This window comes from Podarcis liolepis (assembly GCF_965112155.1).
Source record: "Podarcis liolepis genome assembly, chromosome: 13".
Classification (NCBI taxonomy): Eukaryota; Metazoa; Chordata; class Lepidosauria; order Squamata; family Lacertidae; genus Podarcis; species Podarcis liolepis.
Window position 1 is genome coordinate 31,117,871 of NC_139573.1, and position 121,896 is coordinate 31,239,766.

Here is a 121,896-nt window from a genome sequence, read left to right on the forward strand (position 1 = left end):
CATTAAAAACTTCCCTAAACAGAACTGCCTTCAGGTGTTTTCTAAAAGTCAGGTAGTTGTTTATTTCCTTGACATCTGATGGGAGGGCGTTCCACAGGGCAGGTGCCACTACCGAGAAGCCCCTCTGCCTGACTCCCTGTAACTTCGCTTCTCGCAGTAAGGGAACCACCAGAAGCCCCTTGGAGCTGGACCTCAGTGTCTGGGCTAAACAATATGGGTGGAGATGCTCCTTCAGGTATATAATCCTATACCTGTCTACTCAGAACTGAACCTCACTAAATTCAATGGTAAATGTGTACAACAGGAAGTGGGTGCCATGGTTCAGTGGAGACGCTCCTTCAGGTATACAGGACCGAAGCCATTTAGGGCTTTAAAGGTCAGCACCAACACTTTGAATTGTGCTCGGAAACGTACTGGGAGCCAATGCAGATCTCTCTTCAACCAGACTCCCCTGCTTGCTGCTTTGCTTCCAGGTCACATTCCTGCAAACTCAACTCAGGCTTTGTCCTTCTAACTATCCAAGAGGCGAAGGAGGGGCCTCACCCATTTGTGGCCTTGATGATGTATTCAATAGTCCAGGTATCTGACAGTCTCCCCACTCAAATCTTCTCTTTACAAGTGATTGATATAAGCACACGACAATCTACAGGTTTTGTTGGACTTGATCAATGTTATTTCACAACAAATTAATCAAAATATTCTAAAAAAAAAAAAAAAACCAAGTCAGTGGGACTTACTTCTAAGTAAACCTGCATAGAACTGGGATGCATATGTTACAAGCGCTCAAGAGTGCTGTGACCTGCGCCTGCAGCAAAGGCAGTCAGAGAAGTCAGGATGATTTTAAACCCTCTATAATGGAAGGGCTTGATAAAAGCAATTTAAAGCAGGATTTCTGCAGGAGGAGGCAGTGTTTGCAAGGAAAGCTGTTTTGTATTCTGCCTGCCAGATCATAAATTGGAAAGAATAAGAGACTATTGAAATACGCTCCACCGGGCTGTGGCTTTCAAGCAGGAAGGGGCTAAAAAAAACCTATGCTGCCTACCATACCTTAAAATAAGGGACAGATGGGAGCTCTGTACATCATGCCAGGAACTGGAACCACGCTTTGCCCTCAGACAATACAAACTCTCTGACCTAGTTTTCAAGTTCCTATTAAGAGTACAGCAGAGGACGTCGTCCATCTCTTTCCTGGACTTTAGGATCAGTGCATTTTTCAAACTGACATTTTTTTTTCATCCAGAAACTATTAAAAAGCGAGATCAAGGCAACGCTACAGCCACATATTTGGATGGCTGCAGCAGAAAGCAAAGAAGATGCAATTCACAGACTTTCTCTGGAGGCAGCGAGCCAGTGTGTGTGTGCGTGTGTGTGTGTGTGTGTGTGTCAGAGGGTTGTGGTTGTCGTTGTTGTTATTTTATACCCTGCCCATCTGGCTGGGCTTGTTAGTAAATCCAACAGGGTTTCCCCAGCCACCCTGGGCGGCTCCCAACAGAATATTAAAAACACGATGTGGTGCCAATATTGTTGGGATGCCAACTCTGCCATAAGCCCCAGCCAGGAGAGCCAGTGGTCAGTCATGGCGGTCACCACACTAGATACCCTGACCCAAAGTATTCCAGGTGCTCAAACTTTTGTTAGAATTTGTCCAAACCTCCCCCATCCCCCCGCCAAGCGGTTGTTTGTGGAGCTGTCCATCTTGAATATGGCAGCAGCTTTTTGAGCTCGCAAACAAGTTTTTACAACCCCATCCACTGAGCTGGAACAACAGCCGACAGTTTGTAAAAACTTTAAAAGCATGAAATATGTCTGAAAAACAGCAAATGAAACGATTTCTAATGCACAAAAGCTCCTGGCAAGAAGAATCCTATTTCCTTCAGGTCCTAGTGCCGGAACGGCCACTTGCCCCTTACACAGCAGTTTTCTTTTGGACCAATTTTCTAATGAGCCCCAAATGAAGGTGCTCTTTCTCTCCAGGAAGCTCTCTACAGGCTGTTATGCACCACGGTAATACTTTTTTAAGAAATAAAATAAATATGCAAGCGATTGGCACGAACTGGACTGCTTGAGGTCTATCCAGACTGGTGTTTGGGGGCAGATATGTTCTGCAACACATCATGGATCAATCATAGTGCATTAATTGCAGGTGTATATTAATGTATTTAATGTATTTCTAATATATTGTTGGAAGCCATCCAGAGTGGTATACTGCCCAGATGGGTATAAATTATTACTATTATTATGATGATTATTATACCACCCACACATCATTCTGCTTTTATTAGTTGCTTGCTGTGTCTGTGGTGCAGAAGAGCACTAGGTCCAGTTTACTGGTGCAGCCTGGATTAGCGATTGAATCCCACCTGCAAAACAGCCACAGTTTGGAAGTGCCTGGCTTGCCTATGGGGTGCAGTGGGGGCTGGTCAATTGAGCAAAAAGGGGCACTGCCCCACCAATCGCAGGGCACATCCACACCATACATTTAAAGTGCATTCAGTGTGCCCGACTCCCCCAAAGAACCCTGGGAACTGCAGTTTTCCCCTCACGGAGCTGCTACCATTTTGTTTAAATATATGTCGCCCATCTGACTGGGTTTTCCCCAGCCACTCTGGGCAGCTTCCAGTAAAACATAAAAACACAATAAAACATCAAACATTAAAAACTTCCCTATACGGGGGCTTCCTACAGGGCTTCTCAAAGTCATATAGTTCTTTATCTGTTTGTAGGCCTCTTCCTTTAGACTTTGGGTTGACAACATTGCTGTTGACCTGCTTTTCCCTGACTGTTTTTAGCTTGCTTGTTGTGTTAGGCTGTGATGTAACTTTGCATTGCATTTCTTTTTTGTCATTCATACACATTGTTCTGAATGGATTGGGGTACAAATATGATCTATCGATCCGTCATGAATGATGCCAGCAGCAAGATAAGGTCTTGGGAGAAGATAACCTTGGTCTCTCCCACAACAAGCAACGTCAACTCGGTAGCTTCTGGGATGCCTCAGTTCAGGGCGCGGGATCATATAGTGTTGATCGGTCTCACTTTTTCCAGAACTCCAGCCCTACTCATGGAGGAAGAAACTGGTGGGCGGAGCCCCCAACTTATCCCGGGCCGCGCTAAGACCCTGCGGAATCCGCCTGGGCTGTCCCGCGCCGCCTTCCTTCCTTCCCCCTGCTTCCCGGAGACTCCCGATGGGCCTCCAAGCGGCTGGGCAGCAGCTCTCGAGCACCGAGCCGCCGGCTGTGCGGGCGGCATGGAGCGGCGAAGCCGGGGGCTCCTGCTGGCTTTCGTGCTCCTGGCCACGGCGGCGCCTGAAGGCGGCGCGCAGTATGAGAAGTACAGCTTCCGCGGCTTCCCCGAAGCCGAGCTGATGCCTCTGCAGAGCGCCTACGCTTACGCGCTGGAGCAGTACGAGGCCGAGAACTGGCGGGAGAGCGTCCGCTACCTGGAGGCGAGCTTGCGCCTCCATCGCCTGCTCCGGGACAGCGAGGCGCACTGCCACAAGGAGTGCGCCGCCAGCGAGAAGTTTGGAGAGGGTGCCGTTTTTGGAGAGCCTGCAGAGGGCGTCCAGGGCGCCCCGGCGCATGGAGAAGACGAGAAAGGCGCCGCCGCCGCTGCTGCGCTCGGCGAGGGCGCACGGCCCGGCGCGGAGTTTGGAGAGCCGGCCGGGGGCGCGGCGGATGAGTGGCGCCGGGAGATGGAGCTTTTCGGGCTCGTCCTGCAGCGCGCCTCGTGCCTGCGGAGGTGCAAGCGCAGCCTGCCCGCCTTCCAGCTCAGCTACCCGCCGGCAGACACCCTGCGCGACTTCCAGCGCCGCACCCCTTACCAGTACCTGCACTACGCGCTCTTCAAGGTGAGCAAATGGGGAGCGCGCGCAGGGGGGGCGTCTCGAGGCTTCCTTGGAAACCATGTCAATTAATTGCGTTTCAATCAAAATATTAGTTAATTAAAATCACTTCTAAACAACATCTAAGCGACATACAAAAATAATATTCAAAGCATATGGTAGACAGTCTGGGTAGCTCAGTTGGTTTGGGCACAGGGCTGATAATGCCATGGTTGCAGGTTCGATCCTCCCCTATGGGACAGCTGTATATTCCTGCATTGCAGAGGGTTGCACTCACTAGATGATCCCCAAGATCCCTTCCAGCCATACAATTTTAAGATCTAAATATTGTAAGCCATGGGTAGGCAAACTAGGGGCCGGTTCTGGCCCAATTGCCTTCTAAATCAGGCCCACGGACAGTCCGGGAATCATCATGTTTTTACATGAGTAGAATGTGTTCTTTTATTTAAGATGCATCTCTGGGTTATTTGTGCGGCATAGGAATTCATTCATTTTATTTTATTTTTTCAAAACATAGTCCGGCCCCCCACAAGGTCTAAGGGACAGTGGACCGGCCCCCTGCTGAAAAAGTTTGCTGACCCCTGTTGTAAGCGTTGTAAGAAGTATTGATGGTCCCCAGAGGTGGTTGACTGTCCGGTGTGTTTTAGTAAAAGCAGAGGCAGGACATCTGTTTTGAGTGGGCAGATCTTATCCCTGAAATACAGGAAAGAAGAACTGATTGGAATAGTCCTGAGATGAAACAATGCGCTTTTCTTTCCCTGTTGGCTACAGAGAGTTCCCAACCATCAGATATTAGGCAGAAAAAGTTTCTGGACAAAGGGAGTTCTTTCCAGAGGTGGGTTTTCACATCTCTTCCTCTGGAGACTGTGCATTTAATTAAAAGATGCCACCACAGAGGATCTAAGGGCCTTCTCAGTACTCTTGTGTTCCCAGAACCCCTTCAATATTTCTAAGAGCAAAATAAGTTCTTGTTCGGTTTCCAGGTTTGCACCGGAGCCTCTTTCTCAGCTAATGTTTCCAGAGCTTCTTCGGATCTGGGGTTCAAAGTGATCAGTAGAAAACATCCAAGGCCTGTTACTTCCGCCAGCCCCTCCAGTGCACATCAGGGGACCTTATCTATGTGTTGCTTCTCATATTATGGCCTTCCTTCCCGCACTCCAACCAACTGAGCTATCCAGCTTTCAGGGAAGGTGCTTTCTGCTCTGCAGTGATACTTAAGCCTGCGTGTGGAAAGGTTACTGTGTCAAGGAACCATAGCCAGTTCCTGTCCCCTGAATGAAAAACCCACTTGTGTTATTAGTTTCATGTAGATTCCCCTCCCAGAGCACCACACTTCATGGTCTTCGCAGGCTATGATTCCTCAACACGTGTACACACACTGCAAAATGAATGATCATTATGTGTTACAATGAAACAGTACAGGCACACAGTACAGTGGTACCTTGGTTCCCAAACGGCTTAGTGGTTGAACAAATCAGCTCCCGAACGCTGCAAACCCAGAAGTAGGTGTTCTGGTTTGCAAACGTTTTTCGGAAGCCAAACCTCCAACGCGGCTTCCGCTTGAATGCAGGAAGCTCCTGCAGCCAATCAGAAGCCGCGCCTTGGTTTTCGAACCATTTCAGGAGTCGAACAGACTCCTGGAACAGATTAAGTTCGAGAACCAAGGCTCCGCTGTACAGTATTTCTAATATGGAAGTTCAAGATCTGTGCTGTTTCCCTCTGAAGACATTCCTTTGCTTGGGGCCCTTTGAGCAAGTTAAGAGCGGGAGACAGACCTGCCTCAAGCAAGCCCCCCCCCCCCCAACCAGCCCCACTGCTCTCAGCACTCCCAAGTCATCCTTCGTTCAAGTTTCACATGTATCCCGTTCAAAGCCCCCGTCACTTGGTATTAGCGTGAAACAGTCACCTCCCCTGACAGCCTTCTATTTGGGAGGCTTCGCAACAGCCTCGGACGTGACAATCTGCAGATGAGGAGTTTGTGCTCATTCCTATGCGCTTTCCGTGCTGGGATTTTTGTGAACTGTTGAACAGTGTGCTCCGTGCATCTTATTCCCCATCCCTGCCTTTCCAAACCTGAAAGGTGCTACTTTGAGAGTGAGGACACTGTTCACTTCCTCCTTTGCTTTGCCTCTTTTTCCTTCTCCCCCCCCCCCCTTTCCCTTTTAAGTAGCTTAATCCAGACAGCCTGGCTCTTTAAATCTGGGCCTCCAGGAGGAGCGTTAGATGAGCAAAGCAGTGCCTTTTGTCAGCAGCTTCTGGTCTCTCCTCCCCTTCTCTTTCTCCCCCCACCCCGCAAATCTCCTTCACCAATGAGGTAGCCTCCCCTGGCTTTCCTGGACCAGAGACATTTCAGATGCCACGTCCCACAGCTTTCAGACTCCTGGATGAGGTGGACACAGTTGCCGAGAGATGATCAGATTCACTTCTGATCTTCCCCGGACTTGTTGTTCCTTGGCTGGAGTTTCCAGGCTGTTTAACCCTTTGCCCATGTACCAAAATCATGCTGGGAAAGCGGCTAGACTTTTGGGAAGATGCCAGATTTTGGTGCACTTTGGGGCCTGGGGGTGTGCTCTGCAATGTACATCACATGCAATAGAGCAGGGGTCAGCAAACTTTTTCAGCAGGGGGCCGATCCACTCTCCTTCAGACCTTGTGGGGGGGGCAGACTATATTTTTTTTTGGGGGGGGGAATGAACTAATTCCTATGCCCCACAAATGACCCAGAGATGCATTTTAAATAAAAGCACACATTCTACTCATGTAAAAACATGCTGATTCCCCGACCGTCCATGGGCCGGATTTAGAAGGCGATTGGGCCAGATCCAGCCCCTGGGCCTTAGTTTGCCTACCCATGGTCTAGAGCAGGCTTCCTCAATCTCAGCCCTCCAGATGTTTTGAGACTACAATTCCCATCATCCCTGACCACTGGTCCTGCTAACTAGGGATCATGGGAGTTGTAGGCCAAAAACATCTGGAGGGCCGAGGTTGAAGAAGCCTGGTCTAGAGGAGCCTGGAGATGTGGTGGGCTGGTTTCAGGAGGGCAGTAGGCCTCATTGTGGTTTGCTGGGGGGTTATCCACACTGTCTCTCCTATCCAGGTTCTCCAGCACCTGCTAGAAAGCACACAGACGGGGGGTGGGTGGGTGTTGAATTGTGTTTCTCTTGCCTAGTATTAGAAATTAGTGACTGGCGCAGGTCCAGTTGCAACCCTGTGGAAATCTTTGGATGCCAGGTTAGCAACTGACATCTCCATCTAGCTGGCTTCTCCAGCTCTCTTAAGCAAGTAAGCAGAAGAGCTTATTTATTGCATTTATATCCCACCTTTTTCTCCAAGGTGTACACGGTTCAACCCCCCCCTTAGTTAATCCATGCAACAACCCTGTGAGGTAGGTTAAGCTAAGAGGCAGTGACTGGCCCAAGGTCACCCAGGGAGCTTCATGACTGAAGTGGGGATTTGAGCCCTGATCTCCTAGGTTCTGGTCTGACACGCTAACCACTACACCACACTGGCTTCCTAGAGTAGTTCTGCTATGGGGCAGCTATATAAAGTAAGTAGGTAAATAAATATGGGGTAAGCAAAAGGAGAAGGCTCTGAATTATTATTTTTTCTTTGAAGCTTGAATTTGTTTTATTCTGGATTGTTTTATTTAAGGCTTTAATGTGTTGTAGACTGCTTTGAGATTTTTTTCCTTTAAAATATAAAGTGGTATAGAAAATCATCATCATCACAATGCAAAAAAGGTGCCTAGGCATTCTGCTGTTGCGACCGCAACCTAGGTTTATTTATTTTTTAAAATAATTTTTATTTGGTTTTACAAATTCATTCACACAACTGAAATTCTTGTGGATATTAAAATTAAAACAAGATTCTTCTGAATCTTAGGACTTCCCCCCTCCATTCCATGGGTTCTTTCAATACCTTTGTCAACAGCATATTATAAATTCATCCAAATTGCAGTCTCCCATTGTGTCCAAAGTCTTTGTAACTTTGCAAGGTCTATTTAAAGCCTGCCAAAGAGTTAAAGTGTTTACAGTGTTCTTTTAAATACAATCTATATTTGTCCCATTCTCTGCTGAAGTTTTGATCCTCCCGATTTCTGATTTTCCCGTTCAGTCTTGCCACCTCTGCATAGTCCATTAATTTCGTCTGCCAGTCCATCATCGTAGGCATCTTGTCACCTTTCCAACTCTGGGCAAGCAGATCCTTGCAGCTCTAGTAGTGCACATAAACAGACTTTTCAATTCCTTCGAAGGAAGGTAACCTATGTTTAAGGTGCCATTTGGCAATTAGCTTATGTATCTGAGTTTCTAGCACTGCTCTCGCCTCTTTGCTGCTGACCTTTGGAAAGGACTGTAGCTCAGGGATAGAGATTTGCATGCAGAAGGTCCTGGGTTCCGTTTCTGGCATCCCAAGGTGAGACCTCTTGCATGCATAGCTGATGCCCTGCCTCTCACCTTCGACCCTTCTGATTCAAATTAAGCCCCTTCTGCTGTCCACCCGCAAAGTATATTCAGAGGCTCCATGGAGAGGAAGCGTTGAAAGAGGTCTGTTGGAAGGGCAGGGTCCCATGGGTGGGGCCCCTTCTCCATTGTATTCCCAGCCTCATTGCCAGTACAGTCGTACCTTGGAAGTCAAACGGAATCCGTTCCAGAAGGCCGTTCCACTCCCAAAACGTTCGGAAACCAAAGCACGGCTTCTCATTGGCTGCAGGAAGCTCCCGCAGCCGATCGGAAGCCCTGTAGGACGTTCGGCTTCCAAAAATAGTTCACAAACCAGAACAGTCACTTCCGGATTTGCAGCGCTCAGGAGCCAAAACGTTCGAGAACTAAGGTACCGTATTTTTCGCTCTATAATACACACCAGACCACAAGACGCACCTAGTTTTTGGAGGAGGAAAACAAAAAAAAAAATATTCTGAATCTCAGAAGCCAGAACAGCAAGAGGGATCGCTGCGCAGTGAAAGCAACAATCCCTCTTGCTCTTCTGGCTTCTGGGATAGCTGCGCAGCCTGCATTCGCTCCATAAGACGCACACACATTTCCCCTTACTTTTTAGGAGGGGAAAAGTGAGTCTTATAGAGCAAAAAATACGGTATTTGAAAACCAAGGTACGGCTGTATTGTCAAGAAGTCCATGCAGGCACAAATAGGACTTTAAAAAACCAGGTCATATATGGCCTTTGTAAAGTCAGGTTTACTACTATTGGAAATAACTTAGGCTTTTAATACTTTACTTTTTTAAAAAAAACAAACCCCAAAATCAAATAACTTTAATACGGTCAATGACCAACCCAGTTTCCAGACCTCATTAGAAACCTTTTCTCAATTTAAAAAAAAAAAAAAACTTGCCCCGGAAAATTTGCAGAGATACATTTTTTTAAAAAAATGCGAGGGCAGAATTGGCTAAAGAGAGGGCTGTTTTAGACAGGTGAGGGCAAAAGAAAAGAAGAAGGTTTTGCAAATCCGCATGTCTCTTCCCTGTGCCACCAAATGGCCTGGAGGAGAATCCAAGAAAACCAGCAGAGATAGTAGGTTGTCCCTGTGCTTTTCTGCACCCTGAATACAGTAGCTCCTTTCTTCCCTCTGGAACAGATGAGATGCTCCCAGTGGTGAGCCTTCCTTCCCACGTCACCATCCTGGCATTTCACACCCTGATGAGAACAGCAGGCATGAACTTCATGGAACTTTTCAGATGAGAGAGAGAGAGAGAGAATGCCATTGTTGGTGGCAAATGTGTTTTTTTACTTCAAGTGTTGGCACTGGATGGCAGCCTGGCAGTTCTGTGCTGCTGACTCAGGGCTTTTAGTTTAATGGGTACGGAAGTCTGCTTTTTAAAACTCCCAGTTTGTAGGGATTGCTTTCCTCTGAGCACATAGGTATGCAAGCCATTATCTCTTTTTCTATAACTTATTTTTTTATGTTGTGTCTCAGGTTTCACCGTCCTTTTATTCCCCTGCATGATCTCAGAGGGGACACTTTCGTTCCAGATAATGGCTCTGCTATGTGATCACACTCCATTAGTATTTCATGAAGAGCATGACATTCTTTCTTTCTTTTTTCCCTCTTCCCCTGCCCAAGAAGGAAAGAGCCCATTTCTAGGCCGTAAGATGCAAACAAAGTCATTGCTTCGTACAGGCCTACCTCAGCTCCTGAACACCTTGGGAGTCGAATATTCTGGCTCCCAAATGCCGCAAACCCGGAAGTGAGTGTTTGCGAACGTTCTTTTGGAAGCCAAATGTCTGACAGTGCTTCCGCAGCTTCCAGTTGGCTGCAGGAGTTTCCTGCAGCCAATCAGAAGCCGCACTTTGGTTTCCGAACGTTTCAGAAGTCAAATGGACTTCCGGAACGGATTCTGTTCAATTTCCAAGGTACAACTGTATTTGCTTCTAGACCAAAAACAGCCCGACCTCCCCTTCAGAAAGGAATGGAGATTAGTTGTGTTCTGAAGCTAGCGACAATATTTTGTATGGAAAAAATAGAAACGGGACCAATTGTTTCGAAAACATTTAGGTAAATTTCAGAAAAATAAGGATCTGGGGCAATGCAATCCCACAAGTGCACACACAATCCCTTGCAGTCTGCGCTTGTTTCAAAGAGGGTGCAAACTGCGTAATATTTAGTGAAAATTTTCAAAACTTTGTTCCAGTCCCTAGTCTTAAGAACCGCAATTGCCTTTGCATAGGTCCTGCCAGCAGGGGCTGATGGGAACTGGAGCCCAATAACATCTGGAGGGCCTTAAACCACAGTGGTACCTCGCAAGACGAATGCCTCGCAAGACAAAAAACTCGCTAGACGAAAGGGTTTTTTGTTTTTTGAGCTGCTTCGCAAGACGATTTTCCCTATGGGCTTGCTTCGCAAGACGGAAACGTCTTGCAAGTTTGTTTCCTTTTTCTTAACACCGCTAATACAGTTGCGACTTGACTTCGAGGAGCAACTCATAGAACGCAGTGTGGTAGCCTTTTTTGAGGTTTTTAAAGACTTTGGTGAGTTTTGAAGCTTTTCCAAAACTTTCCCGACACCGTGCTTCGCAAGACGAAAAAAATCGCAAGACGACAAAACTCGCGGAACGAATTAGTTTCGTCTTGCGAGGCACCACTGCATATGTCTTCAGGTGGTAGGTTAGCACCTCTCACTGAATGACGACCTGATCTAATCCTGATCGCAACAGCAGCATTTTTTTTTTAAGATAATCTTTATTGATTTTATGATTACATATTATACATATACACATTACTTTTCATTTACATTTACTCCTAAGAGTTGACTTCCCTCCTTCCTTCTTCTGGCTTTTTTATGTCGTCTTTAAGTTTTTTGCATTGTCTTTACGATTTTGTATATTGTTGTTCTTCTTCTTTCAACTTTATCCGTACAGTGTCTATATACAAATAAATCTTTCTGTATATACACGTCTTGCTGTTTGTCTATATTCATTTACAGATACAATTAGTTACCTTGATTTTATTTTACATTTTAATTCATATTGTCATTTAACATCCAATAAAGTTTCTCCTAAGTTCCCATTATGAGATTTATTTCCATTCTACTGATTTCACTATTTCACCTTATCCTATGTATAACATAAATTTTTCCCATTCTTTTTGGAATGTTTCATTACCCTGTTGTCGAACTGGAAACAACAACAATTGCCAACAGTAGAAGAGTGGCAGAATGCAGAAATAGCCAAATATATGCAGAAATAACCAAATTAAACAGCAGCATTGCCATATATGGTAAAATAAATTTGGAAGTGGACCCACCAAATGCAGGTTAGGGCCCTGGGTCTGGAAAGCATGAAGCCCTCTGCTTGAACTACTTTCCCTTGTTTTTCTTAGGCAAATAAGATTGAAAAAGCCGTGTCAGCCGCTCATACGTTCCTTCAGAAGAACCCCAAGCACGAGATGACCCAAAAGTACATGAACTATTACAAAACTATGGTCGATGTGGACGAGTACCTCATAGACTTGGAAGCACAGCCCTATGAGGTGAATGGAGCAAGGGAGGTTTTCAGGGGTGGCTGGGGAAAGAGGGAGCTGATTTCCTGGAGTGGGACCACAGTCGGAAGCCTTATAGGAGAGTTCTGGAAGTCTCCTGGACTCCAGCTGCCATCATCCCTGGCCATTGGCCACGCTGGCTGAGGCTGATGGGAATTGGAGTCTCAACAACGTCCAGATGGCCTCTTATTCCCCATCCCTGCCTTCAAGGGCTTGGATGTACACAAGGGCAAAGAATCAGGGTTTTTGTGGCAGGCAAAAGGTGTCCATTGTTGTGGAGGGTGGGCCTGCTAGTTTCCGCAAGCCTCTGTGAGCCAAAAACAAGACTGAACCAATCTGTAGTGCTTATCTGGCTGGAAAATGAACAAAATAGGGAGCTGGATAGAGTTGGGTGTGTAAAGAACCAAGAGAACATTTCCCCTCCGCCAACAAGTGGCAGAACCTCAGGAAGGCAATTTGATAGTGGAGAATGATGGTTCATTCAACAAATGGATTCCTCTCCCAGTTTAATATCATAGTGGACTTGGCTGTGTTTATTCAGTTTGGTCAAAAACTGTGTTGCATACAAAGTCAAGGAATGAATAAAGAATAATAATATATATGTATGTTTTTATCTTGTGCAGTCCGCCTTGGAAGGCCTTTGGACTTAAAAATGACAGCCTAAACCTGTTTTAAATTAAGAGATGAAAAAGAAGGCTCAATGGGGCTTCACCCTTTTATGGCCATTCCTTGTTAAGTTCCAGGTCTGTGGGCTTCTTTGTTCAACCTGACCTGCCAGTCTCCCTCCTCCCTGTTTTCAGACTGTTTTTGTGCGAGCGGTGAAACTTTACAACGCTGGAGATTTCCGGAGCAGCATTGCCGACATGGAGCACGCCCTGTCTCAGTACTACAAGACCTACGAGAACTGCTTGACTGGCTGCGAAGGCAGCTACGAACTCCGTGAATTTAAGGATTTCTACCCCGCCATTGCAGGTGAGGGCACCGGGGAAGGGGCAGCCATTAAAGGGAAGGGCAGTGATGGCTGCCATCACAACAAAGGAAGGCCACTGAGGGAAGGTCAACTCAGGTAGGCATGGCAGTCTGTCCTTGATCTATTCTGAGCTCTCATTAGCCTGGTGGTTGTTTCTGGTGGCGTCCAGTGTGGTGCTGTGGTCTAAACCACTGAGCCTCTTGGGCTTGCTGATTGGAAGGTTGGCAGTTCGAATCCCCGCAACTGGGTGAGCTCCCATTGCTCTGTCCCAGCTCCTGCCAACCTAGCAATTCGAAAGCACACCAGTGCAAGTAGATAAATAGGTACTGCTGTGGCGGGAAGGTAAATGGCATTTCCATGCACTCTGGTTTCCGTCATGGTGTTCTGTTGCACCAGAAGCTGTTTAGTCCCTCGGCCTGAAAGTGAGATGAGCGCCGCAACCCCATAGTCGCCTTTGACTGGACTTAACCATCCAGGGGTCCTTTACCTTTTACAGGCATCCACAAACTTATGTGTGATCATCCATTCTTGTCATGGTAAACTATGACTTGGTCCAAGGTCTCAACTTGGCTCACTCCTTTGAGAGAGCTAAATGGGAGCCAAACCCAGACATATCCAAGGAAAGTGGAAACTTTGGGGGTAGGTATGGGGAAGTATACCTGGGCTTCTGGAAAAGTGGGGAGGCTGTTACAGCTGCATACATTTGCCTGTTGAGCAAATTAAAAGTTAGCTGCAGAAGACAATTCCATAAATGGTTAAAAGGTGATAAAATCTCTGGAGCTACCTGGCAACCATCAGTTGATATATATGTTTAACCTTGTGGATTCCTTCCTTCCTCTACCCACCCTCCCTCCAGATCACTTTGTCGATGTCCTGCAGTGCAAAGTAGACTGCGAAACCGACTTGATCCCAAATGTAGGCGGCTACTTTGTGGAGAAGTTTGTGGCCACGATGTATCACTACCTTCAGTTTGCGTATTACAAGTGTGAGTCCTCAGGGTGGGGAGGAATGTTGCTTTGGGGAGGGTTGGTTGGGTAACTAGCAGATTATTGTGGAATTCTCTAGTTTAGGATCTGGCCAGCATTCCCTCTTCTCCTCGCCCCTATCCCAGAGCAGAGCTAACTTGTCCTGTGCCCCACACACTCCATTTCAATCTGCGGAACTGGCACTGTTCCAAGTACCAAAATGCTCATTCTGCACTTGTAAGTAATCAATCTTTTCAGTGTGGCAGCATCTACACTTTGGAACTCCCTGCCACTTGACACCTTCACTGTGCCTTAGATGTTGACATGTGTGTTTCTTTTCTTTCTTTTTTACTGTTAATTAAGCTTATCTTTAAATGTATTTTTAAATATATATATTTAAAACCTGGCTTTTATTTTTTTAAGTGATTTTTCCATCAAAACAAAAACAACAAGAAACAATCAAGAAAATATTTTCACCCACATTAAATGCTTATAGGAGAATTTCTTCTGTCGCATTAACTGGCTTTTTATTATTGTAATCTTTCTTGTAAGCTGCTTAGAGGCTTTACTGCAATCAAGCAGCATATTTTTTTTAAAAAAAATGTTTAAGAAAAAATGAAAAATCACCCAAGCTGCAGAATGCCACCAGCATAACAGAAGATAAAAATAGTCCACCAGGTTTATCAGATTCCTAACATCTTAAGAGAATTAGAGTTCTCTATTCCTCCACTCATTATGGCATCCCAATCTCTCTGATGTTTTTGCAATTCCCAGAGTGGTTTGACAGTCGATCCCTGTATCCATGGAACTCTGGGAAGTGTAGTTCTTGCGATAGAAATAGGTTCTCCTGACAGCTCTCAGCACCGTTAACAAACCCCAGTTCCCAGAAGGTTTTGGCTGTTAAAGTGGTATAATAGTGCTTTAAACGTATGTTGCAGATATATCCACAGTTGCATCTAGGTGACGTCATAGACTGAGGTGGTGTCAGGGGGTGGGGTGGGCGAGATTAGAACACCCAGAGTAACCTGTCAGTAGGGCCAGCTGGGGCTAAAATTACTTTGGGGGCTAGTTCTGGCTCACAACATGCCAGCTGGCCTAGAGGACATTTTTATCCCTGTCTTTCTCTTCTCCCTTACCCCTTTTACCTTGCTCCCAAACGATGTGTATGTTACATTATGACTTATTTATAAACTGCGTTTTGGGCCAAAGCCCCCCAAAGACCAGCACATTTTTGCAAAAAAAAGCAAACCAATCAAAACAATATAAAATAGCAAAATCACCAAATGTTGCCCATCAGTCATCCTTGATATGAAGGTGGGAGCTGCGTTCATGCTCTCGCCAACAGACAATGGGTGAATGAAGTGCTTCTCCCACTAATTTGGTGTATGTCTGTCTGTCTGTCTCTCTCTCTCTCTCTCTCTCTCTCTCTCTCTCTCTCTGCACAGTGAATGATATCAAGAATGCCGTGCAGAGTGTGGCCAGCTATATGCTCTTTGACCCTGGGGATGAGGTCATGCAGCAGAACCTGGTCTATTACCGCTTCTATCGGGAGCGCTGGCACCTGGAGGAAGGCGACTTCAACCCACGGCCGGTAAGGGCGTGGCTAGGGGGCTGCCTTAAGGAGTAGCCTATTGCAGCAAAACCAAATGCACCGAATTTTTCGCTCTATAAGACGCACCCGACCACAAGACGCACCTAGTTTTTGGAGGAGGAAAACAAGAAAAAAATATATTCTGAATCTCAGAAGCCACAAACAGCAAGAGGGATCTGGCTTCTGGGATAGCCTCTTGCTGTCCTGGCTTATGGGATAGCCGTGCGCAGCCTCCCCCAGGCAGCAGGATAAAGGCTTCCCCTGCCTAGAAGGGGCTGCGTGCAGCTAAGGCAGAAGGCTCCCCCAAGAGCCACGCTCCCTTTAAAGAGCCACGTGGAGCGTGTGTGTGGCTCTTGGGGGCTTTTCCCCAAGAAGGGACTGACGGACTGCCCTTCTCCCTCCTCGGGGAAAAGCCCCTAAGAGCCGCACACACGCTCCACACAGCTCTTTAAAGGGAGCGCTGAGCAGAGCCTCCCGCCTGCATCCGCTCCATAAGACGCACACACATTTCCCCTTACTTTTTAGGAGGGGGAAAGTGTGTCTTATTGAGCGAAAAATACGGTACATTAGGTTTCCAACATCCCAGAGAACGCTGTCCCTTGGCGTTAAAAATACAGAGTGGTTGAGGCAACCCAGCCAGATGGGCGGGGTATAAATAATAACATGATGATTCTATATTAAATTAGAAATTGTGCAACCTATTGTGCAGAGCATCTCATTGTGCATTCTTATGCACATTCTGCCCATTTTTTTCCTGCTTCCTCTTGTCACGGGGAGGGCCAAAGATCAGCCCCATGACCACTGGAAACCTCGCAAGCCCCTTTGGAGATTTCAGCAGCTGTCGGCTCCAGACTTTCAAGCCATTCAGTCTTGAAGCTTCCTTCCTTTTAAAATGAAAGCTAAGATCCGGGGTTCGGTGCTCAGATTTGCAGTGCCCAGAGCTGAATTAACAGAGCAGCTGGGAAAGTGTTTTCATACTTAGAATTGTAGAGTTGGATGGGAACCCCTTCCAGCACAGGGATCTTTTTCCCAGAGTCGGACTCGAACCCACAGCCCTGAGATCTCGTGCTCTGCCTATGGAGCTTATCTCCTTGGTGGGCCTCCCTTCCTACCCTACCTTCCTCCAACGACTGACTTCTGTCTCATTCACAGGAGGCCTTGCGCTACCACAACCAGACATCTGCGCAGAAGAAGCTCTTGGAGTTTGCCAGGCAGTATCTCCAGCCAGACGATGAGGTGAGAGGCCACGAGGCCAGAGGCAGGATGACGTGGCGGCTGCCAGAATGGTTTATGAGAGAGGCCCAAGCTCATATCCTGGCTTCCTGGGTGGCTTGGGGCCAGAAACACACACACACACACACACACACACACACGGTCTCTGTCTAATGCGAACCCAGGGATGGGCAAGCTCCAGCCCTCAGGGCCTCCCCATTTTACTCTCCAGGCTATTTTGACCAAACCACACCTACCTGTCAGAGGCGAGAGGCAGGTAAAGGCTGGGTCAAAAAGGTAGCTGCAGGAACCGCCGATCAACTGACCTAACCTCCGCCACAGGAAGAGCAGTGGGGATAGGAAGGTGATAGGCCAGGCATTCCCGATCTACGGTTCGCAGACCACTAGGGGCCCATGAGCTTCATTCAGGTACTCTGTAAAAAATACAATTAAATGTGGTTTAAAATCATGCAGAATTCAGCCCAGCACTTTACAGTTAAATAAAATATGAAATAAAAGCAGGCATTCAATTATCTTGTTACCAAACGGGAGAGGGCATAGCAAAAACAAGTCCTGCAGCACCAGCAAAGTTTGCAGATTTATTGTGGCAATGGTCCCATCAGATCTACCAAGGTGTTAGATATTATTTACACATGGGAATATACATATAAAACTAACGTGGCCTGCAACAGAATGTTGTAGTGTGAAGTACCGTTCAGGAAGACAGCCATGCCTTTTCTAAGTTACAGTGGTACCCCGCAAGACGAACGCCTCGCGAGACGAAAAACTCGCAAAACGAAAGGTTTTTTTGTTTTCGAGTTGCCTCGCAAGACGAATTTCCCTATGGGCTTGCTTCGCAAAACGAAGCTTGCCCCGGGGACAGCAGGTCTTCTCTTTTGAAGCAAGGGGCGGCGGGGAGAAGCGATCTTCTCCCCGCAGCCCCAGGTCCGGGGGCAGCGGGAAGCGCTTCGCGCTGCCCCCGGACCTCTTTTGAAGCAAGGGTTTGCGGGGAGAAGCGATCTCCCCGCAGCCCCTTGCTTCAAAAGAGGTCCGGGGGCAGCGGGAAGCACAGCGCTTCTTCCCCCCTGCCCCAGGACCTCTTTTGAAGCAAGGGGCTGCGGGGAGATCGCTTCTCCCGGTGCTCCGAAGCCGGGCGGGGGGGAGGGAACACCTTCTGAAGGCAGGCGGGGGGCGAAAGTCTTTGCTCCCCCTGCCTGCCTGTCCCGGAGGGCTTTTGAAGGCAGGCGGGGGGAGCAAAGACTTTTGCCCCCCGCCCGCCTTCAGAAGAGGTCCAGGACCTCTTCTGAAGGCTGGCGGGGGGCAAAAGTCTTTGTCCCCCCTGCCTGCCTTCCCAGGGGCTTTTAAATCGCCCCGGACAGCGGAGAAGTCCTCCGCTGCCCCGGGGCGATTTTAAAATGCCGCCTGCCAGCATTTTAAGATCGCCCAGACAGCGGAGAAGTCCTCCGCTGTCCCGGGGTTTTTTAAAATGCTGGGGGTGGGAAGAAAAGCCCTTGTTCCCCCCCCCCCAGCCTTCAGAAGAGGTCCGGGGACAGACTGTCCCCAGACCTGGTCTGAAGGCGGTTTCCCTAGGAACGCATGAATTGATTTTCAATGCATTCCTATGGGAAACCGTGCATCGCAAGACGAAGAGACTTGCGGAACAAATTAATTTCGTCTTGCGAGGCACCACTGTATTCCCTTTCTCCTCCTTCTCTTCTCAGTGGCGTAGCGTGGTGGGTGCAGGGGGGGCCAGCCGCACCGGGCGCAACATCTGGGGGGGGCGCGCTCGCACTCTCAGCTCTCTGCCCCTACCTGGCTCACTCACTCTCTCTCACTGCAGTGCTGGCTGTGCGAATCTGATCCGAGCCACCGGGTCGCCGTCCACTGTGGAGGGGGGGGTGCCAGGCGTGCGGTGCGGAGAGAGAGCAAGGGACTATCTGGGGGAGGGACAGTGCAGCAGCTGCCCAGCGCAGCACTGAGCGCGGGAGAGAACCACACCAGCCCAGCCCAGGCAGCAGCAAGAAGAAGCTGGCAGCGGCGGCAAGTTAGGGGTTAGGGGGCGCAAATTACTTGCCTTGCCCCGGGTGCTGACAACCCACGCTACACCACTGTCTCTTCTTCTTCTCTCTCGCACACAAATTCTCCATGTTTCTTCTAATTGGGGTTTTCCAAAGGCAGCTGATACCTCTCTTGAGGCTTGATGCCCACCTGAGTATCAGCACTTGGAGAATGAGTTCACTATTAGCATAAAGAATATAGATGCAATCATGATTTCACTGCCTGGGCATCCAGAGAAGCCAACTCCTTTGAGTTCTTTTCAGTCTTGCTCATCTCACAAACATCTGTAAACAATCTTAGGTGATTTATGGAGTTCTTACTTTACATACAGGAAATGCTAGGAACATCGTTTTGTTTTCTAATTGTTTATAGCTTGGTACAGTGCTACCTTTTTTTCTAAAAAAAGAAAGAAAAAGGTTGGCAACCTTGATTCGTAGATAATGTTTCGCTATAAATATATCACACCGCTCGCCTATACAGTGGTACCTCGGAAGTCGAACGGAATCCGTTCCGGAAGTCCTTTTGACTTCCAAAACGTTCGGAAACAAAGGCATGGCTTCTGATTGGCTGCAGAAAGCTCCTGCAGCCAATCGGAAGCCCCGTCAGACCTTGGGGTTCCAAAGAACATTCGCAAACCAGAACGCTCACTTCCGGGTTTGCGACGTTCAGGAGCCAAAACGTTCAACTTGCAAGGCGTTCGGGATCCAAGGTACGACTGTACTAGGAGGAGTCAGCTCAGTTCCAATCGACCTCCACCTTGCCACAGCTTCTTGAGATTACATAAGGCATTATCCGTGTGATTTGATGACTTTTTGAAAGTCATGTGGACTGGAAACTTGGTAATCTTTTGATATGGGATTCTACGCCCAGCTTCCTCGTTCTGTGGAAGCAGCACACACTCTGCCTTCTCAAACTGTTCTGCTTTTGTGTGACATGTTCTCCTTTCCTCCCTCAGGCGGAGGTGAGCGATGGTGAGGAGAGAGCGAAGGATCCGGCCCTGCCATCGGATGCCGAGTTCGAGGGCATGGGTGACTACGAAGAAGGGTTTTTGTCCCAGTGGTGGCAGGAGCCGAAATCGAAAGGCGACAAGGCCGACCAAGGTTATTAATAGCAACGTTGAAAGGCCGGACCTTTCTCCCTACTGTGTGGCTTGGTCCTGTGTCCACACTCCTACCCTCCCTCCTGGATTCCTTCACACCCCTTCCTGTTTGGCATTGTGCCTTCCCTCCTCTCTGTGTCTGCAATGTGCCGCCTCTGCTCCCATCCATGTGTGTCTGTCCAGCCATTCGCCTGCCGACGACGCTAAGCTTGGCTCCGGAGCCCGGGCAGCTCCCAGAAGGCATTGCAAAGAGCATTAGTAGGATAGGAAAGGAGAGAGCTGTCGTGGCTCCCCGGTGGGTTTGTGCCAATTCTCCTGCATGCCCCGCGGGCCCCTTCCTCTTGCTTCCGAGTTCCGGAGCTGGCAGGTGGACTCTTGTGCATGCTGCATGGATCCTGGAGGGGGCAGCAGTGAGCACGCGCATCATGGCATGACTTCTCTGGAGAGTGCAAGCAGCATTTTGGCAAGTAGACCTGCACCTGCGAAGGCTGAGGACGGACTCCTTTAATGCACTGTGTTCTTTGTTCACAGAGACAGAGGGGCTCGAATGAGCGGTGTGGTCCCTGCATCCTCTGTAGGTGAGGGGTGTGTGCTCTGATTCCTTGCACCCACCAGGGTTGAAGTGGGCTGTCTGGAACCGGCAGATGCGCCCCTGATTGTGTTCCAACAAGATCCCTGCCTTGGGAACCTCACCCTCCTGGCCCTTGTTTAAGATTCTTCCAAGGCTGGGGGTCTTCTACCTCCCAGTACCTCCTGCATAGAATTTTCCAGTCCACCCCAAATGCAATTGGCTGAGCATGGGGTGCCTCTGAGCCAATCCAAGGTGCTGTGTTTTTTCCCCATGGTACTTCGCTTTAGGAGAGCCCTGCTTCGTAACAAACCTCCATGCAAAAGTGGGAGAGGTGACCAGCACAGCGTCTGCTTCTGGTTTCACCCTGGGCTCTGCCAGTGTGACCTCAGATATGCTGGGAGCCAGTGACTTTGGCTATTCAGGCAAACACACACGGTAGTGATCTATCCAACTGGGTTTTTTTAGTGCCACTGATTTCCCAACAGGACCAAATGTAAGCCATTGACCCTTTCCTCACAGAACATTGGCTCTCTTAAGAACCAGGCTCCCAGCATGCATTGCTCTGGTTTTGCCAGGTACTGACTGTTCAGATGGTGCGCTAGACCTCAGCAGGCGCCGGCTCCCTTCTGACATGGTTCTAAAACAGAGCGATAGGTACGTTCAAATTGGCTTGTCAAGTGCCTTTTTAAACCTCACAGAGTTGCCTTTGTAATGTTGTTGTCAGTTAATTTAATTTGTTTTGTTTTTTCTTGCATTGTACAGATTTGTTACAATTTTAGCTGGATTTTAATAAAATACCTCCCAGTTCTTTTATGACTGTCTTCTGAATGTGTTGGTTCTTTTTCTTTTTTAAAGACCTGTTATCCAAGATCTGCAACCCTTTACCGTCTTACGGCTTAGATAAGAGCTTCCTTTGTAATTATTTTGTGTGGCAAGGCAGTGGAGGTTTGTTGTTGTTGTTGTTTAGGCGTTTAGTCGTGTCCGACTCTTCGTGACCCCATGGACCAGAGCACGCCAGGCAGTCCTGTCTTCCACTGCCTCCCGCAGTTTGGTCAAACTGCTGGTAGCTTCGAGAACACTGTCCAACCACCTCGCCCTCTGTCGTCCCCTTCTCCTTGTGCCCTCCATCTTTCCCAACATCAGGGTCTTTTCCAGGGAGTCTTCTCTTCTCATGAGGTGGCCAAAGTATTGGAGCCTCAGCTTCAGGATCTGTCCTTCCAGTGAGCACTCAGGGCTGATTTCCGTAAGAATGGAGAGGTTTGATCTTCTTGCAGTCCATGGGACTCTCAAGAGTCTCCTCCAACACCATAATTCAAAAGCATCAATTTTTCGGCGATCAGCCTTCTTTATGGCTGGAGGTTTAGGATCAGAGTTTTCCTTCTCCTAGATGGGCTCCTTTCCCAGGTTGACGAGCCCCATCTGCCCCTCACCTCTATGGCACTTGCAGAACCCGCGTTCTTGACTGTTGGACCCACTATTGGTCTAGTCCACTCAATCCACCGGAGGCTGTCTTTGCATGCAGGCGAAGTCGCTAACTCACCGAAGCTTTGAGACCCATCAGCTACCCTCACCTGGTGGAGTCGGGATGGCTTGGAGGTTAGAGCTGCCAATTATATTTCCCCTAATGTCCCAGCCGCCGTTTCCAGGGCATTGTGGGAAATTCGAATGGCAATTTTCAGAGCATGGCATCCGCCCAGTGGTGGACTCTGCCAGGGCACTGGGCCATGGCTTCCAACAACTGCTCGAAAAGGCCACATACTGACCCCGGTATGTACAAACACTTGTGAACCAGCCCTAAGAATTAGTGTTATTTTCTTCTGTTACAGTGGTACCTTGGGTTAAGAACTTAATTCGTTCTGGAGGTCCATTCTTAACCTGAAACTGTTCTTAACCTGAGGTACCACTTTAGCTAATGGGGCCTCCCACTGCTGCTACGCCGCCAGAGCACGATTTCTGTTCTCATCCTGAGGTAAAGTTCTTAACCTGAGGTACTATTTCTGGGTTAGCGGAGTCTGTAACCTGAAGCGTCTGTAACCTGAAGCGTATGTAACCCGAGGTACCATTGTATTTGGTTGTGGGCTTTGGGTCAGGTCATGCTTGCATGTGTAACAAAGCGTTTACCTGTTGTTTCAGTAGGAGGGCTCTAAGCATCAATGCTCTGTGCCACAAAACAAGTGCTATCAGATATCTTTTGGCTGTAATGGGCAAGGCAAAATAACAGGCCCAGCTTTCTCTTGGAGTGGGGCGGAGACCCCAACAGCCGGAGGAAGAAGAGTGGTTGTGCTTTTCAGAAATTAAAGGATTGTCAGGTTTCATTCAAAAATGGGAAATGAATTGGACAGGTTTCTCTCTGCTCCTGAACCAGAAAGGTATAGCTATGACCCCATTTGCACCCCAGCTGAATCCCCATCAGCTGTTTTAATAGAGGATCTGCCATTGTCTCTGGTGAAACATAATCCTTCAGCTTTCCACCAGGTGGCAGTTTTGAGCTTTGAGCAAACCAGTTCTGGAAGCATTCCTTGTTAGCACTGTTTTTAACAAAACATTTTATTATTGTGTTATTCCAGTATGTAATGGTGGAGAGATAAACGTTTCTCCACTAGGTATCCGGCAAGTTCGGAGCAAAATGCTCTCCCCACGATCTTTACTACAGACTTCGGTGTGAATAGGATGGAATTGCAAGGATTGAGAGAGAGGTTTGTGTGGTTCTTGTTTCGAAATATTTGTGCCACCTCTTAAAACCACCCAGCTGTTAGATGAACAGGATCCAGTTTTGCATTTGTGGGTGACCTTCAACTTGAGCACAAGAAGGAGTCTCAGACTGTTTGGTGTGAGCCAGGCATATTCTTTATTCAGTGGATAGAACGTTTAAACCATCATCATGAAAATCCCAGGTAGATCTCTCTCCTTTTTTAAAATTTCAGCCTCAGTCATGCCTTTGATGTGGGATTACCTTACTGGGACATTTTGAGGGTGAATACAATGGCTTGATCCTTAAGGGAACTCACAGGAAAACGGTTTCCCGTCCTCTCCAGAGGGCCCTCACAGAACAATAATGGGTGGGATGAGCAGACTGAAACCTTTCTTCTCGTGTACTTCATTAAGTTAACTTTGGATCCAAGCCACAACCATATAGTTTTGTGAATAAAAGCTTGTATCAGTACTAGAAACCCATGCAAATGGGAAACTCAGAGCTGATTCATACCTGTGCGTTCATTGCTTAATGGTGCAATTCGCTTGTGTGAATGGAAGTTGCCCTCACAGCATTTCATTTCACCTTGCCTCCCCATGTATAAAGGGATGCCCCTCCCCCAAAAAACCCGCTTTTCCCTTGAGGCTGCTCACACATCCAGCTGTCAATAATGAAGCCTGCGACCACGCTGTAGAAGAGGATTGACCAATATCTGCCCCTGACTTTTTGACTGTGTCCACATAAGGTGTTGATGCATACATGGGTTGCTGTTCCTTTGTATGTTTTGGTCTGCTTTTTATGCCTCTGAAATCTGTCTCAGTGTTTCCCATCCACACTAGTGGGCGGTGCTTGATGGGATTTATTTGTGCTGTGTGGGCTATCCTTCCCCACAGGGTGGCGCTGTGGTCTAAACCACTGAGCCTCTTGGGCTTACTGATCAGAAGGTCGGTGGTTTGAATCCCTGCGACAGGGTCAGCTCCCATTGCTCTGTCAACCCGGCAGGGTCAGCTCCCATTGCTCTGTCAACCCGGCAGTTCGAAAGCATGCCAGTGCAAGTAGATAAATAGGTACCGCTGTGGCGGGAAGGTAAACGGTGTGTCTGTGCGCTCTGGTTTCCATTACGGTGTTAAATTGCGCCAGAAGCGGTTTAGTCGTGCTGGCCACATGACACGGAAAGCTGTCTGTGGACAAACGCCGGCTCCCTTGGCCGGAAAACGAGATGAGCACCACAACCCATAGTTGCCTTTGACTTGACTTAACCGTCCAGGAGTCCTTTACGAGCCAGAAACCTGTTACATGTGGGTAGGTGTTTGTTTACCTGTGCACCTTTTTACATTTTTTTTAACAAACTACAAGTTTTTCAGTCTACCAGACATGCACAAAAGCGCAGTCAAAAATAATTTTAAAAGCTGGGCAATGATTTGGAGCCGCGCACATGAAAGGTTGCTGCTTCCTTTCTCCTCCTTCTCCTTCTCCTCCTCCTATACCTGCAAGACCAAATTTTAGATTTCGAACTAGCCATTATGCCCAAGTGTTCTGTGCAAAGGAATGGTTTTTAAAATGAAAATACCATGGATGTGCTTTTGGCAGCAGCCAGTACAAAAAGGCAGGCTGCATCCTTTTGGCTGATGGGAACAAAATGTACACCTTGGAGGATAAGGGATGCAATAGATATCGCACCCAGCGAAATGTTGTTACAGTTGTAAGAACAAGCCCCGATGCCCACGCAATGCACTTCAGCACAGCCACAGTTGGGTCATGTGGGATTTTATGTGGGATGTTTTTTTTCTTGCCGATTATCCGTGGATTGAGAAAACCCAAATTTGGCAGGGGGGAAGTGGATGCAACAACAACAAGAGACACAGTCGGCTTCAAATGCACATTCAACTCCACTGTGGGTGAGCCCTGTAACGCAAGGGTAAATTCTGTGCCTCCCCGCCCCTGCCACATCTTGGATTGCTGCGCAAGGTATAAAATCTGCAGGGTGCTCCCCTCCCAGATTTCCACTGAGTAATGTTGAGTATTGTGAGCTCCTCCTTCCTCTTTCCCCTTTCCAGTTTCTTCTAGCAGATGCCCCACCCAGCTCAACTCTTCCCTGAAGCCCTTTGGCACAAAAGCTGGGCTTATTCACCGCCAGTCACATGACAGCGGGGCTCCACCTGCGGCCAGCACCCACCTAGCAACCGTGCGCCACTCCCTGGCAACGGGTTTATGAGCATTCCACAGGTTCAGGTACACTGAGGATAACCATCCCAGGGTTCTCATTACGTCCTGCGACATCCCGGCCTCTCCTGAGGGCCGATGACTTCATCTAGCACCAGCCATGAAATCATTTTTTAGATGGTTTTCGGCTCCCACACCTCCCAGCATAGCTCCTTGCGTCCTCATAATGGGAGCCAGCAGTATCTGGAAAAAGGTGGAGAGGTGGCTGTGGTCAGCAGCCTGAGGAAGGAAGTGAAGTCAATGTTCATTGTTTCAGCACTTCAGCAAAGTGGTGCATCTTCAGCATGGGTAGGCAAACTAAGGTCCGGGGGCCGGATCCGGCCCAATTGCCTTCTAAATGGTCCGGGAAGCAGGGTGTTTTTACATGTGTGCTTTTATTTAAAATGTGTCTCTGGGTTATTTGTCGGGCACAGGAATTCGTTCATTTCCCCCCCAAAATATAGTCCGGCCCCCCACAAGGTCTGAGGGACAGTAGACCGGCCCCCTGCTGAAAAGGTTTGCTGACCCCTGATCTTCAGGCTGCAAAGGCAGTCGGGGATCCCATACTCTCCAACATTTCTCCAATGAAAATAGGGGCGTTCTATTCCATAATACTAATACTAATACTAATACTAATAATAATAATAATAATAATATTTATACCCCGCCTATCTGAGTGGGTTGCCGCAGCCACTCTGGGCAGCATCCAACATATATAGAAACAGTGCTTTTTCTCTCGGGGGACATAGGGAGTACGCATACCCCTAAACATTTTGTGAATTTTTGTCCTTTTGTCCATTTACTGTATTTATTTTTCCCGATTTGAACTATGAAATGGTGATTTTCTTGAGTCAAAATGAGAGTACTGTCAAGCTTGCAAAGATATATCATTTGCCCGATAATAAATGTTGGAAGTGTAAAGAAATTGAAGGTACTTTCTTTCACCTTTGGTGGACGTGCCCAAGGATTAAGGCTTTCTGGGAAATGATATATAATGAACTGAAAAGGGTATTTAAATATACCTTCCTGAAGAAACCAGAGGCCTTCCTCCTGGGCATAGTCGACCAATCGGTGTTAAAGAAGGATAGAACTTTCTTTATGTAGGCTACAGCAGCAGCAAGAATTCTTATAGCAAAACATTGGAAGACAGAAGATCTACCCACCGTGGAAGACTGGCAGATGCAACTAATTGACTACATGGAGATGGCGGAGATGACTGGCAGAAACCGAGACCAGGGAGAAGAGCAAGTGGAAGAAGATTGGGGGAAATTTAAAATCTATTTGCAGAAACATTGTAAAATTTCTGAATGTTGATGACATTGAAATGAATTGTGGGGGTTCTAGCAACAAGATAAAATTTAAGATTAAACCAACAATAGGTAAACTAATGGGCTATGAATTTGCTGAACTAATTTTGAAAAGGGATACAAGAACGGGGGACGTGAGGAAGTCAGGAGAATATGTGAATTTAAGATCTAAAATTAAGAAAGAAGAAATTTTTGTGTTTTTTCTTATATGTGCTTTTCTTTTTGTTATTAGTTTTTAACGTATGTATCTTGTATTTTTTGTGCTTAATGTGTGTGTTGTATTTTGTAGTATGTATTAGTGCTTCTATTTTTTTTTCTTGCTCCTGTCTTTGCATCTTTTTTCTATACTTTGTAAAATCCAATAAAAATTTCTAAAAAAACAAAACAAAATGAGAGTACTGTACCCCTAAACATTTTTAAAGGGGAAAAAAGCACTGCATAGAAACATCATAAAACGTTTTTTTAAAAAAAAACACAAAAAAACTTCCCCATACAGGGCTGCCTCCAGATGCCTTCTAAAAGTTGTAGAGTTACTTACACAGTGGTACCTCGGGTTAAGAACTTAATTCATTCCGGAGGTCCGTTCTTAACCTGCAACTGTTCTTAACCTGAAGCACCACTTTAGCTAATGGGGCCTCCTGCTGCCGCCGCGCCGCTGTAGCACGATTTCTGTTCTCATCCTGAAGCAAAGTTCTTAACCCGAGGTAATATTTCTGGGTTAGCGGAGTCTGTAACCTGAAGCGTCTGTAACCCGAGGTACCACTGCATCTCCTTGGCTTTGGGGTTGCATAACTCAATACCCTCCAACATTTCTCCAGTGAAAACAGGAACATCCTAAGGAAAAGCGGGACATGCTGAGATCAAATCAGAAACTGGGACGGCTTCTGTAAGTCTGGGACTGTCCCTGGAAAATAGGGACACTTGGGGTGGGTCTGGAATGCACAAGCCCTGCTGGGGCAAGCCAAAGGGAGCATCCTGTTTTCACAGCGGCCAAACAGATGCCTGTGGGAGGCCCATAGGCAAGGCATGAGCGCACCAAGCCTCTCCAGTTGCAATTCCCAGAAACCACAGTTGCCTTTGACAATGGGAGCCAGCAGTATCTGGAACATACCAAAGGCAACATGCCTTTAATTAGTAGGCTTGACACCTAGGGCTGTGTGCCTCCTAGCATGTGCAGAGTGCCAGCAAGAAAAGAGGAACTATATACGTGTGTGTGTCCCACAAGCCAAGTGCCTCTGAGCATGTGCAGAACATCTTTTCTTTGTGACGATGGAATGGCCCTTGCTGGATCCGACGTGGCTCTTCTGCGTCGTGGGATTTAGTACCCTCCCTCTTCTCCAGCCTACATGCCTACAGTTGTGTCGACTGATGTCGTGCAGCCTTTGGGCGACCTGGGATGGGATGACACCCGGCAACTCCAACACAAATGCAGCCCATCGCTCCAGTGCGACACCTTAGCATACAGGTGCCCATGCTGCGACGGCAGCCACAGACTCAGCTGGCTTTTTCTTCATCATCATCTTAACATTGCTCATCCTCCGGTTTTGGCAACAGGCCCAGAAGATTTTTTTAAAAAAAAAAATTCCGGTCAGACCAGACCAATTTCTGTCTGGGTGGCAACCTTCCTTGATTATCTCCCTTATTCTCCAAATCATTATTTCAGCAGATGCTGGGTTTTCCTTCCTGTGGAGATGAAAAGTTACAGCTGCCCAAATTCTCTCTCCGGCACCACTGCAAAAGGTAGCAGAGCCATTTCCTCCATTAAATCGGCTCGCTCCTGTAGATGACTAACAGTGAAATCGTATGCCTGTCTACTCCGGAGGTACTGAATTCACTGCCACTTACTTCCAATCACTTGTTCATTGGATTCAGTGGTGTAGCGTGGGTTGCTGGCGCCCAGGGTGGGCAAGCTGCTGACGCCACCAGACCACACACACACACACACACACACACACACACACAGCCAAGCAGGACTATGCTGAGCTACACTACACCATGTGCCCGCACAGGGGGAGGGGCCTGGCCAGCTGATGTGGCCCTTGGCAGGTGAATCCCCTCGGTGCCCATGGAAAAGAGTGCCATGCCTGGTCGCTCCTTTGCCTACCCGCCTCCCTCCATCTGTGCCTGCTCACTGTGGACCTGAGCTGTGCTGCTGGGTGGGGCAGGGATCCCCATGGAAGCCAGCGCTTGCTTTGGGACACCTTGTTGGGCCCCAGTGGTGTAGCGTGGGGGGTGCAGGGGGGGCCGGCAGCACCGGCCGCAACATCTGGGGGTTAGGGTTAGGGGGCGCAAATCCACGGGTTAGGGGGCGCAAATTACTTGCCTTGCCCCGGGTGCTGACAACCCACGCTACGCCACTGTTGGGCCCCCTCAGAATTTTGCGCCCGGGGCCATGGCACACCCTGCAACACCTTCCACACTACACCACTGCTTGAATTGCAACTTGAAAGAGAAGTACCTGCCTAAAAACTACCGTTTCTGCCCTGAAAGTCTTTCCTAAATAGGTGGGGGTGGGGGAGAGAATGTGTGCTGTGATGACACACCACTGAGAACAAAGCACTCTGCCCATGCTTGTGGATACCCTCGTCTCCACTTAGTTGGTCTTTAAGGTGCCACTGGAAGGAATTTTTTTATCTCGTCTCCACTATAAGCCCACTTCTTTTACTTGTGTCAGATGTCCCGGGTACGGAAAACAGGTTCCAAGGCTGAGCCCCAGCACGGATGAAAAGCCGGCCTGCAATACACCAGCAAGCCAAATTCAGCGGCTCTTTGGCAGCACAACAGATTCAATAATAATAATAATAATGCAAGAGGGCACTGGATGAAGCGATGATGTTTATAGTGAGCAGAATTTTAATTCTGTGTTTTCTCCCCCGTTGGGAAATCGGTTTAGATACCGCGAAGCGTCGTTGACCTGCAAAGGGTTATGTTTTGACATACACATAATACAGCAAAGATTTTGACGGCGTTTTTCTTTCTCGTGCGAGGGGGCGGGCTGCTCTCTGTTGCCCTGGCAGTAGCTCCTTTGCTGGAAACCGAGGGAAAATGAATTTTCTGCGTCGGTGTTTCGATACTGCCAAATCAAGGATCTTTTCCTTGGCTTTGTGTCACTGGGGTCTGTCTGGACTAAACAGACCCTTATCCCAAATATTTGCTGTGGAGTGGAGAAAAAGGCGTAGGTCTCCCCATCCAGCCACTGTTGCCACTGGGTACATGCTCAAGGTTGCTGAGTGCAGCAATTTAAGGCAATTTAAACGCCTCTCTGTACTTGCACCCCATGGGACTAAAATAGTGTTGGGTGGGTTTCTTTCTTCATTCGTCCTGCTCCTTTTCATTATTTTGTGGATAAGAGAATATTTCTTATTAGGGATGGTGAATACAGAATCAAAGTCGGCATTTTTTCTTAATAAAAACGACATGTGAAATTTTTGCATGCATGTGCCAGCAGAACTGCAATGCTGGATCAGACCAAGATCCCATTTCCATAAGCTCCGCTGGTTGCTTTTCGGTAGATTGCAACAAGCAACTCATGAAGGCAACTTGTTCTTTGACCCCTAGCATCTCGTATCCAGGGCTGGACTGCCCCTGCATCTAGATGCTCCATAGCCAAAATCTGTTGATTAGCCTAATCTAATGCAGAATTATCTAATCCTTTTTTATGCTACCTAAGACAAAGACCATAAACCACATCTGGCACTGGTGATGTTTCCTTGCGTTGATTTTCTGCAGTGGTAGCAATGGACATTGTATACCGCTGGCTCTTGAGTGTGTACAGTGGTACCTCGGGTTAAGTACTTAATTTGTTCCAAAGGTCCGTACTTAACCTGAAACTGTTCTTAACCTGAGGCACCACTTTAGCAAATGGGGCCTCCTGCTGCTGCCGCGCCGCCGGAGCATGATTCCTGTTCTCATCCTGAAGCAAAGTTCTTAACCTGAAGCACTATTTCTGGGTTAGCAGAGGCTGTAACCTGAAGCGTATGTAACCTGAAGCGTATGTAACCCGAGGTACCACTGTATTGACTTTTGTGGTGTTTTACTTTTACATCAAAAGGGACGCGGGTCTAAACCACAGAGACTAGGGCTTGCCGACTGGAAGGTTGGCAGTTCGAATCCCTGCGATGGGGTGAGCTCCTGTTGTTCTGTCCCAGCTCCTGCCCACCTAGCAGTTTGAAAACACTTCAAGTAGATAAATAGGTACCGCTCCGGCGGGAAGGTAAACGGTGTTTCTGTGCGCTGCTCTGGTTCGCCAGAAGCGGCTTAGTCATGCTAGCCACATGACCCAGAAGCTGTGTGCAGACAAACGCCAGCTCCCTCAGCCTATAGAGTGAGATGAGCGCCACAACCCCAGAGTCGTCTGCGACTGGACCTAATGGTCAGGGGTACCTTTCCCTTACTTTTACATCATTTTAACAGGTAAAAATGATTGACAGATAGCTTTGTTTTTATTCCCAGTGATTTTGGACACTTGCATTGTTGCTATTCTCATTCTTCAGGGAGGAAGCTAAGGGAGAGTGGCTGAGCAGGGATTTGATCCCCAGTCTCAATCCTACAGTGTGCTCTGTTTTATGCTGCGGTTCTGCAGGACCAAAGGAATTTCAGGCCTTGCTTTTGGGCTTCTGTTTGGCCACTGTGAGAAAAGAATGCTGGATTAGGTAGACCTTTTAACCTGACCTGACCAGTCTCCCTTTATATCCTTACAGCATTCTGCAGAAATCAGCTTACTGAGAACCTCAGCTTGCTCTTAAAAACAGAAAGGAAAAGGAAGCCCAGCGCTTACGTGAAAGCTGTATCTGTACGCATAAAAATATAAGAATTGCCTTGCTGCATCAGAAGCCAAAACTAGGAAGGGAAGGGACTGGTTGCAAGAAAACAAGGGAGAGCGTCCTCAAAGCCCAACCCCCCCTAAAAAGATTTGGGTGCCCACTTAACAATAAGAGGGGGGTGGGGGATTTTGATAATACGTTTCTGTTTTCTTGCTGAATCAGACTCTCTACTGATTCTGTTATGTACTGAGTTGAATAGGATCCAAAATGCAGCAGTCTGATTGGTTCTAGAACAATAGGATTCAGAATGCAGCAGTCTGATTGGTCCTAGAACAATAGGACCCAGAATGCAGCAGTCTGATTGGTCCACAGGAGCCACCCAATCCAGCTCCAGATGGAAGTGAATCCCCAACCTGATTGGCCTACAGGAGAATCCCGTTATTAGCCAATCACGTGGGGCGCATTGTGTAAATAATGTATATAAAGCAGACATTCTGGGGGAACTTCCATTCCTCCTCACCACTATGAGCTAACTAAAGAGCATGAAATCCACTCTCGACTCCGAGTATATTTCAGATTCTGTTAGCTGCAGGGAGTTGTTGTTGTTTTAATTGAATTTATGTACCGCCCTATACCCGAAGGTCTCAGGGCAGTTCACAGGACAAAATCAGAATATAAAAGTTGGACTAGATGATTCTTGGAGTCCATTCCAACTCTACAATTTTACGATTCCGCTCTAGGGGTGGGGAACCTGGCGTGTGTGCGCTCACACACACACACACACACATTTTGTTTCTTTGTTTTGCCAAGGACCTCATTCTCTTAGCGATGCAATTTGTCTGGAGCCACATGCCAGTGGAGGGAGGGGCACCAGCCCCAAGGAGGAGGGCCGCCCACTTTTCTTCTGCTCTCCTTGCCACCTGCATGACATTAGGCCAAGGGCTACAGGTTCCACACCCCTAAACTAGTTCACCCTCTGTCATTTGTGAGCTGCTGGGTGCTCAAAATAAGGCCATCAAGATGATGACTTCCTCTCTCTCTCTCTCTCTCTCTCTCTCTGATTTCTTCAAAGAGGTGTACACAAAGATTCCATTCAGATACTATAATACTAATAATAATTTGTTATTTATACCCCGCCCATCTGGCTGGGTTTCCCCAGCCACTCTGAGTGGCTTCCAACTGAATTATTAAAAACAATACAGCATTAAAACAATACATTAAAAACTTCCCTAAACAGGGCCGCCTTCAGTTGTCTTTTAAAAGTAAAATAGTAGTTTATTGCCTTGACACCTGGTGGGAGGGCGTTCCACAGGGCAGGCGCCACTACCAAGTAGACCCTCTGCCTGGTTCCCTGTAACCTCACTTCTCGCAGCGAGGGGTGGAGATGCTTCTTCAGGTATACAGGTATACTACTCATTATGTAACTGAATGGAGACCTGCAACAAAATGTTGCAGTGTGTTCAGCTTTCCAGCTTGCTATGTACAGTACTAGTATTATTGCAAGCTATGCACAGCTCCATTAGGGCTCCCCCACCCTCAGGTTTTCCATTCTTCTTTCCAGCTGACTCTCAACATCTACCAAGTATGCTGTTCTCATTGGGCTCCAAGGGAGGTGCCACATCTTAGGGGGCCCCCATGTGTGTGTGTGTTTTGAAAAAGCACTTACAGATCCAGCAGTCCACAGACACACACACACCACCTGCTAATAGAGACTCTTGTTTCTCATCAGCCTTGTGCTGGTTCCATTCCCATCAGCACTCACCGCTTTAGTTCACTATTAGAGGAAACGGATGTTCTTCTTGAGCTTTGCCCAATACTCCCCCCCCCCTTTCTTTTTAAAGCCATGCGATCGAGTGGCTACTGCCACATCTTTCGATTGTGAACGTGCTCCACTTAAGATACTTTTCCGCTTCCTCCTTTGTTCGACAATATGAGCTTCTTGGACAGTCTTTGCACAGAGAGAGAAAGAGAGAGAGACTGAGACTTCTGGTATTCTCAAAAAGAACAATTTACTAATTTATTGGAATTAATGGAACCAAAGCAGCAGCAGGTTGGCTAAAGGCAGAGGCCAGAAGGGTGCAGAAAAGGATGTTGTTGGATGCAAAACTAATTATGGAGGGATGAAAGAGAAGCCATGCTTGCCGAAAATGCCTCCTTCACTGCCAAAGGTGCAGGAAGTCCGTGACCCTTTGTATTTGCCCCCCTCTAAGCAGCAAGTTCCGCTAGGCCTTTTATCCTTCCTTGTCATTCACCACTTCATTAATTATCTTTTATGATGAAGTGGTACCGAAATTTGTTCAAACGTGCTGGGAGCAGCATTCTACCAGATCTACCAGCTTCCCCTTCCTCTCTCTGTGTGCCTCATGCAGCCTCCCCAAATCTGCTCCAAAGGTTGGGAGGAACCCCACCCCCCCAAAAAAAAAAGATTTAGGAGGAATGGGTGTGGGGGTGCACAGGGAACGGGACGGGAAAGTCCTTTGCACAGCCCAAAGTCTTTGCATAAGAAGATCTATTTAATCGGAAATCGCCCAGTATGTTTTAAATTTTTAAAAAGTCTCTTTGCTATGCTTTTGTAAACCTCTTGTAAACCTTCACCAAATTTTGCGTGGTGGCTCCTGACATCCAGGAACAGGTTTCCATCTTTGTGTGGATATAACTCAATGAAATTTTGGATAAGATCTTTCTCTCTCTCTCTCTCTCTCTCTCTCTCTCTCTCTCTCTTTCTCTTTCTTTCTTTCTTTCTTTCTTTCTTTCTTTCTTTCTTTTTCTTTCTTTCTTAGAATTCACAGGCAACACAAGGCTAGTATAGAAATAAATCTATGGTAGGCTCTGGAGCAGGGGTCACCAACCTAAGGCCCATGGGTCGGAAGTGGCCAGTGAAGGACCGGCCCCGTGAACCGAGCCGCCCGCTTGCACACTGCACTAAACCAATGGAGGGCGGCACAGGGACTCACTTCCATGGCACCAGAAATTGTGTCTGCACAGATGCCGAAAATCACAGGTGCACGTGCGCACACACGCGCGATCCAGCCCACGGAGGCACCTCCATGGACCAATCCAGCCCAGGCAAGATAAACCTTGCTGCCCCCTGCTCTGGAGTCAACATAGAGGTGAGAACCAACCAGGCTTCTCCTACCAATCCTTTCTTTTTGTAGCCAGGAGGACGGCAGACTTGCTATTTTCCAACCTTCAGCTGCAATTCCGCGCATGGCTTTAAATCTCTCTTGCATGTTGCAACAGGCTTGGCAGAGAAAACGGGGCTTCTATTTTTTAATTCTTAATGAGCATGACTATGTCCTCCCATTCCGCATCTAGGAGAAGGCAACACACAGAGAGAGCGCAGCAGATGTCACTTGGCCATGAGAGTAATTTCTAAGGAATGAGGAATTGTAAGGTGTGTGTTGTCTCTCTAGGTTAACAGCAGCACACTTACGTTCTTTCCCAGAAGGCTACCCCAGGTAGCCTGTTCAGGCCTGTGATTAGGGTTTCGTTTGAGCCAGGCCTCGCCTTGGGACCGCAGGAGGACTCGCTGTCAAGTAAAACATGCACAGGAACTATGAGGCTGGGAGAAACATGACAGCCCTGGAGCGGGACCTGTTATCTTGAAAGCAAAAGCTGCTGGGCATGTACGGACTGCCTTTTCCTTATGATGAACACAGTCTGTTAACCCACCTCCCACAAAAAATCATTTGTAGGAGATGAGGGGTAAAGGAGTCTAGTATGGAGTATGCAGCTGCCAGTTTGTGTCAGGAGCTGGCTGGATGAAGAGGAGTGGTGGGAGGCACCAGCTGGGGAACCCGCAAGGGAAAACCCAGAGGAGGAAGGCTCAGAGCCAGGGGATTGGTGGTGGGACACTGAGGAGAGGTCAGAGCGAGAAGATTGGGAGGAGGAGTTGGATGCTGAAGGGGCAGCAGGGTTTAGTGAGCAAGAAGAGCCGGTGACAGGGAGCAGTTCAGACTCTGAGGCTGAAGCAGATGAGGGGGGTCAATATGCTGTTGAATAATCCAGGGAGTCTCCTGCTGCAACAGGCTCTCCTCCTGCCTGATCTCCAATAACTTGCAGAGTAATGAGACTAGTGTAACAGAGATGCACAGACACGGTTTGAAACTGCTTGGGAAACATCCGGGAGAGGAGGAGCTTTAGAGACAGTGGAGGTCAGGGACCTTTAGTCCTAGCAACTGCCCCATAGCAGCAAGACCTTCTGGGAAGGGTTGCTGAGACCACGAGGCCGAGTTTGCTTCATTTCCTTGAGCTTCACTGGCATTAGACAGCTCCTTCTTTTCTTGCCATCCTGTGTCTGGCTCCAGCCCTGACAGGTTGGGTGCGAGCGATAAGTCCCAGAACCTCAGCCCATAAGCAAAGCCCATAGGAAAATTCTGTAAACATCTACACAGAAGCAACTCCCCATTTAGTTCATTTACTCCCAGGGAAGTGGGTACAGGACTGCAGCATAAAGAACGGAGAGAGTGCCTCTGAGTAGTTGTGGAGTGCATTTTCCTCACTCATTGGAGGTGGTGCCCGTGGGGGCTGGTGGGGGGAAACAGTGGCAATGCTAACATTTGACGCTCCCTGTCTCTCTTTTTCTGTTCTACATCATCAATTGCAGCACTCGCCACAAGAACGTGACCATCTGGGCTGCAGAGATGCTTAGATTGAGGAAGATGACTTTTTGATTCCTGCTGTGGCTGGATGCTCACACCTCTCACTCTGCCCCTCAGAACAGTGGTAACCCAATTTTGGAAACTGGCGATGGGAATTCTCTTAGCTTTTTTTCTCCTCTGGGCTCTATAGGAAGAGAGGAAACCAAGGACGCAGCTTATGATAAAGCCTTGTTTCTGTGTGTGCCAATCAGGCAAGGAGGAGTGTGTGTGTGTGTGTGTGTGTGTGTGTGTGTGTGTGTGTGATGGGCCAACTGGCAGTGAAACACTGGTGGGAACAGTCTGCCTGTTTCTATGCCAAGGGTGCCAACTTCCCCAGGCAAAGGCGGTGCCAAGCCTCTTTCTGCTCTCGATGAGCCAGCTCCTGTGCAGAAACGAGCGAGGCCTTTCCCAAGCTCGCCGGTGCCCACACCCTAGCCCAGCCTCACCATGGCCTCCCTCCTGCTTTGCTGAACTTGGCATTTTTGGGTGCTGGCTTTGAGCATTGAAACCAGAAGGTTGAGTCAGTGCGTTCCCCCTCTGGGCATGGAACAAGGAGGGGCAGGGGCCTATCTCAGGGGCAGGCAGAGAGGCAAGGAGGGGGGATGGGTCAGCTCCAGGCTTTATATACGTTGTGCCATCACAGTTGTTAATTTTTGGTAGGCTGGCATGAAAGGATCCGGAACTATTGCTCACCGCAGCCAACGCTCGTAAATTGTTTCCAAGCCCACAAACAGGTGACCTAATGGTGTGGACGGTAACTCCTCTGAGCACATGCAGAGGGCATTTTTGTTTGTTGCTGTGGAATCACAGCACATCCCACACAGAGCTGTCTGAGGATGAGGGCTAGGCTTTTCGATCTGAAGGCTGCAAATATCTGTTGGATCCCAAAGCTTCTAAGAAACAGACCACTGTTAAGAAACAGGGCTTGCTGGAGCTGGCATCCTCTTCCCTGCCTCCTCCCCACCACACCTAGTATCGGAAGCGAGCCAGCAGTAAATCACACCCTGCAAGTTGGAGTTAACTCTTTATTACCAAAAACACAATTGGCATAGAAGTGTCAGGCCTAATGAGCTGACTGACCTTCTGATCAACAAGCCCAAGAGGCTCAGTGGTTTAGATCACAGCACCACCCATGTCCGTACCCTAATGAGCACAGACACTCATCTCCAGCACGTCTTGCCCCATGAAGCAGTTGCTGAGACTGGCGGTCCCCACCTCCCCACAGTTGCCTAAGTCTCCTCTCCAGGGCTTTCTACAAGCAATCAGAGGTGAGGTCTGCACATCACTGATCTCTCCGCCCTTTTCATACCTCTTCTGGTTCTGGAAGATCAGGGGAGAGAAAAGCTTGTCACAGGAGGAGACACCCATGACTCTTCAGCAACCTGACTCACCTCTGCCTCTTTACCCTGCTGCTCTTCAGCCTCTGCTTCTGCCCCTCATTCTGGAATTCTCTCTGCCACAGGCTCTCCCAGCTCACTAAGCCCTGTTACCTCTTCAGCTTCCCTCTTCTCCCTCTGACCACTCATTGTCATCCCACCACGACACCCTGGGCTCTGAGCCTTCTTCTCTTGGTGGTTCCCCAGCTGGTGCCTCCCACCATTTCTCTGTGTCCAACTAGTAGAAGAAGAAGAAGAAGAGTTTGGATTTGATATCCCGCCTTTCACTCCCCTTCAGGAGTCTCAGAGCGGCTAACATTCTCCTTTCCCTTCCTCCCCCACAACAAACACTCTGTGAGGTGAGTGGGGCTGAGAGACTTCAAGGAAGCATGACTGGCCCAAGGTCACCCAGCAGCTGCATGTGGAGGAGCGGAGACGCGAACCCGGTTCCCCAGATTACGTGGCTACCACTCTTAACCACTACACCACACTGGCACTATAACACACAGGCAGTGGGCACATTAGCGGCTTCTGTTTGTTTCATGCCACTTTGTAAACATCGCTGTACACACCAGAGAGTGGGTTGAGGATGTCTCCAGCCACCCAAACTCCTCTTCAACAAAGCCGACATCTGCACATGCGCAATGACTGTCTCAAATGTGTGCACCTCTGTAAACCAAATGTAGCTTAGGCTTTCAAATTGGACAGAAGTAGGTTTGCGGGAAAATGCCTCAAAGAGCAGCATTTCTCAAGAAGCTACAGGATGCATATGGATTGTGGCTAATGTCATGTGCACTCAGCTTCAAACAGTAGCAGTGGGAGCACACAAGAATCGGAGTCAAGGGTAAAGCGTATGCAGCCGAAGAGTCAGAATTGTTCCCTTAAATTCCTTATTCAAGGGAAGCAAGGTGCTTTAGATGTATGGTGTTGAGGCTTTCAGGAACGGCTGAATCTATAACTAGCAGTTTATGGGACTGAGACCGCACGCCGAGGCTGACAACAATCGTTTTTAAGGGAACTGAAAAGTGGTTCGAGGGAGCTTGACTTTTCTGGAGCGCGCGCGTCTTTTGTACCGCTGTCGAGCAGGTTGGGCAGGTTCCTGAAACAATGCAAAGCCCTGCCCGGCCTGTTTTACCCCCGGAGCCAAAACTGGGACGAGTCTGCACGCCGCGAGCAACGCTCCCTCTTTTCTGACAGCCTCCGTGTCTCTCGCAGGATATCAGTGTCAGAAGAAGGAGGAAAGGAGTCAGGAGAGCGCCTTCCTCGATCCCACCCCGGCGAGTCTGCGTGAAGTGGAATGCGATCCCAGGCAGTTGCTTAAGGTCAGGCTCATCCTTCCAGCCCCAGGTCCCTCCTGGCTCTGGATTCCTGGTTTTTTTGTTTTTTACACCCACGTCTCGGTGACGCCAAAGGAATCAAAAACATCTGTGGATCCGTCCCCGCCCTGGCGCACACGCCTAAGTCTTGGACTTGACAAGATAATATTTATCTCCGCCGTTGCCGCATGAGCCGTTCCATCGCTTTCCCTCCCAGCGCTCTCGCGTGCAAATCTTATCTTTTGCAAAGGCAAAAATGCTCTTTTCCTGGTGCTCGCCTCGCCTTTGAACGCTCCCCCCTGCCCGCTCACGGATGGCCCCGGGAAAGACGCGCCCGGCCTCCCACGGCTGGGCCTCAACTTCCCTGACCTGAAACACCCACCCTCGCCAACTCCGGCGCAGGGGCGCGCAATAAATAAATGGCTAGTGGAGGCACGGCTCATTATGTGTCACACAATCACACACACAGAGAGAGAGAGGAGCTGGAGATGCGACAGCTGGCGTGTGCGTCTGCGTGTCTGGAAGATGAAAGCCACGCCAGGCGCGGGATCTTTTTGATGGCGTCTTCCTTTCTTCCGGGGCGCACGCTGCGCTTTTGCGCAGCTACAAAGCGCTTTGAAGCTTCAAGGCGCTCGCTCCTAACTTAGGGAGAGGGAGGGGGGAGTGCATTCTGATAATTGGGTCAGGCGACTGCGTTGTAGCACCCCCGAATCTGATCAAGAGAATTCAGACGGTCTCTCTCTCTCTCTCTCTCTCTCTCTCTCTCTCTCTCTCTCTCTCTCTCTCTTCGTTTGGTTCTTCTCGGAACTGAGATGACAAGGCAGGCGCGCACATCCTTGCCACGCCGATTCCCCCCTCCACATCCATCCCGCCTCCTGTTCCCGCTCCAGTCGGCCTCTCCCCTCCCACGCCTTGTATCCTGCCCCAGTTTAGATTTCTAAGGAACCAGCAGGGGTGCCAACTTAAATAAAATATTTGGTGGAGGGGGCAGGTAAGCCCCACCCTGCAGAATCGATCACAAGAAGCGGATCACGCACACCATTTGAATGGCAATGCCTATCACCTTTGTGGGGGCACGGCCCCATCGAATATTTTATTGGGGGCGGGCAAAGGGACCTTGGCCCCTAGGAGTTGCCTCCTATGGGAACCAGGGAGTCTTCCTGGCTTCTAACTTTATCATGCCGTGCCTCCAGCCTCTCTGCTCTTATATTCACTACAACTGGGAACTGTAGTTTCTTAAGGGGTCCCGGGATTTTAGCTCTGTGCGGGGGGGACTATGGTTTCACATTCTGGTACAATTAAAAGTGATTTGGAAGGCCTTGTGCAACAAACCTGCCACCACCTAAAAAAAAACCCAGAGTTTTCCTGTAAGCTGCAGGTAAAGGCAACTAAAAAGTATGGGATAATGATAGCTTGATGCAACATGGTCTGTCTTCCATGCAAACAAATCAGAACGTGCGCTCAGCAAATAGCCAACGTAACCATCCAGTGCAGACTTTGTGCAAACAAATCAGGAGAAACAGGGAAGCAGGTTGTCTCAGAGAGCACCAGAGTCTTGCATTGCAGGTGTTCAGGTGTGCGTTTCCTGCATCTGAACTGGAAGTGTGGAAAGGGAGTTGACATTTGCAAAACGACGACAGGCACCAAGATGCATGGAGCCAGACAGTAACAGGTGAAACCAACTAAGTCTAGTTGGGTCTCCCCCTCCTCCTTGCTGAGTTCTGCAGGGACTAAACTAAGCTCTAGGACCCCTCCTAAAGGTGACAGCCAGGGCCACCCCACCACTCACCCCGCTCTGCCAGGCTGGATACAAGTAAGAAAGCAGGTAAGTGGTTGGTTGGTCCATTTGCCCTATTGGACCAGTCTCCACTGGCCCAGAGGTTTGCATGCCATATCTGCCACACCCATAGTGGATGCACACACGCCTTGTTTTTTTCCATTTGGATGAGCCAGTTAGGTAAAGTCTATCGCAGCACCTTTTGCCTCTTGCTGGTGCTCACAGGCCTGGAGCTGTGAGGATCCTGCAATCCTGCAACTCAAAGGCAGCCATTTTTAGCAAGTGCAGAATTCAACATCCAGAGAATTTCAAGGTACTTTTTAAAAAGAGCAATTTTTTTAGCCTTTCCAGCTGTCAAGATAGGAGGATGAGGGTGGGTGGGGGGAACCATGTGGTGAAAGCAGCTCAGTACATCTAAAATCTCAGCAGACATTTTGGTGGACGTGAGGCAGGCAAGGCTTCAGTGCCTCTTCTCATGACTCACAGAAGCAGAATGGATTATATGCAAAATAAGCAAGTATATGCAAATGTGCATGATTTGCATAATAGCTACGGGTCAGCTGTTCTTTCTGCAGAACTTTGGATATATATATATATTTAAGTGCAGAGCATAACATAGCAGTGTTATCGCAGACATGCAGACTGCACGATTCTGCCACTCACACGAAGCCTGATGCAACCCTTCCCTTTAGATCAGAATCTACTTTTTGGCAATGCATAACCTTTCCGCCTTATTGATGCTTCGGTCAGAAGATAAAGTTCACGGGCAATCCTCCCAGGACCAGCACACTTTCCTACTTGAGAGAAAAAGATGTAGATAATTGCATCATCTTTTTTTCATCAGAAGAGGAAAAGAAGTTGGAAGGGAACAGATTTTGAGAAGCAGAACTGTTAAGCCAGTGGTATCTGCCGCCCATAGGGCAGAAGGCCAGGAGGCCAACAGTAGGTGGCGCTAGAGCTGATGAAAGGTAGGTCCACCTTACCACTGACTGGTTGTAACTAAGAAGATAGGCAGCTCTGGATTAGGTGAGGTCAGACTGAGACTAGTGGAGCCCAATTCACCCTAATGGATCAGCCTCCACTGGGTTAAGCAGTTCCTATTTACTTATTTTTAGGACGCGGGTGATGCTGTGGGTTAAACCACAGAGCCTAGGACTTGCCGATCAGAAGGTCAGTGGTTCGAATCCCCGCGACAGGGTCAGCTCCCGTTGCTCAGTCCCTGCTCCTGCCAACAGTTCCTAGCAGTTCGAAAGCACGTCAAAGTGCAAGTAGATAAATAGGTACCACTCCGGTGTGAAGGTAAAAGTCGTTTCCGTGCGCTGCTCTGGTTCGCCAGAAGTGGCTTAGTCATGCTGGCCACATGACCCGGAAGCTGTACGCCGGCTCCCTCGGCCAATAAAGCGAGATGAGCGCTGCAACCCCAGAGTCGGTCATGACTGGACCTAATGGTCAGGGGTCCCTTTACCTTTATTTACTTATTTATTAAATTTGTATACCGCCCTTCATCCACACATCTCAAGGTAGTTCACAACATAAATATACAAGATAAAAAATCCCAAATACATAACAAAAATAAACCAATAATCCCCCTCCCACAACACTTTAAAAAGGCATTAGATGTCAATCAACCAAAGGCCTGGTGGAAAAGGAACATTTTTGCCTGGCGCCTAAATATATGCAATGAAGGCGCCAGGCGAGCCTCCCTGGGGAGAGCATTCCACAAACAGGGAGTCACTGAAGAAAAGGCCCATTCTTGTGTTGCCACCCTTTGGACAACTTCTGGAGGAGGCACACGAAGAAGGGCCTCAGAAGATGATCTCAGGGTCTGGGCAGGTTCATATGGATCCTCTCTACCCCACACCATGCCTATCCTGTAGTAGCACGGGAAAACATTTCAAGGCAGGGACAGATAGGGGCAAAGTATATTTCTAAGTGAGTGAGTTGTATCCCACATGTTAAGATCTCTGAAAGTGAAACAACAACAACAGTATATGTTACTGAAGTGTACCGCAATGGGGCAGGGGCTTGCGGCAGGGTGAGCTCCTTGTTTGGATGGGGGCACTTGCCCTCCTCCCCGGAACCTGGCATTGTCCATATTCCTCCCTGACATTCACAGCCTCCTGAGGCTTCCTATTTAACATGGGAAGTATTGTATTCATTTTCCTGATTGTAATGCTGGCACTTCTGTTTTCTAACATTCCCATTTGTAATACAGTACCTGATGTTATGGACGCGGGTGGCACTGTGGTTTAAACCACTGAGCCTAGGGCTTGCCGATCAGAAGCTCAGCAGTTCGAATCCCCACAACAGGGTGAGCTCCCGTTGCTCTGTCCCAGCTCCTGCCAACCTAGCAGTTCAAAAGCACATCAAAGTGCAAGCAGATAAATAGGTAAACGGCGTTTCTGTGCGCTGCTCTGGTTCGCCAGAAGCGGATTAGTCATGCTGGCCACATGACCTGGAAGCTGTAAGCCAGCTCCCTCAGCCAATAAAGCGAGATGAGCGCCATAACCCCAGAGTCGGCCACGACTGGACCCTTTACATTTACCTTTACCTGATGTTATGCAACTGCACCTTTTTAAAATCAATATACAGTGGACGCTCAGGTTGCGAACGTGATCCATGCGGGAGGAACGTTCGCAACCCACAGCGCCGCATCTGCACACTCCCGGGTCGCGATTTAGCGGTTGTGCCCATGCGCAAAGCGCCAAAACCCGGAAGTAACCCATTCCAGTACTTCCGGGTTCAGCACGGTGCACAACCCAAAAACATGCAACCTGAAGCATCTGTAACCCAAGGTATGACTGTACTGGTATGTACGCTGTATTAAATTTCATTCATAGCGGTGAGTGTGGTGACACAAGAATACACATCCGTGAACAACTTCCCTGCTCACTACTGCTCCTCTGTGATGCACCCATGAAAACAGCAGGAGATAACAGATTTTGTCACTTTCTTCCTGCAATTTTCTGGCTTAATGGGGTTGCAAGCAGATTTTTTTCTGGAGGCAATTAACATGGAAATAAGCGCTAAATTTCTACCATAGTCCACTAGATTTCCAGAAGTGGCTTTCACGTCATGTGAAAGCTCAATTATAATACGGAAATTAAGATTTAGGGAAACACTGGGGAAATGGAATAAACTGTAGTGTGAATGCAACCTCAGCTACATTTGTTTTTAAATAGAGAGGACAGTTTAATAATACAAAGCCACCACTCATTGTCAGAAGGAAAAGTCAAATATACAGAGCAATTCTATACAGTTACCTAAGCATAAGACCAGCTGAAAACTGTAAGACTTACTGCTGAGGGGAAAAAATGCATAGGATTACACTATTCCTGTCTTCTTTTTCATCTAGGCTGGATTAAACGATTAAAAATAATAATACAAATTTTAACATGAGAAACTTGGCAGCCAGCTTTCAATTGCCTTGTTTTAAATCAATCTACCCAGCTTTCATGTAGGAATACTAATGACAGCATTTATATAGCACTTTAATAGAAATTTAATAATGAAATGCAAGGAAGATCCCTTTTCATTTATGTATTTATTCCCAGGTTATTCACACACTGATTTTTCACACTAATTTCCCAAAGTGGCTCACATTTAAAAGAAACATAACAGTAAAATGCTATATTAAAAATTAAATGCATTGCCGTATTTTAATCCTCATAACAGCCGCCTGAAAGGTAGGCAGGTGTCTTTCTCAGCGAAGCTGCTGGAATAATGGGTTGCCTAAGGACAAGCAGAGAGAGCTTGTCATGGAGGAGACATTGAAATGGACGACTTCCTGATTTGCACTTCAGTAGCTTAGGCTTACTGGAGGCCTGGTCCATTTGGATGAATGGGGCACTGCCCCACCAACCTCAGTCTGGCCTCAGCCACCCCCCACCTGCCTTCCTTACTATATCCAGTCCAGGTGGGCTGCCATTTTCCTCCTCCTCCTTAGTCTCAGTGTTGCCCCTTCTAGAACGCAGGAAAGTGAACAATGGGGATGAGGCTGGACTCAGTTGGCTCTGCCTGGCATTGGCTCTGCCTCCACTTACTGTAGGGGCTCCTTGTCTTCTTCCGAGTGAGCCAGTGTGGTGTAGTGGTTAAGAATGGTGGACTCGTAATCTGGCGATCTGCGTTCGCGTCTCCGCTCCTCCACATGCAGCTGCTGGGTGACCTTGGGCTGGTTGCACTTCTTTGAAGTCTCTCACCTCACAGAGTGTTGTGGGAGAGAAATGGAAAGGAGAATGTTAGACGCTTTGAGACTTCTTTGGGTAGTGATAAAGCAGGATATCAAATCCAAACTCCCATTCCTCTTCTTCTTCTTCTTCTTCTTCTTCCCCCCTACCAGCCCCAATGGCCACCAATCACCAGTGCCTGGGACCATACTGGATGTGGCCCTTAACATTTCCCTTGCAGCTCTGTTTCTTACTTTAATTGTCACTAAAGGAGGAGGGATTTCATACCCTGCAACATTTCTCCGATCAAAATAGGGACACCCTATTCCATCATCATCATCATCATCATCATCATCATCATTATCATCATCATACAGTGGTTACAGACACTTCAGGTTACAGACACTTCAGGTTACTCCACTAACCTAGAAATAGTATCTTGGGTTAAGAACTTTGCTTCAGGATGAGAACAGAAATTGCACAGTGGCGGCGCGTCGGCAGCGGGAGGCCCCATTAGCTAAAGTGGTACCTCAGGTTTAGAACAGTTTCAGGTTAAGAACGGACCTCCGGAATGAATTAAGTTCTTAACCAGAGGTACCACTGGAATAATAATAATAATAATAATAATAATAATAATAATCCGACCATCTGATGTTCCATTCTCCAATGAAAACAGGGACATTCTAAGGAAAAGCGAGGCATTCTGGGATCAAACTGGAAACTCTGATGGCTTCTATAAATCTGGGACTGTCCCTGGAAAATAGGGACACTGGAGGGTCTGGGTCAGGACATGGCATGTGGGCGTGTTGCTTTTAAACCGTTCCCACATGGACCGTGTTTATGAAGAAAATGCTGCCATCCCCTGCCCCAGTTGCTATCAGCTGGGGAAAGGAATCTTCCATTGATGCCACAGGGAGCTCTCCTATCTGGGCCAATAGCAGAAGCTGCAAAGCACAACTGTGGTGGCAGATGAAAAGGTTAAGCCCCCACCCTTGCTCCCTGCAGTTCCTGATTAAAATCAAGCCACACGCAGCAGCTAAGTATAAAAAAGAAAATGAAATGGAAATGCAGGTGATTCATTTACATCACAACTAGTTCGGTACTCCAGTCACTACACCAGTGGCGGAGAATTTGTGGTACTCTAGATGTGGCTAGACTCCAGCTCCTGTCATCCCGGACAGTTGGCCATGTTGGCTGAGGCTGATGGGGTCCGGAGTCAACATTTGGAGGGCCACAGGTCTCCCACCCCTCACTATACTATATCCACTCTTGAGCTTCAATTTCAGTATGCTCAGAAATTCCATATTACACCAACACCAGCCTCAAAACAGCTTCAGCAATCAAAGATTGCCATGTGGAAAGACCTACATCGAAAAGGCCCATGAATGTTGATTTCAACCGACTGCTGTCACCTTCAGTTGTTTGCGGTTCTCATTGGCCACAAGAGAGCTATATCACAACAGTTTCACCCTAGAAGACAATTCATCCACTTCCTTCCATTTTCTCTCTCCACCTCGCGCCCCCCACCCCAATCAAACTTGTCTGGAATTCTGAGGAGGGAAGGAGGGCCTTGCAAAATGGTGGGCTCTTCAGGAATCCCAATTTCTGGAGTCTTTGGCTTCTTTCACTGGAACACAGGAAGCTGATAATGACACCCCTGCCAACCCCACGAAATAATTTTGAGCTTCATTTGATTAATCACACCAGTTGATTGGTTAAGACCAGCGCCATTTTTGAGTATCCAGCCGTCTAGCCGTCCTTGCATCCGGTGGCTCCCAGTTCCTGTCAGTGAACGCGGAGGAGTTTGGCTTCCGACCCACTTCCATTGCTGCCTGCCTCCCCTGCCCCCATCTTCCATGCTTTCTCTCCCTAAGCTCCGCCCTCGCTCATCAAATCAGCTTCCCCCAGGGAGCAGCAACAATTTCGTCTGCGGAAAGAGAGAACGCTGCAATTTCCTTTGCAGAGAAGATGCAGCCTTCAAAGCAGCCTTTTCATCTGAGGGTGGCAAGCTTTATGTTCAGCAGCTGGGCCTTCTCTGAGGGCAAAAAGGGGCATGCGACCTCTTGCAGGCAGTGGGGTGGCGGAGAGGAAACGTGGGTACCTCTGGGGTTGCGTGGCTTTGCGTGTGTAATCTCGAGGCTTAATATAGACAGCCTCCCCCCCTCCCCATTCCGTGTAGTGCTTCTATTAATAAACAATAAGGCTATGGAGAACTGAACCCCCTTGGCTGCGGCGGCAAGGCTGCGTTGCTGAATTATACATAAGCCAGGCGCAGCCTTAACTGAAATTGACTGCGCCTAATGCACTGCTTGAAATATTGACGCTGATCGTTTGCTCTGGATTAACATCTTTCCCTTCCTGCGATGAGATCAGCGCTGTTGCCCGCGGCTCCCGATCTGCAAATGTGACAAGCTCACCCTTTGCTTTTAACCTTTAGCCCAGCACCGTCGCCCTTGAGGATCGGCTGCCAGGGCCCTCGAGGGCATAGCAGAAGCTTCTTCGCTTCCATCTGGATCTTCCCACAACATGGATGCAAGGAACCGGGGGAAGGGGCTGCAGTTTGGTATTTTGTGCTCAAGCCTCCTTCATTGCATTGGCGGTGTGCGCTCTAACACCAAACTGCACATCTTGTTTAGATGGAGTGAGTGACTATTCCAGGTCTGATCTGCTCCAGAGCAAGGGGCATCTTCCAAACAAATGCTGGAAGATTTAGGGCTGACAAAGAAAAAAAATACTTCTACCACATACCCTCCAATATTTCTCCAATGAAAATACAGTCGTACCTTGGAAGCCAAACAGAATCCGTTCCAGAAGTTTGTTCAACTTCTAAAACGTTCGGAAACCAAAGCACGGCTTCTGATTGGCTGCAGCAAGCTCCTGCAGCCAATCAGAAGCTGTGGAAGCCCCATCAGATGTTTGGGTTCCAAAGAACGTTCACAAACCAGAACACTCACTTCCGGGTTTGCAGTGTTTGGGAGCCAAAACATACGAGTGCCAAGGCGTTTGGCTTCCAAGGTACGATTGTAGAGATGTCCCCTCCAACATTTCTCTGATGAAAATAGGTATGTCCTAAGGAAAAGCAAGACATTTTGGGATCAGATCAGAAACCAGGACAGCTTCTGTAAACCTGGGACTCTTTCTGGAAAATATAGGAAACTTGGAGGGTCTGAGGTCATAGGTACATGCTGGGTCACAAGGCCTGCTGCATTGGTACCTACTGGCTCCACCCCTAGCTATTCTGAAAATAGCAGTGACTTGATTTTTTGCCTTGGCAGATGGGATGGTAGAAGAAAGTGCTCCTCCTTCTAAGGTCAGCTTCTGTTTTTAGTTGTGGGTTGTCTCTGCAGGACTAGGAGTGGGGAGTCCTATGGGCTAGTACAGGGGTCCCCAAACTAAGGCCCGCAAGCTGGATAAGGCCCGAGGGACTCGTTTATCCGGCCCGCGGCAACCCCTGCTGCCCGCTGCTGCTGCCCACTCTTACCGGCGCTGCACTGTGCAGCTGCCCACTTCTGGGTCAGAGGAGCACCGGAAATAGCTTGTGTGCATGCGCAAGCGTTGTGCGCATGTGCAAGCGTTATTTCTGGTGCACATCTGGGTTGGAGGAGGCCGGTGCACATGCGCACAAGCTATTTCCGGTGCTCCTCTGACCCAGAAGTGCGCCGGAAATGTCATGTGTGCACGTGCTCCCCCGTCCTCCGGCCCACCACGCAATCAGCGCTGGAGACACCGGTCCAAGGCGTGGTAAGTTTGCTGACCCCTGCTAGCATTCTATGGGACGCCTGGGGCCATACACCATCACAGAAGAGCCAGAAACCTTTCCCTAGATTGGAGAAGAAGCAGAGGTGTGGCAGGGCCACTCTGTTTGGACTCTGTCTTGTTCTTTGCTTATTTGTTTCACTTACTCCCCTCTCTTCTTTGGAAGGTTTCAGTCAACTTACATCCAGGCAGCTTACATCAATGCCTGCTTAGCTTCAGCAGTCAAAACCTGCGTCATATGCCTTCAGGCTATTCATCTGCTGTTTCCACTGCCAGGTAAGATGGGTAGCTGGAGATTCCCTTCGTCCGACAGACAGATCCATTGTTTATTTCTCCTGAAGATTTGTAAAGCCATCCCTAAAACCCACATTCCGTGCTAAAGGGAGAATCTACCTGCAAATACTGGCGACATAACCCACACTCCAATCCCTCCAAGGAAACCTTATTTCAAGGGAGCTGTGCAAAGTGTTTTGAAATGAAACCGGAATGAAAGAATACAATTCCTAGGTGCTGCTCTTTCCTCTATTACACGGGGGCTGTTGATTTGTTTATTTTACAAAAGGTTTAAAACAAATTCCCTCTTCAAATGATTTAATATGTGAATGTCCAATTGGGACTAGCCAGAGCATGCCTAGCCACCATTTTTTCTTCTGCATTATAAAGGGTGAAACATTCACATAAAGGGCACATCCTTTGGTACTTTCGAGTCTGATTCAGCCGCATACTAGCAAATTTGGTTCATGCCATTGAAACTCTTGTCCATGGGTGGGCAAACTAAGGCCTGGGGGCCAGATCCAACCCTATCGCCTTCTCAATCTGGCCCGCGGACGGTCCGGGAATCAGCATGTTTTTACATGAGTAGAATGTGTCTTTTTATTTAAAATGCATCTCTGGGTTATTTGTGGGGCATAGGAATTTGTTCATTTTTTTCTTTTCAAAATATAGTCCGCCCCCCCCCACAAGGTCTGAGGGACAGTGGACCGGCCCCCTGCTGAAAAAGTTTGCTGACCTCTGCTCTTGTCCAACTAACTCACCCCCCCCCAAAAAAGACCAGATATTTTGCAAGAAGGAAAGTGATGTAAAATGCAGCAGGAAGTGCTTACTTTGACGCAATGTCATCTAGTCTTTCTGCAAGGAAATCGGAGTGATTGCTCATTAAATAGATAACTTTGTCTGAACCCTCTGCAAGCAAAGTGGATGAGTGTTAAACAAGCAGGTTGTCTGGAAGCACCCACTGGCCCCACCCAGAGATTGCATAAGAGGCTCAAAGGTGGTGTAAACCAGACATATGGAATTGCTCACACCTATTATAAATCAAAGGCTCTGATTTTGGCAGTTTTGGTGGTGAGTCCTTTGGTTTGAGAACCCTGGTGCATCCAGCCGCCCTTCTTGCAACTTTGTCCTGGAGCGTTGCTCAGGAGTGGTTCCTCAAGACAAATGTATATATACGTTTTGTTCCAATTTAATTATCTCCCCCACTCCCAAAGAATCCTAAGTGTAGTCTGCAGAAAAAGTGGAGTGCCGGAAAGAGAAAATTCATCATAAAAAAGAGGACAAAAGAGGCCATGTAGACTTGCATGTTCTCAATGTGTAGATGCAAATTTAGAAATAACCAGAGTAAGTTAAATAGAAAAACATTCAGTGTTGCCATAGTGGGGGAAATCTGTAAGCAAATAACCTGTATGCTTGCTGAGCTGTGTGCTAACTGTTGACGGGCAGTTTCAAGGCCCCTGCTTCCTTTCCCTTCTTGGGGTTCTTATCTGAACATGAGCCAGATAACCCTTCAAACAGAAGGCCATCTTCTGTAAAGTAGGATACAAGATCTGCACTGAAGTCAGTGCACTCTCACTTGCTGGCTCGAATCAGTAATCAGTGTTCCGGTCATCACAGAAGCAATCGGATCCCCGAGGATGTCTGGAAATGCCGCGTGTGCCTGCGTGGAAGGGCACATTCAGCCAAAGACAGCTTTTCTCTCACCATAGCACTATGATGGGGAAAGGTTGCGGGGGGCAACCTTTTCCAAGCAGGCGCTTAAAGTTACAAGGGGCCTCTTGTGGCCGGCAACTCATTCTCCAAGCTACACTTGTCTTTCTTTTTTTATTCAATTAAATGGCAATTGTGAGAAAACAGGAGCAAAGTGGCACAAGAAAATATGCTGGCCTATACAGTGTGGTTTGGTAGGATACTGAGGCCAGTGACTTTGTGGCCAGCCGCTGGGAGTTGACATCTCAGGCTACTTTTTTTTGCCATTAATGATTTAGGAGCTTTCTTCATGAAGCTAATGGGCTTTGTGGTTTCCCATCTTCCTGTTAACGCAGCCGAACAATCGAAGCTTTTAGCGTGGTGCGGAGGGGCTGGTACTTGACGCATCTTCCTCCTTCCTGCAGGCTGTTGCTGCGCTAGCAATCTCCTGATCACATTGCCTGGTATTGTCCATTGTGTTGTGACAGCAGAGCAAAGGCAGGGTTGGGAATGGAGCGGTGCAGCCTCCACCCAGGGCAGAAGAACCAGACTACTGGAACATTATCTGTCTTGCCACACCACAGAGAAACCGAGGCATAGCTGACGGTGAGAGTTCTGCAAAGGAAAAACAGCCTCCTGTGTACTTCTACCAGTACTAATTGTAACCATGTGTCTATGTGTGGCACACACTTTGAAAGAGACAAGGATTTTGATGAGATGTTTTCAGCCGCAGCATGGAGAACAAATTGTGGAATGTCAGGGAAAGCCCAGAACCTAATTGGCAGGGTAGGAGTTTGGTGGGCTGGATTTTTACTAAAGTCAAGTTTGTATCTTGTTCCTGTCTCGTGAGATACTGGCTATGCTCACAAGTGGAGGCAGAGGAAGTGTGTGTGTACAGTGGTACCTCTGGTTCCGAACAGGATCCGTTCCGGAGGCCCGTTTGCAACATGAAAAGCCCGCAACCTGAAGCGCCGTATCTGCACAGGTGCGCGGTGCGATTTGGTGCTTGTGCACATGTGCAAAGCGCAATTTAGCACTTCTGTGCCTGCACGAGCGGCGAAACCCGGAAGTAACCCTTTCCGGTACTTCCGGGTTTCCACGGGACACAACCTGAAAAAACGTATCATGAAGCAAACGTAACCTGAGGTATGACTGTATCTGCAGGCAATTGTGCCTTTGCATTTTAGGCCAGGCATAGGAAAACTCCGGCCCTCCAGATGTTTGGGACTACGATTCCCATCATCCCTGACCACTGGTCCTGTTAGCTAGGGATGATGGAATTGTAGTCCCAAACATCTGGAGGGCCGGAGTTTGCCTCTGCCTGTTTTAGGCACTACAAAGCACTGTATTTCTGCACCAGCAGGCAAAATGCACACACAAATGTCATAGGGTTGTAGTCAATGCTGGTCATACTCAGAATAGACCCACTGAAATTAATGCAGCTAAATTAATTAACTTCAGGACTAGTGTTGAATACAATCTTACATGATATCTTAGGAATGGCTCCTTTTCTAGGCAGTTCAGGATTCTTATTTGGGACACTCCGGTTCTATAAATAATTCCTCCCTAGGTCCATAGGGTAGGCCAGCAAATGAAATTATTTGCTTAAATGGCCATAGGCTGTTGCAAATCTATCAAATAGGTCATGGAAAATATTAACAAACATGAAAGCTGCAAAAGCATTCCAGATGAAAAAATAATTGAATAGCATGAAACATCGGGTGAAGAATAGTAATAATCATCATAATAGTGATAACTAGTTTTAAAACCTTAGCAATCTCTGTAACCAATTTGAAAAGGGCTACAAATGAATTCAGTGTTTCTTTTAGTTTCACACAATGCAGAAGAACAGGCAGTATCCCAGAAAAACTCCAGTTCTTCCAGAGATCAGCTCCATCTCCGACAAACCTGTGGCTCTCCATAATGGACTGCTTCATGCCCTAGTTTATAGAAAGCTTGATGTTCCTCATTATGCCTCAACATTACAAGGTGTTTTGTCCTTGAGCGACCTTCATTAAAATGTGTTCTCACCCTCATTTTCAATGGCAGGAACGGAGCATTACAATAAGGAGCTACTTCAAACACCACTTTCAGCAGGTATTTAAAATGAGACCAGGATTCAACGTCTCAAGGAGCAGGAATGCCACGTGTCAAAGAAGAGAAGGTCTGCAATAATGCACTCTGAAACAAAGCCCGCCGGGTTCATTCGAGGGGGAAAGGACGCCGTAGGAGGCCAAAAACCATCAGAACCACTAAGCTGTTTTAAAATGGGGAGAAATTTTTTCTTGACCCTAAATTTGACTACCATTTACTCCCTGGGCATAGTAGCTAAATGTGGCTGTTCCGCTGCACCGAGACACACTGTCATAGCCCTCTAGCTAGCTCATGAGGCATTCCGCGGGGATGAGCTGACCCCGTCTGAGCCTGATGCTTCTTTGAATTCGGGATTCTTGAAGCTTTATCTTCAAAGGCCTTAGATGTAGACCAGCTATAGCCTATTCCCCACTGCGGATTAGCAGCTTCCATTGAACTCCGCAGAGGGAAGGGCAGACAGGCCTTGTGTCGCGCAAATGCTGCTGTGCATTGATATTTTTTAATGGGGATATGAACTGAAGCCTGTTAGGAAATGCAGTTATAATTAAAGCACAGCTCCCAGAGGCTGTCTAAGGCACCAGCGACTAAGTGCATTGGCAGATAATGTCATTATTTGGCCGTTGCTTAACATAAGGGGGGGGGGTGGAGGATGGGGAAGACAATTCTTGTCTGCCGTCCCTGGGTAGGGGATGTAACACCAGGAGCCAGACAAAGAGAAATGCTTGCCTCTTGTTATCAATTGTCGTCCAGTTGATTAATCAGTACGTAGAAGGGAATATGAGGAAAACAGATACTCCGTGAAAATCGTGACCGTGTAAATTTGCTAAGCCAGTGGCTGAGTTATTTGGTTTTGAGGTAACGCGACCCCATCAAACAAAACAGCCACCGAGTCGAAGCAAACTTGTCTTGTGTCAATTGTATTGTTCTGTAGCCATATCTGTTGTCCAACTGGCAGCATGAAATTCAAAACAAGAAATTTTAGGGCTTGTGTCTGCTTGGAAATCACATATTCTTCCCTGCACGTCCTTTTTTAAAAAAAACAAATCCTAAATGGGTGGTGGCTGACTATAATTATATTGTAGTACTGAGCAGAATATACGTTGCACATGTTAAAATGCACTTTTATTTACTATCATTGCACATGTCCCTGGGCTATGGAGTTGCATTGAAAAACAGGTTCTGAACTACATATACTAGGGGTGGTTAACCTGTGGTCCTCCAAATGTTGCTGGACTCCTAGCGTCCCTGAATATTATCCATGCTAGTTGTGGCTGATGGGATGTGGAGTCCGACAAGGATGGCCACAAAAAAGCCACCCCTTCTTGAGCTGCAGCTAAAGCTAAGCCCTTCATGTTTGCCCCAGAAAATAAGAGATTCTTGACTAATCAGCTTCCTTTGGCTGAAAGTATATAAACGTGCAATATTGTGCTGGATGCAGTTATGTTTACTTTGGAAAGGTCCACATGCTTACAACAACACTGCTTCAAGATGCCAACATATTTAACAGAACGTGTCTTTCAAAGCAGCTGAGTAGCTCTGGCATTATTGGCAATGTCCATATGGACTGAATCACATTTTGCAAGTGCCCTTTACCATGGTCACTTCCCAGACAATCTGTTTATTGAGTATTCATCCTGCTTGGTTTGCAACAAATTTTACAGGGAGGTTATAGAATATTGTGGCAAGCCATTGTTATCTCACACTTTCTAATGTATTTCCTTGCCGCCTTCCTTGAAAAAAATTCGATTTTTTTGGGAAGTGGGTTTGTTACACAAGAGCCTAAATCCACTTTAATTGTGCAACCTGAATTTCCTAGCAATTCAACTGAATCATACTCACAAAATAGCAATATTCTGGAAGCGCCCCATGTCATGCTGTTTTTAACACAGTAATACCTGCTTACTTTGTGTAGAGGGCCTGCTGAGACTTAAGCATATGAGCAAAATTCATTTTCAGCTAAAGCTGGAAAATTAATGTGTTTTGTTGTTGGATGGTATGATAATCAGTTAAACAAGGCAACAGACACATTTCCTTAACTAGCAAATGTATCTAAATCACGTTTGCTGATTTTTTGCATATATTCAATTTTTAAAAATATATAATATGGTTTAGCTGTGTATAGCTCCAAGTTGTTCCGCTAAAATATTTGAGTAAAATTATTCTCAGTCAAATTTTCTTAACTTGAATTTGCTTTTAAATAGATTTGATTATGTTTGTCAACTGCAATTGAATAAAATTAGTTATATTATTTTTTAACATTTCCAGTTATGTTGTTTCATTTGAGTCTTTAAAACAAACAAACAAAACCCTACAATCCCCAATTAGAAAAGTGTTTAGTTTGACAGTTTCTAGATAAATAATTTACTATACTAGTTTTCCCTTTAGCTGAATTTCAGGTGCAAAATTTGGAATATTAGAAAAGCCAAGTATGGATTCTAGCTTTTTTTCCCCCAGGTTTTGAATTTGTTCAAAATGTTTACTGTGTTTACCTGAGCGAAAGTAAGCAATGTTAGAAGGTCAATCCGCAAAGGTTATCTGTACATCCCCATTGGAAAGCAAAGTAAAACAACACAGCAAAGTCTACAGTGTGGGTTTTCATACCCTTTAACAATACCAGCATACTAACAGTTTTGCAATTCTCAGTGGGTGACCTCATCCATGCAGAATTGTAATGTTCATAGACCCGATCCCTGAGTGCATTAAAATTAAAGATGTACATGAGCAACTAGAAAACTGACCACAGACAGGAATATGGAACACAGGAAATCTAGCTACTAGCTAGAGTGTCTGCAGAGGTGCAATGGGATCACGTACTTAATTATACATAATATGTGCTTATTTAGTTTCCACATTGACAAGCAATGAGTAACACTGAGACTATTTCATCCCTGCACTACCAACTTTCAAAGCCTTTTTAAATGTTCGTGGATAGCGACAAATACCTGAGGTGTTTGGGACAAGTGTTAATAACTAAGTCATTATATATATTTAAAGAAAACACCCATATTGTGCTTCTAATAGCACCTACCTAAAATGAAACCTCAGCGCCTAGGACTTGCCGATCGCATGGTCGGTGGTTCGAATCCCTGCGGCGGGGTGCGCTCCCATCGTTCGGTCCCAGCGCCTGCCAACCTAGCAGTTCGAAAGCACCCCCGGGTGCAAGTAGATAAATAGGGACCGCTTACCAGCGGGAAGGTAAACGGTGTTCTGTGTGCTGCGCTGGCTCGCCAGATGCAGCTTGTCACGCTGGCCACGTGACCCGGAAGTGTCTGCGGACAGCGCTGGCTCCTGGCCTATAGAGTGAGATGAGCGCACAACCCTAGAGTCTGTCAAGACTGGCCCGTACGGGCAGGGGTACCTTTACCTTTACCTTAAAATGAAAGCCCATTGCAATTACATTTCTGTTGGGCAAGGAAGCATTATCAAATCAGCTTTGTTTGCAAAAGATGGGTATAGAAAGGGCTACAGTGCATCAGGAATGTTAAAAAGTTGAGGCTTTCAAAAACAGTTTCTCTATCAATAGTCTCTCTTAGTCTTATAATTCTGTGTGAAGTTCTCCATTTCTGGAAGCAGAACAAGGCTACCCAGACCCCCAGCCAGTTCAGGCCTCTAAATCCCATAAGGAGTGTTCTTATTTTGCCAGGATTCAAACATGCTTTTATTGACACTGCTGCTCTGTGAATTCAAGAGGACTTTGGATAGAGAAGAACCTTTAGGAAATAAAAAAATAACCTTTGCTTAATCCTGGCCTTTGCATTGTCGCCTGAAGAAGAACATCTAATATCTAGAGATGCTCACAGTTTGGCAAAGCTCAGGGACAGTAAAGTTCTATGCTACAAAATAAATACTAAACCTGTTTTTTTCTATTTGACCTTGTTCTTCAGACTTGGTGCATACTGCATAGTTAGTATGTTTAATTAGTCTTCTCAATGGGTTTTCCTCACGAAGCGGTGTACAAACTTTGCTAGAGATGTTATAACTTTTAGAGAAAAGATTATGAGACTTCTTAAATATACATACAGGTATACCATGAAGAAGTATGAACCTTATAACAATATTAGGTTACTAACAGTGGAAGCTCCAGCTGTAATCCAGTGGCAAAATCCTAGTATTAATCAATGATAGGCACATACATACCCGCAGACGCCTCTTGTTCTGTGCAACTAATATTTATAACTGCTTTTTGTTTACCAGAAAACATGTCCTATTTTCAATCTGACTTTGTAAGCACCTCCAACAACTAAATAGACATCATTCCATAGACACCTGAAATTCATGATGTTATATGAGCATCAAGAGCCAGACAAATTGTGACCAAGGAAAAAATCTCAGGTGGAGAGAGGCAATATTTGTCCACAATAAAGGCTCTGTAGTAGCAGCTGGGGATTCATTAATCAGTTTCCTCTAGGAGACGGCAGCAAGTTGTTGCACTTCAAGATGTTATTCGAACTAGCTTGTGCGCCTTTTCTCCCCCGGGTCAGGCACCATTTTCCCTCATTGCTTTCTAATGGGAAGTCCTTTATCATCTTCCATTGTTGGGGAAAATGTCTTTCTCAATTTCTCCCCCAGCTTTGGAATCTGACGTAAAAAAAGGCAATTTTGTTTTCAATTTTGTCTTTGTCACTCTTCGTTGCACAGTTCCTTCTCTCTGTTCATGTTTTGAAGAAAGTAAGAAAAGGCCTTTGGAGATGTTACGCTATTGGTGATGGTAGGTGTTCTCAGGTGTGTATATATGATCAACCACTACAGTAGCTATTAGCAGCAGTTATAATTATTGTGGTGCATAGGAGAGCATTATATTACATAGCAAGGGATTCAGTGTTTTACCACCGCAGGTGTTAACTTCTATAAGGTTGTTTATCACTGGTTGGTATATCAACCCTGTCAGCTGGAATTGCAGTTCTCCTAATTTACTATTCTGGAAGTACTACGTTTTACTGTGAATATAAAAAAATGGACGTTTATTGACTTTCTAATTCCACTGGTGGTATTTGACCATGTATGAGAGGATTTATATGATGAAATGAACTTAAGACACAGGGAAAAAATTGGTCATAGACGTTAGAAATTATGCCCAAGATGAAGTTGGTAAGAACCCTGCCTTTTTGCAGGGTTTATCTGATATTATCCCAAAACTGAATTTATACCTGAAGAGAGCTTGTTAAAATAAGATAGTCTTTTATTTGCAGCACAATCCAACTAAATCAGAACATTTGGTTTGTAAGTAAAGTTCATTTCTTTACTATTTTGGGACAGAAGGTCACCAAAGTTGTGAACAATAAGCGTAATAAAATAACAGTTCAAATCTCAGTCAAAGAACCAACAACATATAGCCAACACAAAACAATATATAGCCAACACCAAACTTAAGATCTCAGTTTTCATTAAAAGCTGTAGGAAAACACAAGTCTTTACAGGATGGGGGACAGTGAAGGAGCCAAACTGATATCAAGGAAGTATACTCCAGAGCTTGGCTACTACTATGGCAAAACACCTATCCCACATGCTGACACGCAGGACTTCAGAGAAAAGCAGAATGCAGAACAAAGCTGTCACTGAAGGAATTTAACAGATAGGCAAGTTGTCTTTTGGGTATTCTGAACCCAAGCCATTCCATTTAGAGCTTTAAAGATCACAACCAGCACTTTGAATAGAACTCAGAATATAATTGGAAGCACAAAATTTAATTAAGCAAATTATAGATGCTCAAAATAACTGGGCTCTGATGCAGTCTTGTAATAGTCTAACCTGGATGCAATCAAAGCATTCATATGTGACAGTGGTCAGATCTGCCTTCTTCATGAGGAGCTGCAGTTCATGCACCAGGCATAGTTGGGCAAAAGCATTCCTGGCTAGGAAAGCCAGTTCCAGGAGGGTCCAAAACTGCACACCTGATCCTTCAGAAGGGGTGCTATTCCATCCAGATCAGGGGAAATAACCTTCTCAGTATCAGAGTTCTTACTGAACAAAAGCACCTTGTTTTGTCTGAAACAAGTTCCACACCCAAGCCATCCAAACCAGAGTGTTCAGACAGTAGATTTGGGCAGCACTTTTTTTCTGAGGGTGCTCCAGAGTATGCAGTACCAGCACCGATTTTCCCCAATGTTAAAAGTGTGACATGTACTGTAACAACTTCATAGTGAGTACCGTCATATTTCCCCCCTTAAGCACTTGGTTTGGGTATCATACTGCTGTCAGATCATTATAGATATCTCTTGGTGATTTCATTTAGAACTAGAGTGGGAAACAACCTGTCCAGATGCTGTTGGACTCCACTGTCCATCAACCCCAGCCAGCATGGACAGTGGTTAGGGATAATGGGAGTTGTAGTCCAACATATCTACACCTTAGGTGTGTCACAATAATATATATTAAAAATTGACCTGATCCCCAAACACATCTCTGAACTAAAGATAGTTCCGAGTCCTTAAAAACATGAAGACTACTAATGTAACTGTAAAGGACTCTTGGGGCAACATGGACCCTTGAGAAATCTTGCTCCCTCAAAGTGCTGAACAGCACCCCAACACAAACTTCTGGCACCTAACTTTCAGAGCAGATCAGACCCAGCGAAATACAGTGCCATAGCCTCAATCCAAAAAGGTGGTCCAGAAGGATAAATCATGGGTCAATGGCACCAAATGCCATTGAGAGGCCCAGCAGAACTAAGAAGTTTGCTGTCATTGTGTCCCAGTCATCAAGAATGGCATTTTCAGTTCCCAAATCAGGTCAGAACTCTGGCTAGAATGAGTTAAGATTATCTGCATCATTTGTCTACACCTGGAGCTGGGTAGCCAACACATACTCAGAAACCTTGCCTAAAATAGGGGAATGGAAACTGGCTGATAGTTATCCAAAGTGGAGAGATCCAGAAGTGCTTGTGCTGCTGTTGTTTTTTTTAAAAAACAAAACCAATTTTACTACTCCTTCATTCAGATTGTATGTGCCCTCACAAAGGGAGGTATTTAATATTGCTTCCTTTACCCATCTAGCCACTCCCTGTTAGCTTTTAAGTAGCAAGGGTTAAGAATGTATGTGGTCAGCCTCAAAGTGAAACTGTAAAGCACTGTAATTCCATGGATTAAAAGATCAACATTTAAATGGTTTTTGTGGATTGTGGTTCCAATTTACAATTTAAAGAACATAGCACAGTTCACTGTTTTATGCCAGTGAAATCCCCATTGCTTAAATAAGAGGGACCATAGCTTTGCATATGCTTTGCAGGCAGAAGGTCCTACATTCAGTTCATTGCATCTCCAGTTAAAAAGCTCCAGTTAGCAGATGGGGGGGGGGTCACAATGGAGCAAAATGTGATTTTGTATCCCTTTGTCTCCCATGTGGGCATGCACACAATTTCATCTCTATTCTAGGGTTTTAAAAATCCTTGGGAAGCCCAAACCTCCCCACACTGGAAAACTTATGTTTTTAAAGAAAGAAAAGTCTGGGACAACACTGGGATAGGAAGGACATCTTGTGGATGCCCCTACAATACTGGAGATGGTCAAGTGCAAAACCCTATTTTGCTCTGAGATGGCAAAGCCCATGAAGGGAAATATCTGTGACCCTGGAGAACCGAGACCAGAATAGACAATGCTAGGCTAGATAGAAAGTCTGACCTGGCAGCTTCCTAATGAAATGATCTAAATTCCAGATCAGAAATAATAAAATGACACACCCCTCCAAAGTTCCCTATCTAAAATCTATCTGAACAGCCCCTTTCTTTCCAAATCATTTCTTCCCTGTGAAAACCTTTGTTCGATCACCGTTGGAAGCCATAGCGGTAAAGAAAAAGAATATGATAGAAGGTTGGTCAACTTATAGAAATTTATTAAAACAAGAGGGAGGAGAGTTTAAATTAAAAGAATTTAAGGATTTATCAGGAATACAATGGATACAATATCACCATTTGAATGAAGAATTTAAGAAAGATATGAAACAAGGGTTTGGGGAACAAATATCACAATTGAAGAGAGATCTGTTGGAATATAATGTTAAAATGCTGTCTAAAATGTATAAGATATTCTTGGATTGGGAGACAAAGGATGAGCAAGTAAAATCTTCAATGATACACTGGGCAATACATATTCGTTATACTATGGATATGGAAATGTGGGAACGATTGTGAAATATGGATATAAAATTTACAGCATGCTATCGTTTAAGAGAAAACTATATGAAAATGTTATATAGACGGTATCTAACACCAAGTAAACTAGCAAAAATGTGTAAATCAAAATTGAGTAAGTGTTGGAAATGCAAAGAGAAAGAAGGTACTTTCTATCATATGTGGTGGTCTTGCAGTAAGATTAAAGCTTACTGGGAAATGATATATAATGAATTGAAAAAGATGTTTAAAATAACATTTTTTAAAAACCCCAGCAGCTTTCTTTTTGGAAATTATAGGGGTAGAACTACCTAAACAGTATCAAAATTTATTCATGTACGCGACTACAGCCGCAAGAATGTTATTTGCCCCAAAATGGAAACAAGGAGTAGTCCCAACAAAAGAAGGATGGGTACAAAAACTTATGAACTATGTAGCAATGGTGAAACTTACCGGACGAATAAGAAATCAAGATAACAAACATTTTTATAAAATGATGGAAATGGTTTATTGAATATGTGCAAAGAAATTGTAAACAGATACGGACATTGGCAGGATTATTGTAATAACCTGCAGTTTCATAAGAGTAAATAACTGAAGTAGATGTATAAAAGAATAAGTTAATTTAGAATATGCAGGAAATGATAAAAGGAACCGCAGAAAGAGGGAGTTTTGAAATGTTAAAATGACTGTAAAACGATTGAAATGTATATAATTGAAAACCATATTATTATTATTATTATTATTATTATTATTATTAGAAAAACATCTATGTTCAATAGTAGCCTTCCCAAATTATCCTACAACTAATCATAAATTTTCAGTCCACAGGTTTCCCCTCAAAACTTCGCTGCCAGCCCAGGTAGCTTCCCACACATCTCTCCCCCCACCCCACCTGCAATCTTCACAAAATAATTTCCTTCAACTTACCCATTTCTTCTTGTACATAAAACCAGCTCCCCCCCCAGAAAAACCTCCGCTTCCCAGTTTTCTCTCATGACTTTTCCCTCCCAGCAGAAAACCTTTTTGACGAATCCTCTTCCCCTTTTTCTCTACACAAACTACCCCTGAAAGGCTCCCAGTTGTATCCCTCTCCCAATTCATTATCACTTTCTTTGGACCCCCACTCACAATACGTCTTTTAAAGCGCCCCCCCCAACACTCCTCCAACGGCTGAAAATTGAAGCCCCCCCCCCCGTTTCGCCTCACAAAATCCCCACCCCTCCGCCGATATTTACTTAACCACGCCCCCTTCTCGCTGACCCCGCCCACACCTGCCCGGCTCCGCGCGCCCGCCCTTCCAGACTCCACCCTTTCCCCCCCCTCCCCCGCGTGCCGTCGCCACCTATCCTTCGCCTCCAATCAAGGCGTTAAAATACCGAGCCCAGGGCGTGGCGGGCGGGAGAGGAGGCCTCTCCTCCCCCCCGCCTCGCCAGCGCCGCGGCCAATGAGGGTCTCGGGGGGCGTGGCCTGTGTCCATGGGGATCAGGGCTGGGCTCCGGCAAGGTCTCTGTTCACCCCTATTGTTCGTTGGAGCGAGTCACTCGGCGCGGGGTGGAGCGGAGCGAGAGGCGAGCAGGGCGGTGGCGACGGGGCCGGCAGGTGGGTCGTCGGAGGGGTGGGGGGTGCGCGTGGGCCGAGGGTCCCTGGAGGGAAGTGGGGGGGGGGCGCCCTAGGTGGGCTCTGGAGGAGACGCTGGCGGGAAGCGGCGGCCCTTGGCGGGGAAAGCGGGTGGGTTTCCTCTTCAGGTTACAGGGGAGTTGCTAGGGAGGAAACTACAACTGCAAAGTAAGAACCGAGGAAGGACTTGCATTGGAGTCAATGCGGAGGGATTTGGGGTCGGGGGGGGGGTGAGTGGAGCCCATGACCCGAAACTTCTTTCTCCCTCCCAGGAGCAAGGCTGGCGGGCAAAGGTTAAGCCTTGTGGTGCTTTTTCGGGTGGGAGCAAGGGAGCCAACCTCCTGTGAGTCACAGAAGGGTCTTAGCGAGGACGGGGAGTGCCCTGGAGTGGGTGGGCGAAAAGGTCCCGGGGGTTGGGTGGGGGGCGTATTGTGGGGCTGGGGGACAGGCAAGAAAGCGTTAGCGCCTTAAGGGCATCTTAGGCCTGTGCTTTCTGAGGAGGAGCGGGGGTCACCGTTATGGGGACTGTATCTGTGGGGTTGCTTTTTTTTGTAGAGCCCGCTTTTTGGATTAGAAGGGGGCGAGCTGGACAGGGAGGGGCTGCCTTCATGGCCCCCTGTTGGTCTAAAGGGGCTGTGCTGGACGGTTTTGCACTTCCAGGGGTTATGGGGCTGTTGGGTGCAAGGCGGGGGTCGGATGGTGCGGGGTTCATGCAGTGTGAGGACACGGGGGGGTGCAGCGCACAAGGTTGTGAGGTGGACTAGTTCGGGAGCAGATCGGGGGAGACAGGCAGCTGGAAATAGCCCCGAGCCCATGGGGGCTGCAAAGCATATTGAGGGATGGGGAAGGGATCGTCTTTGACTCCTAGGCTGGGGTTATGGGTCAGTGGGGGAGAGATTCAAGGACTGGAGAGAAAGGCTGGCAGGGAGGATCTCTGTTATGGCTAGGGATGTGGGGTCGGGATGGATGTCCACTGCGGGAAGTGTTTCCTGAAGTTGAGAAGGGCAAACCATTACAGATTGTGGATTCAGGGAGTTCCGTCTGGTGGGAAAGGGAAGGCAGTAGATGGCTAAACTAATTGGGATAGATAATCTCAAGAAGATCCTTTAGTTTGGAGTTGTGCTTGTTTCTGTTTGGGGGTTGGTGCCCTTGGAAGTGTCATGGGTTTTTGTCTCCAGAATAATGAGGAACGCTGGCAGTATGAGTGAAAGCAAATATGCTTGTTTACATGGTATGAGGAAAGATCATGTTTGTGGCAAGTTGCATGAATTTTATAGGAAAGTTGGGGTTGTGTCTTTGACTTTTGTGTCTTTGAATTTTGCAAGAATCTGCTTTCCTAAAATTGTGGGCTTTTGTGTCTTGCACTGGATTGAAAGTCAAGGCATAAATAGTCCATGTCTCTATATGTGACAGTTCAGTAGCATTCTGTTTGGTGGTGAAGGGAGTGAAGCTTGTCTATACCACCTGCCTGTGTTCAGCTGAAAAGTGTGTACTGTTAAAAGTAATGTGTGACTTAACAATATTCCTATGCGAATAAGGAGTGGCAGTCTCCTTGGTACTTTTCACATTTATGATTTTAAAGAGCATTTGTGGAGTTTGTGTCATGTATTCCCCCTGTTGTATGTTGCAGTTTCGTAATGCCTCTCCCAGACACGCCCTTTGATCAGTGTTGTCCCAGAAGCAAATTACTCACCATCCCTCAGCCATTTTAATAGAATTCTTTTGAAGAAAGAAGCAATTCTGTACTCTCATTCCCTATAAAGTGCAAGTAATTAAAGGAGTTAATATGATGGCCATTGGGATTTCAGGCATATTTGGGATAACTGAATGTCTGTTTCTTTAAGCTGTGGAACTGCTCACAGAAATCAGCAAAAATGCCTTTCATAATTGTCCTGGTCAGAACAAAATAATCAGATTATTCTTCCTTTTAATGGCAAGTAGGTACAGAGATGTGAAAACCCTCTCCTCCTTCCAAAGGATCTTCCCTACCTCACCAAATCTCAGTGTGATATAAACCTTAGCTTACTGTGGAGAGACCAACAATATGTCAATTGATTTCTGATGACTTTCAGGAAGTAATTTTGATGATCTTTGAAGGGCCTCTTAGAGTGCCTCTAAATGTGCTCTGCAATTAACTGTTTTGATTTGAGTATCAACTGTTTCTGCATTAATATGGATATAAGTAATGTCTCAGGTTCCAGAACTATGAGCTCTCCTTACAAATTACCTACATCCCCTTAATGTGGAACAAAGCTAAAGTTATGTTATACAGGGTAATAGGCTGTTGGAAAGGGGAAACTGGATTTTTACCAAAATTGGCACCCTTAAACAAATGTTCCCAGCACTGGTCTCTTTGGAAAACTGTTATTTAAGAGACTAGTGAAGAGATCACAAAATTGTGTGAGAATCTCAGTGAGATGAACAAATGTACTTTATTAGCTGTCAGAATTCGCAACTGGGAGGGGCTTCTATGTATGGTGCTGGTGTGTAATCATTGTGCTTCTCTCTCAAGCAAGTTTGAAAAGAGAAAAATGGACTTCACTGTAGCTGTGGAATTGCTATTAGTTACAGGAGGCGGTATATTCTTGCGTGAACCTGACTCTCCCCGTGCCCACTGTTTCTTGGGCACTCTGTTAAAAAAGAAAACCTTCTGTAGCTGAAGGAATGTTGCCTCTTGCTAGGCCTATTGCTTAAACCATTAGTGTCTTGACATGTTTGCTTTCTGACGTAGCTGTGCTATTATTGTTTTAAAAGACCCAGAATGCCAGACATTTTGCTGCTTTGTCTGTATGCTGAGTGAGTCATGTGGGAACCTTGGTGTGTTTCACAAGAAGCTGGGCGGTGTTCTGGTAGAGGGAAACTGGAAACCAAGAAGCCACTGAGGAGCCTGTCTTGTTTGCGTATCCTGTCTCTTCCATTTCCCCCCACTCATACTCAGCTGTCTTCTTACCAACTTATATAATGGACAGATTGTGTGTATGAGCAAACAGGAATGACACTCTTGTGATTAGAGAAAAGGAAGTGGGCACTTGCAGCTAAGATTTCATTTTCGTGGGTTTGTGGTAGAGCTTCTGTATGACCTTGGAATAAGCAGCTGTACTTAACTGTGCATGCTAGGAAGATTATATATTACTTTCAGTGTGCAAGGAGCTGGTATTGTGCATTAAAGAGAGACCCCATGTTCTATAGGCGGAAAAAAATAATTATGACACCCTAACCAGATTTGTGTGAACTTTGGTTTTGTAAGCCATCTTTAAATTCTTCTTATTCAGGTTGGGCTCAGATACAGGGAGCTGGACTAGAATTCCTGAAGCTGATATGATCCTGTGAATAGGATGTAGTTTGTTAGTACCTGGGAGATGAAGGTTCGCATTTCACCTCTGCTTTGAAGTTATCCAGTACCTCTGGACCAGCCGCATGTCCTCTCAGTTCTGTAATCAGAAAATGGGGTTGTTAATTTTTTTTCTTGTCGTCCTCACTTAACCCATAAGTGCTCCACAGATGATTAACAGCAATGATAGTGGCACCAGTACTACCCCATAACACCCCCCGACTTTTGTATTTCTATTCACCTGGTTTTTAGATATGTAGTTCTTGCGTATATTCCGCTAAAATCTGGCACCCTACCAAGGAAGTGTGCTTGTAGCATTTCCCCCTACAAATATAAGGGCTTGGAATTTGAAACAAAATGTGCAAATCTCAGGGTGTTCCATGCTGGAGCTGTTGCGATATGTGTTGCCGCAATGATGGCTAAGCGTGCTTCTCTAGACACCGCCTCTCTTGCTTTGTACATGGCTCCCTGGGAGATTTGAGCAGAGGAGCCTATAATGTGGTTCTTGGATTCTGATTGCTATCTGAATGCCCGCATTCATAAGCCAACAAGAAGCTTGCTTTTGAGCTCTGGCAGTGTGCACACATCTTTTGGTGATATTTGTTTTAAACTTTCCTGATGCTCTGACATTTGGAAAGTTGTGTTCTCTCTCCCCCCCAAACCCACCCCAATTTCCTTGGACATGTAAAGTTTTTAGATGTCCTCAGCCTGAAGGAAACTGCTGAATTTGAGTTGGGGATTCTTTTATATGCTGCTGCCTTTTAGTCCTGGCAGAGGGTGAGGCGAAGGGTGTTCTAATTGCATTAGCCAAATGATTCGCTTAATTAATCAGGCTTGCAGCACAGATGAAAGGATAAGACTGGGAGTTGCCTGGGAAAGGAAAAGCTGCTCATAATAAGGTGCCAGAGAGAGAGAGAGAGAGAGATCCAATCTACATGGAAGATCACTTTAATAAAATGAATGCAGGCATGTATGTGCATGTGTTACTATGTGCCTCCTCAAAGAGCCAAGCAGGTCTTAAATTTGACTCCCAAGATCAAGACAAACCAGTATGCAAGAGTCTTCGCCAGCATTTAAGTTCTGCATATAGATTTTTGTAATGGTCTTTACATCTATGGCTCTCAAAATCTTTAGGATGTGGCCGAAAGGTCATGTAAGTTATTCCCACTGTCCCCCTGCTTCCCCGATTAATGTTTTCTGTAGTGCCATATAATTATGTTTTTAGCTTGAATGCTTCCTACTCCCTGTTAGGGTAATGCTGGAAGATGAAGTCTTAAGTTTGCTAAATGATGATTGTAGTGAAAATGTGGGGGTATCTGGACAGAATATGATTGCTTTTACTGCAAATACAACTTGCTCCATTTAAAACACACACACACACACACACACACACACACACACACACACACACCAGTGGACCAGCTTCCTTTCCGAGGACCTCAATGTGGTTATTATGGTTTGTATTATTGGGCTCATCATACCTGGGAATCCTGAAGAATGGGGCATTTGAGTAGGAGCTGAGCTGACTTCAGACTCAGCTGCCATTATTTGAGGGCATCAGGTCCAATCGCTATGGCTGCTCCAAGACGGCATAGCACAGACTATGGCATGCGTGGCGAGACTCTAGATGTGATGGCCATGCCACCCTACCACACTGTGCTGGTGCGCAGCTAGGATTAGGATTGCTCCTGCCCATTGCACATTATGCTCATGGTAACGTAGTTGTGTGACTTCATTCCTGTGAGCAGATTATACCAGAAATGCTTGGCCTGTGTGCACATTTAATGGAAATAAATAATGGCCAATCAGTTAAACTATGCTTAAAACACGTGGAGACCACATTTTGCGCTTTCCTGAGAAGGCTATGAAAGTGCACCTGGCTTGGCCTTTAAACTGATCAGGGTGACTTACATGTGCTGGATGAAATGGAAATCATATAAGTTTGAGTTCAAGTGCTTTGTTTCCCAAGGTGTGGCCCTCCTGGAACAAGTCATACCTGATTTCTGCCTTGGAGGGGAAAATAGGCGTCATATAACATTCTTTATGGTGTTCCAAAACAATTGGGAGATGCTAGGAATTTGTCCTAATTGCTTCAGCTTTCAGGTTCTTCATCGGTGAGTTAGCTGGGTCATCCGGCATAGTAGTCTGTAGGGAAAGGAAAATATGTACCTGAAGCATCCTAGCAAACTTCTTAAAACGATAGTTGATGCTATTTGGAAGCTATGCCAGATGTTATGCTGTACTGTTTGCATTGGAATCACAGCAGTAAAATTGGTTCACCTGAAGTTTTCTCAACTGCAGTGACACATGCGTGTTTGCTTCTCTGTCTAAAATCATAGATGCATTATAGATTTGATCAAGGAAATGCACAGCTAGAACAAACAGCTTGTAAGGGACAGCTCTGTGGTAAGGTTAAAAACTGGCAGTGGTAATGCCTAGCGAGTTGAGCATCTTGAATGGGAACACATAAATTTGCAAGTCAGTGCATGAACAACATGGCAAACATATGTGGAATCATTACATAGTATTTCAGAGTTGATAAGCAGAATGTCAGGATAGCCTTTCCTAAGTGTTGCAGCTAATTTTGTGAATGGTTATACTCATGGTAACTTTAATTGTTTTATTCAGTATAGCATTCTGCCTCTTAATTAAGATAGAATACCTTATGCTGTCACATGAATCATGTTCTCTTTCTACCTTCCTGAGCACTTTCAGGAATTTTTTGCTTTTTCCTTTGCAAAAGACCAATACCCAAGATTTTCCGGGGTACGTACATTGGAATTGGGTATCATGACAAAGACCTTGAGACACATACAATAAAACTGTAGAGCTGGGCTACCTGTAACACATAAAATAGATGCATTGAGGCAGATGAGGCGGTCAGCATTTCAGAGTTGTCTCCAGTAATTTGGTTTCACTTTCTGTTAAGACTTTGCCCTGGCTTCTGGTTTGGAATGAAATGTGTTAGATCAGAAATACTATGTTACCATATTCGGGGGGGGGGGGCGTAATATGTGTGTTGCTGGGACTGGTTACAGCCTTTTTAACTCTTAAGAGCCAATTGTCACCTTATGGGGCAGACTAGTAAACAGGTAAACACGGCAATATTTGATGGAGAACCTCATGTCTGTAATCATGCAGTAGATAAGGAGCTCAGGAGCTGTTGCCAATTGCAGCTTCCAGTTTGTGTGCACAGCATGCATTTATCAAAAGTGGGAAATGTGTGTGATGTGAATTAACCTCGCAGGTGTTGGCCCTAGTGAGAGTTTGTCCCATTCGGATTCAAGAGCTGTCTCTGCTGCTCTCTGATAACTGAATGGGAGAGACATAAATGTCTCCTTGACATCCGGCTAACAGCTCGGTAAAGGTTAATGTTTTGTTAGCCTTATGTATTTAACTTGCATTAATCGCTACAGGTATCTCTTTGGAGAGGATATTGACTAAAGTTAAGCCCTTTCTCCAAATTGACACACCAGTTTTGTTTCTTTGGCAAACATCAGTACAATTCCTAAATTGAGAGATGCCTATAGAGTATTTAGAGCCATGGCATCAGTGCTAAACACCCTTTTTGGGATTAGGATGGAAAGAGCATCTCCCTTGTTTTAAAACATATATTAAAACCTGTGATTCGTAAATGAATAGATGGGTCTAACAATGGATGCAATGAAAGCTTTCTGCCCATCTCGTACTTTGCTGATGTTTATCAAAGTAGGCTGTAAAAAGCACAGAAGACTCAATTAAGCTGTCTCTGGAAATGTGGACCCTGTAATTCCTCGGCTTGGAAAGCTTCCAGACAATGTCATGAGAAATCCATTTCCCTGCAAATTTGTCTTAAATTAACTTGGCTGCTTTTAGTTTTCTAGGGAGCGCAATAATACTTTTTTACTCTGGTGATAGTTTTGACAGTTTCAATAGGTGATTGATTTCCTAGCAAGCAAAGGGTCAGAAAGGAATGATTCTTTATTTGAGGGGCAAACTCATCTTAATTGCGGCAGCAGCCAGCTTTTTCCTCTAACTGGTCTTCCAGGAAAGATGTTTTGAAGCCCAGAAAACATCTGGGCATCATAGAAACATCCCCGGCAGCCACTTCTGAACAATAGATTTTTTATGGTCTATTGTCTCAGCAGTCCATGTTATGGGTGTGTCCATGGTTAAAGGCTATTGCTGAAAAGGATATCATGTGAACATTTAAGAGGAATACCAGTTACAAACTGTCTGGCACATCTTCCTTAATTGTAGGCTAATGTATTCTAGGTTTACAGACCACTTTTGTTCCTAAGGCTGTAGGTTTGTAATAAGAAATGTGTATCTCTGCTGTCTCTGCATCAGATTAGGAAAATGGAGGCCATGAAAAATCCGAGCAGGTTAAGATCACAATCTTAAATTATTTAAACCATTGGACTCGGAATGTCAAAGTCTAGACTTCACGTGTTGATATTTTTAATGTATTTGAATTGGGTTTTCTCGCATATGAAATGTTTTAATATGGGGGTGGGGGGTCAGCTACTGATCTGATAGAAGGTTCGGATTTTGAAGAAACATGTAATCATGGCAGCGATTGGCCTGCTGGATGTGTTTGTGTCTTTGTGTGTATCATTTCCCATTCTTCTTGCACTGACATGCAAATCAATTCAATGCTGCCCTGTAGGCTACAATACTCCCCCCAGGGTCATTGAAAATAACTGTTCTGGAGAATACAGCACCTTCCCTGTTCCCAAGTTCATTCCCTAAAAACACGACAAACTTTTTCAATAGGAAAATAGGTTTTGTTTCTAGCTTCCATTAACACTCAGTGGATCTTTGCATGTGTGAATCCATAAAATAGTTAATGCTAAAGATACCAAATGGTATGCCAAAAAATAAAAATAAAAATAAAAATGTAGCAGTGCACTTTCTTAGTCATGGCCTGATGAAATGTTTTCTGGGATCATGGCTAGACCTGATGAACTGCTGCTGCTGCTGATGTTTTTATTTATTACATTTGCGTACTGACCTTCATCCATAGATCTCACAACATAAAATTACAATATAAAAACCACAAAATGCATAATCAAAACATTAACAAAGACAACCCATTAAGGTCTCTTTCCACAACACATTTAATAGGGCATCAGATGCCAATCAGCCAAAGGCCTGGTTAAAGAGGAACGTTTTTGCCTAGTGCCCGAAGGTGTATAGTATTTATTTTTAGGGTTGTATTCAGTGCTGCGTATATGGAGTTACATTTACAAGCATACCTTAGAGATATTACAGGTTTGGTTCCAGACCACCGCAGTAAAGCTAATATCTCAGTAAAGCGAATCACACAATGTTTTGTTTTGTTTAGCAGTGCATATAAAAGTTATGTTTGTACTATATTGTAGTCTTATTAAGCCAGGCCAACCCTAGCTTCAGGGGCGGGAGGGCAAAAACCCAACTCTACTTCTGATGCCAGAAGAGGGGCGGCAACAGGGAGCTTCCTTTGAAGAGCTCTTAATACAGGAACAAGCCTTTTATTTTGCCCACCGCATTCCCAGTTCAGGGGTGGGGAAAGCAGAATACATTTGGGGAACAGCGAAAAGCTGAGACTGAATTATTGTAGCTTCACCTACTCAGCCATGTGATGGATAGATGCACTTGCATAATAAATGGTGGGCAGGTGTTCTGTGCAAAGTGGGCAGGAGCTGCAGTAGCCCATGTAACACAATCACATCACAATGTAGGCAAGAGTATTACATAGCAATGTGGGAGAAACTTTAGCTGTGTCCTAGTCTTTAATTTTGTTGAATTGTGTCCCCCCCCCCCAATGTTTGGTTGCTTTGATCTGGATGGTAGAAGGGAATATGATATCTTTATAAATGTGTAGCGAGTGAGTAAATTGCTGAAATCCTTGGCCATCTACTTTGGGACTGTGTACATTTTTAGTGGCTTGGCTCCAAATAAGCTCCTTCTCCCGCCAAGCCTTTGGCAGCTTGTTGCTGACTGTTGGGACAATCCTTGCTAAGGATCATAAACGGTACCAAGTCTGTTCAGATTGGTCTCTAGGGATGCACCTTCACTGTCTTGTCTAGCCACACGGTGCGAACGAACCCAAAGAAACAAGTGGCATTCAAATGGTTTCTGTCAACATTGGGAGGCTTTCAGAAACTGCATGTCAGAACAACTGCAATTTATTAAGTCTTCTCTGATACCAGCAGGTTGTTTGGAAAGCCAAACCTTAATTTCATTTGCAGTTAGGGTGCTGTTTTTCCTTGTATATAGGGTTCACTTCCTGTTATGCTGCCAGACTCCGTAAAGTCAAAGGTTCTATATATAGCTCTGTATTTTGTTTGGAGGTGTGTGGACATATAGTTAAAGAGAGGACACAGTGTTTTGTTTGCTTTCGGTTCTGTGTCTAGGAAGCATTTTTTAGAAGCAGGCTTGTAGTCTTCACGGCTGTTGAGACTAGGGCTGGATTTCCACTGGCCATTTCATGCCCCCGGAAGGGGATGGCTGCCTCACATAATTTTCTTGCCACTGTATAAGCTACCGATCGACTTTGCATAGTTGCAATATTTGGATTCATCCAGTGTCCAGACTGGCTAGCAGCTTTGTCTTCCCTGTGTCTTTTGGCTTGACTTGGCTTGCTTGACTCATGGAGTGGTTGCTTTCAAATGTTCTAATGTGCACTTTGCATGTGGGGTCTATTTATTGATGCTGTTTGTCTGTGTACTGGCATCCAGGTGGTTGTCTGTGCATCAGATGGCTTCTCATCATGACTGAATTTTCCTCTCCACCTCTCCCCCATTTTCCAAGTTGCCTACCATGCCTTTCTTCTACAAATACCCAGTTCATTTAAGTAAGTTGAGCTCAAATGAGTATTAACATCTTGAATTTGAGCTCAGAATCCCCCCTGACTTCCTCTCCTATTGGGGGCTTAAATTTAGGTATTTTGATTGCACAAGATAAGTGTCCTCCCCGAGAGTTATGAAGCAAGTTTCAGGGCATGGAGGTCACGTGACTCATTTCAAAATCATGCAGTGTCACGATGACTGGACTGCTGGAAGTATGTCTTGCATCTTAGACCCACAGGACCATGCTGTTTGCGACTTAATACGTTGCTCCCCGCTGTAAGTTTTCTTAGCCCTTTGGCTCACATTCATGCTTGAGATGATGTGCAACAGTCCTAGAAACCCTGATGCTGCTTCAGTGGCCTCACGTAGTGATCGGTGTTCTCTGAACTGTCATGCTGTCTCTGCGTTGCATCACATGTGCAGCACATAGGCTGCAGGAGTGATCGGAGCCTGTCAGCTGCACTTATTTTGATGGTCGAAACACCTCTTTCTTTTTGCTCACCTATGATGTGGTAGCAGAAGCTGCCTGCAGAAGGCCAAGATGGGGGAGCGGAGCCCAGCTGGGCCCATGCTTACATGAAGAGTTGCTTCAGTTTCCGATTCCCACTGCACTTTCACTCCTGAACTTTCCTTTTTCTCTTAGAGGAGTTCAAGGGAGAGGGAACAGGAATGCAAACTTATTTTAAAAATGAGCGGTTATTTCTGCTCTTAAACTGTTGGTTTATGTGTGAACATTATCGGAGTAGGCCCCATTCTCTTATCGAAAATGTGTGTGACTGCTTCTCTAGAAAGCATATCTAGAGAGACCTGGGATAGCCACAGTATTTCATTTAGGACAGTCTTCTCTACAGGAAGAAAAGGGTGCAGGACAGGTGAACTGTCTCCAGTACCTAGTGCATTTCACACAGAGTTTGGATGGTGGTGGCACCTCTGGCTTTCCAGCAAGCCCTTTAATTTCTGATAGAGATTTGTTTGGATTTTTCCTATTCCTGAAGTGGTTGGTTAAATAGCTTGTTAGCGTTCATAAATTTGGTAAGGAACATGGGTGTTTAATTGCTCCCAGGACTCCTTCCTCCCTTCCTTTATATAGACAAATACAGCCAGTTGTGGGCTGACTTCTGTGGCGTGCGGAAGTCTAATACGGTACTTTGTGCAATGTGGTTTTGCTTCTCATCAGAGCATCTTGCAAGCACCTGCAAGCTCCAGGCTTTCCCTTAATTCATCAGGGCAAATTCCACCCAGCCCATCCAAGAGGTCCTGTGCCTATTCTCTGTCAATGTTTGCTGTGTGTTGTTGTGATTTTCAGCAGGGAAAAGCTTGTAGGAAGAAGTGGATAAAATTAGAAAAGAACTCAATAGGCTGTATGAATAACCGAGAGAGGCCATTGCAACTTAAGGAGTCTGTGAGTAAATTTGAACTAAAGACTACAACCCTGTATGCACACTTGTGTTTGGGAGCTAGGCCCCTTTAATGATTAAGTGGGGCTTCCTCTTGACGCTAAGCAGCATACTATATCTTACTTCAGTTGTGGGGCAGCTTTCTGTGTGAGGCTCACAGGCACAATGTTATAGCAAGGTTCTCTGTGTCTTGGAATCTGGACAGCTGTCTTCACGAGAAAAGAATGCCACACTCGGGCAGCTTTTCTTTATTCTTTTTGACTAGGTATCTACTGCCCTAATGTCTCTCTCCCCCCGCCCCGGCAAAAAACCCAAACCTCTAGGATTGCAAGCCTCAGTTGGTTTAACCAGGCTTTGTTGGGTGACCATTTCCAGGGACGGACTTTCACAGTGTTTCTTTATATGGCGCCCTGTGCTAGGCCAAAATTGGTGCCCTCAGTGGATCTTCTCTGTGATGGATCATCTCAATTTTGTTTCCCCTTGGCTTAGTGCCCTGTTTGCTGCAGGAAAGCTAGAGTCTCTGTTCTTCCACCAGTGGTCCATAGGGCCAGACATGTGTGTTGTGGGGCAGCCCAGTTTCCTCACAGATGGTCAGGCTGTCTCATAAAACTGGTGTCACCTGTCCGTATGGGCTTCACAATTACCAAGCGTGTGTGTTTTCGTGCAGCTGCTACCTTACATAACCCAAATGGAGATAATGACATTAAAATATAGATTGTTGACCCTTTTTTTTCTTGAGATGGGCAAAAGTCATTATTCTGATTTGTTAGGGCCTGTGGGGAACAAGTACTTTTGTGGGCCATATCCATCCTGTTTACAGTCATTCCTGAAGTAGTACAGCCTTTCGTCTTATTCCTGTGGTATGAAATGTGGTGATTTTGCATGTTGCATGGAGAATTACAAATCAAGTGAAAAAGACCCCAAATCTTCAGCATGCACTCACCCATACTTGTACCTTATTGGTTTTCTAAGGGAGTTTCAGATGACAATCGGTTGTTTAGCTTTGAAGTTTTATTATTTCCCTCAGCATAGCACCCTGCTCTTGCCTGAGATGCGCCTGACAAATAGAAGCCGCCTCCCTCCTGTCTCTTGAGATAATGTATATTTCATAAAATGGCTCTGCTGGGGAAAAACACATCAGGAGACGCCAAGATGTTTCTAATTAGATAGAGGTTTGAAAGATCTGTTTTAAATCTGCCATCTTTGATTGGTTTTCTCCCTCCCCCCTGCATACCCTGCCAGGCCTGTAGGCATTTCATAATGCTTCAGTCATTTCATTCTTAAATGGCTTTCAACAAACAGGGCGGGAGGAGATTTTAAAAGCCGAGGCTCCTTAATACAGACGCGATTGCATGCAGACGTATGGGCTTCATTTAACTAGCACTGTGGTGGTTTCTGCTTCCTGACGCAGAGCATGGTTTTATTGCTAAGCATCAAGTCAAGACATCTGGATTCTACCCTGCGTACTTCTTGACATTTAACTGACAGCTAGAGGGAGGGGGGTTGTCATACTTCACACTTGGATGACCAAAACCCGGCTACTTGTGAAGACCTGTAAATCTGAATCTCCATAATTTTCTCTTGTGGGTTTGGGAGACAGTTGAGCCTAATGCATTGCTCTTCGACTCTAATGACCCAGTTGTCCTAGGTGGCCTTTCCTAAGGTGGTTCAAACCTCAGTGGTACCATGCTCATCTTTGGAAGAAAGAGGAGAGCCTGGGGAAAGCAGGGAGTCAGATTTGTTGTGGAAGATACAAAATGCACCCCATGCTGTAAGCTGATACTAATGGTCTGAAAAGCTTGAAGGCAGCTTGTGTGGGATAGAGAATCAGGATAAATGGCTAACCCAAGGCCAGAAAAGGCATCTTAGAGATGCAGAAATGTGGGAATGAGCTTTCAAAGGAAAGGAAAGGTGTTTGTGGCTGGATGCAGAAGAGGGTAGGAAGCAAGTACAGGAACTTCAACAGGCGTAGATGACATGATGTAAATTTTTAGGTGCTCAAGCCGCTAGGCACTTGGAATTTCACTCAAGCCTTGCTGGATAAACAGCATCACTTGGATGAGTTTTATTTTTGCCTTTTGTTTTGCTTGTCTTGCCTGCAACAGCTGAGACCTGCCCTTTGTCCCCCTGGGTCTCTGTCTCTTGTGAACAAGCACCTTCTCTGCAGAACCATTTTAATTCAATCTATGTGTACCCAAATCTTCAAGCTGCCAGCAAATTTAGTAAGAAGGCAACTTGTGGCAGTACGTTGTGTGTTTTTGTTTCTCATCTCTCCACCCTCCCCTCCACGCAGGGGATGTAGAGTGGGATTGTGAGCATAACAAAACACAGCATCTACTTTTGGTATTAATGCCAAACAAGATTAACTGCTTTTTGGCTGTATATGTGAGTCGTTGGAGAAGAGCAAGCCCATTTGTTTGAGTACATCGGGTAATTAACTTGCATCAGCCAGTTCCCCTTGCTGGTTAAGTCCTGGCTTGCTGTAGAGTAATTTCTAAGAGGCTGTAGCTCAATTAGAGGAAGTGTTCCTAAGGAAAACTATAGCCCTATTGCTTCCTTGATGTATGGAAAACCCCAATACCTGCAGCTGCTCCTTTCTTTTCTTGAAGCACAGTGCCCCTGTTCCTGGATTCTACTTAGGCAGACTCCTGAGCTCGTTCCTATCCTATTGTCCACACCTGTGAAAGCAGGTTGGTCCATTGAATATAGAGTGTCGGATGGGAAAACAGCATGCCCAGTTCAAATCCTGGCTCATTTATGAACCTTGATGTCATTGGTCAAATAAATATTTATGGTCCAATGTAGAACTCTTGTTTTATGGATTGGAGACTATCCAGGTTTCTTTCTGAGGATTAAGATAGATCTGCCTTCCCCATCTTGCTATCCCCCAGATTTTGTCAGACTACAACTCCCAACTAGCATGACCAGTGATCAGGCATGGTTGTTTTATTATGCAAATATCCATACATTGCTTTAACTTGGCATAATTGTGCTTCTGTTTCTTCAGAGATGCTTTAGGGAGGGAATAGGGGGAAGGGAAGTATTCACTATGATTTCTTAGTAATGCTGAGGACTAGAAACCTTTTATGAGCTGAGTTTTTCCAGCAGCTAAATTGAACACACAGTTTCTATAGGAGCATACAGATGTGTGGAATAACAGACAGCCAAGCTCAATTTGTTCTCTCCCTTCTTGACTGCAAAATTCTTGCAGGTAGTAGGAAGAGGTGTTAAACTGTCTTTGTTGATGTGCCCAAGATTGGAATGGTTTCTTGTGGTGACGTTGGTGATTTTGTTGTTCCATGGTAACAGACATGATGAACGAGACATGAGCACATGTGTTCTCCTGTGTATTCATGGAGAAGATTCCCCCATTTAACACACTTTGGACAGAAGAAAGAATTATCCCCCTTTGCCCATAAATAGAGAAGTCTGGCAGAGCTTCATGTTCAGCCTGAAATGCTGCAATTAATCACAATAACTCCATCTGGTTTTTGTTTTTTAAAAAAGAATGCTGCCTTAAGAACACAATAATTGCAGGCCTGTACATTTTTAGACCGAGGTGTGCTTTGTGCTATTTCCATCCTGCAAAAATAAAAATGGTGTGTTCTTTATTTTTCTTATTTGTTAGATTTATATACTGCCCTTCATCAAAAGATCTCAGGGCACTGTAAAATGGCTGGTGATACACTCCCATCTCTGATTTTGCCTCCTTCCAAGAATTTTGCCATGAAATGGGTGGGGAAGGGACACATTAAGAGCACAGCTGTGTGTGTGTGTGTGTTCCATGCTTTGTAAGTTTACTGTGGTGGCAAGTCTGTCTAGTGTGTAACAATGGCTTCCTGAGAAAACTCAGCCTTTGTAATGGCTAGTACAGTGGTACCTTGGAAGTCAAACGGAATCCATTCTGGAAGTCAGTTCGACTTACAAAACGTTTGGAAGCTGTAGAAGCCACGTCGGACGTTTGGCTTCCAAAAATAGTTCACAAACTGGAACGCTCGCTTCCAGGTTTCCAGTGTTCAGGAGCCAAAACGTTAGACTCACAAGGTGTTTGGGATCCAAGGTACGACTGTATAACATGGTAAGAGATTGGCAAAATCCTTAGTTCAATATCTCATGTCTGCCATCATCTCAAGGGTTGTATAAAGCAAGCCACAATAGTCCACCTGTTCCCCCTTCTAGGAAAGGGTGTTGCTCAGTAGTAGAGCTCCTGCTCTGCATCTAGAAGGTTCCAGGTTCAATCCTCAAGACCTCCAGGTAGGGCTAGGAAAGATACTCTGAAAAGCCACTGCCAGTTGGTGTAGCTAATATTGAGATGGGAAGCCTCTTACCTTGGCCTGACTTTGTAAAAAGCAGCATGCCCCTTCCCATCAGCAAAATAGTGGTAAATAGAGTATTGTAAGGATGACCGAGGAGGCGTGTGAAACTACATGATGTGCATGAAAGCTCTTTTGAATACTTTTTAAGTGGCCTTGAAGTGCTAATAAGTGGTACCTGTTAATATTGCAATGAGACAAAGGCAGGTTTCTAGTCCTCGTGGTTTCTTAGGGGAGTATGATAGTACAGTGGTACCCCGCAAGACGAACGCCTCGCAAGACGGAAAACCCGCTAGACGAAAGGGTTTTCCGTTTTGGAGGCGCTTCGCAAAACGAATTTCCCTATGGGCTTGCTTCGCAAGACGACAGCCCATAGGGAAATCTCAGGGACAGCGGGGAAGCGCAGCGCGTCTTCCCCACTGTCCTCGGACCTCCTCCCGCCGCCGGCTTCGGAACGAAGCTCCGATGCCGGGCGGCGGAGGGGGAAAGCCTCCCGCCGCCGCGCGGCATCGGGAGGAAGCCCCGGTGCCGGGCGGCGGAGGGGGAAAGCCTCCCGCCGCCGCGCGGCATCGGGAGGAAGCCCCGGTGCCGGGCGGCGGAGGGGGAAAGCCTCCCGCCGCCGCGCGGCATCGGGAGGAAGCCCCGGTGCCGGGCGGCGGAGGGGGAAAGCCTCCCGCCGCCGCGCGGCATCGGGACGAAGCCCCGGTGCCGGGCGGCGGAGGGGGAAAGCCTCCCGCCGCCGCGCGGCATCGGGAGGAAGCCCCGGTGCCGGGCGGCGGAGGGGGAAAGCCTCCCGCCGCCGCGCGGCATCGGGACGAAGCCCCGGTGCCGGGCGGCGGAGGGGGAAAGCCTCCCGCCGCCGCGCGGCATCGGGACGAAGCCCCGGTGCCCGGCGGCGGAGGGGGAACGTCTCCCCCCGCCGCGCGGCATCGGGACGAAGCTCCGATGCCGGGAGGGGGAGGGGGAAAGCCTTCTCCCGCCGCCCGGCATCGGATGGCTTTCCTGAAGACTTGGGGTGGGAGGAGGGTTTTCCTTCCCACCGCCAACATTCAGAATGCTGTTCTGAATGTTGGCGGTGGGGAGGAAAAACCCTCCTCCCACGCAAGCCCCGGGAACAGAGGGAAAGCGCTGCGCCCCTTCCCCTCTGTTCCCGTACCTGTCCTGAAGGCTTGCGGTGCGGAGAAAAGCCCTTCTCCGCACCGCCAGCCTGGCAAGCGGTTTCCCTAGGAACGCATTAATTGATTTTCAATGCATTCCTATGGGAAACCGTGCTTCGCAAGACGAAAAACCCGCAAGAAGAAAAAACTTGCGGAACGAATTAATTTCGTCTTGCGAGGCACCACTGTATCTTCATGCCTCTCTTTCTCTCCTTGCTCCATTCCTCCAACAACACTTCTTCCTTGTGGAAATGTGGAGTCAGAATATAAAATGAGCCTGAATTGCATGAATTCTCATTACAGGATTTAAATATATTGAGATCCAGGACTCGGACCTTTTATCATGTTACACAGAGTGCACACAGTTCTGATGAAAAGAGGCATGAAAGCAAGCTGATTCATTCACATGGCCGTTGTGTCCTAACTTAATTTCTACTTCCAGCCAGATTACATCTGGAAAGTTCAAGCACTTCAGAAGGAATTAGAAGCAACACCAGTCAACGCCTGGCCTGTCACGGCGAGTTAATAATTTGTCACCAGGGCCCTGCCCGCATGTCGTGCTGATTACTGTGAGGTTGTGTAAAATGGCCAAAGGTCTTTTTTCTTCTGCTAGCTTGGGGGAAGAGGGAGTCCTTTGTTGGCGCTGTAGCATCTGAATGCAGAGTTCACCATGCATTCCTGAAATAGCAATTGCTTGGACAGATGCAATGCCGTCCTCAAGCAGCGGGGCTCAAGAGGAGCATTGGGGGTGGATGCTTACCCTTTGTGGTGATGCAACTGGCACATGTGTTTCCTATTTATATCACCCCATCCCTTCCATGGAAGGCAGCAGCATGCAAAGAATCCCAAACAGCGCTGCTCAATCTGTCAGCAGGGTTTGCCAGCCCTTCCAGGGTGCCGGAAGCAACTCTGGCTAGAGTTCCATGGTCGGCCATTTAATAGTGCAGCTGTGATGACGGTGCAGCATCAGCAGTACGAATATGCTGAGAACTTCTCCCTAGCCCATAAAGATAATCTAGTAGCCTGGTGCACGCTTTGTTGTTGCATTGCACTCTGCCTACATTTACATGAGTGGCCCTTGCCCCCCTAGTGCCATTTTGCTCTTGGAGCATAGCTGGCCATTACCTGAAAAATCAGTAACTTTCTCATTTTCAGAAAAGCTTCCAGAGGTCACAACTCACAATTGAGAGGAGGTGCATAATTCAGGTGTGAGGAACCATTGACCTCTCCCCCAGATGTTGTTTGAACACTACAACTCCCGTCTTCCCTGAACAGTGGGCCATGATGGCTGGAGAGTTGGACTTCAGCAACATCTGGAGGGCCATAGGTACACCATCCCTATCTTATTCCTTCCCCTGCCTAATGCCTTCCCCCTCAGTAGCAGGGATCCATATGCACCTTTTTGTGTTTTGAGAACTTGAGGATGGACTTCCACTGGGGAGGTGGTAAGTAGGCTTTCGTTTCTCCGCAGACAATCTCCCCATCTTTTTGCTTAAGAAATGTTTTGTACGTGTTTGGGTGTCGTCTTCAGAGGCAATCCAGCAGCAGGTCAACCTTTGAGACCATAAAGCTTTGCAGTGTTGTGGTTCATGCTGAATTCTCTAATTCCCTGCAAAGGTATAGGAGAAAAGTTCTCAAGTCATGGGTTGTGAGGACTTTAGCCTTTCGGACTGCTTGGAGTAGGGGTGTTTGTCAGGTTGAAAGGGCAGCTGAGTTGAGCCCAGTTGACCCAGTGTGGTGTGAGGAAATTATATGGAGCTCTTTGCTATCAACATGGTGCAGCCTTTGCTTTGAGTTATTTGTGAGTGGCTTGTAATATTTTATATGTAATACAAGACTTAAATCTTGGAAGTCTCCTCCCAAAGCAGCATGTGAACCTCTTTGTACTAACAAAAAGTTCTTAAATGAGCGGTGGAGACATGTAGTCTTGAGTGGGGTGAGATTTCCATACCCTTTCATCTTGAATTCCCACACCCATTTTTCCTCCTTACATACAGACTCTTCCTCGTTTCAGTATTTTTAATCACATTTAATATGTAGTGCCTAATATATATTTCAGTTTGCTGTTAAATATTGGAACTAAAACATTTTCTACTCAGAGGAAAGGTCTTCCAAAAGGATGTTTGTAACTGAAATGAGCTATGCTGATGCTTCCTTTTGTTATAAGGCAATTTGTGGGGAACCTTTGTGGCTCCACAGGGCAGATCCTTATTGAGGGCCAGTCACCTGTAAATCATGCAGCATTATTGTGATCTCACACAGTGGACAGGTGGGTGGGGCACCCACATGTCAAAATCACTTGCACAGTTTTGTAGGTCTTTGCAAAAGTGCTCTTTGAAGCAGTGACCTCTCTTCTCCTTTAGACCACTGGCCACCTGCCTGCTCACTCCAGTGTTTAAAGGAGACAACTGTTTCAAAGAGCACTTTTGCAAAGGGCACCTACAGTGTTAGGGTAGAAAGGAGCCATGGTGGGCAGCTTCAAAGAGCAGCATGGGGATAGAGAAGTGGTTTTCATTGAATGTCCCCATAGTTGAACAAGCAAAGGTAGAGTTGGGAGCCCACTTTAAGTGCCCAGTTGTTCCTTTGAAGCCCTACCCAAGTCATGGCTTTCCCAAAATGGCTTCATGGGCTAAATGGGGAGGCCTAGCTGGCCAAAGGTTTCCCACCCCTGGTTTAGCATGTCCTCATTTGCAGAATTTCAGTGCAGATGCACCCAGAGTTCCGCTGCCCCTTACATGCTTCTTAAAATCATCTCCCAATTCCCTAAGGAAACTCTTCATTTTACTAACATTTCTTTCCACTGTTTGCTGCTAAAGAAATGGAATGGAGCTACCTACTTGTTCACTGGCACAGAATGGTACTGGGCCCCTGGTGACTGAAACCTGCTGGTTTTATGTTGCTATACCGGGAGACATTGATGTTTCCGGAGGTTGATCTTCTAAAAATGAACTTTAAAGGGAGAGTCAGAATCCCTCAAGGTGGGCTGTTACAGCATTTGCCGTAAGGAATATCACTTTTGTTCTTTCTTTAGCAATGTTTTATGGAGAGCTCAATGGCTTTTTTGAGAGAAGAAACAAGTTTTTAAGAACAAGACTTTAGAAATTGAGGGATTGCTGACATGCAGAACAGTAGTATTTCAAGGCAATGACACAGTTCTTTGAAAACATGGGATGGCTTTTGAGGTGTCTGAAGGCATTTCACTTTTCTGTGGGCAGTCCAGTGGTCTGTAGCAGCTTTTGTATATATCAGACATATCTAAAAGGTGCCTATGCTATTTTAAATGCACCTGTGTGACAACAAGGCTTTCAGGGCAGGGGCATCCGTGACGATCAAGGACACTTGAGAGGCATAATCTTTAGTAGCATCCAACTTCTTGAACCTTAATGGGGCATACATTTCTCATTTCTGACCCCAGACACATGCTTGCCAGCATTTTCTTGGCTTCCTCCCTCATATCTGTCTCTTGGCCCAGAATTCCAGCGCTGAGCCAAATGCTACAGCTTGTTTCCTTCAGATAAAAATGAACATGCAACAGCTGAGAGCAGCTACTGCTTATTTCCCCAGGAAGTACAAAATGGCGCAGTGGAAACTGCTGGTCCACCACTGTTGTGAGAGTGGTGGTGTCCGGTGCCAAGAGTCTCCTTTCCCTGGGGAAGACCTGGTGTTGACTGCCAAAAGACTGGCTTCAGCTTGCTTAGAGAGCCATTCCATTTTTACACAACCCCCCCCCCAAACACCCCTTCTATCTCTTTGCACAGATGGTGACTTATTTGCTACTGATGCTTTCCACAAGAAGAACAGCATTGTGGGGGCTCTGCCTTGTGTTGGTTTGGTTTTCCTGCAGGCTGATGCCTCAAGGCTCCAAGATCAAAGCTGCCTTGATCTGCAGAGTTGGTCCAGGAAAATACAGCCTTCGCTTTGTGACCTGCAAATGCACACAGGAAAAACGCCCCCGCCACTGCCAGAGTTTGTCTTAAATGCAGGCCTGGGCTGTTGTTGATATTTTCCAGCCAAACGAGCACACACTAACATAAGGAATCCCTGACAGTAAGCTGAAAACATAGGCATGAATATGTGTTCCATCTGCTTGCTCTGCATGGTTTGCTCCCTTCTAAAAAAAAAAAGGTAAATATTTGGTGAGTTCTGGAGTGTTGTGTGGTCGCAACAAGGGGGAAGAGGTGGGACAGATGGGAGACAGGTTGGGGCTTGTGGAACAGGAATCCGGTAAGAGGCTCAAGAAGAACGTGACTGTTGTTCAGGGACACAAACTTTGCTCACCTGAAGGCTAGATGCTTTGACACATATAGGTGCTTCTCTTCGTTAACCAGAGAATCATAACAAGATAAAGCTGCACTTGTACAATGCATACAAGCAGTTATTTCCTCGTGAAACCCTGAGCCATTGTGTGCTGGACCAACAATAAAATGCTATATAAAAACTCCCCCTTTCACATCTTGATCATGCCATAGTTTCATATATGAAATCCCTCCAGATTCTTAACTACTGTGGAGAAGAACTCCACCTATGAATAAAACAGGTGCTACTTCCTGTAAATTAGAAAACTCTAGAAGTTAGGGGCATCACACAAGGGGCAAAACAACAGTGTACAGCATACTCTGCACCACTTGAGTCACAGGTACATAATCTGTATTCTAAGCTTGTCTTGGCATAGCAGCTTTCCTGAACCATTGTAGACACCGTCTGCAGATCACCTTGTGGCAATGTGTCTGCACATTCATGAGTTTCCAACACAAACGAATCCCTTCATGAATACTGGCATCGATGAGTATCAGGACACTCATCTTGATCTAGGTAGCTCTGGGAATAATGCAGTGTTCAGGCTTGTGATACGGGGGTCTCCCCGGCCCCCTCCCCGAACAGCCGTCTCCCTGCTTCACACCCTGTTTGAGCTGATCTGTTTCTGCAAACAGACTGCATTCTGGGGCTTGAGACAAGCCTGTGCTACTTTACATGTGTCTGGCAGTCATGAGGGCTAAGCACTTATTTTCTAGGTTAGGAGTTGGATAGAATGCGAAGGAGTTCCAAGTTCTACACTCGGGAATTGTGCAAGGAGTAATGGGATGAAGACCTGGGCTGGAAAAATATTCCAAGATTACTGTTGCTTGATTGCAAAATATAATCAGGAGTGTCTTTGGCTCTTCACTAAGCTTGTACTGTAACTTTCTTTCCTCCGAAGCGAAAGATCAGCTTGTGTGTGTGTATGTTTGTGTTTCATCAGCAGGGACATCAGGGAGGCCACTGCCAAGTTAAAAACTGGCCTGACTCCAGCGACCATTTTTTGTTAAAGCCAAAGCATTTTTCCTCCCTCTAACAGAGGAAACCAGATCAAAATGCAGGACAAGTACCTAAGACAGGAATCCTTTCGTATGTAATTTCCCCCCCTTTGAGTTGCATGTGGTAATTACTCTGTCCCTCAAATCAAGTTCTTAATCACAGTGTGTTTGCAAAGATTTAATGGGCTATCTTTCCTGGTTTAAATGTTGGAAGTTGTTACTTATCCACACCCATTTTGAGACTTATGTTTATCTTAAGGGTTAGGGGCAGTTTATCCAGACTGTAGAATCATGTGGTAAAGCTCTCCTGGACTTCGCTATTTTGAGGGGAGTTGAATGCTCTCCAAGAAAGAAAAACATCCCTGCAGACATAAAACTGTGTATCAGGAGAAGAGAAAGTCTTCCTGACATGTGCAGGGTACCCCCATCCCCTCCCCACAAACAAACTGGGAAGCATTCGGGTTCATACATTGCTCTGGATGCTTTTAGGCAGAGTGTGAATTATTATTATTATTATTATTATTTTATTTCTAACATGCAACTCACAAAGCAGCCTAAAGTGGTACAGAAAATATCTCACTGTTCTGATTACTATGTGAGCTGGAACTTTATCACTTTATTCCATTGTCTATGTAAACCAGCCACTCCGCAAGTGACTTTAGATGTTGGTAGCTGCCAGGGAAAGTGTTGGCAGCTCACCCTTCTATTCTCAGAGGTGCTCTGTAATGAGAAAGAACATTTGCATCTCCCATGGAGAGAAGTGCTAGCTCAGGGGTACAGCAGGGAGGAATTGTGGTGTGGAGATCTGCAGAAGCCATGAAGCTTACACCAGTGCAGCTCTTCATACTTTCCACATCTGAAGCCCCTCTTTACTAAGTTAAGTAAAGATTGTCTGAGGGTTTTTATTGCCCATTCATGATGCTTTGTGTTCATGATGCTACTGTTTGCAGCTGCAGAAGTTTTGGGGTGGTTGCACTGCTTCACTTCCATTCGGAGCACATCCCATAACATCCTGTTGAAATCCCATAACATTTTATGCCACAGATGTTCTGGTTTGGTTTTTGTCCTTCTGTAGCCTCTCTGGACAGCAATAATGTGGTAGCACTGGCGGGGTGTGTGTGCCGTGTAGAACAAACGGAAGCAGAATAAATTTGCAATGGATGCACTGTTGTTGTGTCAAGAACATGTTGCAGGATCCGCCCACAATAAAACACCTGTCTGGAACGGCCCCTCAAGTCCTTGCGTTTGAAGTGAAATGTAAGTATTGTAACTAGTTAACGGGAATGTGCTAAATTCTGAAACCATTTCATGTAAAGATTAAGGGTGTGCAGTAGGGATCCGGAGCCCGTAGGACAAATCGGATTTTCAAAAAGAAGCCCTCTCCCCTTGCTGCCAATATAGAGATGAAAAAGAAGAGGCAGGCGAAGGGTCTCTCTGGCAACAAGACTACCCAGCTCCTTTCTCAGAAGCCAGCCCTCCTGTTGCTTCCCAAGACCTTAACAACCACCAGCTTGGCAGTACCATCCTCATAGTGCTCAGACTTTGTGTAAGTGAGGCTACCCAGTAAGCCCATGGCTGACTCTCTCTGTTGCTCTTCTATGCCATCAAAACAGATCTTTGAATTTCTTCCTTCCATAGCTGAGTTAGCGTTCAGTGTCTAATGATGCAAAGGATTAGTTTTCCAAATTGTTGTTGATGCAAAGCCCGCTGGCCTAGATTGCCAGCGGAATAGACTTCTTGAGTGTTATGTTATCCTGTGAAGCTGCTCCTGTGGCCCTGCTCCAACCAAGTGAGCTGCACTCTTTTCCAAATAGAACCACTGAATGGGGAGAGCTTGGGCGCTGGAAACTCCCCAAAAGTGGTATTCTGGCGCTTTGTGTTTTTAAACACAACTGTCGTCAAGATGATATGTCAAGTTAAACACACAATAGCTTTGAGCCTTCCTGCCATGGGCGGTTGGGGGGGGGGGCGGTGGCAATGCTTATTTCTTTCCATTCACATACTTGTTTAATAGTGACATTAGCTTGGCTGAATTCATTGGGCTTTTAGCAGGAAGGGGAGGTGATCACCCTGATTCATTGCTGACTTGTCTGAAAGCCCAGTCAGTTGGATACAGGCAAAGCCGCCTCTTCTTTTCTAATGACATTTCCTTGTTGCTTGTATGTATAAACAATAGGCGAAGAGCTAGCCAAACCTTTACACCACCAACCCTTCTTTAGGATCCATATGATAGTTTGGTATATTTGCTATGGAAGGCAAAGGGGAACTGAAGAGGGGAGCAAAAATGAGTTATTCTGCAAACATACCAGAATAGTCCAGCCCTAAATATTGTGAGCATGAAGTGAGGTTGGGGGGCGGTGTTTAAAATTCCACTGAAGTGTACAAAGACAGTTGAAAATGTATGTGTGGCTCTTTCTCTTAAGTGCTGTTTGGAAGCGCTGCAAATGGAGCGGAGCAGACAACTGTTGAAGTGCCATGTTTTCCAGGAGGCTAGGGAACAGAGCTTTTAATAAACCATCAGGGAGCAGCCCGCCTTTGGTGCTGATAGCATGATGAGGCCGGGTAGCCTTGCATGCTGAGTAGGTAGCAGCAAATGCTGTGGTTCCCCCTGCAAACGTTCTGGTTCTGTGTGAACATTACAGTTAAGGCTTAGCAGCCTGCCCCTTATCCTATCCTATGAGCTTGCGTTCACACACGCGCGCACACACACACACTGCACTACGGAGAAGGACTCGCAATATAAAACTGTATAACATTTTACAGTACAGTGGTGCCCCGCAAGACGAAATTAATTCGTTCCGCAATTTTTGTCGTCTAGCGAATTTTTCGTCTTGCGAATCACGAAATCCCATAGGAATGCATTGAAATTCAATTAATGCGTTCCTATGGTCAAAAAAAGTCCAAACAAAGCCAAATTTGGTACAACAACAGTTTATTAACTGCTCTTTAAAGTCACACATACTGTAAAGAGCAGTTCAAAAATTTAAGGGAAAATAAATTAACTTTATAAACAAAACATGTCTTTGTTTTTAGACAAAGAAAAAAAAGTCGTGAGACGTTTTCGTCTTGCGAAGCAAGCCCATAGGGAAATTCGTCTTGCGAGGCAAATCGAAAACGGAAAAACCTTTCGTCTAGCGAGTTTTTTGTCTTGCGAGGCATTCGTCTTGCGAGGTACCACTGTACAAGTAACTTACACACATTTAACTTTTGTGCATTCAGCTTTACACAATTGGGAACTAAATAAAAAGGGTGTCCAGGAAATAAGATGTCGGTAATCCCACTTGCCATTGAAGGCAATGCATTTTGACTATACGTGATTTTGGCTTTATGCACTATCCTCGAAACGTAACCCCTGTGTAAGTTGAGAGTCGCCTGTAATTATCTCAAGGTGTACATTTGTTGGTACCGTTTCTGGGTGCAGAAATGAGAGCAGGGTGTTGAATCTAAAACACAGCCGTCTAGTCCCGTATTCTCTTCTCTTAGTGGTATCCAGGTGTCTCTGGGAAGCCCACAAACGGGGCATGAGCACAACAGCACTCTCTCCACCTGTGATTTCCAGCAGCTGGTATTCAGAGGTGTGCTGCCTCTTGACAGTGGAGGTCAAAAAGAGTCCAAAGAACTCTTAAGGAAGAAAGCACTAGGTAATCATATGGAAGAGACTACCAAAAATCATTGCTTGAGCTCTTATGGAGAGGCGTGAAGTGGGAAAGCAGAAAAATTGGGAGGTCCGAATTGAGTGTTAGTTGCATATAAATGTGAGAACAAGAGGAATTGAGAGAGGAGAATGCAAGGGACAGTAGATAGAAGGAAAGCTGCCTGTAGGGACAGAGGAGATGGTGCGTTGTGGGAAGTGCGAGCTGGTGGGAAATGAGTGAAAAGATAGGGTTTGGTGGTAGCTGGAAAGCCACCAGTGAGAGGACCCCCCCATTTACTGAGCTTCTGTGATGTCACAGCATTCTGAAGCCAAAACATCAGCAACAGAAGAATATGTGTGCTGTTGGTGGGGAGGTTGCCAACCAGTGTGGAAGGCTGAATATATTTTGCAAATATGAGCAGCTTTCTTTCCGTTCTTCCTGCCCCCTCCCCAGTTTAAACAGAATGATAAAACTAGATAAACAAGAGGCTTCTGTTTCTATAGTTCCGGGTGCTTGGAAATTATTAACACTGTCAGAAGCTCATTTTGGTGTACAGTTCTGGGTGTTTCAGCCAAATTTGTATTAAGCAGCAAAGGGATGCAGTGGATCCAGAAGAGTAGCTCTCTGTCCAAGACTGAAGGAGCTGCACAAGTTCTCTTAGCCCAGAAAAAAAGCTATTAACACTTGTAAGTGAACCTGGGAGCATTCTTGAAGGGCATTATATAAAATTGGCTAAATACTGAGGGGGAAGCATGGGCTGGGCTGTAGGAAGGGGGTGAGACGGTTTTGCCATTCTGCTGTTTGCAGAGGATGGAGGAAGATATAATGAGTTTAAAACAGGAAGACACTTTTTGGTTAAACAGTAGGAAGAGCTTCCTGACCACAGTAGTAATTGAACAATGGAATAAGCTGTTGAAGGAGTCTGTGGAGCCTCTTTCCTGTCAGGAAGTTTTGAGGTATAGGATATCCTGCTCTATAGCTAGGGATTGGAATAGGCAGGCCCACTGCTTCCTCCTAAAGCATATAGGCACCAGAATCCCCCAAAACCACTTGTGGCCATTGTGGTTGTTTATTAAATTTGTATACCGCCCCTCATTCATAGATCTCAGGGTGTTTCACAACATAAAATTACCGTATTGTTCTGTCTCGGGACCCAACAGCCCCCGCAACTCCATTTTAACCACTCCTTTGTTACACATTGCACTTCTCTCCAAGTCCATCTTCCACAGAAATATGCTGAATATTTTTGGAATAAATGAGTGTGCTTTGTGAGTCACACTTATATAATAATAATTTATTATTTGTACCCCAGCCACTCTGGGCACTTCCAACAAAGATTAAAAATACATAAAAATGTCACACATTAAAAACTTCCCTAAGCAGGGCTGCCTTCAGATTTCTTCTAAATGTCAGGTAGTTGTTTATCTCTTTGACATCTGATGGGAGGGCGTTCCACAGGGCGGGCGCCACTACCGAGAAGGCCATTTGCCTGGTTTCCTGTAACTTTACTTCTTGCAGTGAGGAAACTGCCAGAAGGCCCTCGGCGCTGGACCTCAGTGTCCGGGTTGAACAATGGGGGTGGAGACGCTCCTTCAGGTATACTGGACCAAAGCCGTTTAGGGCTTTAATGGTCAGCACCAACACTTTGAATTGTGCTCAGCAATGTATTGGGAGCCAATGTAGCTCTTTCAAGACCAGTGTTATATGGTCTTGGCAGCTGCTCCAAGTCACTAGTCTAGCTGCCGCATTCTGGATTAGTTGTAGTTTCTGGGTCACCTTCAAAGGCAGCCCCACGTAGAGCGTATTGCAGTAGTCCAAGCGGGAGATAACTGGAGTATGTACCACTCTGGCAAGACAGTCCATGGGCAGGTAGGGTTTCAGCCTGTGTTACCAGATGGAGCTGGTAGACAGCTGCCCTGGATACAGAACTGACCTGCACCTCCATGGACAGCTGTGAGTCCAGAATGACTCCCAGGCTGCGCACCTAGTCCTTCAGGGCACAGTTACCCCATTCAGGACCAGGGAGTCCTCCACACCAGTGCCCCCCCTGTCCCCCCAAGAACAGTACTTCTGTCTTGTCAGAATTCAACCTCAATCCATTAGCTGCCATCCGTCCTCCAGCCGCCTCCAGGCACTCACACAGGACCTTCACTGCCTTCACTGGTTCCTATTTAAAAGAGAGGTAGAGCTGGGTATCGTCCGCATATCAGTGGCTTCATGTAGATGTTAAAAAGCATGGGGGAGAGGACAGAACCCTGAGGCACCCCACAAGTGAGGGCCCAGGGGTCTGAACACTCAACCCCCCCCCCCACTTTCTAGACATGGCCCAGGAGGAAGGAGACAGGAACTCAGCAGTAATATACACTAATATTGTACTTTGCGTCTCCAATATGTAGCAGAGGGACAGCAATAAGGGCTCACATTTGCAGGGGGGGGCTGTAAGTGTTTCTGAGAAAATACGTTTGACGCTTGAAATGCATAGTGGCTTTCATTTTTGCGTGTTTGAAATTCCTTTTATTTTTGGCTTGTTGTCGCACCCCGCTCCCTATCCCACTGTGCCAGGAATCAGCCCAGGAATATCGTGAGCAGGTGGTGGTGGGGAGGTCTTTCGAAGCACAGACGGCTTTTCTCTGAGCTGCAGAGCAGCCATAGGTGTTTGGGGGGGAAGGCCAGGACTTCCTCAGCTTGGGATACGACTTCCAAATGAGATTGATTGCTGTCCCTTAGGGTAAGAAATTAAATCAAACTCTCCACACACAGTGAATAAGTGAAACTAGCTGGTGCTGTGATCTTATTCGTCCCATGCACGCACACACTTTTTGTTTCAAAGCCGTTTCAATTTCTCTGCAAATCGCTTTCTTGCTCTTAGCTCCCAGTATGTTCCTGAAGCCTCAAGCTCTTTTCCCTGCTTCATCAAAGAGCTTGTTGCCAACCTGCCAGGAGAATCTGGGGACCACAGCAGCTACATCTAAATACAAGAGATGAACAAAGAAATTAATCTCTCCTTTTGTATGGATTGATTTTTGAGGCCAGAGCAGAGAGGAGATCAGAATTATATTGTGTTATTATCCTCTTTTTAAAAATAAAATAAAATCCAACAGACCATAGTTTCTTATTGAATGTCACGCTGCCTCTTTGAAGGAATGGACTCTTCTTCCCTCTGATTCCCCCACCCTCCCCACTGTGAAATGCCCTTAAGGGGATGTATGGGGTCTGACTTTGCATTATAACTGATAATTTGATGCTTTGAAAAAAACACCATGAATGTATGTCTTATTTTATTCCCTCCCGAAGATGTATAACTGTTGGCTTCTGACCTGTAGACTTCACAGGAACTTTTGTGTTGGCAGCCACCTCAGTTTTGCAGGAGCGTTGTTGTAATCTTTGCAGTGCTCTGCTCCTCAAATGAGGAAAGCTGCGTATTAACCCTTCTAGGGAAGAAGTGGAATGAGGGAACTCAAAGAGTAGCATGTGAAGACATTCCTTTCTTGGATCTATATACCAGGCATGCATATCCTGTGATCATGCCGCAGAATTATAGAATTTATCACTGAGCATATAATACCACCAACAATCAGTGTTTGAAACTAACCAGGCACGTTTTCCTACTGGCACAGGTCAAATTGCGACTATGTGGAGGTTTCTGGGCACCAAGTTGGTGACCACAGTTTAAAAACCTCTGACATAGTTAATACCATTTCCGCAGTGTGTGTTTCTCAGTCTTGCTTACTGGGACAAGTGAATTGTTGTAAGAGCAAGCTACAGTCAAGCAATGTAGTTGAAATCACAGAATCATAGAATCATAGCATTGGAAGGTGCCCAGGGGTAATCTAGTCTAACCCCCTGACGGATAAACATTCAGTTGTGGTGACCGTGACCTAAGTTTATGGTGCCATTTGGCGCCTAGCTTATGTATCTAGTTTCTAACACTGCCAACAATCCTAAAAATCTTGAAATAGCAGGGTAGATAGAAGAAGATTTGATCAGCCTTCTTGTGGTCAGGGTTTTTATATTCTAATTTTATGTCTTGAACTGCCCTGAGATCTGTGGATGAAGGGTGTGGTATACACATTTAATAAAGATGAACTACGAAACTCCTTTCCCCCCTCTGTGATTGGAACCAGCACAATCACAGCCAAGCAAATTTACTGTGTATTTGCATTTAAGTTGCAGAACTCTGCTTTCATAGCAAAAGAATTTGAGTTTATAAGAGAAATGGTAGGATTTAGAAGATTATGTACGTAGCTGGCAGGACCAGGCTCCAATTGGTAAACACAGTGGTGATGAGGTAGACAAAACCTCTTGGGCAAAAGAGCAAGCCAGAGTCCAGGAAAACATGGGGAAATCTAGGATGCAGATGGAGTTGAAGCTAGGCGGGAAGCATGTGTTATAACCACACATGTTTGCTGACAGGATCCAAGCAGGAGCTAGAAATGTGGAAAGAGCTGGCCAAGGGCAAGCAGAAGATGAAAAGAAACGAAAAGTCCCTGAAAGTAACTCGTACAAGGCTGTTTTCAGTGCAACAGCAAAGACAGTGAAGCCACAATGGGGTGAACATGACTGTGAAATCAAAGTTAGCCTCACCTACCTCACAGGGTGGTTGTGAGGATAAAAAAGGAGGGAAGAGAGTAAACAAACAAACAAACAAACAAACAAACGAATGAATAGTACTTCTGTCTCCCCTGCCCAAGGCAGCACCATTAATCCTCAGGTATTCTAACTCACCGGAGGCATGGGTTAAAATCACTTGGCTGCCAGCATGAGGACTAGAAACTTACTTTTTCTATGGAAGTTAATTTTTCTGGAATTCTGCTGAACCTGCCTGCTGTGTTCCACACTTGTTGTGGTGCCATGCACAGGCTTCTGGAGCCTCCCCTGCTTTATGCTTCAGTCAGCACGGACGGTGCCGCCTCTAGGCTGCTTTTGTTTGGCCAGCTTTAAACGGCTACCTCGTTCTAGAGAGAGAACAATAGGCTGCTCACAGTCCACCGTCACATGTTATGTTGCAGTGCCTGAAAAGGGAGCAGGGAAGGCCTGTGGGGTTTTGGTTCTCCCCAGCAATTAGAAGGGATGTTTTGTTTGTGCAGGGCAATGGCGGCTAATTTCAACGCCCAGCTTCCACTTTCTAGCCCCTTCTCTTGTTTAACTGTTTTGAGCTGGCTGGCTTAGGTGCAGCAATTCTTGTCTGTGGGTTTTTCTACACAGCTCAGGGACACCAAACAGGTTTGTGTGTGAAGCACCGTATTTTTCGCTCTATAAGACGCATCAGACCACAAGACGCACCTAGTTTTTGGAGGAGGAAAACAAGAAAAAAATATTCTGAATCTCAGAAGCCAGAACAGCAAGAGGGATCGCTGCACAGTGAAAGCAGCGATCCCTCTTGCTCTTCTGGCTTCTGGGATAGCTGCGCAGCCTGCATTTGCTCCATAAGACGCACACACATTTCCCCTTACTTTTTAAGAGGGAAAAAGTGAGTCTTATAGAGCAAAAAATACGGTAATTTAACCTCATGATGATCCTACTCTGCATCTTTCCTTCCTATTCCTGCCTCCTTGGATCATGAAACTCTTGACATCGTAAAAGTCTCTCTGAGTGTCTGAGAGATTGACTTCACTTGTTCTGGATGTCTGTGATTTCATAAAGTGTCACACACAGTGTTTCATACATATCCAATGTATGGTTTTTAAAAACTGACTTGTCTGGAGCAGCGGGCAAAGGGGAAGATGCAGCACAACAACAACAACAACAACAGCAGCAGCAGCAGCAGCAATAATAGAGGAGGAGGGTGCCTTTTTTGGTGCAAGATCTTTTAAAAAATAAATGGGGACAAGGAATTTTCTGCGCAGATGTTCCCAGCAAGCTGCTTTTTCGTTTTCATGGAGCTACCAGTTTTACCCAGTGGGGGCAGTGCATGGATCTCCTTCAGCCAGGTGGCAGTCTCTCTAAGCAAGGAGCCTCTTGCCTTTGCTTTGGCAGTGGCTGCTGCTAACAGCTGCTCCCACACTGCATATGTAGCTAAGATAAGCTGTGCATGCGTGTGGGCGTCAGGTGTGGGAAAAGTTGACCCTTTCAGGGAGTTTTGGCATATCTCGCCTGCTTTATAGCTTATTTACCAGCTTTTGCATGGGGCGGCCGGAAATCTCTCCCCAGAGATCTATTTCCCCGTGGAATTGGACAGACTCACTTGATTGCATGCTGTATGCTGATACACATGGTTTTGTGGCTAAGGCTGACCGTGGCAAACCACAGACGACTAACTTGCTCCCCCTTCAGATGTTATCGGACCCCAGCTCCCATCTGCTCTACCAGCATGGCCAATGGTCAGAGGTGATGCAAGCTGTAGTCTAATGGCATCCAGAAGGCTGCAGGTTCCCAACCTGTGCCTTTAAAGAATTTGGAACCTTAGGAAATCAAAAGGAAATGTTGAGAATTTCTAAAATCATCAGCACTGGGTTTCTAGATGCCATCCCTGTGTAGGGAGAGAAGGGTTTCAATGGAGCCATTTCTCGGCAGCGGCGCTGGGCCTGATCTTTTGATGAATCCACAGTCTGGTTAGTGCCGGGAGTTCTGCTCCTAGTCGGCTTGACAATCTGCGGGAGGTACTCCTTGAGGTATTTGCCTGGAAGGAACAGGCTATTGTTGCCTCTCAGTCCTGGTGTCTCTTCTAGGTCTGGATTTCTGATTCAACTCAACCCTTGCTGGAGACAAGGGGGAGGGAGGGAGGAAGCTGGAATGTGTTTTACAGAATAGGATAAAACTCTTGAGTTCAGCTGTCTCAGCATGTCCATAAAAGGAAGCTGCCTGGTTTAGTCAGCCATGGGAGTTTCTTCCTTTCCCTCCCTCCCTCCCTCTCCACCCACCAATCCCAATCACCGACCTGATTAATCCGAGCTCCCCCATTGGGATATGTAGAACCAGGGAACACTGTAATTCCCCCAGGTGGTTCTGAAACCAGCTTCCTGAATAAAGGAGTTGGGCCATATCTTACAGCTCAGCGTGGAATGAGGAACAAAAGTCAACAAGCCTGGCTGTCTTCTACAACTCCCATCACCCCTAACTCTTGACCATGCTGGCTGGGGCTGATGGGAGTTGTAGTACAATAGCACCTGGAGAGTGCCACTTTGATACCCCTGGTCCAGATACTTGGCCTTTGCTTTTCTCTATCTCTTCAAAAGTGTGTTACAACCTGGAGGGTATAGCAAGCCTGCTGAGCCTTGTTGCTCTTTTGTGTCTTTGCAAGAGGGTGCTGTGGTGCCACTAAGGCAAAATGGCCTTGGTGCAAACTTCACACATCTGAAGGTGATAAGGCAACCCGTGGCCTCCAAAAGTTTGGGGTCTGGCAGTGCAGTGAAGGATGAGCTGGGTTTTTAAATAAGTGAGAACTAAAGGCAAGGGGGTACACAAAGCACGCGCCAGGACTGCTTCATCTAACTTGAATAGCTCAGCTGGCTGGGGTGTAGGGCTGATAACACCAAGGTTGCAGGTTCTAAGGGGACAGCTGCATATTTCTGCATTGCAGGGGGTTGGACTAGATGATCCTCAGGGTCCCTTCCAGCTCTATGATCACCTCTCACCTAGGCAAATGTACATAAGGACATTCTGCTGGATCAGAACCGTGGTCCATCCTGTCTAGTGTTCTTCTGTGTTGATCTTAAGCTTCTCTTCTGAAACCATTTTGGACTTTGCTGTGTTCCCGTTACCGAAAATATCCTTTAAATTTGATAAAAGAAAAGTGAGAGGTGGCTGTTTCCTTCCAACAACTAATAACAGCTACGGTTTCTTAAACTGTAAGCCGTTGCATACTCAAGACAAGGCATGATAATAACAGCAACCTTTCAGGCTGCCTGTGTGCCACAAATAGCCAGTCCAGATATCTTTGTGGGTAGGCCAGCCAATAGTTTTTGAAGGTTAGTAACTGTGGATTAATTGCAAAACCACCCAGTGCTGTCTCATTCAAGTACATCACAAAAGTGCCTGTTTGCAATACTTAAAGTGTAATCAACCTAATGAATCGCTAAAGCGTAGATGACTTTTTCGAAAAATAATACAGATACACTTGGAAATTGTATTAGGGCTTCAAAACTTTTTTCGGGGCTGATCCGAAAATGGGCTGTCTCATGCTGTTCTCTTCTTCAAGTACTCTACAATGTCGGCCGCTCTGTGTTGTCGGCTCTTGTTGCATTTTGTTTGTGTTTTGCACGCCAGGCAAAGGTAGATGTTAAAAATAGCCATGCTGTACTTAAACTCCCATTTTGAAGGGCCAGAAACATTAGAAATGAATTGGCTTTTTATATACAGATGGTAAGCATCTGAAGCTCTGGAAAACGAAAAATTTAAAATTCAGCCATGAGCTCTCTAAACTCAAGAGGGAATTGTTTGTTAAGCTAAACCTTGCCTGCCCACCCCCGCCCCCCAGTATGCTAGGATATGTGCTTGAAACCTGTCCTTGAAACCTTTAGGTATGTAATCCCTGTAAGCCAACTAATGTAAGGCAGCATTTCTTCTTGGAGTCTAGCGTTACTTTATTCTCCCCTCCCTTTTTTTTCACTTTTGCAAACTGCTGATGCCGTTTGAAAATGGCTCGGGAGCTCAAAGCGCTGCCCTGCAACATGGCTGAGTTTTGCTCGGTGCACAGCTTTGAGATAGTGAAACACCCAGAAGAAATGGATTCTACATATCTTCTTGCCAAGGGCTCATTCTTTATGGGGCAGATCCAGTTGATTAACTAGCTGCCATATGGCTCCCGTACCAGATGAAGGAGGGGATTTACCTGCGGGAAGAACATAACTCTTTACGGTTTTAAAAACTAATTGCATAAACTGGAGAGCTAGGGACAGAGTGTCAGGTTTGGTTCTCATATTGGCTTTGTGTGTGTATGTGTATGATTGCTGCTGCCGCCGCCACTGTGCTTAAACTGTGTGGGAACAGCTTCGCTATGGGGTGTGGTGATTTCAATCATGTCAGCACAACTACCTGCAAATGAGTGGCCCTGCTGACTTGGTTAAAACTGCCCTACCCCCACATCAGAGCCAGTTAATACATGTGCTGAGGCCTGTGCACAGCTCCCTGTGTGGTTCTCCCTCCCACCACCTTCATTACAGCAGCAGCAATTAACACCACAAAGAGAACCTGCAAATCGAACTTTGGAGGTGGACTTGGGTAGCTTTAAGAGAATGAGACAAATCCATGGAGGATAAGGCTACTAGCCAAAGTAGCTTGGTTCTACCTCGGAAGCAGCAGCAGTCACTGGAAATCGTAGGAGAGGGCGCTGCTGTGCTCAAATCCTCCTTTTGGGCTTCCCATAAGTAACTGGTTGGCCACTGTGAGAACAGGATGCTGGTCTAGATTGGCCATTGTTTTTGCAACTCTGTGTATAAAATATATGTGTACGTAGGAATACGTATACACACACGCGCCATACATTCCTTTCGGTGAAAGGCTGTGTGCATACATGTCATAGGTGCCAACTCTATGGGGTGAACTCCCCCAAAGTATGTGGGAACGGGGCTGAGCCCCCACAATCTTGAGGGCCGGGCCTTGCTGAGTCTCCCTATGACAAGCGCCACCGCGCCCCCCCCCCCCAAATTTTGTGTGGAACTTGACACCTCTGATACATGTGGACACGTTGTTAGTCCGATGCACAGGTGCACTTTTTGCATTGATGCTTGTTTTATGGAGTACACATTTGTTAATGAATTACTGTAACCCTGAATTTTATTTCTTTTCATTAAGAGTGGGTTTAATTTTTTTAAAAAAATTGGGAAATATTGTGACTACAACTGCACATATGTCTGTCTGTGTTGCTCCATGTAAATTAGGCGTAATTGTAAAACCTTGTACCCCTTTTGGAAGCGTTTTCAATACAGGAAAGCAAATAATGCTTCAAGTGGCCTGGAAGTGAGTGGCTCAGGGGCATCTAGCAAACTTCACAGCCCAGAAGCTACAGTCATACCTCGGGTTGCGAACGTGATCCGTGCGGGAGGCACGTTCGCAACCCGCAGCGCTGTGTCTGCGCGTGACGTGATTCGGCACTTCTGTGCATGCATGTGATGTCATTTTGCGGTTCTGCGCATGTGCGAGCCCCGAAACCCGGAAGTAACCCGTTCCAGTACTTTCGAGTTTGGCGTGGTCCGTAACCCCGAAAACATGCAACCTGCGGCGTTCGCAACCTGAGGTATGACTGTATATGGACCCGGGTGGATATTTCCATCTTAGCCCAGTTCATTATATAGTGAATTGCATTGACCTGCCTGGACGCTGGCAAAGGGAGTGCCAGGTTGAGAAGCTCGTTTCCCCCAGGAATATGTCCTCCACTTTTCCTCATCTCTCTGCACCTGGAGGGAGGAACCTGCCTGACTGGCTTTCCTGGAGAAGGAGGTGGCAGTTCACCATCATTCCTAACGTGGGTGTGGTAGCTGTTCTTAACTTTCTGTTTGAAGGGAGGCACCTTTGCTAACCACAGACGTAGCATAAAGCTACATTTTGCTGGTGTGCAATCCAGTTGCCTCAATACCAGAGTTTTACCTTGTTCTATCAATGTTCTCAGTAGGTATTGGCCATGTTTTATTCCCAGCCAGTTTGATGATGCACATACTTAAGAATGCAGTTATGTTTAGCAGCCACACAAAAATGTTGCATTTCTGCCATCTGAATTCTCAGCATTGCTGCAGAACTGTGATCCCCATGTTTCTTTGGGAGAAGTAATGACAGTTAAGGACAGCTGAGATTTATGACATACGTGTTCCTGTCTTGTCTGTGGTGCTGTCAGTTACTAGAACTGTTTTTTTACTTAAGGCCGCAATCGGCAGAATCAAGTGTTAAAGCTTTTCCTGGACTTAATCATTGCAGACAGGGAGTGGGATTGTTTGCCTGAACTCTCCCGCCCACAGGAACCAGACTGAACAAAAAATAAGTGGGAGAGAGCATGCTAATTTTCAACCTGCATAGTGTATTCGTGGGGAGAATGTTCAGATATGTGAACTTTGCTTCCCCCAGATAGTGAGGTTGCCTGGATCAGCTTGACCGCACAATCCTGCTAATTGCATCCGTTGACTCCTAGGCTGCGTACTCGCCATACATTTTAAAGCACATTACTTCCCCTCCTCCAAAGGATCCTAGGAACTGTGCTTTGTTAAGGGTGCTGGGAATTGTAGCTTTTTTGGGGGGGGGGGGTAAACTGCAGCTCCCAGGATTCTTCGCGTGAAGAAAAGTGCTTTAAATGGATGCTGTGTTTGCAACCTTAGACCCTGGTTCAAGCCCCTGACAGATAGCCATTGCGTGAGGCAAGTCAGACCCTCTTACAAAATGTCTGTTAATCACGGTGGCTCTTCCTGTTTGTATCACAGCATTGTTGTGAGGCCAGAATGAGATACATGCATGTATCATGCACAGAGCTCCTTGGAGGAGGGCCAGCATTACAGATGTGGGGATGATAATTATGGATAGTGTGTTGGTTGCAGCTCTGGGTAGGATTGGCAAGATGTGGCAACTTTTACCCTGTGATGGAGCTGGAAGATAAATATCTTTAAGGTCTTGCTGTCGTGGTCCACTAAAATAGTGGCTCCTTTGATTTTTGATTTTTTTTAAAATCCAGTTTTTCTCACACGAGAGTCTCCCTCGGATATTCATCTTCAGAAAGCTGTTTCTCAGACTCTCAGCATGTAGTCGTGATTAACCTAGCATAGCAGCTGCTATTTAGGTCTCAAGCTTCCTAGCAGTTCTTGCCACAGGCAGCAGCCAGTCAAGGGTTTGTGAGCATGGCTTACGTGTGCTGCCCCGAAACTTGATGCTGGGCAGGCAGTGGGAGGCACATCTGCAATTTGACTGCATTGGGGTTTTGCTCAATTTATTGTACTTCCAGGTGTTCAAATACACGGGAGGTTTTTCTTTGCAGGGTGGCAGCTGTTGGAAATGAATGACATGTACATAAATTAGTATTAGCTGGGCTGCAGGGTAGGAACAAGGAACAGTGCAAGACGCTTCAGTCTTTCTGCCTGCTCGCATCCCCGCTTCTGGCTTCTGAAAGTTTGCCTGCACCCCTCAGGCCTTTCAAAACCAAGAGCGCCGGAAAGCTGTATTCTTAAGATACGGCATCATTTGCCCTCCAGATGTTCTGGGCTGCAATTCCCAATGTGCCCGTTCAGCACATCTGGAACATCTGGAGGGCACCAGGTTACTGAGGCCTGGAGAGAGTTTTTATTTATTTTGCTAGGTTTTGCTGGCTTGAAGCAAAACAAACATGCAATACATTGCTACTGTGCAAAGTGTTGGGAGAGGGGTTGCCATTTTGGAGAGAGGTGATCTGATTTGTCATGGGCACTTTTTGACTAGTGCCTGCTGAGCAGCAGGAGGAGCTCTTCCACCCCTGTCCTCTCCCCCCCCCCCCCCCCAGTTCTCAGATCAGGCTGAATTCTGTTTTAGGGTCATAACACATGTAGAGTGAAGATGGACCCTTCTCAAGGCAGCCTGTAGCAAAAAGTAAAAAAGCCATGTCTGTTATAGTGTGCATTTCCCCTCCTTTACAAATGTCCTTATCCATATCCTCACACCCACATGAAATTCATGCACAGGAGAATAAAGAAACATTGGCTTACTACATGAAATGAAGGACAGAATATGTGGATGTTGCTTCAGGCAGCAGCATTATAATGTTAGCAGGCAACAGACCTTGACACCACAAACACACCTTGATCGAAAGAGTAAAAGAATCCCTAACTATTCCTGCTTTGCAGAGGCTTGGATTAGATGACCCTCGGTGTCCTTTCCAACTCTGTGATTCTGTGAGCGGTTGACACTGACAAGGCTTTAGGTATACTTTCCCCTAATATCGGCTGTCAGGTCTCAAGTGCGAGTCTCACCCTCCACCACCGCATTCAGTTGTTTTTGAAAAGTATGCACACAACTCCTTTCATAAAAACCGTGCCCCCCCCCCCCGGTCAGTATAGAATGCATATCGGCCTGTCCTCTTTGGTTTGTTCTTAACATGTTATGTGGTCAGGAGCATAGCAGCAGCTCCCTCCCTTCACAGCAAGGTCCTCTCCTCTCCTCTCCTCTCTTCCCATTCTGCACTCGAGGTCAGGTTGACTTTTGAACTGGCCCCTGCTGGGTTCTCCCAGGCAGGCTGAAGATGCATGAGGATGCTTTGAACTGATTAGCTGCATGGGTCCTGCTACCCCCCTGGATGGTGAACCCTGTTCAAGATATCAAACATCTGCTTGCCTTCAAATTGCACGGGGAAAGCGCTCTGCCCAGCCTCACTCGTGATGACTCAGCTGCACATACCCACACACCCTGGGCTTTGTGGAAACTTGAGTTGGTGATTTGTGCATGTACCTCCTTTCTCCTTCAGATGTGATGCATGTGTTGACTTGTACAGCGTTCATTCTCTTTCTCATAGATACACTCACTCACTCACTCTACTTTTTATCTTGGTAATCATCCTTGACTGTCACCCTGGCATCAGCGCTTCCCTCTCACATTCCTATCCTGTAGAATTAGCATAGGGCTGCCTCAGAAGGCGAGGTTAGTATCTTCTTTGGGGGGGGGTGTGTGACTAAACAGGTATTTCTCTAGCATCACACCCTTTCCTAGGAAAGCAGGCGGAGTCTGGAGCAGGCTTCCAACCAGCCCTGTCTCCAGACTTCCAGGGCAAGCTTCTTGGGAGAGGCAGATACCATCTCGGTGAGTGGTGTGTTTATGCCTTTCGCTTCCCCTCTTTCCAATGCCCCCCCCCATGTCTCCTCTGGCAGTTGCCCATGACTTCCAAAAGCAAACAAGGCAGAGGTACATTCCACGGTGCATTCTTATTTTTAGGCTTTTGGCGCAGCTGGGCTAGAGATGAGTTCCTTTCCAAAGTGCTTTTGTTGTGCTACCTTTCAAAGCCTCGTTCTTCTCTCGGGGTGCCTTGGGGTTTCTCTGCTTTAATAAAAGAGCCACATTTAAAGGTTCCCCCCAGCGTGCATAGAAGCTGCTCATCTGCCTGCCTGCAAGGGAGCCCATGTGGACTGGCTTATGCTCGGTTCTTCAAACCCTGCTTCCTTCTCTCTTGCCCTCCCTTACTGCATACTGTACAGGCCAGGAAGTAGCAGAATCTCTTGAGTTCCCTTACCAAAATTTCCCTTCCTGGCTGCAGACTCCTCCACATTACGTCTCTGTATGAGCCTCAAAGTGTACAGTTGTGAGGATCTGCCATATAGTCGTGGCCTTCTGCATGGCCTCTTCCCACCCTCCTTTAAAATATATATAATTTCCAGGAGAACTTCATTCTGAAAGGAGGGAGTGGCAGCGGGCTTAAGTGAAAGGGTTTTACAGGCGGAAAGAATGAAGAGCTAGCCCTTTTATTTACTGTCAAAAAGTTAAGGGTGCAGGTTAAAACAGTCCCATGGAGTAAAGTAGACATTGTCATTACATGGTTTCTTTTAATCCTACGTGGCATATTTGAAAGCAAGATGGGTGCAATAATAAAAAAGGCACAGACTCCTACTTTGAGGAGAATGCATGTTTAAAATAAGATGGAGGCAGATTGTTTATTCCAGTGCAAAAACAATATGATCCAACAGTAGTATGCACTACAGTGGTACCTTGGTTTATGAACTTAATCTGTTCCTGAAGTCCGTTCTTAAACCAAAACCGTTCTTAAACTGAGGTGCGCTTTCCCTAATGAGGTCTCCCGCTGCCGGTGCCTGTATGTAAACTTTGAAAGTGGACATAAAGGCTTTTTGAAGAGTTTTATGTTCCTGGAAATAGCTTTGTGTGTGGATGTTTCCCTGGATCCTTGTTGCGTTAAAAATGTCAGAGCCCTTCCTGAGCCCAAATAAGTTTGACTATAGGCTTCTTATACTTTAGTTAGTCCTTGGTGGTTTGTTTTGCAATCAGTTGATATAGTCCTTACATGGAGTGGTTCCACATTTACGACGCATCGAACACACATTTAAACCATATAACTTTCCCCAAAGAATCATGGGAACTATAGTTTCCCCTCACAGAGCTACAGTTCTCAGCACCCTTAAACTACAGTTCCCATAAGTCTTTGGAGGAAGTCATGTGCTTTAAATGTGTGTTGTATGTTCTTCAAAAGTATGGTGTGTATCTGCATGGGGATTCTGTTGAATGTATAAACCATCTCCCTTAAAGGATTGTGCTGGAGTTGGCATTTGGTGCCCGTGAAAGATCTTCCTGTGATGATTTGTGAGGTTTACCTGCATATGCAAATCAAGATTTCATGATGTCATACCCTCTGTAAGTCTGTATCCTAAACTGTGTTCCCTTGACCCTAGACCCTAAAATTCAGCATTCATAAGGCTTCTCCTTCCTTCTTATATTGACTTGCGGAACACTCTGCCACAAGGAATAGCAAGCATGTTACGGTGTACCGTATACAGTAGTTGAGTTCAAAAGAGAGTGAGGCAAAACTGTGAAAGATGGAATGTGGGCCGCATGGTCATTTCAGAGAGAACTCCCATCAGGTAAAGGTCTACAGTGAGAAGACAGCAGAGCATTTTCCAATTTGTATCTGCTGTTGCTTTGTGCCACGTGGTGTAAACACAGCTTGTGTCATCCTGTATTTGGTGAGCAAGATTGTGTTGCCTCTACAAAGCTTGTACATTTGCCCAGAAAATGCAAAAGCTGTGGGAACGTGCTGTAGATTTTTCTCCTGGTGTTAATATGCAAAATATATAGAGCAGCACTGTGCAGTACATATATTAAGGCTAAGGAACTGCTACATTCTGAAGGCTATCGTGAGTTCTAGAAGTTATCCTTGTTCTAATAAAAAAAAGTTGGAATTCATTGGATGCGATGGACAAAAGTATTTTTGGTGGGGTGGGGCTGTGTGACATTACTTCTTGTATGGGGAATTCCGAAGCTAAATGTGCAGGTCACATACTCTGTAAGTTGGGTGCAGTATGAAGAGGCACCCAAGTTTGACTTACTTTCCTGAACTTGATACAGGGGGATTTCAGCTGTTGGTGTGACTCATTATGGCTGTGGTTTAACCCTGGTGGATCTTCTTGCAGAGCAGCCATGGAGGTGGTGAACATGATGGAGCAACCCATCAAGGTGACGGAATGGCAGCAGACATACACCTATGACTCGGGCATCCATTCCGGGATGAACACCCAGGTGCCATCGGTGAGCAGCAAGTGTCTGGTGGACGACGATGACCTGTATGGCAAGCAGTACACAATTAAGAAGACCACCACTTACAGCCAGGCTGGAGCTGGGCAAGCCCAAGCCCAGGCACAAGGTGAAACTTTACTTATATGCTTATTACGTGAATCCTACACGATGGGAGTCAATCGAGTTTCTACTGAGTCAATCTGTGGTTTCTATTGAATAACAAAAGGAAGTCTCGCATCTGGCTACTGACTCAGACCAGCTTAGCTTGAGCAAGGCTGCTGCAGTGGCAGACATTTCAGTGGTGCTCTGTGCAACACTCAAATTTGGCGCCCCCACCTTTCACACTCTGTTCTGAATCGTTGTTGTGGTTCCCTCTAGCAGCCAGTGTTAGAAGCTGGGATAGTAAAGCCAGGAGCCAGTGGCTTCTGGGACCTGGGTTATAGGTGCCAAAGCAGAATGTCTAGTCGCCATTTGGTGGGTGGGAGGGTTCGGCAACACTTTTTATTTCTTATTTTGATAAGCATGAACTAATACACAATTCACATAAGTAACACCTTGTTAATATCACATTTTTAGCAGGAATTGTGAATACATGTTTAATTTGGTGTTTACAATAAAAATATCGGTACCAAACTTCAGTTTTCGAAACACTCTACCCTTCATTGTTAAACATATTTTCTATCCTTAACATATTCTTTGAGGCTTCAAAGCACATATATTTCAGTAATCCTTGAATGTCAGCCAGGCTCAAAAAGTGGCTCCCAGATTTTTTGAGGTGCTCGCAAATGAAGAACCTTTAGGCGCAAAATGCACCTGGTGCCCTGCTATTTTCGAACCCTGCCTTCAGCGTGGAGCCCAGTGCAACTGCACTGGTCACCCTACCCTAAAACCACCTCTGGTTGCTGCACCATGAACCTTCAGGCCACGCCCTTGCCTGAGGTCATGTGATGAAGCAGCGTTGCATATTGCCTCTTCACCCTGTTGGGTCTCCCGAGGAGGTTTACAAGGCAAGCACGAAATACAATACTGAAGTCACTTCCATTGTAAAAGAGAGAGGCACAGACTTATTTTACCGGGTGTTATAGTGCCAGATTAAATCCCACCAGCACTCTCTAATGCCATTAAAAAAAAAAAAAAGCCAATAAGAAGGGAAAAAATTGGGTGCTAAACTTTCCAACCGCATAGGTAGGGAATCTGAAAAACGGGCACTGCAGCAGGAAAAAAAAATAGCTCTGCTGTTGGTAACTTACAGCCTGGTTGCAGAAAGCATAGGTGGTTTGGGTAATATGGAAGAAGGCATTCCATAAAGAAGGTAAGCTCCTCAGACCTGGACCTACCTTTTTCTACCATATATTTTGTATGGGTGGCAGCGCTGCTTTTGCAGCCAACCCACCCTGGGTCAGGCTGTAACTCTTTATGATGATGATCGTACTAAAAATTCTTACTTGCCATCAGTGGGTCCCAACACTAGTGTGCTCTAAGAGGCTAGGACTCTGGATGTGTAGGGCTTTAAAGGTTAAATCGGCGCCAGAAATTACTAACACAGACCCAAGAGACGCCTTGCTCCAACAGGGCAGTATATCCAGACAGTTCTTACATTTTTGCAAGAATACCGCTTCTGTGTGATTACTTCCCATGCTGTGATTAGTTCCCATGAGAGTGCATGTTGGTGGCTAGTTTAACCACAATGTTGTCACAGAAAGCAGAACGTTTCAGTTCATCCTACATGAACTGGTGGCATCTGAATCTTGGGACGTGACCTCACTGCTTGTGTAGCATAAGAACTGGTCCTCAGCCTTGTGAGCTGGGAAATCTGGATTCAAATCCAAATTCTGCCATACTGTAGTCCCATTGGGTGGGACAAGTAACATTGCCTCAGCTGCAGTGGTGTAGCGTGGGGAGTGCAGGGGGGGCCGGCCGCACTGGGCGCAACATCTGGGGGTTAGGGTTAGGGGGCGCAAATCCACGGGTTAGGGGGCACAAATTACTTGCCTTGCCCCGGGTGCTGACAACCCACGCTACGCCACTGCTCAGCTGTGGTTCTCCGGCTATGGAAAGAGTACCTCCCGGTAGGATGTTGCGAAGGTGGACTTGTACAAGGACGGAGAAGTCTGTAGCTCAAGGGTGTTTCCACAGTAACCCAGAGAAGCTAATTCTTCTTTGTTCTTTTCACTTACTTTGCTACATGGGAACTGCAGCTTGAATTATGAACAAACCCATGCCTATCGAAAGTACCAAAGGGTATGCATTTTTGTGATTTTTTTTTTGCAAAAAATACATACTCTTACATAGGCTTCTTTGGGGAAATGTTCTTCTTTTGTGAAGAACGCATATTGCAAGTGACTGACATCACAGATTTTGCAAAAAAAAATCCGTGCCTGTAAAATTATGCAATGTGATTTCGGTAAAATGGAAGAGGATCAGGAAACGGGGAGAGCAAATTTTGTCCTGTCTTTTCACTGAGATAAATACAGAAGAGACTTGTAGAAGACTGCAGAGAGACAGTCACATCTGCAGGTAGAGGCAGCAAATGGCTGTGATTCTCTGCGTAACACAGCAATTGAGGTTGCTGCAATAATTTAGGCACGTCAACACCTCCCCCCCCCCAAAATCCCTGTGTATATTTTTCCAGTGCAAACCAGTCCCCATTTCCCACCTCCCTTTCATGTTTTTAATTAAGCAGCTTTGTGTTACAACTGCCTAATCGCACTGGCTAATTAACTCCTGCCTTATCTCTTGGCTCACATGTGAGGACTCCTGCACCTCGCAGAGCTGAAGCAGTTTCATGAACCTCCCTGCGAGGCGGATGGAAATCCTGGTTGGGATTTCCTCTGTGCTAATCCTGTCCCTCTCACCCTCTTTTGCAGCGGATTTGGAGTCCCACCTTGCCATGACCCGTGCCCAGCGCGTCCGGGCTGCCATGTACCCGGAGACGGTAGAGGACCGCTCCCTTCTCATCACCACCCAAGTGGAAGGGCAGCAGACAAATGTTCAGCGACTGGCCGAGCCCTCCCAGATGCTCAAGTCGGCCATTGTGCATCTCATCAACTACCAGGATGATGCTGAGCTGGCCACCCGCGCCATCCCCGAACTCACCAAACTCTTGAATGACGAGGATCCGGTAAGGCTCTGGACCTCTGCGGCTTGTTGGAGTCGGTTTGCCTAGCAGAGTGGGTGGTCTGGAGTGTAGTTGGCATGTCAGTGATCCCATAGATGAAATGGTGTATTCTGTGCTTCCACTGAAATTCTGCAACTTCTCTGCACCGGAATCTTCAGTTCCAGTCTTCTTCAATTTACCACCCCACAAAAAATTACCAAGTGTGCCTAGCTCTTACAACTGCAAAGGTTTTGGCAATCTCTGGTGAAATCCTGGAAGCCCAAGAGGCTGATGAATAGCATTGTTAGCACATAGAACTACTTCAGGCCCCTTGACCGCCCCGCCCCCCAATGACTCGCAGAAGCGGACTGGATCATGTAAAGAGATAAATGATTCTGATTTGTGTAACTAACACAGGGTGCAGAATTCAGCCACACTTAGTGTTGAACGCTGGAGCTTTTAGGGCTGTCATCATCACCAGCAATGTGTAAAATGCAGCATAAAGAGAGGAGTGTCATTTTTAATGTAAATAAGTATATAGAGAATTTTTAATTTTGTCTACCGCGTCCGCCCCTTGGTGTTGATGTAGTATATCTTGTCTGGTCTTTGACCGCAACAAAGATTGATTGCAGCACAATAGAACTGGGTGTTCGGCAGAGCTCACTGCAGCTCCCTGTTTCGTCCTTTCAGCTCCCCTCTTACCTTCATTCCTCTTAAATTCGTTGCCTCCATTCCTTCCAGGTTGTGGTCAGCAAAGCAGCCATGATTGTGAACCAGCTGTCCAAGAAGGAGGCCTCGCGCCGTGCTCTGATGCAGTCCCCTCAGATAGTCGCTGCCGTGGTCCGAACCATGCACAGCACGAGCGACCTAGACACAGCCCGCTGCACCACCAGCATCCTTCACAACCTGTCCCACCACCGCGAGGGCCTGCTGTCCATCTTTAAGTCCGGGGGCATCCCAGCTCTTGTGCGCATGCTCAGGTGAATCTGCGGCCCTTGGCACATCCCATGGATGCCTTTAAAATCATAGGAACGTAGGACACTGCCCTATGCAGAGTCAGACTGTTGGTCCATCTATTGTCTACATTTGGCTGGCAGCAGCTCTCTGGGCTTTATCCAGGGTTCTGTCCCAGTCGTATTTCTAGATGCCAAGGATCAAACCTGGGAGCTTCTGCATCCGAGTCAGATGCTCTGCCATGAACTACAGCCCTTCCCCAACCCTACAGGACTTTCTGAATTTCCAACACTCAGCAGAGCTTGACCCTCACTTCCCCCATTTTTGGAAGAGCTTTTTCCAAGAGTAAAGCTTGGAAACAATATATAGGACGCCTCTCTGGGTTGCATTTGCACTAGGTATTCAGCTCAGGTTTTTGGTGGGTTGTGATTGCAGAAATTTAGGGTGGTATTCAACTAAGTTCATGTGCTAGCCCAACAGGATTTCTTTTCCCTACACCACTCCCAGATCTGCTCTGGTAGGTCAGGAGAAAGTCCAGAACATATTTAAAAAGGTGTGGGAGTGGGGAGCAGAAATCCTTGCACTGATGGAGCATCAACCATAGCAATACTTTAAATCTTTGGTTTGTGCCAGGGCTCAGCCCTGAAACCTGTCATGTCCCATTGTGCATGTACATAATCCTCTATATTACCAACAAGTAATGACAAGCAACCCACCCACACCTGATATTACAGGGCAGGGCCATATTTACTTGATCCTTCTCTACCTCTTAGCTTTACAAATAGCTGACCATGTCCCGGTGGCCGGTTAACTGTCTCTTGAGTTGCGCAAATAGAACTAAAGCGTACTAACTTCAGCCACCCCCAAATTCCCAGGCACACCTGAGCAGTATGCTGCCAGCCGCGCTCTCTTCTCTTATGCACGTCCTGCTATTCCTTTGCTATGCAAGCCTTGCTAGGCACCTGAGCTGCCGTGGCAGCTTGCCAGGTGAACGTCCACACCCAGCTGGCATAAAATGGAGCTGATGAGCAGTTGCCTTAACATGGAGGCGTTGCCTTTGTTTTTTGAAGCACAAGCCTCGGCGTGCCATAGCTGAGCCTTGCTCGGTTTCCATTATTGCTTCTCCACAGTTTAGAAGTCCTGCAACCTCACCCTCTTCATACCTTGGCACCTTCTTTAATAGCTTCTCTGTGTGCCACAGTGGGACCGCCAGAGCACAGAGCCGCATCCTCTGTGGCAGCCCCACAACTGAGTTGGCAGCAAAATGTCCCATGGTCTTGGTGTTGCTCTCAACTGAGCACCCCAAGAAAGGAGAGGAGAAGCCAGGGAGTGGGGACATAAGTGGCTGGCAGCTGCATAGCTTGGTGGCAGAGTGTTATGACTGCTAAGCCAGTGGGCTTTATTTTAAGTATGTGCAGTGAGTCCCGCTCTTTTTCCACTGCAGTTCTCGTATGAATCGTTGCCTGTCTTGACCCCCTTTGGCTGGGAATTCAAATAATAGAATTTTTTGTCTTCCAATGTTTCCCACCTCTTGACGCACAGCTCTCCCGTGGAGTCAGTCCTGTTTTATGCCATCACCACCCTTCACAACCTGCTGCTGTACCAGGAAGGTGCCAAGATGGCCGTGCGCCTGGCAGATGGCCTTCAGAAGATGGTTCCCTTGCTGACCAAGAACAACCCAAAATTTCTTGCCATCACCACCGACTGCCTGCAGCTGCTTGCCTATGGGAACCAGGAAAGCAAGGTAAAGTGGGAGCCGTGCCACTAAACTAGGATGCTTCTCTTACATGGAGTGCAGGGCAGAGGAGACCCTGGGATCCAGTAACATAGGGCCTGAATTGGTGCTCAGAGCATAAGCAAGTCTTCCCCACTCATGTTTGAGTTTGGGTTGCGTCAGCTCTTGTCTACAAACAGCAAGGAAAAGGCTACATTTCATGGGCTTGATGGAGAGGATGAAATGGAGAAAACATGCCCTAAGTTCTGGGGAAACGATTGAATGGACAGGCGCCATTCTCTGTGCATGCCCAGAGAAGCAGGAGATCATCACTCTGTGTGCTTGCTTCTGCAGCTCATCATCCTGGCCAACGGAGGCCCCCAAGCCCTTGTTCAGATTATGCGCAGCTACTCATATGAGAAACTGCTGTGGACCACCAGCCGTGTCCTCAAGGTCCTTTCCGTCTGCCCCAGCAACAAGCCAGCCATCGTGGAAGCCGGTGAGTGGCTACAGTGGTGGAACGCTTTGTTAGGAGTCTGGGAAAGGGGTGCTTCATCTGGCGTCATACTTTGCTGTCTTCAGCAGCTGGTGCCTCAAGAGTGCACTGTGGCAATTGGTTCTCTTCATTAACTGTGCAAAGTATGTTCCCTAAATTTGCACTTTGCATTTGAGAACGTGCAAAGCGATACAGGAATGCTCAGCTTTCAGTACCTTCCCAGGAACTAGTTCAGCATGTACAAATTGATTAGAGGATACTGTTTCTTTAAAAGCTCAGAACAACCATGGGTCTTGCAAGTGGGGTTTTCCAGGCACTGATCAGGGCAATACCATCATTGCTGCATCATTGCTATAGACGGGGCAAATAGCTAGCCTTTCAGTTACAGTAAAACCTGTGCACAGTCATTCTACAAGTAAGCAAAGAACATCACACCACGGTCTAGTGCTGAAAGAGTTAGACTTAGAACTTGAACAAGATCTTTGCCTTTGACATTCTTAAATCCTAAGCCCCTGTGGGCAGGACCTGACTTCTTGTGTACGGTGCCTGGCTATTGTAAGGATTTTAACATAATGCAGCATTTGGCGAGTCACTTCGCTAGTCTTGGTTTCCTTACCTGTATAATTGAAAAAAAGCAGTGATCGGACTTCCTCTTGAGCATAGTCTTGAACACACAACAAAGATTTGTGTCAAGGAAATGCTCTTAGTGTTGCTTCATTATATATATCAACCCGCAAAACATTAATTAGAGCTGTCGGACTCCCTCTCGCAGCCTGTCTTGGCAGTTTGTGCCGTGCATAATAGCATTGCTGCAGCTGTTCTGTGAGCTACATCCAGCTTCCTTTCCAGCAGGAAAGACAGGGTTTAAATGCTAGTTATTTAGTGGTGGTTTAACACTGTTTGGACACACACTCCTTCTTGTCCAAATAATCAAAGTAAAAATAAATAAATTACAATTTTTTATCTCTTTTCTTCTTCTTCTTCCTTTCCCCGCCCCCCAACACATCCCAACAGGAGGCATGCAAGCTCTGGGAAAGCACCTGACCAGCTCCAGCCCAAGGCTTGTGCAGAACTGCCTGTGGACTCTGAGGAACCTCTCAGATGTGGCCACAAAGCAGGTGAGCAAGACTGGGCAGGGCCTTCTGCATTCTGCAGCAGTATATTTTCCACGGGCACCTTTAATTTGAACCACCCTTAAGCCCCAGCCAGTAATTGTTCCTAATAGTTGCAGAGTCATGACCAGCAATCTGCTTCTTTTGGAGGATCACTTGGAGAAGGGAGTGGTGGAGTGGGGAATAGGGCAAGGCTCCATCCCCAAAGGGCTGCGGAAAAGCATTGACGATCCTTCACTCCTCTTTTTTGCTCTTGCGTTAGCAGCTAGGGGGCCAGGTGACATTCCTCGGCGGCCATATTTGGCTTAGGGGATTCCAGCAGACCACCCTGGCCTTAGGGTTTAGCTAGCTTCTGATCTGGAGAGGTGGTAGCAAAATTTCATGACACTCCTGTTCGAGAAAGGGGAATTTGAGAGAGAAACATGTTGGAATACTTCTCCCCACACTCCTTTCTTCCCTTTAACAAAATTGTCTGGCCCCGTGGTGTCGTCTCATGACCTTTTTCTATCCCACCCACAGGAGGGTCTTGATGGTGTCCTGAAGATCCTGGTGAACCAGCTGAGTTCGGACGACATCAATGTGCTGACCTGTGCCACCGGCACCCTCTCCAACTTGACCTGCAACAACAGCAAGAACAAGACCCTGGTCACCCAGTCGAACGGAGTGGAAGCCCTGATACACACCATCCTCCGGGCGGGAGACAAAGAGGATATCACCGAGCCGGCTGTCTGTGCTCTGAGGCACCTCACCAGCCGGCACCCAGAGGCTGAGATGGCCCAGAATTCCGTGCGGCTGAACTATGGCATCCCCGCCATCGTCAAGCTGCTTAATCAGCCCAATCAGTGGCCGTTGATCAAGGTATGAGTGGAGGGAGGCCATTGGCTGAGCAGTTTTGTGTATACGTACATAGTGTGCCTTACTTCAAGCGTATCAGGCTCAGATTGCTAAAGCAGTGGCTTTTCACATGTTCAGGAAAACAATCTAGCACAGTCCTAGGAGGCTGTGCCATGTCAGAATGGGCGGTCATGGTTAAATCTTTCTCCATGTCAGAAACTCCCTGATCATCACGGAAAGCTACAGTATTAGTAGTTTAGCTTTCTCCTTTGCGCTTCTCTCTTGGCTGTGCCAAGTGGTTTCATCAACACCAGGGAGCATTTGATCACGTGGGTCTCCAACATTTTTTAAGTATCCTTTTTCTTTATTGAAAGATTAAAAAGTACGTAATCACAAGTGCACAGAGGAAGATAAGACGCAAAAGAAGAAGAAAAAGAAGCAGCACCCATGTAGAAAACAAAACAGAGTGGGGGTGGGGGATTTGCATACATTACAGGAAATGGTTATTGTAGTTAACCAGACTATAACCTATTACGGTATTTATATTGTTGATTTTGTCCATGGCAAGTTTACGTTTCTACCCAACCTGTTCATGTGTAGTGAGTTTGTACCTATCTTCAATCTAATTGTGGAAGGGAGCTGCATTTTTATTTTTCCAGTTCATCAATAACCGACTTTTTGCCACAGTAAGGGTGCAGAGAGTCCATTCATATTGTCCCTTTGTTAGATTCCATGTATTGGGTTTATAATTCAAAATCACATGGTCTCCATTAAGGTGGTACAGCCCGCCTAATACTACTTTCAGCTAAGCTACAGGGGGCTCTTTGCCGCACTGTGGAATTTGAATTTGTGTGCTGGGGAATGATGCTGTGGATGTAGGAACGATGGGAGCAATCTGCTTAGATGTCCAAGATCTGTATGGCCGGTTGGTATAGCGCAGTGGCTAAGTGCATTTACCTGTTCGCTAGGAAGGCTTTGCTTCCAAATTGCAGCTCAGCTGCAAGATAATTGGGCAACCTTCGACAGAGCAGCCTCCTCTGTAATATGGGGGTGATGAATAACACCAGCCAACCTTTCATGCTGGTTGTGCAGATTGCTTAGATGACGCAAGTGCTGAAGGACGTGGTGCTTTTCTCTTATATAATCTTATAGCAGGCATGGGGTCTCTAGGTGCAGATGGGAGAAGAGAGTCTTCCTCCTGGAAGAAGGTTGAGGGAAGGGGGTTGGTGGGTATGAGAGAGAGCAATTGCTCTGTTGGCTAGCCTAATCCAGTGGTGCTCTTGTGTTTGGTATTAATTTGGAGCAAAGGCGCAGGGACTGCATTGTTCTGCTCTGTTTTCTGACTTCAAATGCCGAGGGTGGGGTAGGGATGGCGAACACCAGCACCTTGCAGAACTACCTGGTTTTGCCCTTGGCCAGTGTCCTCAAGGTGTGCCTCTTTCCTTCTTCTCCATGCTCATAGGCTACCATCGGCCTCATCCGCAACCTGGCTTTGTGCCCAGCCAACCACGCCCCCTTGCAGGAAGCCGCCGTCATCCCGCGCCTGGTTCAGCTGCTGGTGAAGGCTCACCAAGACGCCCAGCGCCACGCAGCCGCCGGCACACAGCAGCCCTACACGGTGAGAGGCCAGGGAGGGTGCTGGCTTGGGCATGGGATCCTAGCCGGCTGAAAGCCCCCTTAATACAGCAGGTCCCTGTTTTCGTTTCATTTTGCACCTCCGGAGCAATAGTCACCTTCAGTGTGGCAATAACATGTGGGGTGCAAGCCAAGGAACAGGCTGCTCTGCATATCCAGCCCCTAACAGATTTCTTTCTCCTTCAGGATGGGGTAAAGATGGAGGAGATCGTGGAAGGCTGTACGGGGGCATTGCACATCTTGGCTCGCGACCCCATGAACCGAATGGAGATCTTCCGCCTGAACACCATCCCGCTCTTTGTGCAGGTGTGCGCATCCAAGAGGAGGGGAGGAATGCCATAGGGATGTGTGGGTGGGACTTGGCACCCTTGAGTCAGGTAAACTAGACTTGGAGCAGAGAGAAGCAAATCCCCATGAAGCTTTCTTGGTGGCTCTTGTCCGTTGGTACCTAGCATCACCTGTATTCTCAAGGTCTTGCTCATCTCCCTATCTTGCTTGTGTAGTTTGGCTTGAATCAGGTTTTTGTGTGTGTGTGTGTGTTCTTGCCATTTAATAACAACAGCAATTGAATGTTTGCCATGCACCCACCGCACCTCGGCATTGTACATAAAGCAGGGTTTCATAGTCCTTTGCTAGCAGGGACACGATACACAAGGAACGTTGAGGAAGGGCAGGGAGCAAAACGGAATGAAATAGAAAACATTCTCTTGCTTACACTTCCTGCCTTTGTTCGCTTCCCCCCTGACCGCAGCTCCTGTACTCTCCAGTGGAAAACATCCAGCGTGTGGCAGCTGGTGTTCTGTGTGAACTGGCGCAAGATAAGGAAGCAGCTGACGCCATTGACGCAGAGGGGGCCTCAGCACCGCTGATGGAGCTCCTCCACTCCCGGAATGAAGGCACAGGTAATGGGCTTTGTACGCGCATTTCTCCCTCTAAGATACAGAGTTCTGTGTGGTTCCTTTTGCTGTTGCATGCTCCAGCTTCCTCCATTCAACAGTTCAATTAGCTTAATTACCTAGTGTTGAAAATGCATTACAACAAACATTACAAGAGTGATTAAATGTGTGAGAGTGGCAAATGGTTTGGGGTTTGTATATAAAAGGCAGCATGGGCTTACTCAGAGTTAAGTGATTCCAAGCAGGCAACTGTTTCTTCTCTGAGAAAGGAAAATGCAGCATTTGACTTTTCCAGTGAAATGGAATCCATTAAAAGGAAGATGAACAAGGATTGTGTTGGATCTCAAGCTTGTCCGTAGTTTAGCACAACACAGACAGGGCCAAACAAATTCCAGCAAGCCTTAGATTGCATGCTCCCCTTTCTCTCATCCTCCTTCTGAGTTGCTGGGAGGAAAAGGTTTGGAAGCTTACACTTCAGCTTTTGCATAACTGCTTCCTTTTGTCCAAACTTGGTATTGTGGTTAGTATTAACTGAAGCAATGATTTCAAGTTGGCTTATTACAAACAAGCTATAGTTATTGTTCACATTGCACTAAACTACGGCTTAGTGTGAAGCCTGAATGCAGCCAACGTTTTTTCTCTGGGAACATGTCCAACTTGGAGAAAAACAACTGATGAAAGTTGTTCCATGGTCTGGTCCAGTCCTATTTTATTCACTATTTTCGTTGGAGATAAAAATTGGAAGAGACTTGTTGGTGACCAGTGATCTTTTTAATGCGATAAAGGATCCAGGAGTTATGCAAGGATTTAGCTGGGTGACCTCATGAACTGAGCAATAGAAATTTGACAGTGAATAGTACAGAGTCAGCTGGCTGAAAAGTCAGGTGAAGAAAGGATATTGGTTGCAAAATGCCTGTGAGCTACTGATGTGATGTAGCAGACATTGAAGGCAGTTCTCGGATTCACTGGGCTTTTCTAGCAAGGATAGATGAGGCAAAGGAAAAGGAAGCCGAGAAAATTAAAAAGGAATAAAATCCACCAAGGTGGTAAAACACAGCCATTGCCAACATAGGTGTTAACAAAATGGGAGATTTGCTAAAGGGCCTCTTGATTTCACCCCCTCTCTCCCTCCAGCTACATACGCAGCAGCTGTGCTGTTCCGCATCTCGGAAGACAAGAACCCGGACTATCGGAAACGCGTCTCTGTAGAACTTACCAATTCACTCTTCAAACACGATCCTGCCGCTTGGGAAGCAGTGAGTGTCTATAATGTTTTGGCAGGGAAGGGCTAGTGTGACAACTTGGAGCCAGAGCAGACCTTGCCCCCCACCTTCCCCCAGTCTTCTTACTCACCTTCAGTTTGCTTGCAAAATGTATATTCTTATTTTGGACATTTGATGAATGACTTCTGGAAAATCAAGGTGCGCAGAGTACTTAAAGTTGACGGTAGTGTTATAACATTCAATATTGGGACTTTAGGAATAAATAAACTACCCCACAGCATTCAAAATTTGAAGATATTTTGGAATCTCGGGCAGCTGAATCTCACTTCATACTTGCGCAATTTGGTCCTAACATACCGTATTTTTCCGTCTATAAGACGCCCCCATGTATAAGACACCCCCTATTTTGGGGGACTCTGATTTAAGAAAAAATATGTGTATTTTACTATCAGTGTATAAGACACTGTGTATAAGATGCCCCCAAATTTTTGACATTATTTTTTAGGGGGGGGGAACCTAGACTTATACACGGAAAAATACGGTAATTGGTCATAAGAGAACCGGAAGGGGTTTCTGGGTCATCAAGACAAACCCTTTGCCTGTTGCAGGGACCCTGCTTCAAGCAGTGTTATTAGAGAGAGAGAAATGCCCCACCTCTTCATGTTCAGTGGTGTTAACAGCCTTGGACAAGGGTTCAAAATTTAACTTAAGTGTTTGGCCCAAGACAATCGCCTCATGAGGTGACTCCCACCATAGCAGTGTTGTTCCAGCTGTGTTCTAGGAAAACCTATATTTGTTCCTGCATCACTCTTGGGACCAAAGAACACATTTCCCAGGAAACTACTTTTTGATCTAGCAATTTATTTATTTATTTATAAATGAAGTCCAGCAGTGGTTTCGGGAGGGAGGGGTGTTGAGTGCTGTCCTCCAGGACAAATGGCGCCTGTGGGAGCAATTTCCATCAGGAAAACAGCATGAGAGTAAAAGGCTTGCCCTCCTCTCCTTTCCCTCCACCAAACTGCTTCACTGCTCCAATCAGTTTGGCACCTGCTCTTGATTAGAAACTAAAATGCTAGGCCATGCAGCCATAGCTGCCTGCATGACATGTGAATCGGCCCTCACTTCACATGGGCCAGCAGCAAGACATAAAATACCCTGGTCAGCATCCCATGTGACCTTGAATGTACTCAACTTCCTTAAAGTAACCCAGTTGGATGTTTGCCCAACCCATTGTTTGGTGGCCTCCAGTGACCTGTTGTCATCATCCTTTCCCTGAAGCTCTTGTTTCCGTGTTTTGTTACCCACTAAAGTTAGTGTGTTTTTTTCTGCCTGGCGAACAATCTAAACCTGATTGGCCAAGTTCAGGACAGTGGTTGGAATCATTTTAGAGAGCTTCACTTGCATGAATAATTTGAAAATGGTCAAAGTGGCCAAAGGGACTAACAGTACATTAAAAACAGTCAGAGAGGCCTGCTCATGGTGGACCACTTGCTTAGCAAGTATAGCCTCCAAGCCTCTACCCCGGGACAGAAAAGCCTGTGTCTCTCTATGTTACACCCATCATGCCTGATCATTGACCAGCCATCTGGGGCTGGTGGGAGTTGGAATCCCATCTGGAGGGCACAAGTTCCCCACCTCTGCTGTATCCCATCAACTCTGGTTTTGGGTTGGTCACTTACTCATGGGCTAGGAGTTCAGCAGACTGGGTTTTCTCTCATCAAGCATTTGTGGATCCAGGGAATCCACTCCCACCCTGGTTTCTGGGCACGGGCAACCCAGATGTTTGCAGCTCTCTCAGTGGCACAAACTCAGCTAAAGAAGATATTAGCCCACAAAGCAGTTGTCCTGAGGTTGCCATGGGAAACCTGAGTTTAGAATACCCTAAGAGCATCTTTGGGTTAACCTGTGGTCTCAGCAAGGCTTCTGCTACCATGTTGTGTGAACATCTGTCTCTTCTCCACAGGCCCAGAGCATGATACCCATTCATGAGCCATACGCAGATGGTAAGTACGAGCTGTCAGCCTCCCTGTCCCTAGGTCCCAATTTCTAGGAGGTGGGGAGGTGGGAGCTGGCTCAGAGCAAAGGAAGCTTGGTGAGGCACTGCCCAACTTTCATCAAAAAACCAGCCACCACTGCCTGTTCTCCTATAACATTTAAGCACACGGGACCTTCTCCTTTTCCGTTGCAATAGAGCTGGATGGAGGTTACCGCAGCATGTACCCCTCCGACATCCCCATGGATCCTATGCATATGGACATGGACATGGACGGGGACTATCCCATGGATGCATACAGCGATGGCGTGCGGGGCGCTTACCCGGACCATGTTCTTTCCTAAGGTGCTCTTTGGGCAGGGCTCAAGGTAAGAGCATCTCCCCATGCATTTTGGAACCGGACAATGAGTTGAATCAAAATCCAACAGAGAACGGAGACAGTATTCTTGTTCCTGGGGGTACAAACACTCTCTGCGCCCTTTTATTTGCCTTCAAAAATGTCTCTCTGTTGTTGTGTTTTCCCTGCTCCAAATGAAAATGGATAACCTGCAGGTGTGATTTCTCTAGAGAGGCCTGGAGAAAATCCTGAGCTAAAATCAAGGGAGACACTTGGATTAATTTTTAAGCCCAGTTCAAATGGCATGGTAAATGAGAATTCGTCTAGACTCACTCACACACACCATTTTTCTCCTGTGCAACCACAGCAGGAAGTTTGAAGTTTTTGCTTAACCGTAGCGTGTTGTGTCTTCTGAACCAAGAAACTAAATGACATTGACTATCATATGTTTGAAACAAGCCAGCTTCCAAACGTGGCATATGAAACTTGGCTTGTTCTGCAAACCTTGGTCAAACGTTAGCCGCAGTTGTTAGGATTCGGATGTAACACTAAACTGTGGTTAACTGAAATTGGAAGGAACAGCTTTCAAGATCCTGCTGGCTATGCTGGAGGGGAGAAGAAAGGAGGGGGAGCCTTGGCTTGTTTCCTGTCATGATATCCAAGCATGGCCTTTGTGTGGTGGTCTCTCCCCACCCCCAATTCCTAGACAAAACAAAGCTTTGCAGGTTTGCTACAAGCAGAATATTTTGTTGGGTCAGACCAAATGTCCGCCCGCTCCAACTGTTTATCTCCCAGCAGCCTCCATCCAGTTGCCCCTCTAAGACATGGTAGGGCTCCTGCGGCTTGTCCCTAGCTTCTAGTACGAAGAGAAATAAATACTGCTGTTTCACTTTTGGCTGTTGTGGCTAATGCCCATTAGTAGACAAGTCCTTTGCGAATTTGTCCAAAAGTTCTCCCATTGTGTCGCCTCCAAAGTTGCTTATTTTCAACACCTACTGGTGGAATGGCTATTCCAAAAGAGAGAGAAATCTTTGCACCTGAGATCTAGAAATTTGCCAGTGCCTAAAAACAAAAGGGGTTGTTCTTGACAGCCCGACTGCCAAATTGTCTTCCTGGCAAAAATGGAGGTTGCTACTCAATTGACAAGGAACCAAGAGACCTTTTGCTTATCAGACAAGGCTACTGGGCTTGATGGACCAAGCAGTCTGACCCTGATATATAAAGCAACTTCCTATATCACAAACAGAGACGTGCTCTCTAGCATTGCTGAGTTCTTTGTATCTTGCAAATCTGACATGCCCTTCTCTCCCCCCCCCTTCTCTTGCTCCACAGATGTTTTCTTAACACAGAAGAGGGCAGCCTCAGTGCTCAACTCCGGGGCACTTGGGAGACAGAAGTGCCTGAGAAAGATGACAAACTCTTCCTTTCCCTGCGAGGAGGTTTTATTTTCTAAAACGAAACCATTTCCCCCTCCTGTGGGCCTATGGGAAAGACCTTCCCCCCAGACCCCCCTACCCAGGACTGCTTCTAACAATCTTGTAATAACTTTTTATCAGCAGTCAGCTCCTTTCCCCCTGACTTTAATCAACCTCTCCCGTTTATCCCCTCTGCCGCTTCACCAAACTTTCCCTAAATCTGGGAAGCATTCTCAAAACTGCCATTGGGTCCTTGTACGAGTATTTTTCAAGCACACACACACACACAAACTTCCCTCACCCCAGCCATTTGTGGTGCAAAACTAACTCTTTGCCATTTTAGATATATATATATTTTCTCCCTTGTTTGCACTTCTAATGCGTTGTCAGCTAGGAAGTGAAGAAAACAATTTCCCTTTCTTATACTTTTTTTTTTTAACTTTCTGGGTTTTATTTTTAAATAAAGAGCAGCCAATGGGTGTGAGAGTTTGCCAAGAAACGAACAGCTTTGCATTTCCCAGCTTCTTCATTTGTTTTTTAGCCCTTGACAAATGTCTCTGGGGGCTTTGGCGCCCCAGCTGAAGAATCTCTTAAGCCCTCCTGCAAAGAGGAACAACTAACTGTTTTAAGAAAGCTGTCCTTCTACTGACCATCTCTTGCACATTTTTAACCCCGAGTCGTCCTCCTTTTCCTCTCTCCTCCTCTCACCCCACCCTTCCTGGTGATTGGCGTGTTTCTCTTCCTCCTCCCCCCCTCCCCAACCCCCAACCCTCTTCCTCCTTCTAATGCATTTTTAAAAGCAGCTCTCTCAATGTGATGGCTTAAGGCTTCCACTGGAAAAGGGATCGATGTAGCTGCAAATGTACTTCAGAAGATTTTATTATTATTTCTCTAAGGGATTTTTTTGTATAGACCAAAGCTTAAAAAAACAAATAAAAACTTAAACCCAACCCTGCAATGCAAATGGGCTTGATTTCTTTGTGTCAACATTAGCTTCTGAGTGGCAGACTGGAATTCTGAAGAGGGGAAGGCGGCTGAGTGGAAGGAAGGGAGAAAGGACAATGGAAGAATATGCCCGGATGCAGTTTTATAAGTGCTCAGGCCCTGTTTCATTGGGGAAATGTAGGGTTGGCCCAACAGCCTAGTGGAAAAGGCGACTTTGAAAACGAACTAGGATTGTAATAGATATATATATATATTGGGAAGCTGATTGACTTGCTTGATTAGGCCAGGGGAAATTTATTGGAGAGAGAATGAAAAAAAGCATTGGCCTCTCTGAGTAGTGCGCTTTGTGGCGAGCTTGTAAATAGTTTGAGTTTCTCAAAAATAAATCAACGTTGAGGTTTGGGGCACGCTAAATATTCTGACTTTAACTGGTTTTAAATGCAGGTTAAATAATTTTTTTGGTGCATTGGCTTAACTCATCAAGTGTGCCAAGAGTAGAACTTTCAGAATCAGAAGCAGCTGTTGGAATATGTGGAATATGTGAATTTTCTTTTTTCACGTAATCGACTTTTTTCACGTAATCGCGGTAACATTACCTTCCTGAAGGTGGAGTTCCATATAGCCCAAACCACACTGGAACTTTTTTTATTACTTTTAATTCCATCAGCTGTTCATAAACCTTTGCACCAACCAACCCTGTTAACTGTTCTTCCCAAGGAGAGGCTGTCAATTAAAAATGTGTAAAGTTGGTAAGGAGGGGGAAGAGTTTAACAAGGCCAGGGTTCAGGGAGGTCTGCCTGTTAATCCTTAAAATAAGCAGGATTTGGTGACTGCAGCAGTGAGAGAAATGCATGCCGTTCACTATACATTTTAGGATTCAGCTCTTGATGCTGGAAATGGGGTTCAAGAGCTTGGCTCTGCTGATGTCCTTGAGATAGCATTGAAGAAACTGTGTTTAGGCTTCCCATAAGAATTGTGTCACATATACAGAACAAAAGTTGCTACACCAGTCTGCACCTTGCAGTAGTATGGTTGAACGTTAACCAGTCTCCTGGTGCCCTGCCAACCTGTGAAGTCATCTGTTTGATTGTAGTTCTGGTCTCTGCACACCATTTCCGG

The 121,896-nt window shown here is 46.4% G+C and overlaps 2 protein-coding genes and 2 long non-coding RNA genes across 6 annotated transcripts; all 4 read left to right on the forward strand.

The window, feature by feature from the left end:
* Positions 1-2,753: 2,753 nt before the first annotated feature.
* P3H4 (prolyl 3-hydroxylase family member 4 (inactive)) lies at positions 2,754-21,109 on the forward strand. The gene is made up of 8 exons (XM_083469835.1): positions 2,754-3,847; positions 11,672-11,821; positions 12,631-12,802; positions 13,657-13,785; positions 15,211-15,356; positions 16,509-16,592; positions 19,582-19,726; positions 20,257-21,109. Exons 1-8 carry the CDS (start codon positions 2,864-2,866, stop codon positions 20,274-20,276), a joined length of 1,830 nt encoding a protein of 609 aa, XP_083325961.1. The 5' UTR covers positions 2,754-2,863; the 3' UTR covers positions 20,277-21,109.
* Positions 21,110-47,956: 26,847 nt separating this feature from the next.
* LOC310691949 lies at positions 47,957-54,488 on the forward strand. The gene is made up of 3 exons (XR_014518621.1): positions 47,957-48,567; positions 50,679-50,859; positions 52,303-54,488. It is a non-coding gene; the product is annotated as an uncharacterized lncRNA (long non-coding RNA).
* A 7,298-nt stretch (positions 54,489-61,786) lies between these two features.
* Positions 61,787-120,782, forward strand: JUP (junction plakoglobin). Of its 3 annotated transcripts, none has more exons than XM_083472335.1 (15): positions 61,787-62,053; positions 104,024-104,253; positions 106,994-107,247; positions 107,965-108,203; positions 109,720-109,921; positions 110,246-110,390; positions 111,402-111,505; positions 112,019-112,357; positions 113,796-113,951; positions 114,155-114,274; positions 114,720-114,870; positions 115,999-116,120; positions 118,051-118,090; positions 118,279-118,448; positions 119,750-120,782. In XM_083472335.1, the coding sequence occupies exons 1-14, from the start codon at positions 61,899-61,901 to the stop codon at positions 118,422-118,424; spliced, it is 2,403 nt and encodes an 800-aa protein (XP_083328461.1). In that variant the 5' UTR covers positions 61,787-61,898; the 3' UTR covers positions 118,425-118,448; positions 119,750-120,782. The 3 variants fall into 3 exon arrangements, with proteins under 3 accessions (XP_083328461.1, XP_083328463.1, XP_083328462.1); XM_083472337.1 differs by lacking the exon at positions 61,787-62,053 and adding an exon at positions 62,142-62,239; XM_083472336.1 differs by lacking the exon at positions 61,787-62,053 and adding an exon at positions 101,660-101,690.
* On the forward strand, positions 66,905-82,802 carry LOC310691990. Its single transcript, XR_014518636.1, has 2 exons — positions 66,905-78,160; positions 79,261-82,802. It is a non-coding gene; the product is annotated as an uncharacterized lncRNA (long non-coding RNA).
* Positions 120,783-121,896: the final 1,114 nt, after the last annotated feature.

What these genes read in the sequence shown, in the direction of transcription:
- P3H4 (XM_083469835.1), top strand. Translation starts at nt 2,864, where the DNA reads ATGGATTGGGGTACAAATATGATCTATCGATCCGTCATGAATGATGCC. An exon ending in TGGAAGCACAGCCCTATGAG is followed by an intron (nt 11,822 to 12,630) that starts GTGAATGGAGCA and finishes CCCTGTTTTCAG; the next exon opens with ACTGTTTTTGTGCGAGCGGT. An exon ending in GCGACTTCAACCCACGGCCG is followed by an intron (nt 15,357 to 16,508) that starts GTAAGGGCGTGG and finishes TCTCATTCACAG; the next exon opens with GAGGCCTTGCGCTACCACAA.
- JUP (XM_083472335.1), top strand. Translation starts at nt 61,899, where the DNA reads ATGAGGGTCTCGGGGGGCGTGGCCTGTGTCCATGGGGATCAGGGCTGG. An exon ending in GCTCTTGTGCGCATGCTCAG is followed by an intron (nt 108,204 to 109,719) that starts GTGAATCTGCGG and finishes CTTGACGCACAG; the next exon opens with CTCTCCCGTGGAGTCAGTCC. An exon ending in ATCCTGCCGCTTGGGAAGCA is followed by an intron (nt 116,121 to 118,050) that starts GTGAGTGTCTAT and finishes TCTTCTCCACAG; the next exon opens with GCCCAGAGCATGATACCCAT.